Below are 144,179 nucleotides of genomic sequence, written 5' to 3' on the forward strand. Positions count from 1 at the left end.
CGTACGTCCCGCCGACGCATTTTTTTACGTCGTTTACGTTCGGCTTTTTTCGGCGTATAGTTACCCCTGCTATATGAGGCGTAGCTAATGTTAATGTTTTGAAATGTTTACTTTGTTTGCGTAAGTCGTTCGCGAATACGGCTTTAACTCATTTACGTTCACGTCGATTCCAATACGTCCGTGCAGCGTACTTTGGCGCAATGAACACTGGGATATTTTACGGATGGCGCATGCGCCATTCAAAAAAAATGTAAAAAACGCGGGGTCAAGGCAAATTTAAAGACAACACGCCCCCAACATCCCCATTTGAATTACGCGGCCTTACGCTGCAACACATACGTTACGCCGCCGTAAATAAGGGCGCAAGTTCTTTCTGAATACAGAACTTGCGCCCAAAGTTACAGCGGCGTAACGTATCGTAACGTGTCCATTTTGCACGTTCCTGAGTGTTGGCAGCCCATTGAAGAGAATAGACTGGAGTCCATGGTATGTAGATGGTAGAGTTGCTTGTATTGGCACAGGATGCAGGTAGAAGTGCCCACTCTCTTGTACCCCACTAGGAGGAGGACCATGAATGAACACAGATCATGTATGTAGCACGCCTGGCGCTCGGGTCACGTGACGTGCCCGGGTGACGTCGTTGTTTTGCCGAGATTTTTGCACTGCAGCAGTTCCACGTTCCCAATCACGTGGCGCCGGATGACAAGCCCCCCGCTCACGTGACCCGCCCGGCCCAACCACATTACGTAATGCCGTTCTATTTCCAGAGACAATGCCGGGTGACGTCACTAGGAGAGAGAGAGAGGGGTCCCTGCTGCGAGTGACAGGCGCGTGCCAGGCGGTGACGTCATCCCCCACCTTCTTCTGCACGCAGTTCATGGAGGGAGATGGGAACATACAGGGGCAAGCTTTGTGTACAATATATAAAATGACAAGTGTGTGATCAGGGTCAGAGCTCCTCCGATCTATGTGCGGGGTGATCGGAGACTGATGTCGCTGCACGTGCAGGCAGGATTAGTTGTCAGAGCTCAGCTGTCACATGTACGGCGCTTATTGCAGCGATCAGAGGTCGGAATGTGGGTGGTGAGCCCTCCTTGGACGTGCATAGAAGTCTGGCAGGAGAGACACATTGGGTGCGATGACGTCACTACCTCCATGGCTCGCACACATTTCCCGGAGTGTGCCAATCATGTGCGAGGATACGAATGGGCGTGGCTTATGTGCCCTGGGCGTGTCCCTGTCAAACCCAAGGCCCAATCCCTGCCGGCCCTTGTTGACAGCAGGTCCCGCCTTCTTTCGCGACAGTCTTATGGGTCTGCCCCATTTGGAGGCTGAGCCAATGAGGCCTCGCGGGCGGGCTTGGTGCTGCTGCAGCGCAACCAATGGGTGGTCGCCACTGTGCCAGTGGGCGTGTCGGCGCAGGCGAGAAAGGGGCGTAGCTTGCAGGAACCGATAAACAACAATCCCAGCGCTTCACCTCCTCCGGTAGAGTCCGGTCAGTGAGACAGCGGGGCACGGAGAAGTCACGGAGAGCCAAGCTCGCCACACACACGCAACAACCTCCCACCCCCCTTCCGCCAGTATTCTGCCTCATTACCTCTGCCGGTACACCGTGCCCTGCCACCACCACTCCTCTCTCCTTCTCCTTGGTGCTGGAAAATGGCGGCCTCGGTCTGTGTCAACATCCAGATGCTGCTGGAGGCGGCGGAGTATCTGGAGCGGAGGGAGAGAGGTGAGAAGGGGATCCGGGGCTTGTGTGTCACTGCTGGGGGAGGGGAGGAAGAAGGGGGACTATAGGGATCAGAATGGAGAGCACTGACTGCTGGGACTTGTAGTACTTCCCTGGATGGAGGCCTCAGTGTGATCCTTATTATCAGCTCCAGCACACCTCACCCCCAATGTATACATTATATATAAACAACACACCCCAGGATGTCTGGGCTCTATACACCAATAAACACTTGTGTGTAGACACATCAATATTCCACATACACATACAAAGTTCTAGTAATACACAAAATATACCCATGTTTTGTGTATTTATTATTATAATTTTGTTTTTACACACACGCATGTGTGTTATTATAAACACTAATAATATCCCCATGATGTGTATGTAAAAAATTCTATATCTGCACCGGATTGGAGTATTCCTAGATATCTGCACTATATAAACACCTAATCGCACGCAATGAGCCCCCTTTGTGTATAAAGCATACATACATACATAAATAGCGCAATAAGGAGCTGCCTACAGATCTGTCTGTACATAGCGAATGGTACAGGATTTGTGAATGGAGCCTCGTGTAGTACACATCATATGTGTGAATACATGCATGGTGAATACATCATGTGTAGGTGCTGCTGGGTTATAAATAAAGCTGTGTATTGTGTGTCAAGCGTATGTGGTCACGTTTTGGAGGTATGTATTATATGGTCGTGTGTTATTGTCTGTATTGGAGCTATGTACGTGTTTCGGAGGCATGTGTACGTTATTGTCTCGGAGGTACGTGTTCTGTCGTCTTGTGTCGGAGCTACGTGTGATCTGTCGCCATGTCTCGTAGATGCGTGTTCTGTCGCCATGTCTCGTAGATGCGTGTTCTGTCGCCATGTCTCGTAGATGCGTGTTCTGTCGCCATGTCTCGTAGATGCGTGTTCTGTCGCCATGTCTCGTAGATGCGTGTTCTGTCGCCATGTCTCGTAGATACGTGATCTGTCGTAAATGTGTGATCTGTCGTCATGTGTCGGAGATGCCTGTTCTGTCGCCATGTCTCGTAGATACGTGATCTGTCGCCATGTCTCGTAGATATGTGATCTGTCGTAGATGTGTAATCTGTCGTCATGTGTCAGAGATGTGTTTTCTGTCGCCATGTCTCGTAGATACGTGTTCCGTCGCCATATTTCGTAGATGCGTGTTCTGTCGCCATGTCTCGTAGATACATGATCTGTCGTAGATGTGTGATCTGTCGTCATGTGTCAGAGATGTGTGTTCTGTCGTCATGTCTCGTAGATGTGTGATTGTGTGTCGGAGATATGTGTTCTGTCGCCATGTCTCGTAGATGTGTTGGAGGTACGTGTTTTATCGTTGTGTGTCCTAGATGTGTGATATGTCATCGTGTCAGGGGTTTTGTGTTATGTTGTCATGTGTCAGAGATATGTGTTGTGTCGGAGGTATGTGTTAGCCTCATGTGTGATATGTCGTCATGTGTTGAAGGTACGTGGTCTGTTGTCATGTGTCGTAGATGTGTGATATGTCATCGTGTGTTGGAGGTACGTGTTTTTATCGTCATGTGTCTTAGATGAGTGATATGTCGTCATGTGTTGAAGGTACGCGTTCTGTCGCTATGTGCTGTAGATGTGTAATATGTCATCATGTGTTGGAGGTACGTGTTTTATCGTCATGTGTCTTAGATGTGTGATATGTCGTCATGTGTCGGGGGTTTTGCGTTATGTGTCAGAGGTACGTGGTATATCCTCATGTGTCCTATATGTGTGGGGTCAGAGGTACATGTTGTTATGTCGTCATGTGTCGGAGGTGTGTGCATTACCTGGGTGTGCTTTGAGCCTTGCCCCTGACAATGACAGTATGGATGGAAATCTGTCTGAGTGCATGCAGCTAAGGTTGATGTGACCATGCTTGTCTGATGTGCATGTGGACAAGAAGCTTTATTTCCAGGTCTTGTTAATAAATGCAGTGTATATGAGGTGTGAGCGTACATGTGATGAGTGATCGTATGTACACAGCTCTATAATCACATCTAAGTGTAGTATTATTATTATTATTATTCCAGCTCATCCCATCCACAGGCCTCCTGTGATTCATGTGAGATTCCAGTGTCCCTTGTCACATCGCCTGCATGTCACCGCTCACCATCACCATGTTTTCTGACTTTTTAGGTCTGTCTGAGATTTCAGCAGAACTGTCCTCTAAATTGCCGAAAAATAAACCTGTGTCCAGCCAGGGCTAATGAGAGCCCACATGTCTTCATGGGTGAAAGGCAATGCAGAAGGCTGGTGTGATAGGAAAGCAGGAATTACTGAGCAGCATCTCAATAATAGTTATTAATTATCCTGAAAATATATTTTTCTCTTGGATTGGAAGCCTATTATTATTATGCTAATATATTGAAACATTCACGTCATGCAGCAATGTGGTGCATGAAAATGGAGCCTGCCTTTCTGCATGGGCTCTCCGAGTGTTCCCACCATGGAGGAATAGACACTCCGGCTAAAAATAGACATCATTTGCATTTCCAAAAAATGCAGGGGCCAAATATTGTGTGACCTCCTAGGAGATGGCAGAGGTCTGCAGTGTTAGGATGCACTGGCTGTATACACAGATAGACAATTATTGTATGTGTGTTACTTGCGGTCAACAGAGCAGATTCCAGTGGGGGAGGGGGAAGTACTGTCAGGAGGAAAAAAAATGTGTTTTGGTTTTGTGTATGTAGAAATTTATTGCTGCGTTTTTACTGCAGTTGTTGTGTTTTTTTTTTTACTTTTTGTTTCATTTTCAGATTTCCTTTTTTATGCTTTTTTAGCTTTTACTTTAAATACAGAAACATTATATTTTTATGAATGTAGTTAGAGGTATGCATTAAATGTCTGCAATGTTGGACTGAAATCCTTTTACCATCGAACATCTTCTCCTAATATTTAGTGTAGTTCTAGTAAATGCATGTGCCTTCCCTGAAATGTCTTCCGATCTAGTACTGGTGTGTAATGCTCATGGGAGGTCAGTGTCCATTTTTACTGTATGAATATAGTTTATTTTTCCGTTGGGCTTGATCTGCAGAAAAATATTTCCTTTTTTATTCATTTGCAATAGTGTTTGGCTAAATGAGTGCGGCAGGTAATGTACCTATATGGTAGTGTAGGGATTAGTGTTGAGGCCTTGCAGCACTGGAGTTTGGTTTTATTCCAGTTAGGTGTGGAATAGGTTTGCCATGTTTATGGGGGTCCTTCTAGATCAGCTATTCTCAACCAGGGTTCCTTCAGAGGTTTCTAGGGGTTCTATTAACAATTTCTGCCTCTCAGATAAGTGACTTAAATTGTTTCAGCTATCGGCAACCGAGGCATTCTGGTAGCTGAATGTAATGGGGACCTTGTTCCTTCTGGCCATCAATGTAATTGGGGTCCCCTCTTCCCCCTGGCCGCCAATGTCGGAGGGTCCCCTCTTCCCCCTGGCGGCCAATGTCGGAGGGTCCCCTCTTCCCCCTGGCGGCCAATGTCGGAGGGTCCCCTCTTCCCCCTGGCGGCCAATGTCGGAGGGTCCCCTCTTCCCCCTGGCGGCTAATGTCGGAGGGTCCCCTCTTCCCCCTGGCGGCCAATGTCGGAGGGTCCCCTTTTTCCCCACTGACCGGCAGTGTAACCATTCTTGTTACTGAAAATAATTGTGTCATAGAAGAGCTCTGGGTGTCAGATTGGCTAGTTCCTTATTATTCTTCTATATAAAAGCTAATGTACCTTGAGCTATAGATCTAATAATTGTTAGGAATGTTCCTTAAGGTGGTTGTAAAGACAGAAGGTTTTTTATCCTAATGTATTAAGATAAAAAGCCTTCTGTGTGCAGCACCCCCAATACTTACCTGAGCCCTTCTCTATCCAACAATGTTGCATGAGAGACTCAGCAGCCCGGGACTCGCTTTCTCATTGGCTGAGACTGCAGTGAAGCACCATTGGCTCCTGCTGCTGTCCAATCGGTCATGTAGGTCAATAAGGAGAGAGAGGGGCCTAGCCTGGGGCTCTGTGTCTGAATGGACACATGGAGCCTCAGCTCAGGTGTCCCCATAGCAAGCTGCTTGCTGTGGGGGCACTTGTCAGGAAGGAGGGGCCAGGAGATCCAAAGAGGGACCTGAGTAGAGGAGGATCCGGGCTGCTCTGTGCAAAACCAACTGCATAGGGCTGGTAAGTATAACATGTTTGTTATTTTTAGGAAAAAGAGAAAAAATTAGACTTAACTATACAACTGCTTTAAAGTAATTGTAATTTTTTTAACTTTTACCTACAGGTAAGCCTATAATAAGGCTTACCTGTAGGTAAAAAAAATATCTCCTAAACCTTTATAGTCCCCTTGCAATGAGCCGCTGAATGCAGCAGTGCATGCGCACAGGAGATTTTCGGCTTATGGCCCGGCTACCTCCGGACGTTGCCAGAAAGAAGTCTCCCGCTCCCATGCATGGAAATGATGACATCGCGGCTTCAGCCACTCAGAACGCTGAAGCTGCAATACCCGGAAGACACGCGGGGCAAGATGTCATCTCCCTCAGCTTGGACCAGGTAAGTTACTGATGCCTCGTTCTAAGGTAAGTATTTCATAAAAGTTTACTACCCCTTTAAAGTGTAAGTTCACTTTTACAGAATCCTGTGTAAATTCACCTTACAGATTTTTCTCTAAAGGGGAATTTACCGTTTAAGACCTAAAGATTATTTTAAGGGTTTCTTTTGAGAGAGGCTTGTTCTATATGGTTTTTGTTTCTTGTTTTGTTTTTGTTTTTTTTTGTTTTTGTTTGTTTTTTTGTTTGTTTTTTCTTTTTTGTTTGTTTGTTTTTTCTTGTTTGTTTGTTTTTCGTTTTTTCAACGATCAGTCCCACTGGCCTGGCTTCACATGTAGTTTTTTTATATGTTTCTACAACTGATCATGAAATATAGAACAATTGAAGTCTGTTGGCTTCATTCTGCAGTCAATCATGGCAGATCCTCGATCAGGCAATGAAGCAACTTAAGTTACCACTACAGGTGTAGGTACATGTACGTGATCTGGCACAGGAGAGGCACCAGCCCACTGTATATCTGCATAGGCCGACTGGAAGCTGTTTAACTGCATCTGTACTTGTAATCAATAGATAGTGGTCAGGTGTGTTTACAGATAATGAATGCCCAATTTTATGCCCAGAATGAGAGAATACCTAGAACCTGTATGTCTGTGTGGATTACAGGTGGCATTGGCTCCTTTTGTAGGGGGAACAATGGAGTATAGGCCAAAAATAAATCAGCCTGGACCTATTGCCATTAGGAGTTTCTCTGTCGAGGTCATTGGAAGTCCATAGACTACTTGATTAGAGAAAAGTGAACTTATCTGCTGTCTACTGGTTGGTCAGCAATATGTACAGACTGTGGCGTAATGGGCTGGGGTTTGTACATATGGGCACTTCAACACTAAAGCACAAATGGCACAACCTCAGTCGTGTTTGTAATTTTCACTTTAACCAGCCGGTCTGATCGCCTCTAAGCCCAGGGAACGTCTAAGATTTGTTAGTACCAGTTGTGCCAGAATATTGGATTGCAAGCTTCAATAAAAAAAAATGTAAAGTTCAAAATTCTGTGTTATAAAGGTATAGATTTGTCCACCTATTTTACTTTTATCTGATCAGTCTTCGCTTTTTGTCAAGGGGTCAGAGGTCACCTGAAGGCTGACTTGTTCACTGCCCAACCTTTATGCTGCACATTTTAGATGATGGAAAATATGAGAGGTCAGACTCATTCCTGCCAGATCTTGAAATAAATCTAAAGGCCAGTTTTTGCAAGAGAAGATCACTTGTTCCAGGGCTCGACAAATCCCAGGCGCCAGGTTGCCATGGTGAGGGACTAGAAATTGCATCCTGGCGCCTGGGCATTTGTTGGCCCTTTTATTGTTGGCACCAGGTACAGCGATGCACATTTCCTATCACCCAAAGGCCAGGACATGTAGTTCAGGTATCCAGCTAGGTAGTGTGTGTGTGTATATATATATATATATATATATATATATATATATATATATATATATATATATATATATATATATATATATATAATTTTTTTTTTTTTTTTTTTTTTTTTTAACATTTAGCCCTGCTCTGGCCTAAGCAGCAGGGTGTAATTTTCAGATGGAAGCATTTAGGCGGCTAAATGCTTCCATACACCCTGCCCGTCCACCGCTATGTGACCCGGGCATTGCTATCCCATTTGCGGCCCAGGATCAGCATAGCAGGTGCCACCAGGTAGAGGGGAGGGAGGAGAGCAGACACATGTCCGGACTTATTCCCTTCTTGTTGCTGACCCATCACTTTCAGGTCCCCATTGACGGTTTCCCTGGCGGTCAAGGCTGGGAAAGAATGTAATGCAATGTGATGTTCATTGTATTGCATTCAGAGAAGCACAGGGGAGACATCCAGTCTTTTAGACCCTGGATGTCTCATTAAAGAGAACCTGTCACCCAATACATTTTCACATAAGGGCATGAAACAGCCTGTGACAGCCTTGTTTGTTTTTTAAATCAATATTTGTATGACTATTTAAAACAGATTATTCTTTATTACTCTGTAGTCCAAAGGCTTTTTTTTATTATTTTGAACTTGTAGGCAGCAGGGGAATAGAAGCTCCTCCTGCTTATGTTTTCCTGTAGACAGGTTGGAAAGAGCTGGATCATGTGACAGCTGTATATCCATTAGGCCCCTTTCACACTGGGGCGGGAGCAGCGTCGGCGGTAAAGCACCAATTTCGCAGCGCGATTTGCGGCGCTAGCAGGGCAGTTTTACCCCCCCGCTAGTGGCCGAGAAAGGGTTAAAACCGCCCGCAATGCGCCTCTGCAGAGGCGCATTGCCAACGGTATAGCCACGCTGCCCCATTGATTTCAATGGGCGGGAGCGGTATATTCACTGCTCCAAAGATGCGGCTAGCAGGACTTTTTTTTTTTTTCCCAGTCCTGCTAGCGCACCGCTCCAGTGTGAAAGCCCTCTGAGCTTTCACACTGGAGAAACAGCAGCAGCTGTTTAGGGTCGGTTTGTATTTTTTAGCGCAATAGCGGCTGCAAACCGCTCCAGTGTGAAAGGGGTATTAGGCAAAGGGTACTTGGGGGGGGTTGTGTGTGTGTGTGTGTGTGTGTGTGTGTGTGTGTGTCTTTTTTTATTTTTTTTTATTTATTAAAATAATTAGTGTCTTCATCCACATACAGAAATAGAAGGGACATTGTAAATTTAACAGTGTGGCCCGGATTCTCGTACGAGTTACGCCGGCGTATCTCCAGATACGCTGTCGTAACTCTGTGTCCGAGCCGTCGTATCTATGTGCCTGATTCTTAGAATCAGTTACGCATAGATTTGTATTAGATCCGACCGGCGTAAGTCTCTTACGCCATTGTATCTTAACTGCATATTTACGCTGGCCGCTAGGGGCGTGTACGCTGATTTACGTAAAATATGAAAAACCTGAAATATGTAAATCAGCTAGATACGCGAATTAACGAACGTACGCCCAGCCGACGCAGTACAGATACGCCGTTTATGTTAGGCTTTTCCTGGTGTAAAGTTACCCCTGCTATATGAGGCGTAGATGCAGCGTACCAATGTTAAGTATGGACGTCGTTCCCGCGTCGAAATTTTGAAAATTTTACGTTGTTTGCGTAAGTCGTTCGCGAATAGGGCTGGGCGTCATTTACGTTCACGTCGAAAGCATTGGCTTCTTGCGGGTTAATTTGGAGCATGCGCACTGGGATACTTTCACGGACAGCGCATGCGCCGTTCGTAAAACGCGTAATTTACGTGGGGTCACATAAAATTTACATAACAGACGCCCACATCTACCACATTTGAATTAGGCGGGCTTACACCGGCCTATTTACGCTACGCCGCCGCAACTTTCGTTTGAGAATACGGCACTTGCCTGTAAAAGTTGCGGAGGCGTAACGTAAATAGGATACGTTACGCCCGCACAAAGATACACCATTCTACGTGAATCCGGGCCTGTGTGTTTAGAATCACTTTACCCTAATCTGTAGGTGTATTTACTCAAATTTTTCAATCCCATAATACACTTGTCTGCTCAATTACAAAAGCAGCCCTGTGCGTGTTTAGATGCACCGAATACAAAAAAGTAGTCCTATCATAAACAAAGCTACGTTCCTGTGCATCTATCGTAAACAAAGACGAAACAGACCTGGACCGTAGATTCAGGAGTTCAGACATTTGCACAGCGACATTTAAGCAAAGTAAACTTCCTTTCCTGACTTTTATCTATAGGTATGCCTATAATAAGTCTTTCCTATAGGTAGTGTAAATATTTCCTAAACAGGCACCGTTTAGAAGACCTTTACATTACATACAGCCAGTGACATCACTGAAACGTGCGCTCTGAAGGAACGACTCGACTACCCTTGCCGTTTCTTCTGAGCCCCGTGCTGTAAACGACGGCTCTTATGCACACGAGTGACGTCATCCTGGCTCCGACCAATCTCAGAGCCCGCAAACCCATTAGCAAGACAGGTGAAGATGGAAGTGACTGCAGCGCTGACATTGCGGCGCTGGAACAGCTTAGTTCTAAGGTAAGTTTCAAATAATGTGCTGGTATGCGATGCATACTAGCACGTTATGACTTTACCTTGCAGTAGAGCTGCACGATTAATCTCTCTGCTCAGGTGTCCAAAAAAAGTTTACTAACGGCGCCGAGATAAAAGAGAAACCATGCGTTGGTCGGATCGTTTAGGTCAATGGGATGAACTTCCGTCTACAAATGAGGTCAGTTTAACACAGGAGGCTCAACTGGTGGCCCTCCAGCTGTTGCAAAACTACAAGTCCCATCATGCCCGCCTGGGGGAGTCATGCTTGTAACTGTCAGCCTAGCAATGCCTCATGGGATTTGTAGTTTTGCAACAGCTGGAGGGCCGCCAGTTTGAGACTCCTGGTTTAACCACTTAAAGTGGATGTAAACTTGATTCGTTAAATTTGGGCTGGGCACATATATCTTCAGTGTTTTCTTATCTCTCTTCAAAGCACTATGTCCCATAGCTGTTTCCTGTTCTGTTCCAGGAAGAGAAAATCCCCTAACAGGACCTGAACTGTCTAAACCGTAAATAAAACTGAAGATAGCAGATGTAAAATGTATGTAGAGAGATTTGTTTCATCGGTGTATCATCTGAGGCTGTTCACTTCACTGGGTACACTTTAAAGACTAAACCTTTTTTGACACTTGTTACTTACAAGTTAATCAGTATTTTATTGCTAGAAAATTACTTGGAACCCCCAAACATTGTGTGTATTATAATTATTTTTTAGCAGAGAACCTAGAGCAGTGACGGCAAACCTTCGTACCCAGCTGTTTTGGAACTATGTTTCCCACGATGCTCAGCTACGCTGTAGAGTGCATGAGCATTATGGGAAATGTAGTTCCAAAACCTCTGGGGTGTCAAGGTTCACCATCTCTGCCCTAGAGAATAAAATGGCGGTCATTGCAATATTTTATGTCCCACTGTATTTGCGCAGCGGTCTTTCATATGCAATTTTTGGATGGAAAAATTCGGGCTGTTACTGATTAAAATTTTCGTGTTCAATTTAATCATTTTTTATAATCGACTAATTTCGATTAATTATAAGGCACATACAGATTCAACTACTTTTAGCTGATCTGCTTGCATTGCAACTCTGCATTAGTCAGTGGTAAATGTGGTATACACTATATACCAGTGATGGCGAACCTTTTTGAGCCCGAGTGCCCAAACCGCGACACAAGAGCAATTTATTTTGTGCAAAGTGCCAACACAGAATTAAACCTGCCAGCGTCTCTGTACAGAGGATGGGACTGATCTAAATGAGCCCTAAGGGACTAGAAATGTACGATTCTGCCAGATTCGCTCAGACTGCAGGGATCAGGAATGCATTGTGCTCAGAATGCATTGTGCAACATACACTGACCATTACACTCACTTACCTGACCATTACACTCACTTACCTGACCATTACACTCACTTACCTGACCATTACACTCACTTACCTGACCATTACACTCACCTACCTGACCATTACACTCACCTACCTGACCATTACACTCACTTACCTGACCATTACACTCACTTACCTGACCATTACACTCACCTACCTGACCATTACACTCACTTATCTGACCATTACACTCACCTACCTGACCATTACACTCACCTACCTGACCATTACACTCACCTACCTGACCATTACACTCACCTACCTGACCATTACACTCACCTACCTGACCATTACACTCACCTACCTGACCATTACACTCACTTACCTGACCATTACACTCACCTACCTGACCATTACACTCACCTACCTGACCATTACACTCACTTATCTGACCATTACACTCACTTACCTGACCATTACACTCACTTACCTGACCATTACACTCACTTACCTGACCATTACACTCACCTACCTGACCATTACACTCACCTACCTGACCATTACACTCACCTACCTGACCATTACACTCACTTACCTGACCATTACACTCACCTACCTGACCATTACACTCACCTACCTGACCATTACACTCACCTACCTGACCATTACACTCACCTACCTGACCATTACACTCACTTACCTGACCATTACACTCACCTACCTGACCATTACACTCACCTACTTGACACATGCAATGACACCAATAATGAGGCACAATGACACCAATAATGAGGCACAATGTTACCTAAGGACACCAATAATGAGGCACAATGACACCAATGATGACAACAATGATGGGGCACAAGGTTTCCTAATGAAACCAATAATGAGGCACAATGACACCAATGATGACAAAAAATGGGGCACAATGTTTCCCAATGACACCAATAATGAGGCACAATGTTCCCTAAGGACACCAATAATGAGGCACAATGATGACAACAATGATGGGGCACAAGGTTTCCTAATGAAACCAACAATGAGGCTGCATAACACCAATGATGGGGCACAATATTTCCCAATGACACCAATGAGGCTGTTCTTTTTGCACAATTGATTGTTTGAGCTAGCACCTGATATCTGAGAGTGGGGCAGGCTTAGGACTAACAAGATAACCACATTAACTCCTGTCTCCCAGTGTCTGACCTTGCTCCAGCAGCTCATTCCCGCCGAAAGGCTCCTCTGATTCCAGCCGCGTGTGCTCCCAGTCACATCACCGCTGATTTGTTTGATGGTGGATGCGGTGTGGATGAGACAGCTTCTTTGATTGGATCAGCGTGCGTGCACACGCACGCACGAACGTCACCCAGGGAGTTTCTTCTTTGTCACTCCCACACGGACATGTCATCAATAGCAGTAGAGAACTGTGGGAGTTGTAGTTTGCGGTGCGGTGGGGACGAATTGATTTTAGTGTGTGTTTATCAATTTTTCATGGCGTGTGGCGTGCCCACCGAAACGGCTTGCCGTGCCGGGAGCGGCACGCGTGCCACGCGTTCGCCATCACTGCTATATACAATCACCCGACACTAGTTAGGCTAGGTTCACATCACAATTTTTACATCCGATAATCGGACCGTTAAATCGGATGGAATCGTATATGACAAAATCGTATGTAATCGGATCAGTCATCTGATTACATACGATTTAGATTGACCACAATATAACAAAAATCGGACATGATTTTAATACGAAAATCGGACACGATTTTAATACGATTTCAAATCAGGACCAAAAATCGTGGTCAAACACGATTTTTGATGCGATTTTTAAATCGTATCAAATCTGATGCGGATCAAATCGGATGCACTTGGGGACCTACATTAATGAATGGAAGTGAATGGATACGTTTTGCCATACAGATTTGTACGATTTCAAACCTAAAATCGTGAGAACAAGTAGGATGATAAAATCGTGGTGTGAATGCACCCTTAGTTTCCACAATCCATGACTTAACTTCACAGTTCACACAAATACATTTTAAATTCAAATTGAAGCACTGACGTAAGTATTTTTTTCTTATTAAACTTTAAGAAACACGTAGAAAGTTAGTTTAATTTTAAAACTTATCTAGTATATTGACTGTCAGTCACTTTATAGTAGGCAAGTAGGCATCACTTTAGCCAGTCACGCAGACATACCAGAGAGTTTACATTTTCTGGAAGCAGACATGATCACATTTTATTGGCAATATACCCTGAAGAACTGAACAGTCTTTCGCACGGAACAGATGTTGCCGATACACAAAGAATTGTCTGCACAAAACTGCTTAGGACAGGAAAACTATGGTTATTTTTGCCCCCTTCCCCTGATGGAGCCTGATGCATCCTCCTGCTCCACAGATGCAAAGGTACCTCAATCCAATGGGTGCAGTTTGCTCGCATCCAGCAGGGTAAGGCTGCATTCACACCTGAGCGACAAAACGCCCAACGCCGGACGCTTCTGCCGCTAGAGGGGAGAATTCCCATTGCTGTCTATGGAGATGGTTCACATCTCATAGACGCCGAACGCCTGTCACCTGAAAAAAAGTCCCGGACCCTTTTTTTCAGGCGACATTGGCTTTTGCCCATTGACAGCAATGGGAAGAGTTTAAAAAAAAAAAAAATTAAAGTTTCACACTCGCGGCAAAATACGCCGTGTACGCCGAACGCGGCTGTCGCTCAGGTGTGAATGCAGGCTTAGTCTCACTGTCCAGGCTGTCCGGTGACGTCAAGAATTTTGATCGATCAAAAAAATTAAAGATTAATCAAGGAATTAATCTTTTTTTTTTTTTTTTTTTTTTTTTTTTTCCCCAGCCCTAGAAAAAATACACTTCAATGAATGAAAAAAAAACTAGACAGTACAGTTTGTACAATTTTTTTTTTTTTTTTTTGTATAATGTGAAAGATGATATTATGCCAAGAATCATGAGAGAATCGTAATCTTTTTATTCTATGCAAAAAAAAAAAAATCATGATTCCCATTTTATCCAGAATCGTACAGCTCTAGAGACCTTGCAGGGAAAAAAGGCGAGCGGTATACAATCGCTTTTAATAAAAATGACCATTTGCTCATTGTCTTGTATTTGATAAGATAGGATAATTTTATATATATATATATATATATATATATATATATATATATATATATATATATATATATATAAATAAATTACAGTGCCATCATCCACATACAGAAATAGAAGGGACAATGTGAATGTAAACTGTGTGTTTGTGTGTGTTGGGTATCACTTTAAGAAGTGTTACTATACAAGTAATCCTATTATGTTTATTATACTACTAAAATCTGTTGGGTTATTAAACCTATTTGGCTCCTAATCTATTTCTTGTCATTCAAGTCCTACATGAATGTGTAGGTCTGAATGGTGTTCTTACTATACCCTCCCCATGTTCCTTCCTTTTTTTAAACGTGTGCAATTGCTTTAAGAATATCGTGATTTTTTTTTTTGAGCATTTTGAATGTTGTATGTTTCCTCTTGGTGGAAGGATCCTGATCTACCTTGTCCTGCATCTGTTTTTCTCCCGTAGTCGTTCCCTCATGCTAGTGTTGCTGTAGAGAAGACAGTTGATGTAGAATCCCACTAATTGTTATATCTCTTCTGCTGTGCACAGAAGCCGAGCATGGTTATGCTTCCATGTTGCCTTACAATAGCAAAGAGAGGGATAGCTTGAAGAGGAAAAGCAAATCGAAAAAAAGCAGCAGTAGCAGGTAAGCCGATGTCGGTTGTGTGTGTTTTTTTTTTTTTTTACTGTGAAATTGTGCAATATGCCTCAGTCAGTACGGGGTTTTTCTCAGTGCTCACATGCAATCCACATGTGACATTTGGCAGGCTGCTCCTCACCCCCATGGATTTGTGCCTTCGCTGAGAAACCTCTGGTGGCTTTTGCTCTTGTTTTCCTGTGAAAAATACATCTGAGCTGCTGAAGTGGTGAGAATGAAGGACAGATCGGCACAACGTGAATCAAGCAGCAAAAAATAACACATTAGGGTGATGTGAGACTGGCACAACCATTGTGATCTATACAGAAATAGTATTAGTAATGCAAGATGTTCCTCTCTACACATGTGTATAATATATCTACTTTCCTGTAAATACAGTGAATAGATTTTGGTCTCATGTCTTTAAACCATCTGATCACATGCAGATCCTTTGTTTGGCATTGACATCTGCTACTGGACAAGCAGGGCTATCGCTATAACCATGGTTCCAGGTTTTTCAGTGGAAATGACGCACAATGGACTATATGTTGAAAATTGTCCATTGGGCAGCTTTTAGTTTTACTTAGAATATCCACCGCAGAGACCACTTTTATCTTGTAGCGGACCGCCCGCTGAGGAAGAGGATACCAGGGTTATGGTAGCTAGCTGTGGCTGCCAGTGGAAATGACGCACAATGGACTATATGTTAAAAATTGTCCATTGGGCAGCTTTTAGTTTTACTTAGAATATCCACCGCAGAGACCACGTTTATCTTGTAGCGGACCGCCCGCTGAAGAAGAGGATACCGGGGTTATGGTAGCTAGCTGCTACCATAACAACGGTATTCTTATTCAAACAGCCGACGTATTCCTGCGGCGGGCGGTGTAAGTGGTTAAAGAGGAAGTAAACTCTCTGTAACGAAACAAAAAAAAAAATACCCTGCAAGACAAAGACCTAATGAGCAAGTATGCATAGCATACTAGCTCATTATGAAGTACTTACCTGAGATCGAAGCCTCCGCAGCCGTCCTCGGTCACCGCCATGATACCCGGAGTGACTTCTGGGTATCGCGGCTCCAGCGATGTGACTGGCTGGAGCCGCGATGACGTCACTCCCGCACATGCGTGCGGGAGCTGGCTGCTAATGGCATGTCCCATTCATTAACGGCACGCTCAGTGCGCCTGCGTTGTTGCGCCGTAGACATCGGTGCTGTATTTTCTGCAAATATCTCCTAAACCGCGTAGGTTTAGGAGATATTTGTTGCACCTACAGGTAAGCCTTAATCTAGGCTTACCTGTAGGTAGAAGTGGTCTGTAAGGGTTTACAACCACTTTAAAGACTAAGTTCACCTTTTAGAACATGTTAAATGTTACACCCTTATTTTAGGGTGGAAAATGTAACTTGTTCCAGGTGCTGCCGCCTCTCCCCCACCCGACTTCCTGCCCATTGTGACAGCGGGAAGGGGATCTTCTCTGCACGCTCGCTGTCACAATGTTAAATCAGCGTGGCCATGCAGGGCTCTACCCACACGGCCATGTCATTCATTCAGTTTCCTTTGTGGCCAATGGCTTGTAGTTCTGAATGTACTGCCGGGGGTGCTGATGAACACTCTGGTAGTTCATTCACAAGCCCAGCAGCTTGTAAAGAGTCAGTCCATCCATATGGAGGAACAGGCTGAAAGCTGCAGGGATTGCCTGCAAGAACCTGACATTGCACTCCTGATTCACTGAAAAAAATTAAAATGCAATTTTTTTTTTTTTTCTGCAAATATATGTACATTTATTCGTTTTTCGAGAAAGGCAAACTTATCCTTTAAGCAGACATTATTGGGTTGATTTACTGAAACTGGACAATGCAAAATCTGGTGGACCTCTGGATAGGCACCAATAAGCTTCTGGTTTTTATATCGAAGCTTAATTTAAGAACCTGAAGTTAATAGCTGCACCAGATTTTGGACTCTTCAGTTTTAGTAAATCAACCCCATAGAAATCGTTTGCGCTTTATTTTATGGCGTACCCTGCCAATCTTTGTTAATCCCCTTCTTTGTGTATGAATTGTGGAAAAAAAAAATTGGCCATCCAAAATCCTTCTTTCTTCATCCTTCTTTTTTTTTTTTTTTTTTATATACTGTATCACGCTTTATTTTGTATACTGGTTTTGTTGCCCTGGCATGTTTTACTTTCACTTCTACCTGAAATTCTCCAGCACAGGTTCCTTATGGATTCTGCTTAATGTGGTAAAATGTTGAACCTTTTTACTTGGCAGGATTGTCACACTGTTACTATGGCAACTTCAGCTGGGATTAGGCTACGACTGTGCACTCACGGGCAAGCGCGCTGTTGGATTCCCTAGCCACGACAATTTGCTTCCCCCATCTAGGAGCTTTGATTATAGAGCGAATTCGCTCACGTGAACAAGGGGGGAGGTCACACAGAGTTCGGTCCTAATAGGACATCCCTGGAGATAATTGTCACCACCAAATTGGTTGTGTGAATGGCAGCGACACTGGGACAAAACTAACATTGGGCAAATGAGATGCCATTTTTCCAGACTGGCTGATTTGCCTGCTAATTTATACAATGTAACACAAAATGTGGAGGCCTTCATTTATTTACTTACAGATCTAATTGTAAGTGACCAGCAACAAACCTGAGCCCAGAACATTGCAGCACTGACGCAAATTGAATGTGACAGTGTTCCTAAATAGTTACTATGGTAATTGCATATATAATTAGGCTGATACCATGGAGAAAAAAAAATGGTTGATTAACATTTAAATTTGAAGCGTTACTACTGAACCCATAGTGTGAAAGAGACAGCAGTAACAGATGAGTCGAGAAAAAATCGCACGTGCTAGAACTGTCAAATGTCAATGATGGTTTTCCACTGTGGCCCAGTTTACATGGGTAAGAAAAATGCAAATCCGAAGCCGATAAGTGATCATTAAGCTGCAGCCTGAACTTGACAGCTGATCGTATATAAGCAGCTGAATTCCATCTTTGGCTTGGGTAAAACAGAGCAGTCCGCCATGTTCAGACTATTAGCTAGGTTCAGGTAGAGTTAGGTTGGCGTATCAGTAGATACGCCGACCTAACTCAGAATCTGCGCCGACCTATGTTTAAGTGTATTCTCAAACAGAGATACACTTAAACATATCTAAGATACGACGGCTTGCGCCGTCCTATCTTAGGTTGCAATATTTCGGCTGGCTGCTAGGTGGCGCTTCCATTGCGGTCGGCGTAGAATATGTAAATCGGTAGATACGCCTATTCACGAACGTACGCCCGGCCGCCGCAGTACATTTACGCCGTTTACGTAAGAGATAGGCCGCCTAAAGTTAAAGCTGCCCCTTAGGTGGGGTAGCCAATGTTAAAGTATGGCCGCCGTTCCCGCTTTGAAATTCGAAAATTTTACGTTGTTTGCGTAAGTCGTCCATGAATAGGGAATTTTCGTCCACGTCAAAATCAATAGGCCCGTGCAGCGGATTTAGCCGCAATGCACACTGGGAAATGTAGGCGCCCGGTGCATGCACAGTTAAAAGAAACGTCAATCACGTCGGGTCAAGCCTCATTACCATAAAACACGCCCCCTCAGACAAATTTGAATTAGGCGCCCTTACGCCCGCCCGCTTTAGGCTACACCGTCGGAACTTAGCAGGCAAGTACTTTGAGAATCAAGTACTTGCCTCGCTAACTTACGGCTGCGTAGCCTAAACACGCTAAGCTACGCCGCCGCAAAGTTGCGGCATTCTCTCCTGAATCTGACTATATACATTTCTAGTGCCGGCCTTGGGAAAGGCAAAGGAAACTCTGCTTTACAACCAATGGCTGTTTTGCATAACCGGGTAAAGAAATCCTTCCTGACCCCATAATGAACTGATAATTAAAGAGGTTTTAAACTTTAAGCTAGAAAGTGGAGAGCCCATGAATATCCCAATCCCCTTCGATCAGCTGTCGGAAATGAGCCTCTAAGCAGCTCTGAGGTTTACTACATGAGTCGGGGCTCCTTTTTTATTTTTCCAGTGGGATACAGCCTAGCCTAAATCCTGGGATTCTAAATGTTATGAAGTGTACCTAAGTGGGGAAAGATATTTTATTTTGCCCCATAATTTATGGTAAATAGGGTTCTATTTTAACAGCTCACTGAGCATTACACAATTGAGATCTCAGAACTACTCTTTATGACTTGTAGGACTTCTAGCAATGTGCTGGCTTGCAAACTTCCTGCCAGCTTTTGAGAAATTGCTTGCCTAGGCCTAGTTGGTAAGTCTTTACCATATAAGTAACTTGTTTATTCCCATAGGGCAGGGATATGCAATTGGCAGACCTCCAGCTGTTGCAAAACTACAAGTCCCATCATGCTCTGCCTCTGGGTGTCATGCTTGTGGCTGTCAGTCTTGCTATGCCTCATGGAACTTGAAGTTCTGCAACAGCTGGAGGCCCGCTTAGGCCCCATGCACATGAGAAGCAAGCCGCAAATTTTGCAGCGTTTTGCCGCGTTTTGCCGCGTTTTACCGCGTTTGCGGCTATCAGCGTTCATAACAAAGACATTGTAGACCCTCCCAAAGCTTTGAAACGCATTTGCGTCTGAAAAAACGTGAATGTGTGCATGGACACATAGGATAACATTAAATGTGTTCAGGGGCAGTTGAAAAAAAATGCCCAAATGCCTCTGAATTCGAGTTTACCAGCGTCTCATGTGCATGGGGCCTAATTGCATTTTCCTGTCATAGGGAATGTCCCATGATGACCGGTGCCTCCTAACCCTGTGGTATTTTAGCACTCTGACAAAAGTTTGCCTCCTGTTCCCTTCCCACATACACCTGCCCAGACTACCCCATCCTAACCCTTCTTAGAAACGAGAGGCAGGCACATTTCTTTGTTTCATTTATTTATCTGTATTGGTTTAGTCAAGTTTTAATTGCGGTTATTGCATGATTCATACCTTGTGATTTACAGCCAAATTCTATAGATTTCTCCCCTCCCCCATACCATCATACATGTACTAACTGCATGCGGCCATATGTCTGTATGTATTCAGCTTTACTTTGTATACGGTCTGCAATGCGAAACTCATTTAAAATGCTTGTTTTGTTTAAAAAGATAAACCCATGCACAAGCATTGTATGTTTATAGACCAATGGTGTGCAAGAAGTGTGTGTGTTTGTGTGTACATCATAAATGGAACAGTTGGCTCATTATCTGGATTTAGAATGGAAATAGATTTGGTCAGATGTAGTTATTTCCAGATCCAAAAGTTCAGGGAATTTGATGTCCTAATGATATTGTCCTGTAATAAGGGCATGTGCAGTTACCCAGGTCATACCCCTATCGTGTCTAAAGTCCTGGATGTTCTGTGCCCTATGGAATGATGATTGGATACTCATTGGCCACAGAGGTAACCCCATGCGTAGGGTTTATAATGGGAGATAAGGTGTGAAATAACACAGTGAAATTTGATGCTAAAGTACATGTATTTTTAAATCAAACACACTTTGTTCTCCGTTATTACTCTACGTGTGTGTGTGTGTGTGTGTGTGTGTGTGTGTATCTTTTTATACTAGGGAGATGTTGGTATATGACCTTCTTGCCATAGGCGGCTCTTTAATTAGGCAAATTGGGCAGCCGCGAGGCCCCTGTGAGCGCGAGGCCTTAGACGACTGTCTAATTAAAGAGCCGCCTCTGGATCCCCCTGCCATCAGCACAGTGCCACTCCTGGCCAGTCTGTAGGCTATACAATCCAGGTTTTTTTTTTTCAGGATCGTGTGTAGGCAAGGCCGGTTTAACAATAATCAGGTTGAAAAAAAACGTTTTTTCTAGACCATTAAAAATTTCATTTTTTACAACCCGAAAAACGGTTGTGTGTACTCGGCATTAGAATTTGTTATTACTGTTTGACAAAGAACAGTAGCTCTTCTGTGCCAACTGATCGGGTTTAGCACAAGGATGGCTTGCAACAAGGTTCCTGGCAGCCATGCTTCTGGTCACTTTTACCAAAGCAAAGGTTATAAAATGTGTTTATAGAGTATGGGATGTCCATGAAGGTTGAATAAAAGCATTAGACGGTTTTGATAAATTACCACTGATCAGTTTTCAGCCTTTTGGAAAAGAAAATATCCAATGAGTGTCGGCATATTAAACCAGCAGCCTGTTAACAACCGTACCATGGTCTTTACTATAAGGGCATTAGTGTGGCTGTAGTTATAAGATAAAAACATGTGTGTACTCGGGTTTATCTGCCACACTTAGCAGTGATCTTTGGGAATCACAATGGGTGACTTAAACTTGATTACCGATTGATGAGCATTTTATCACTCTAGTAGTTATAGCTGGGTTAGTTTTAGCTGATTTATGCCTCGTACACACGACCGTTTTTCTCGGAAGGAAAAAAAAAACAACGTTTTTCCCTGACGGGATTCCTCTCAAGCTTGCCTTGCATACACACATTCAGGCCAAATATCGCCGTCCAAATCGCGGTGACGTACACCACGTACGATGGGACTATAAAGGGAAGTTCCAGTCAAACTGTGCCACCCTTTGGGCTGCTTTTGCTGATCCTCGTGTTAGTAAAAGTTTGGTGAGACGATTCGTGTTTTTCAGTTTTTATGCTTTTCAGTCCGTTGCAGCGTGATGCAGTGTGATGAATGTGCTATCTCCATTCCGAAAGCTAGTTTTACCAGAACGAGCGCTCCTGTCTCATACTTGATTCTGAGAATTTGCGGGTTTTTTTTTTTTTTCCTCGGGGAAAGCATACACACGACCAGTTTTCTCGACGGGAAAAAGTCTGTCGGTGTAGTGTCAAATTCCGCTCCCCATCACAGATTGCTCCGGAAGTGACGTTCTGTCGCCGCCATCTTGCTACACCCCACACCATTGCACAGTAATGATAGAGTGAGAAGGGGGCAAGCGGACATCTTGTTGCACCCATCTGAGTTTTAGATTTCAGTTATTTTCAACACAAAACGGAGCTTATATACTTAAATACAGTGTTTGGAAATCCAACGGACTGTTTACATGTTAAAGCGAGGGTTCACCCTATGAACGAAAAAAAAAAAAAAAAAATTTATTGTACCATAAAATCAGGCATTGTAGCGCGAGCTACAGTATGCTTGTCCCGATTTTTTTACCCCCGTACTCACCTTGTACTCGTACATCGAAGATACCGGGGAATGGGCGTGCCTATGGAGACGGAGGATGATTGACGGCCGGCTCTGGCGCGTCACGCTTCTCCGGAAATAGCCGAAATAGGCTTGGCTCTTCACGGCGCCTGCGCATAGCCTGTGCGCAGGCGCCGTGAAGAGCCGAGACCTACTCCGGCTGTCTTCGGGGAGAGTGACGTGCCAGGGCCGGCCGTCAATCATCCTCCCTCTCCCTAGGCACGCCCATTCCCCGCGGGAGCCGAAATCTTTATCGTACAGGTACACAGTGAGTACGGGGGTAAAAAAATCGGGACAGGCATACTGTAGCTCGCGCTACAATGCCTGTCTCGATGGAAAAATGATGCAAGTGAGGGTGAACTACCGCTTTAAATGTGAAAATCAGAGGTGTTCTGTCACATTAGCAACCAAGCAAGGTCCGCAGGTTTGCTGCTTCTTTTAAAATTTAACATGTAAACAGTCCGTCGGATTTCCAAATACTGTATTTAAGCATAAAAGCTCAGTTTTGTGTTGAAAATAACTGTGAAATCTAAAACTCCGGTGGGTGTAACAATATGTCCTCTTGCCCCCTTCTCACTCTATCATTACTGTGCAATGGTGTGGGGTGTAGCAAGATGGCGGCGAGGAAATGTCACTTCCGGAGAAATCTGTGATGGGGAGCGGAATTTGACACTACACCGGGAATCCCGGTGGGAAAAAAGAAAACATGTTCTCTTTTTTTTTCCCCGCAGTTTTCTCGTTAGGAAAACTGCGATGGAGCGTATACGCGGCCGGTTTGCCCAGCCAAAAGCTGTCCTGGCAGTTTTCCCGACAGGAAAACCGGTGGTTTGTACGAGGCATAAGTATTAATGTCTTATCCAGCAAGACTTAAATTCATCAAAACATAAAATAGGAGCAGAAAATAATAATGAGATATTCTTGCAGGACAAGGAATTGGCCAAAACACTCTTATAATAGATGCAGGATCAAAGAAACTATTATTTACAACCTTCAGTTCTTCAATGTGGCTTTTCCATTGGGTAGGCATTAGACTAATGTTGGTGTGACCTGCTGATCTTTGTATGTGTGATATTGGCACAATGTATAGGTATGTAGTCTTGTGTGATAAGTGTGCATCTATAAGCTGTAATCTTATAAAATATGGATTGTGTATGTAGACATTCATCTGATGTCCATGTCCAGATTTAATAATATCGATGTACGAAGCCTCAAACCTTTACTACCAGTTTAAGTATTCATGTCATTAATTTTGACGATTCCTCCTATAGTTATATTTACATAACAATTGAAATCAGCTGAGCAGAATCCTTTCACATGGCCATCTGATGCCCATATGTTTCCGTTCCTCCTGCATATGGAGCAACTAAGATAAATCTAAAGCCCTTTGTATTGTCTTCTTTCTTTGTCCATATCAGAATATTGATCACAAGGTTGCAGTCACCATTGTGTTTGGCTTAAATGGCTATTATTTTCTTTGATAAGGATTACTGATCCTTCTGTTTTTTTTTAAAGCGGAACTACATGGCATTTGAGCGCTACAAACCAAGAAAACACTATACAGTATAATTCTTCTTCTTTTTTTTTCTTTTTTTTTTTTAAATCAAATCACACTCTTCCCTTCATGTCTCCATGTTTTATTTTGCTGAGAAATCTCTTTGAAAACACTCCTCCCCTAGTATTTCTAGCCATTTTGAGTAAGTGCAGGTGATTCATGTAGCATTTACTTCCAGGAATCCATCAGCCCTTAGCTCAGGTATGCATGCAGGAGGGCGTGCTTAGCTGAGAAAACTCCTCCTGTAGACTCCTGGGATGTATGACATAATTTGCCTGGACCTGGCTGGAGGATAGAGAAACGGGAGATGCCATTGCTGACTTGTTTAAGGTGAAGCATGGGATGTTCATGTATGTCTAGGGTGTTTCAGCATCTGACGTGTACATGCTTCTTCCAGACAGGAAAAGGATAACTGCCTTAATGATTGCCATTTCTGACTGTTTTTTTTAAAGTTACATTTTCCATTTGCCATTAGCCCTGAGAAGACAGTCACGTATACAGGCATAATGTAACCACCTTTGGGCACGCTGTCTGTAGAAACTGAGGTGGATTAGTGGGGGTAATGTTAGAGATCAGGCAGGTTTTATTGGGGTATTGATGGCAATTAGGAAGGTTTTATAACCTATTCAGTCATTCATTCCTTCAGCAGATAGCTGTCAACGGGGAGATTCCATCGACTGTAGATCTTCAGGTTCATCCACACAGCTTCAGTCAAAATGGTTGAATTCAATGTCTCTGTGGGCACCTTAAATAGACCCCATATGATGGCGCATGCAACCCTCCCCCATGATGCAGTGCTTGGGTCTACGAGCCAGTCTTTAGGCCCCAGCACTGTCGCATAATAGAAGGTTGACCTCATCTCCCTCTCCCGTGCAACGCACTTGCAGTGTCATTAATTAACGGCATCCCAGGGCCGCAGTGGCTCGACGCAATTGGCACTGCGCTGACAAGCCATTCACCTCTGCAGCTAGGGGTTCGGATCCCGGTCTCATCTACATGTGAATTGAGTTTGGTGGTCTCGGCCCGACTCCCGGGGGGTGTGCTATGCGAGGTAAGCCTGCGCTTAGTACGCCCACCCCCCTCCCACAAAAACCACCACACTCGAAATTGGGTTACTATGCACGCACTTTGACCACGCGGTCTCTAAAAAGAGAGGCGAAGGACTAACGGGGCTGGTTGAGCGGGCTAGATCCTCTCACTCCCTTATAGGGAGTCCCTCTGCCCCGTTGGGCTTCAAAGCGGAGCAGGTAGGGGGGGCTGTGTGGGAGGACCCCCTCACACACCCACCATTGCCACCCGGGGCATGGAGAAAGGTGGCAGATTGCCTCTGGGGGAGGCCTGCCTACTCCCAACTCCTGCAGTCCGGCTCCTCTCTCGAGTACACGCACAAAATACACTTTACAAAAAAAATAATTAACGGCATCCCAAATGCTGCCAGCAAACGTGATGCTCTATGCCCAATAAAATGTGCAGGAGCTTTTTTAGCGTGTTTGTCACATGTAGGGCAGCCCATTCCATTGCTTGGGCTGCCCTATGTGCGGACAGTGAAGCGACATGGAGGTGTCAATGGGGACTAAAGGCACGTATGATGGTAAGCTTTAAACAGGCCTTGCCACTTTGCTCTAAATTGGCAAGGTGACAAGATCTCTGCCTTTTTCAACCAGACTACTGTAGGGTGCCTTGGCAAAATGTCTAAAAAACATTGCCCAAAAATAGTATACATGCCAGTAGGTGGATGAAGCCTGCTTTTTAGTTGCACAAAGCCACAGGTTTTCATTGTGCACCAATGCAACCTTCAAGCCGCCAGTATTCTAACAACCAACAACCTCATTGGTTGATGAGGATTTTGGGTGCCTGCACAGCATCCTTGTTTGTTTCTTTCTGGCAGCACTGGGGTCACATTAGCAGAGGAGTGAGGCAGAGAGAAAAGAAACCTTAGAATACTAGTCGGTATCAGTGTGCAAATTGTTTGTTTTAGAACAGGGGTTTCTAAACTGTGTGCTGGATGTGACCCTTTGCCTTTACCCTGCCCTTGTGACACTATTCCTTCCACTGATGCAAGGCACTAGTCCTTCCATCTGACACCAATGATGGGGCACTATTCCTCCATCTGACACCAACGATGGGGCACTATTTTTCCAACTGACGCTAATGATGTCATTTTTTTTACTCCCACGGACCACCAAGCATATCGCATTGTTTACTCCCACCAATGCCATGACGTTTTCTACTCGTTCTGGCCACAATTCTGGGCCCCCTTAATATTTGAAGGGCAATAAACTGTTCCTTTGTTTCAAAAGTTTGGAGATCCCTGCTTTAGAATAATAAATCATGTCTATTGTGGGGTGTCCTACATGTGTGGATGTCACTGCATTATGTAAAACTATTAGTTTAGCGATCAGAATTGTACATCTTGCCTTGACTGGAAAAGAGTTGAGAAACACTGCTGTAGATAATGGACTTCAATTGGAGGTTACGGGACAACCTGATTGTCAGCAGAAAGTCACTTCTCGTATACACATTCATGTTTATGTGAATGACAGAGGCTGGAATTGTCCAGAGAACAGCAGGTGATTTCCTCAAAATATTCAGGCCATTCAAATGACATAGATCTTGGATCATCGGTCATCCAAGGTCTCATAGGTAAGCTGTGCTTGCACTAATCATGAACACCCAAAAGCATGACTGGCCATTGCGAAGCCGAAGATACAGCCCTTATCTCCTTGCAGACTAATGAGCTTTAGTGTGTCCGTAAAGGGATGTATTACACTTTGATTTATTCTTAATCTATATCTAAATTGATGGGACTCCCTAAGCTGCTGTGGGGTTTGTACTCCCTGGAGGATTAACATCTGTCTTTACTGCATAGTCTGGTGTAAAACACTGATACAGTACTGTTACTGTGCAGATGCCCAATAAATTAGGGCCACAAGAAGCTGTATCCATTGTACATCTGGTGTGTTATTAAGCTCACACTTGCTCTGTAAGGCCAGTTCTGACAAGCGGCACACCAGCATTTTCAGATCTGTTAAAATTAAGTGGCTTTGTAGGTAATAGTAAAATGGTGCAAAGAATAAATAAAAATGACATTGTCTATGTGCTGGTATCAATAGGTGTACGCAGCCTATTGCATTAGGGTGTGCACCCCAAAGCTCAAACACACGTGTGTATGTTTTTTTTTAAATATTTATAATATATATATACATACATACATACACACTCTTATATGTAAATACATACTCTTATATGTAAATACATACATACACACTCTTATACGTAAATACATACTCTTATACGTAAATACATACATACACACTCTTATATGTACATACATACTCTTATACGTAAATACATACATACATACATACACACTCTTATATGTACATACATACATACTCTTATACGTAAATACATACATACATACACACTCTTATACGTAAATACATACATACATACACACTCTTATACGTAAATACATACATACTCTTATACGTAAATACATACATACATACACACACTCTCATTCATACATACATACACACTCTTATACATACATACATACATACATACATACATACATACATACATACACACTCTTATACATACACACACTCTCATTCATACATACATACATACATACACACTCTTATACATACATACTCTTATACATACATACATACATACACACACTCTCATTCATTCATACATACATACACACTCTTATACACACTCTTATACATACTCTTATACATACATACATACATACATACATACACACACTCTCATTCATTCATACATACATACATACATACATACATACATCCATACATACATACATACATACACACTCTTATACGTAAATACATACATACTCTTATACGTAAATACATACATACACACTCTTATACGTAAATACATACATACATACACACACTCTCATTCATTCATACATACATACACACTCTTATACATACATACATACATACATACATACTCTTATACATACACACACTCTCATTCATACATACATACATACATACATACATACACACTCTTATACATACATACTCTTATACATACATACATACACACACACACTCTCATTCATTCATACATACATACACACTCTTATACATGCATACATACATACTCTTATACATACATACATACATACATACACTCTCATTCATACATACATACAGACTCTTATACATACATACATACATACTCTTATACGTAAATACATACATACATACATACACACTCTTATACGTAAATAAATACATACATACATACACACACTCTCATTCATACATACATACACACTCTTATATATATATACATACATACATACATACATACATACATACATACATACACACTCTTATACATACACACACTCTCATTCATTCATTCATACATACATACATACACACTCTTAAGCCTAGTACACACGGCCGAGGAACTCGACGTGCCAAACACATCGAGTTCCTCGGCCAGTTCAGCACTGAAGCCGCCGAGGAGCTCGGCGGGACGAGAGCTCCCATAGAACAACGAGGAAATAGAGAACATGTTCTCTATTTCCTCGCCGAGCTCCTCGTCGGCTTCCTCGGCCGAAAGTGTACACACGGCCGGGTTTCTCGGCAGAATTCAGCCAGAAACTCGGTCGGAAGCTGAATTCTGCCGAGGAAACTGGTCGTGTGTACGGGGCTTGATACATACATACATACATACATACATACATACATACATACTCTTATACATACATACATACATACATACACACACTCTCATTCATTCATACATACATACACACTCTTATACATACATACATACATACATACTCTTATACATACATACATACATACATACACACTCTTATACATACATACATACACACACTCTCATTCATACATACACACTCTTATACATACATACACACACTCTCATTCATACATACATACTCTTATACATACATACATACACACTCTTATACGTAAATACATACATACTCTTATACGTAAATACATACATACATACATACACACTCTTATACGTAAATACATACATACTCATATATATACATACATACATACATACATACATACATACATACACACTCTTATACGTAAAAGTGAACAAACATTTTTAACACTTATCAGTGTTAAAAAAATAAAACACTTAAGTAAAAAAATAATTAAAACATTTAATTGTTCACACTAGTGGTTATGGGGCAGCAAAACTCTGTGGTTGAGCTGTGCTTTTACCACCCCTCAACCACTACCACCTTTTAGCTGTAGAGGCAGCAGTTGGGCATGCTGTGGTTGCAATTCTACACCCCCCTCCCATTGCTTTCAGCAGGTGTGGTGCCCACTGACCATGACCTATTCAAGTGACTGGTGACACTCTACAAGCGCTCCTTAACCGTGTGGCGTTAAAGCAGGTGTTGTAGAGGCAATACAGCACCTCTTCACCACCTCTCAAATGCTCTATGAAGAGCAGTCCGCAAACAGATCAATCAAAACATTTGTGAATGAGCCCCTACAAAATTAAATTGAGTCCTCCTTTTACATCGGAGTCCACAGCAATTCCCCCTTACACCAGAGTTAATAGCGTTACATCTTCCCAGAGAGCCTCTCTTAACTCCAGAATCCCCAGAGTTCCCCTTTACATTGGGAAAGCTGATGAAAAGAATCTTGTGGTCTCTGGTGTAAAGGGAAACTTTAATCACCTGAGTCCCCACTTACATCAGAGTCCCCCTTTATATACGCCTGTGAGGGGGGGGGGGGGACTCTGTAAGGGGAACCTCAGGTGATCAGAGACCCCTTACATCAGAATCCCCCTTTTATACACAATGTAAGGGGTAACTCTGACACAAAGGGGATCTCTGCAGACTCTAATGTGAGGGGGTCTCTGGTTACCACAGGGTCCCTTACATCAGAGTGCCAATTTTGTATGTACAGTAAGGGGGGCTCTGATGTAAGAGGGAATGCTGGGAACTCTGAAAGGGGGGACTCAGGTGATCGGAGACCCCTTACATTAGAATTCCCCTTTATATACAATGTAAGGGGGAATTCTGACACAAAGGGGATTTCTGCAGACTCTCTAATGTAAGGGGGGGCCTCTGATGTGTGGTGGTCTCTGTTTACCACAGGGTCTACAGAGATCCCACTTGCATCAGAGTTCCCGTTTACCCCAGAGTCTGCAGAGTTCCCCTTTAAGCCAGTGTGCCAGACAATAAGTATTTCTAGAAGTGGGTCGGGTCAGCCATAGCAGCCCCCACAGAGTTTTTTACTTTATATGACCAGCCCCCCCCCCTCTAGTATGTGTGAGCATTGTCCTCCCCTCCCCAGGACTACAAATCCCAGCATAGCAAGCTGGGCTCCTATTTCTCAGCTGTGCCCCACACACAATATGACTGTAATGTGCACTCTTCCTGCCTGCTGCACATATACTGCCACTGCGAGAGTCTGTCCCCACTCCCCCCTACTTACCAGTGACATGTCCTGCTTCCCAAGTCCCGGCGGGCCTCCCTCACCTCAGCTGGTTCCATTGTTGGCAGGGCCGAAGCCGGGAGGCGGGGCACTTGGAGGTGGAGCTAGGAGAATCAAGTTACATCCGCCTCCACTGCTGGGGGGCGGATGTAACTTGATCTTTAGAGGTAGCATCAGAAAATGCGACCGCCTGCCTGCTTACTCCGCCACCAGTGGCTTGCACTCCCAGGAGTTGCATGGCCAAACCAACCAAAAAATGGTCCCACTCGCAGCGCTCCCATTGTCTATTAGCCAAAATGGAGATCCTGCACATTCTGCTAGCAAAAAAGCCCTGGCACACCCCGTGCACACACCTATGGCTGGCATCATGTCATATCAAGGGAAGTTGGTGTGTTGGGTCATGTGATTCTTGGCAGCTCTGCATTATGAGTTCAGTGTCTATCAGATTCTTCTTTTGCTTTTGACATCCACACCCAGTAGGCCATAGCATGATATGACCTGGAAGTGAGTTGGAACTATATTTTTATAGCTGTCTTCAGAACAGGACAGAATTTTTCACCAATACGGGCTTTTGATCCAGTGATGACTGTGGACGTTTCAATCCTTACCCTACTGTAAATGCAGGTAAATCCCCCTAAAGGGAACACAAACGGCAATAAAAACCCAGCGCATGGCAAAAGTCAGCACACCACGATAAAGTCCAAGGGGACAGACCTGATGTGAATAACGGCATGATCCATAAATTTACCACACCAAACTGACCTCCGGCGGGGGTCCACAAAGGACCCTGCTGGGCGTAGGCAAATATTATGGGATAGCAACACCATTGAACAAAAAAAAGACAAAACTAAACAATAACAACGTATATGTAAAATAATGATCAAAAATGTTAAATAATGTTCAACATATACACAAAATAAAATGCAAAAATGTAATTGACCTATATTATTGCTAAATCACTAATTTCCAACTAAGGATCTTCATGGCAGGATCAGCAGGCATTATTTTAATGAATATTGTAGATTAAAAAAATGTATTGAAATTAAAAAGATTAACTTTTGAAATCCCATTAATTTGGTAAAGCTTAAGTGACATTTTAGCGACTGTTTTTACATTTATTTTACCATTTTTGTCTCAGTAGGGGCGTTTTTGTTGGTCTTGTTTTTTCCATAATTTATGTATGTGATGCAAGTTGTGGTTCTATGTGGCTCACGTTGATGAGATCTAGTGAAATCACTCTGGTGTGTACAGGCTGCAGCTGCCTCTTCCTCCCCAGCAGTCATGGCGCAAAAGCAAAATTAAAATATTTTGAATCAATTTTGCATACTTTTATGTCAGGAGAACTAGACCACGTACCCATTCTGTAGCTTATGTGTACAGATTTTGGGGATTTTTTTTCAATGAATATGAGCTGATGAAATGGAATAAGCCATTTAGAATTGGGAAGTCGGATCATTCGAAGGCCTGATTCACACCTATGCGTTTTTAGTGCATTTTGCAGATTTGTACTACAGAATGTGTTCCATAGGAAACCATGTTAAATGGACTGTAGTGAAAATAGGCAAAAAGCACTAAAACTGCATAGGTGTGAATCCAGCCTAATACGATCTCTGACTCTAACCTCACCAACCACAACATTGTTTTTGTGATATTTTACAATGACGCGTAATAAGCGTCATTTCATTTAATCCAGCCAGAATAACACCCATGTTAAATCTTACTCTTCGCGGTGTACATGTCATCTTTGTGGAATGCGCCTTAACAGGAGGAAAATGTTTGTCTTGAAGCCTGTCAGGTCTACTAAACAAAGTGTGGATGCTCTAGAGTCCCTGTATGAATCGCTGCACTGAAACAAGAACGCAATGTCATGGGACAGGCTCCTCCAGTAATCTGATTGTCGTGAGGTTTAGAAGATAAGAAGCACTCTTCTAAGGCAAAGCATTCTAGCTTATTTATTTTGTTTTTATGTTCTACTTCCAAGCCTTTTGTCTTAAGCCGGCCAAAGATGGAGCGATTTTCTTTAATGCAACAATTGATGTGAGGGGGGGAGCTGTGATTATTGCTAGCGGCTTTAGCTGCTGCCAATCACATGAAAACTCCAAAATGCTGGTTGTACCAAGGTTGATCAATCAGTCAACTTGGGCACAATCAGCTTGCCCATACATGGTTTTAAACTTGGTACAATAAGTGGGGAAAAAAAACATTTCCATTCTCTAAAGGCAATCAGTATTCCCTGCTTTCAGTGGCGGCTGGTGCTCAATTTTTTTGGGGGGCACAAACAAACGAAAAAAAAAAAAAACTTAAATTGCAGCCTCACTGTGCCCATCAAACGCAGCCAGTTTATGTAAAATGCTGCTAGTTTGGCCCCCGCCCGGCACTTGCCTTTCTCGGGTCAGCCATCCTCCCCCACGCTCCCTCGATGACTTCTCCCGCCCTCAATGTCGCTTCAGCCAATCAGGATTCTAGGTGGTGGATGAGTCCAAGGCCCATATTTACTAGACTCTAGAGTTCCCATGCCATTTTCCTGGTCCATTTGGGTCCTATCTGGCATGGAGAGGTTGGATAACGCCTACTGCGTCGGATATGCAACACCTACAAGTTCCTTCCCCTTTTATGCTTGCAATACAAGAATTCCATCACACAGACTGTTCCCACTTGCAGCTCTGAGAAGGTTCCACAATTCACCTTGCAAGGTGCCCCAATCTGATCATGATGAAGCACCCCTTTCTAAGAAACAGACAGATATTACGGTGGGTGGGTGGATGGGAAAGCTTTACTCCATGCTATATGCTGCCCAGTCTGGTATTTTTGGAGCCTGTGATCTGTGGTATTCCAATTGGACAAGGGCTTACATCCGATGGAATGCAGATTGGTGGTCGGGAAACAGGGATTTGTTTTATAGTCTGGAAATTGTACATTACAAGGCTGTGTAATCTTGTTTTATTGTAGTCTTTCCTTGTCTACAGTAACTAAGGATAATTTGGTAGCCAGAAAAGTGTGCTTTATCCTTGTTATACCCTTATGGGCTCGTTCACACATGGAAGAACACTAGTCACTACTAGGACACATAGAAAATGATTGTTTCTATGCCCTGAGCTAAGATAAAACTCAGAAATGCTGCATTTTATTGCAGCTCACAGAAAGGCACCACACAGACCATATTAATTATGTGTAAAAATTGTCATTGATCTTGAAATGGTAAAGAGATGTCTGTGGGAGTCTGACTTAAAGACTGGAATCAAACCCTCCTTTTTCTTCACCGCTAAATAAGGTGCCATCTTGGCCTCTGTTTGGATCCGCATTTGCCATGGTGCTGCACATATGATTAGCTGTGACACTGTCTGTCTTGGTTGAGAGCCAACATAAGCACACTGGTAACTGTGACAATCACCAGAGGCATGCTTTTTTTTTCTCCCACTTACCTCGTTACAGGTCCTGCACATTTAAGGTCACCTGCCCAGCGGGATCCAGTGATGTCCTGCTGAGATCTTCTTCTTCTTTTCTGCCCACCCCCTCGGTCCTGTGCCGCCATCTTCTGTGAAGTCATCAGTAAGCGGTTGATTTTCTGGAATAAGCCGGAAGCTTTCCAATGAAGCACTGACTTGCCCCACCCCTTCCTCCTTACCCAATGAAGGACTATGTCTCCTGGGATATGTGACATACACGGGCAAAGTGCACGTCATTTGTCTAGGCACAAGGATGGGGAGGGGTGGTTGGGGGTTTGGGGCCAGAACTTTATTTAAAGCGGATCTCCACTCTAAAGTGGAGTCCCGCTGATCGGCACCCTCCCCCCCTCCGGTGTCACATTTGACACCTTTCAGGGGGGAGGGGGGTGCAGATACCTGTCTACAGACAGGTATCTGCACCCACTTCCGGCCCTACGATACGGGCAAAGGACGGGTTTTTTTCCTTACCTTCCGTCCGTCCCCCATTGTATGCTGGGAACACTCGGCTCCCAGCACACAGCGGGAGCCAATCGGCGGGCGCAGCGCGACTCGCGCATGCGCCGTAGGGAACCGGGCAGTGAAGCCGGAGCGCTTCACTTCCTGGTTCCCTCACCGTGGATGGAGGGGGGAGCAGCAGGGTGACGAGCGATCGGCTCGTCATCTGCTGCGATCACCGCTGGACTCCAGGACAGGTAAGTGTCCTTATATTAAAAGTCAGCAGCTGCAGTATTTGTAGCTGCTGGCTTTTAATATATTTTTTTAGTGGCACATCCGCTTTAAATAAAAGGGGGGAAAAATGCCCAATTTGTTCAGCAGAGGGGAGGAGGGGTACATGGGAGGCAACATGTCATGGAGGCTGAAGATCCGCTTTAGATAGTGGTTTTAGTTCCTCTTGGTCACATAGCCATGCAAATAGCAGTTTCAAAAGGAGGTCAGCTATGGCAGCTCCCATAATTGATTCATGGCAAACCACATTAAGCCAAGCAGTGTGATGGCAAACGCTCACATGGGGGGTTTGGGCTACAATAAAGAAACCAATCTGGATTGAAATATGAAAACTGCCATTACTGATCTCTGAGTTCCAAGGGTGTCATCCTTGTTGCTTCACCCAGATTTTTTGTTTTTTTTTGGTCTGTGGCTTACTAAGTTTTAAAGCAAAAATGAGGATGTAAAAAACAAATCGGGTCTGCAGTGACCTCTCCAATATTCCTTTCCCAGAAGGTTCCTTTTTATAAAGCCACAGATACTTCAGCTATGCAGGGTCCATTGTTGGCTCCGACGTTTTCTCCTTGGCTTCTTCTAGGTGTCAGGTCTTCAGCCAACTTGATTGACAGGTTTGGAATGATGGCACTCCTCTGCATTCGCAGGATTTTATTCATCTGGGCACACAGGCACGGTGCCGAGATCATGCTCTGAGCTGCGCATGCCCCCTGTACATTGTAAAGAAAACTGAAAGGTTAGCTCATCGTAGAAGAGACATGCTTTGTCTCTTTTGTAATAAAAATGGCACGCAAATTATTACAATATAACACTTTACTTCCACTTCAGTACACATTAGGTTGATATTGGCTTGGCCTCTTGTATTTCATTTCTAGGAAGACACTCGGATCTTTTTGAATTCTTTACACATTTTAAGAGTGTAATGCTTTTAATCAATTAACTGTGCTTATTGCAATCAGTAGTGATTGTCTGACTTATACTTTTTTTTTTTTTTGCACATTCAAAATGAAAGCTTGGAGCAAAATGTCTTTGAAAATGATGTATGTCAGGCTGTATCAGGTGCACAGCGGCTGACCATACCGTGTCACTTCCCTTCTGTCACCTACACAACAGCCCACAGCAGATGACTATCATGTCCTATTTACTCCGGTGCTTCCATTGCTCTTTCCCTTCCTGACTCAACATCACACAAGCGTTGGCTCAGGAACGCCTATTGCTGAACCTTTCAATGACAAACCAACCTGCTGCTGTGTGATTGCTTTTCAAAAGACCATTGTGAGTAGATACAAAACATTTGTATTCTATAGAATGTATTGTGGATGCTTGTAACCAGTACAGTACCTCTAAATTCTAAGACTGGGACCTAAAGGCGCTTGATGAGGATGACGCTGCTGCACAACTAGCAAGATTGTGTTCCTTGTCCGATTATCTCTTGTAGAGACGAGCAGTCCACATACAAATGGAATGATACTTTATCTTGTATGTAATTTAAATATTGGTTGAGTCAAGGAAAAGGGATGGTAAGGTACTTTAATTTGAAATAATCAAATTGAGGGACACTGGACAAAAATCATAGATTTTTTATTTTTGGGGTTGGTTGTTTTTTCTTGCTAGTGTCTACCTCCTGAATGCAGAATTATAAACCACATGTTTATGATTTGTTATATCCCTGTGTCCTTTAATGGAGAAGGAAAGAGATTTTACAGTAAGTACAAAAATCTTGTTTTCAAAATGTCATCCATTTAGGGACACAAGAATATAGTAAATCCTAGATGAGTCCCTCAATGGATGATAAACAAAATAAGATTTTTGTGCCATAAAACTATTTTCCCCAATGAGGGACCCAGGGATTTAGTAAATCGAAGATGTGGGTTATGTTGCTGCGTGCATGAGGTGGACACTAGCAACGAAACACGTCTTTGATTTACTCGATCCCTCAATGAACTCCATAAGAGAGAGATATTTTAAGGTATAAAAAACAAATTTTTATTAACAACTAGTACCATAGGCATGCGCACAGGGTGTGCCAGGTGTGCTCAGGCACACCCTAATCACCCTGTGCAGCATAGATTCTCCCTACTTCCCTAGCACCTCCCTCGCACCGCTGCCGGCTTCCCTCCTCTCCCGCTGACTGTTGTTGAAGGGATGTTTTTAGGATGAATGGGGGGAAGGGGTCAGTAAATGTTATTTTATTGGCCCCTTCCCTTCCTGAATGAAGATAGTGAGCGATCCGTCGGTAGTGTTTGAGCTTTGGGGTGCACACCCTAATGCAATAGGCTGCGCACACCTATGACTGGTACGTATACCATCCTGCTTCGTTCAGGATCTTGGTGTGCTTTTAGAAAGTGCACCAAACCCATAAAATATAATAGAAATCTATGGCTAAGCGCAGGAAAGCTGCAGGTACACTGTACTGCACCCGCGGTGGTAAACCACAGCACATTGGTGTGAAAGCAGCATTAAACGATTATGCCCAGTGTAGTGCTTCACTCTGACCTGAAGATCTCTTCTTTCCTGCTGCTGGCACAACTCTGGAGACCGCTAGCCAGGGCTAAGAGATGGAGTGCAGTTGGTATCGCTCTGCATAGGACAGGAGCCATCGCTATAGACAAGGCATCGGCTTATGCGGCTCTTGCTCCCTACTACAGCTCCAACTTTACAAGTAGTCCCTCTGCATTGCACTCTGTTTGATGCTGTGGAATGAGCAAACCCAGATTGCGATCTACCAGTCACCTGTCCGTGGTCTACAGGTTTCTGACCCTTCACTTTATAGTGTGTACTTGTATCAATCCAGAGCACTTCCTCTATCTGCTTAAAGTGGAGTTTCGCTGGAAAAAAAAAATACTGTAGCTGCTTACTTTTAATATATGGACACTTACCTGTCCCGGGCGCCCGCGATGTTGGCACCCAAAGACGATTTGTCCCTCGGCTCTTGGTTGCTTCCGCCACCATCTTCGGTAAGGGAATCAGGAAGCGAAGCCTTGCGGCTTTCCTTCCTGGTACCCTACTGGGCATGCCTGAGATCCCACTGGTCCCTGCTGTCTTCTGGGACCCGTGAGTCTCACAGAAGACAGCGGGGGGGCGGAGTAGGCGCCAGATGTGGCGTTGGTCGCCGCAGTGACCTATGCCCATAAATGAGAGCAAATACCTGGATTACATACCTGGGTATCTGCTCCCTCCTCCCCCCTGAAAGGTGCCAAATGTGACACCAGAGGGGGGGGGGGAGGATTCCAAAAGGCGGAAGTTCGATTTTTGGGTGGAACTCCGCTTTAAGTCACTTCTAAAAAGTTCCTTACACAAAGAGAAAAAAGTGACAGGAGAGGGACCTTCAGCAGCTCTGCTGCTGTATGAAAGGGGGGTGGGGTGTCCCTTCCCTCCAATCAGCTCTCAGAGCTCTCCTCACTGATGTAATTTTTGCTCTCCGCCTCCTACTTTTCAGAGCTGACAGATCCTGTGCAAATTCTGCACTTTGAATGGCTGTAGGGGAAAGAACTTATGTAGGGGGATTTGTTTAATCTCTGTGTATCACCTGAGACCAGCCCTTCACTGGGTAAATGTAAGGGTTTACAACCACTTTAAGCTGCCCATACACCAGTTGAATTTTTTTGTTTAAGCGTTCACACAGAAATTTCAAAAAAATCTTTGGTCAGAACATTCAATAGTACTGTCATGATCTTGAAAACCCTGAAAATTGTCATTTGATTGCCATTTTATAGTTTTGAATTCTTCATTGAATTTAGAAAGCACATGTATATTAAAAGACGTACTTTTTATTTTATTTTATTTTTTATTTCATTTTTTTTCTGGACAGAAACCAAATACACAGCATTTTGCTCTGGGGGAAAAATGTTCCATTCTTAAATTTTCCTCATCACTATGGTCAAAAGTGATTATCATTTTGACCCCATTGATTGATAGAAAATTTAACAAATGTTCCGAACACAAATTTGAATTTGAAATTTGAATATGCTGAGCTGGAGCAGCCACACTCTGAAGCTAGAATTTAAATGTATGCACGTGTACCTGTCCTAGAAAAACGGCAAACCCCTTCTTCTTCCTTCTTCTTTTTTTTTTTTTTTTTTTTTTCACAAACCTCTGTAGCTTTTCTAAAGGGATGGTGGCGTTGTGACATATTTAATTCCAAACCCTGCTTAGCGGGGTTTCTAATTTAAGCCACACACAATTAGTCTCATGATTGTTGGGGAGGATGTGACTAATATATTGATTATTTTTGTTTTTCAGATCAACCCATAATGAAATGGAGAAAAACAGGTACGTCCAGTCTTTTTACAGGTTTATTAATTTGTTGGCAGCAGCGCAGTGACTTGTTTGGTGCACCTGCTGACAGTGTTGTCCTAGCCTCCTTCTGCGTCCGCCCTCTTCCCGGTTCGTCGTATTTCTCTCCAGTCTTTGCTTTTGAGTCATTAGTACTGAGCTGTGTCCTTCCCTTTCTCTGTGTGAATGTGTGTTTGTTTTTCTTCTATCCCCAATACTACTCCACCTTAATAATTGGTGTAATTAGCGAGTAGGCTTGGAAGATCACTTTGTTAGATTTTCGTACTTGTTTGTGAAGCTCGAATTGGGATCAATTTGAAACTCTAAAAATAAGTTTCTTTCCTAAATGTTTGTTTAGCACATCTCAAATTCCAAATTGTTATTGTAAAAAGGCATTGCAATCAGGCAATTTGGTCATGATTTGTTTAAAGTGCAGAACTGGAAAAATGCATTGAGCTGTTGTGTGTTGCGATTTATTTAAATGGCCACTAAACCACAATTTGAAATTCATATTTGTACTAGTATATGTTTCCATAGTTGAAATAAGACTGATCGCTGTGGCCAAAATGCTTTCTTAGATTCTGTGTCGGCTTATATTGCTGTCTGTTTCTGCATTGGGGTAATTTTCCACTTCTATCCTGTTCCAGTTTAAAAAAATATGACCAAAGCAGAAATGGATGAAAATTACCCAGTGGGGACACAGATGGCAATATCAGAAGCTCCAACTATTTCCCACTCTGTCCATTAAAAATGTTTTACAGGAGTTTTGGCTGAGCATCCCAGTAACTGAACACGGCATATTACATAATCGGCCATTTTGGCCTCTGATTCATACTGAGCGTGAGCGTAGACGGGCAATTTAGAGGTTTTTTTCCACGCTTTTGTACACCTTGTAGTACAACAACAGAATTATACATTTTTGCCCACATAGACCTATAGATCTCCCATTTTAAAGTCTTATTAGGCCAAAAACATGTGATTCTGACCCCAAAAAAAAAAAGCTTGTGTGCTTTTTCGAGTTTCACGTGGAAAGTAAAACAAGACTCCGGTGTAAACAGGCCCATTAGAAATAATGGAATTCTTCATCTTGAGATTTATTGCGCTTGGAAATCGCATGACAAAGTGCTTAGGTGTGAATAGGGGCTCAACAAAAACTAAATGGAGGGTGCACCAGCCTATCGCATTACCTTAATAAACCATTTATTGATAAAATCCATAGATGAATGTTCATCCATAGATGTTTTACTTACAAACGACTATGAACCACAAGCTCATCAATTTTAGAGATCACTATGCTCGACCCACCGCACGTGCTCAGCCACCTGCACCTATTTGGGGTATGCATTTGGAGGGTAATTCCCTCTTCATCTATTTTGATCTTATTAATTAATGGTTTCATAACGTAATGCGCTAGGCTGGTGCACCCTCTGCTTTTGTAGATGATATCGGGCATGCCTAGTCCTAAGAGGGCAGCAAAGTATGGCATTCTTCTACACTTGGAGAAGTTTTAGTGAATAGGGCCTCAGGCTGGAGAAGAGCTGCCAGTTATGTCTCATTTATTTCACTGGAACTAAAATAAACTGTGTAGCTACTTTTTTTAAATTTTCCTAATACCAAATATTTAGAGCAGTGTTCCTCAACTGTTTTAATCCAGAGGAACCCTTAAAGTAATTTTCAGGTCTTTTGGGAACCCTTTCTAAAATTAATATATCTAGTGTCGTGGGAAAAAATGCTACTTACATTGGTTGTAGGGAAAATGCACCCCTTTTACAGTGGTGATCAGAATGGCCATACTTTCAAAAAGACTGTTGGTGTAGTGTTGGACCCCGAATTCCATCAGATAGGTCAATCAGCCATAGCCCAAGGAACCCCTAGCAACTCCTGAAGGAACCCTAGGGTTTCATGCAACCCTGGTTGAGAATGGCTGTTTTAATATGTGGGATATTATATGCACATGTGCTTGTTGGCCATTTTTATTTTACACTTTATAAAACCATCTGCAGGTGATTGAATTACTGTTTCAGAAATGTACTTGTGTGTGGTGTGTTTTTTTTTTGTGTTATTGATTACTTTAATGAAATACTCTTCTTGGCAAAACTAGCTCTGTCCGATTATGTTTTAAGACTAAGCATGCAGTCATGTCTATTATTTTCTCTCTAAACTTATACTATTCTGCATTTCTCACCTAGGCGAGCTCATTTACGGCTATGTCTGGAAAAGCTAAAAGTATTGGTACCCGTAGGACCTGATTCCAATAGGCATACTACATTAAGTCTCTTAACAAGAGCAAAGTCGCACATAAAGGTAAATTCCTATCTCTCTGATTATTGGGTGTTGTGGATTCTGGGAAATGTTGGCGCTGCAATGTACTTGCATTTATTTTCTGTAAGAAACAAAAAAATTACTTTTTTTTTTTGCCGCCTTTTGTAGAAACTTGAAGATTGTGACAGAAAGTCACAGCACCAATTAGAGCAGCTACAGCGGGAGCAGCGACATCTAAAAAGGCAGCTAGAAAAATTTGGCGTTGAGAGAATACGAATGGATAGTATAGGATCTGCAGTATCTTCCGAGAGATCCGATTCGGATCGAGGTTAGTATCTATTGCACAGCAGCCTGACTCCTCTCTGGCTGATATGATTTTTGCTTGATTTTCTTTGTCACTTGCATATAATAACAGTAGAAATTTTGTAAGCTGAACAGATATTCAGGGAATTCCTGATAATTGATTACACAATTAATAACCACAAGAAAAGAAAAGGGTGGGTGTTTACTCTTCAGCGGTGATAATGGCATAAAATGGTTGTGCCAAGACATCAGCTCCTTATAATCTACAATGGAAGCATATATTTAGCCAGATTCACAAAGAGTTACGCTGGTGTATCAGTAGATACACCGTCGTAACTCGGAATCTAAGCCGTCGTATGTTTAAGTGTATGCTCAAACTGAGATACACTTAAACCTAGCTAAGAAATGACGGCCTGCACCATCCAGCGATGTGGCCACCCGAGCCCTCGCCTCTTCCCGGTGTCGACATTGCAAGTGTGGGCACCAGACTATGACAGCTTGTGGCTTCACAGCCGGGTGCGCATTGGTCGGGTAATCTTCTGGAACCTGTAACGTGACCCAGAAGATTGCAGGAGGCTCAAGCGGAAGTGGGAGCAGGTACCTATCAAAACTAGGTACCTGGCCCCCCCCCCCCCAAACAAATGGCATGCCAAATGTGGCATATTTGGGGAAAGGGGTGCTTAAAGCGGAAACTTCCCCTTTTGGGTGGACTTTTTGTGGCAGGATTACTAGGTTTTATTTTAGTGATGGCTGCAGGTTTTAAAAAGTGACTCTTTTTAAATTACATTTAGAATGTTAATATTGAAAATGTTTGTGTTGAAGCAGACTTCCTCCCCTTGATCCCACAAATAGCAACATTGCAGTACATGCCTGTCCCTACTTGTAATGCTGGACCTGCACTGCATGATTTTCCTGAGGAAGAGTCTAATGCCTGCCATAGACCGTTTAGGCCAGGGATCCTCAAACTACAGCCCTCCAGCTGTTGTAGAACTACACACCCCATGAGGCATTGTAGCACACTGACATTCACAGACATGTCTAGGCATGATGGAAATTGTAGTTCCCGAACAACTGGAGGGCCGTAGTTTGAAGACCCATGGTTTAGACAGTTTGAGTCTTGGCAGGTTCAGCAGTTCGATCCACTAGGGTACAACCAGCCTGCCAGATTCACTTGTGATTACCGTATTTATTAGGGTATAGCGCGCTCCCGCGTATAGCGCGCACCCCTAAAGTTGCCCGAAATTCCTGTGGAAAAAAGTTTTTTTGTACTTACAGTTTTGGTGTCTTGTGCGGGGTCCATCGGCGGCCTCGTCGGGTCCGGCGTCCGTCTGCGGTTTCGGGTGTCCTCTTCGTCGGGTCCGGCGTCCTTCTGCGGCGTCCTCCCCGCTCGTTTCCCGCGCTGAGTTTGAATACTGCGCCGACATATACAGAGCGCAGTACACTCGTGTATGGTCGGGCAGGCTAGGCTACTCTCGCGCTGACGTCCTGTACGTCCAGGACGTCAGCGCGAGAGGAGCCGAGACTGGCCGACTATACACGAGTGTACTGCGCTCGGTATATGTCGGCGCAGTATTCAAACTCGGCGCGGGTATCGGCGTATATCGCGCACCCACGATTTTGCCCTGATTTTCAGGGCAAAAAAGTGCGCGGTATACGCCGATAAATACGGTATCACTAGCGGCTAAAAATATTCACTGCAGGGATGGCCTTACAAGCCCCCCCTGCCAAAAGCAGACAATTGCTCGGCAGGAAGGATTCCCCTGTCAAGACTGTCTGTGTTGGAGTAACTGTGTGAATTTGTGGTTGCAGGAAAGAAATTTACACCACCTATGGGCCTGCCTTAGGTGCGGAACTAATGCAGGGACACCCCACACAGAAAAATGAATACTTTAAATGTTGCCTGCAAAGCTTGTTAAAATATTTGTGCTGAATATCTGTTTATAAAATGCCAGTTCTACAGCATGCAAGTTGCACACAATGTATTTTACTAGACTCTCGCTCACTGGATGTATTTTCTCTACAGAGGAGATTGATGTGGATGTAGAAAGCACAGACTATTTAACAGCAGAGTTGGACTGGAGTAGTAGCAGCAGCAGTGCCAGTGACTTGGACGAGCGGGGAAGCATGCAGAGCATTTGCAGCGATGAAGGGTATTCAAGCTCTGGAGTTAAAAGAATAGAACTCCAAGACAAGCCAAAACACAGTGTTACCCTATAAACCAACCGCAACAGGTGAGGGCAAAGTGGGGGATGTTCAAATGTCCCAGCAGTTCTCTTCTCTCCCCCTCCCCCCCCCCCTTTCCCAGTGCTCCCACATCAGAGACTTGTCTTATCTAGTGACTGCATTCACACCATAAATTTGCACGTGAAAAAAAGAAACCCACTCCGACTCCCAGCTCTCTATTCCTCGCTTCTTTTTCTTTCCCTAGAGCTCCTGAGAGGCATGTGGGCATCCGTTTACATTTTGAAATCACACGCTATCCCATCAGCCAGTTGACCTCCAGGAGACTACATTCCAGACCTACGTTGAAGCACTCAAAGTTTAAAATGATCTGTATAGTTCATGTATATGGGGAGCAACATTTCTGCAATGGTAAAGATTGACTGTGAATGCAGAGGTGCGTGTCCGTCACTCAGTTCTCTGCACGTGTTATGTTACCTCCACCCACTAGACAGCACAGAGGTCTCGCTTTCTCCCTGTAACACCAAAATGTTCTTGCATCACCTGGAAGACACATCTGGGAGCGGTATGAAGGATTTATGGTTGAAAGCATCTTGCTACACAGCAAGGCTTCAGTTTACAGCTACTATACAATTCAATCAGAAGCTGCCAGGAAGCTAGAGAGGACCTTCCACCTCTGTTAAGTGACTCTGGCTCAGAACAGTAAGATTGCTGCTAATATATAAATATATATATATTTTGTTTTCGTAAAGTTGTGCATCAAATGTTGCACTGAACCCAGCACAGTCTAAAGAAAAGCAAAGCTGGACCTTTCTGGCTACTTTTTTTTTTTTTTTTTTTTCTTTTGGAGATGTCTGAAGCCACTTTTTGTTTCTGGTCTTATTTGCTGTTTTTCTTTGGGTCATTGTGTTCCATGTTTCTAGTAGTACATAATTAACATTGATTTCATGTTAAGTCAGCATGTACAGAATGGCTAGCATGTTTTTTTAGACCGGTCTTAGGAATCCTGCGGCTCTCTCTCGCCACTTAAACAAATGCTTTTGGGTTAGGGAGCAGTAGGTGGCTGCAGATTGCCACAGTATGCCTATGTGTATTTTTGAGAGTTGAGCCTTTCATTGAAAGATGGACCCCTGCTTAAGACCCCCTTTCCTCATTGTTGAAGTCTTAAAAGGAAACCGGCCATTGGAGGAATAGATTGATTGCCATTTCCTAGCCCTTTCTAAAATATGAAATGCCTAGCTGTTAAGCTGATCCTCAGGCTTCAGTACTTTGAGTCACAGACCCAGACCAGTATGAAACCTGTGAAATTGGAGCTTCAAATCTGTAATGTTTTTCAGGGCTAGTAAAGCCCCATACACCCAATCGGAAAGTCAGATGGACTTTTTCCATCAGAAATTCCGACTGTGTGTATGCCCCATCTGAGTTTTTCCATTGGATATTCTGAGGAATTCCATAGGAGTTTAGATAGAGAACAATGTTCTCTTTTACTCCGATGGAATTCCGATGTGAGTTTGGCCAAGCGAAAGCCAGATCGTGTGTACGGGGCATTACTCAAAAGGTAACCAGTGACCAAAGGATTAACATGACATACTTTTTTTTTTTTTTAGAAGGAGTTCGGCAGTGGCAACCTATGTACTTCATTAATGATGGGGCGCTTTTAAGACTTAGGGATCTGGCTGCACTCCACTTAATATAACGATCTGGCGGTTATCCACTCCAATATAAAGACTTCTCTCCCTTCTGATATGGTGTTGAACACTTCTATTTAAATGGATATCCTTAATAAGCCAAAACAATCTGCACAGAACCAAGAGGAGTATGGCAGTGGTGCCCGTTGGGTAGCGAGATGATCCCACTCTCCTCAATGATAAAATAAGTGAGTCTAAAGCAGGGCTCCACTCTTTAGTTAAAGTGAAAACCCCTTTTAATGAATGTTCATTAAGAAACAAAACGACAAAAACAGCAACCATAATTTAAATGTTTGGTAGGTTTTTTTTTTTTTTTTGTGTGCTAGTATGAACACATCACATATACACCTTTTACCAAGCAGTGCTTTGGATGGGAACCATTAATCACTTCAAATGCTCAGCATTTGCCACTGCATTTAGTGATCCCAAACAGATGCATTATTGAAGGATATCTACTCTGCGTCCTGTTGATGGGACATTTTTATTATTTTTCTACCTCACAGAAAGATGAACAAGAATTGCTCTGCATCTTTCAGAGCGGAACATAAAAATGTCTTGCTAGATGCTCCTTATCTTTTGAATAGTTTTTAGCAAAACCAAATCTGAAGTGTGTGTTAAGTACTGCCACAGGTTTTCTTCTAAACTCTGCTGAGTGTAGGACTTGCTGTGGTGTCGGGCCTTAAGTCACGGGCACGCCACACAGACACTGGAGCAATAACCGGGAGCATTGCATTAGCTACCCTGCTAACAGCACAATGTTTTAGTCACAGAGACAGCTCCTGGCTTCCTTTTTTATAGCTTTCACTTTGCCCCTCCATTTTAAATTTATAATATATTTTACCCTCTGAGCTTATTAATGTGTTTATTTTGTTTAAATTCTTGTGCAATCTAAAAAAGATGATATTTTTGAGATTTACCAGCAATGCAGATGTCCCAGAATTCTTTTCCCCATTTCCTGCTGCCTCAAATCACTCAACTGTTTTTCCACCAATCCAACCCTGCAGTAACCACAATGAAATCAAAGTAGAACCACCAGGACTTTTCAGCACATAAGGGCTTACTGGAATACTTGCCTCATTAACACATGGGTCATCATCAGAAAGTATTCTATAAATATTTTTCAAACCATTCAGGGAGAGGCCATTTTCTTTCATTGGGTCTGAAGAGCTCATACAGTCACTGGTAGCTTGTGACCCTGTCACTTATTTTCCAGTCAGTAAAACCATCCACTCTAGTTTTCTACCTTTCTAGAAATACAGTTCAGTTATGCTATTAAGAAGCACACCTAGTTGTAAATAAATCGCATTAAATCTAAAACTATTTATTCTTGTTTTGTATAGCTGATGTATTAGAGAGATTCTTATGACTCTGTGCTTTTATAAATGTTCGAAAATCCTTTTTTTTTTGTGTATGTATATAAATATATGCTATATATAAATGTCTATCTGCAGATTATAAAAAAAAGTGTGTAATGTTACACACTATACTTTAGCACATCCTACCCCCTAGCAACACTCTGTAGCATTACCTAGCTGTTTCGCTCACACTAATGCTAAAGCCGGTGGCATGGCCCAGAATCCCTTCACTGGAAGAAGCCTAGTTGTAGGCTAAACAACGTGTATGAGGGGCTACCACTGGGTCACCCTTCTGGTTTTAAAGGGGAAAAAAAATTTTTTTTGCTGCTATTATGATGAATTTTGTGTTGAATTTTCCTAAATTATCTTTCTCTTGAGACCCCAGTCAGTAAACTTTGAGTTGAAGGTGCTGTTTCATTACTTGGCCATTTCTTGATATAACACTACAGTATAAGAATTGGTTTTTAGTATGGCTTCTGAAACCCATTCACTTTATAGGGAGCTATTCTGTGGTCTTGAGAAATGCTCTTTTGATATGGAGGCTGCAAAAATGGCTGCTTCAACTCTACTTGACTGGGCAAATTAAAACGGCAATAGTTTCTGTTTCTTTTCTTTTTTGTCTGCTTTGCATGCCTAAGGCCGCGTGTAGTTGTGTAAGTATTGACGCAATTCGATTCATACAATGGAATCTTACTTCTGTTTTTGGCATTAAAAGAATGGATGAATACTCACTAGACAGCTACTAAAGTCACTAAACAAAATAGTTTATCATTGGTTATCGTTATCGTTTTTTGCTTACCAAACTTAGAGACCTGTCATACTCAGGGATAACAGGAGTTGCAAAGCAACTCTTAAAGGAGCTCTTTTCAGCAAGAAATAATGTTGATGGGACAATGATGGAATGATGTCCTTTGGGGTAGGAAGTTGGCTGTTGGCAACACTTGTGCTGCCAGTTTCACGCCATCTTCTTTCCTCAACTCATGTGTTTGGTTCTGGGCTTGTGTGGAGCACAAATGCAGCTTGTTTTTTGGTGCATTTGGTTTGCTTTTGACATCAGTTGGGACACTTCTGAGATCTCTCCTAGTTCACTGACAGCTACATTTGAACCACAGTTGACCTCCGAAGCTGCAACAACCTGCTTTAAGCTGTTTTTCTATCACCATTAACGTTTAGAGGGAGAGAAGCAGTTCTGATGTGAAAAAAAGCCCGTAGACACAGGCTCTTAATGTTTCCAACATGAGCCAAGTAAGTTCTCGGCTCCATAGTTTTTCTGTGTGGAGTACTCTAACATTGAATCCTACCCAGCTACGTGCCTCTCATAGTGCAATAACCTACAATGTTGAATATTTTCTAAGGAAAAAAAGTCAACAGATTCCCTTACAAACCTGCGGCTTACAGGGTCCATTTGTGTCCTTTTCATGTCTCCCTATCAGACAGTGCTTGTAGACAAAGCAAAACGTCAATCCTTCTGGTCACAATGGGCGATTGTACACAACAATTTTGAGCTCTGAAAAGCTTTCACGATAAAAGGGAAATTGCTGCACAGATCTTTGGTTGTTTTTGTAAAACTTTGAAACCTTTTACTGGCTACCTTTTTCTTCTTTTTTCTGTCTTTTCTTACAATGTTTTAACTTGAATGCAGTAATCTAAATTAAGATCTTGCTACCTATCGCAGGTCTTCTTCCTTTTTATTTTAAAAGAATCAAAATAATGATTCTGAGTATTGAAGCTTGGCTAGGGAGATTTGCTCTTATTTAGGTGTACTTTGTCTCAGACTGAGTTTTTAGCTTGGGCCAGAGGTCATCTGAAGCTTGACCTCGCACTGCACACTCAAAAGCTATGAAATGGGTTGTAGTTGGCAAAGTAACCATTGTCTTCCTTTAGATGTCCTCTGACCTTCTGAATCTAAGAAGCCACACTCAAGGTAAAGGTTAATAAACAGATAAACCTAACATGTTAACAAGTTCTTCTTCTATTAAGGATTGAATATTCAGATTCAAAGTCCCAGTTCTTACTGGTCCTCTTTATATGACCACAATAATCATTATCTATTTTAACATAGGGCTTTATTTTAATACCATGACACATGAACCAAGGGTGCATGTATTACACAGCAATCTATATTTTATTATACTGTACCCAGTTATGATTGGTAGCTCTAGGTTAGTGCAGATCACTGATCTTTGCTCAAAGTGTTCTAGAAGAAAAACAGACACACATTTTAAATCCCCATGTTTCTTTATGCACTTAGACTAGGCAGTCATTTTGTACTTCGACTCAACATTCCAAAGAATGCAAAAGCTAGTCAGATGACTGAATCCCTTCGAAGGGATAGGCTGCATTCCATCAAATTGTGGTTTGGTTAAAAAATGCCTATTCTGCGCACATTTGTTTCTGGCAAAATGTGCAAGCTATTGCAGCACTCCTTTGTTAAACACCCAAATAAATGTTTGGTGCTTCTGTACTCTTCCTGGGTCTCTAATAGTATCTTGGCTATTAATTTAGAGTAATGGATGTGCTCCTTATATGCTGTTGAGCCCGAGGCCCTTTAGCATAACATTACTTTAGCTTTGGCTTTTGTATCCTTAGAATGGAAGCTAATGTGACCTTCCAGTCATAGAGGAAGCACAGATTGTAAAGAGAGAGTGCCTGGAAATTGCCCACCAGCATCACAAAACCATATTGTCATGGACTGGAACTGCTATTGGCTAATGTTCTTTCCTGTTTCTAAATCCAAAATCTGTACATTGCCAATAAACTGGGCATGTGCAATAATTTTTTTTCCACACTGCGTATCCTTCATACAGTTGCAGTATATAGTAGAATGGTTTTCAAGCTTTGAAATGCAGAGGGTCTGAGGAATTTGAAGCTTTTATCTGGTCACTGTTCCCTTTTTCCCCCTTCAGGATTAAACTGTTTTGAATGTACAATTGTCTGTCATAACCATTTGAAGGAAATAACCTTCCAAGGCATATATTAGTGCTTTGCTAGGCTTATTTAAAAGAAAGAGATGTTGTCAGGATAATGCATTTTAGCTAATCCGATCTTGGCTATCATTTTCTCTCCTGTTCCACAACAAATTGCAGAATCGAAATGGGTGCTGTACTTTGAATAAGCCCAAAAGTGTCAAACAGTAAAAGCTAGCTAGGCACCGCTCCATTTTCTGTTTAGCCCATGGGCTGACGAGAGAAAGTTGATCAGTTCCTACATCCACGCTAAACATCATGGATGGAGGAATCTTCCCTGGCGGCTATTGTACTCAGGCAATTGCAGCACCCGGGCCTGTTGACTATAGTGGCACGGTCATACAGTGACAGGAGTATTTGAGCTACCACCACCTAAGTAGTAATCATCCAGAAGCAGGGCACTCCGCCTGGAAAGGTCTCTGCAACTTCCATAATCAACCAGAAAAGGGTAAAGGCTGGTGCCACAAAAACGGCTAAAAATATATTTAAAATGTATTAAATGCTGTTGAAATATAACCCAAAAAAGCCAATGTGTTTCAGCCTACAGACTGATTAAGGCCTGATAGCTTAAACACATCGGCTCTTTTCGGCTATTTTTTCACCAGTATTTAACAAAGTCCTAATATCTTTTTTTTGTGGAACTCGCCTTTTCCATTTCCTGACTGTTATAAAGTGACTGCATCTGATAATTTTCCCTTCAGCTCGGTAAATGTTTCAATTTTACTTTTGTTGTACTTGGTGGTTGCAGGATCACCCACAGCTTGACTGTTGACCAAATCAGCAGGGCCCAGACAAAAGTTGAACGGTTTATTTCCAGCCCTAGGTACAGTAATGCCCACTCTTAAAGGGGTTGTAAAGGTTTGTTTTTTATTTTCTAAATGGGTTCCTTTTAAGCTAGTGCATTGTTGGTTCACTTACCTTTTTTTCCTTAGATTTTCCTTCAAAAAGTTTTTTTTTTTCTTTGTCTGAATTTCTCACTTCCTGTTTCTCCTCAGTAAGCTTGCCCCCATCATCTGAGCCGTTCTGGCTGGGGGTTAGTCGGCGTGCTCGCCCCCTCCCTTGGGACTACATCCCCGCAGGGATTTAGTCCCAAGGGAGGGGGCGAGCACGCTGACTAACCCCCCCAGCCAGAATGGCTCGGATGATGGGGACAAGCTTACAGAGGAGAAACAGGAAGTGAGAAATCTAGGGTTAGTTTGTATTATGACGCTTTACCTGCGATCTTTGGTAAGAATCAAAGGCAGCTTCAGTTTTTGTTTTTCAAAGAAAATCCATCCCAAACATCACTTCAAAGCCATCTTCATTCTGCACTTTTACCAGTGTTTTTGTCTGAATATCTTGTTGCGATCTGTTGAACTTTTCTATCAGTGGCTTATGATAGACAGGGAGTAGTAGGCTTTCATTTGTGGTAATAAAGAGCCAAAAAGACAAACCTCATTTCATGTAATAATGTGAAGGCAAAGTAGCTTGAAAAAACATTTTTTTTGTACCTGAATCATTCACATGTCGGCCATTTTGTGCCCCTATATGTGAGCATAGGCTATCGATGAAATGAAACCTGTGACTTGTCTAAAGTGCTGAAAATATACTATAACTCCAGTTAAGCGCCAGAGACTTTGCTAGTCCACAGGGCATGCTGGTTTCTAGTGAAACCATTTGGCTATCTAGTGAGCATTTCTCCCAAAATGGCCGCCTCCAGTATGTAAGGGCAGGTGTGTTTTTAACAGTCGAGTGCCTTTTTGGCAGTAATACGTCCCCTTCTTCCTCACCTTTTTTTAAATGTTTTTATGTTTGTATAGATGTTTCTGTTTCATTTTTAAATTGTATGCATTATTCTCCCTTCTCAGCCTTATAAGACTCTACACAGTATCTGGACGCAAAATGCAGACCCTTATCAGTTATTACCATCCTTTTGTGTAAAATGGTAATCGGGCAGCTAGGGACTATGTCCCACTTATAGATTTGAAATTTTAACCCTTAGGATTGGTACAGATATGGCACTTCTATTGGTGTGTATTTTTGTTTCATTTCTGTTTTTATTTTATTTTTTTTTATTTATTTTCCCTTTTAGTATTCATTTTTGTGAATGTGTTATTCTTGTGTACAATTTTAAAAACACAACCAATTTGTTTCATAAAAAAAAAAAAAATTATATATATATATATATATATATATATATATATATATATAGTATCTGATCAGTTTTAAGTTTAGGCAAGTGCCTGCAATGAACGTATTGCATAATAAATTTAAATTTGTGAAGCATTTAAATAAGAACTCAGTTTCTACCAAAATGTATTTTTTAGAAAAAAAGAAATTCAAGCTGACCTCAGCAAGTTATTTTCCGTTTCTAAAAATGAATTGCTGTGCCTCTGTTAGTGCAAGGTAGTTGATAAATGTAATTCTATTACGACTCCCTAAAAGAAAAACGCTGGGGCTTGTATGGTGCATTGTGCCACATGTACTTTACCTGAAAACTATTGTTTGCTCAGTTACCGTGCAATTGTGTGTACTGCACCATGTTACTGAACAGGCTTCATAGGCCTTGCGTTGGTCAAACTTTCTGAATGTAGAGTTGCTTTTGTTGGCTGTCACTACCAGTCAGAATCTCTTCTTTTCATTTTCCCATAGTGTTCAGAGAGACGCTGATTGGTTGCTACGTGTGACAGGAACAGCCCTTCTTTCAGACGATTTGATACAAAATAAAAGGCCTAGGTTGAGTGTAATGGCTGTTCTAGGCAGTCTTGGAGCATTCCAGTTGTAGCTGAGCTACTACTCCCAGCATGCTTTGCTGCCTGGCTGCCATTGTTTACCTACCTTCTATGTTGGGTTTACTTGCTCTATACTTGGCGGTATTTTACTGAAAATACATTGCTGCTTATTCTGTGTAACAAAAGAGAACCTTATTCCCATTTTTATACAAAATAAACACATCTGGAGTGTTTACCATTGTAAAAAGTTATATATTTGATGCATTTCTATAGCATTATAGTTAAATGAGTTTGAGGGTATCACATCTGTTGTCCTTGCAAAGGTCTATTGTGAAAGGAAGCGGTGCAATATTTTAAGTATAATAGTTTGTTCCATATATAACAGTGTGTGAAGATTGTAAAATGGATTGAGGAACTATCCACCATTGCGTTACAGATAGTAAACATTATTTTACCATGCCTACCATTTGCCAGCTATATTATCTGTGTTCTCCCTATTTCTGTTCCATGCAATTGAGTGTCTCTTTAGTTTTTTGCCAGTCTTCCAAAATGCAAGTTCAAGAAAGCACCAGACACAACAAATAGTGCAGTGCAAAATGAAAACTCTCCTAGGTTGGTCCCTTGTTTGTATCAGTTTCTTTCCTTTTTTATAATAATTTTTCACTTTCTTTTCTTTTTTTGTCAGTTTTTTGAGCGCTGTGTTAAGATCACATTATGGTGCTTTTTACTGCATTCAGCACATTCATTTTTAGAATCTCTATGTTTTAGAATATAAAACAAATCCATAAAACTTGCTGTGTATATGGAAATACTTCTGTACTGTTAAGCTGTTCAAAAATGAAATAAAAATTATTTAATTACTATAGTGTCTTGTGTCGTTTTTTTTTCTTTATGGTCCAGTGCTTTATGCCCGTGTAAAATTTTGGACCTTGCCTACATTTGACAAAGTATGTGTAGCCCTTGTAAAGCAAACTTTAGTTGTATAAGGCAATCACAAATGTTTATAAGGGAGGCTACACGTGTAAAAAAAAAAATATATATATATATATATATATATATATATATATATATATATATATATATATATATATATATATATATATATATATATATATATATATAATTTGGTCAGATGTGTTGGCTGCATTTTTTTTATTTATTTTTTGTTTTTACACCTGGTGATCCTGCCAGTAACACACTTCTGTCCTAGTGCTGGCGAGCCACATCCTGCATGGCCATAGCAAGCAGCTGAGCCAACCTCAAACATGACATGACCTTCTGCTGATAACCTTGTTTGAGACATTTTCATGCATCGAGGATTACCATATATTTGATACAGATAATATAAGAAACTTGCAAAAAATGTACTAAAAGAGAAAACTAGTGCAGCCACCAAAACTAAGGGCAGGTAAGCTGAAATGTAATTTTTCTTCTTCAGTTTGCATGTACTTTAAATGCAGTGCACGCAGGCAGATTGGTTATTCTTTGTAATTTTTATAGTACCAACATGTTAGTTTTTATTATTTAAAAAAAAAAAAAATACTCAGTGGATCACTTCCTTATTTTCTGCCATAATTACATTAAGGCCCCTTTCACACAGACGGGCTGATCAAGTCCGCCTTTCAGTTTTTCAGGTGGACCTGATTGGACCTTGCACTCTCCCCTATGGAGCGGCAAATATCCGCAGTGACATATCCACTGACATCAGCTGCTATCTGATCCGATCCTGTCTGCAAAATCCAGACAGATGGTGGTCCTATTTTCCATCTGTCCGGTGGATCTGATTAAAACGGACAGGCTGTCCGTTTCCATCTGATTTTCCCATAGAGAAAAACTGAACTCTGTCTGTCTCCGCTCTGCACCTTGAGCGGAGATGGACCTGTCATTCGCCTGCTCAGTGGGGATCAGCGGAGCATCAGCCAAGCCTGTCAGGCGAAGGCCCCTTTCACACAGGCGCCTAAGAGTCCTTAATCCCCAAAGAAGCTCACAGTCTACTATCACAGCCTAATATCCCTTCCAGGTACCGTATTTAGAGATGAGGTGTCCCCCAAACTTAGCTGTAGCTGAACTCTCTCTTTTTTTTTTTGTTACTCTGAGTGACGGGCAAGGTCATTTCCACCCAACAGCTCACATAAATAAAGGGGAAGGCTATGAGGCAGAAATTACTCGGTTTGCAGCTCATTGGCGAAAAAGAGTGCAAGTTCAAAGTTCAGCTAGAGATGAGTTTAGAGCAGTGCGGATTGTCACTTGCCACATCGCCTGCCATCAGATGCAGCTTGTAATTTAGTGCAGACCTCAGACAGTAACCCCCCAGTAATGCAGACCTCAGACAGCAACCTCTCAGTAGTGCAGACCTCAGACAGCGGCGTGTGTGTGTGTGTCCCTCGAGCGCGGGCTCCTCCTCCTCTGTGGGTGTAAAAGGAGAGGAGGGCCGCCGCCGGGTGTACCAAGATGGCCGCGGCTCCGGAGCTAGGCCGAAGCCGCGGCCTTTCCTAATGCTATGGCCGCGGCGGCAATCCGCGGATCGCATAGCATGATCCGTTGCACCACTATCAGATAGTGCAGCCTTCGCGGCCCGGCTGCAAACAGGCCACGGCCCGGCAGTGGGTCGCGGCCTGGGGTTTGATGACCCCTGGTTTAGAGGACTCTTAAGCTCCTCTACTGGCTACATTGGGTGTAACCTACCAGTATGTTATTTAAAAGTGTGGTAGTCAATCTATGCAAACACAGAGGAAAACACACTTTTTTCAGAGTGCATGGTGGGATCCAAACCTAAAAGCAAGGTAAAAGTGCCGACTGTGGCAGTGAACAGACTTCACAATATGATTCGTGTATAAGCTTATATAAAAGTCGATTTCACTCAAAGCCTATTTTGTGTGGTTATTGACAAGTTCAGGCACGTAGGGACCTTCTAGATCTCTCATAGAATCCAGGGAAAGCAGAGGAGAAAAGTCACAGAATTATTGGGAAGCTTGATCCAACTTTGCAAACCCAACCAAAGATGGAAACGTCGACTTTGATGTTGCTAGTTTTTCATTTAAAATAAAAAAAACTGCTGTTATCTATAGCAAACAATGAGAGGACATCTGTATTTTTCTGATTTAAACTGTTTTTAAACTGATAAACTAGCAGAGCAGATCCTAGACGGTGCATTGCACCCAGGCGCCTGCAGAGGTGGGGGCGCCGAACATCTAACAGACTCTCTAACAGAAGCCCTCTCTGTGTCCATCACAGAGGCCCCCCTCCTGGTCCCAATAAAGTACTCTGCTTCTCTTCCTGTATTTTGTTTATTGTTAAAGCGGATGTTCCATGGGAAAAACATATTAAAAGCCAGCAGCTACAAATACTGCAGCTGCTGACTTTTAATATTAGGACACTTACCTGTCCTGGAGTCCAGCGCCGATCGCAGCAGAGCACGAGCGATCGCTCGTCTCTCTGCTGCTCCCCCCGCCATCCACGCTGAGGGAACCAGGAAGTGAAGCGCTGCGGCTTCACTGCCCGGTTCCCTACGGCGCATGCGCGAGCCGCGCCCGCCGATTGGCTCCCGCTGTGTGCTGGGAGCCGAGTGTTCCCAGCACACAACGGGGGGGGGGGGGGGTGACGGGAAGTGACGGAATGCCCGTCTTTTGCCCGAATGCCGGGCCGGAAGTGGGTGCAAATACCTGTCTTTAGACAGGTATCTGCACCCCCCTCCCCCCTGAAAGGTGTCAAATGTGACACCGGAGAGGGGGAGGGTTCCGATCAGCGGGACTCCACTTTAGGGTGGAGAACCGCTTTAAGAGATCATGTAAGGATCCCAGGTTAATAAAGACTTTGTGGGGGAGCATCTCTGTGGTTGAGTCATTGCCATAGAAATATTTGTAAAGGGGAGGAGTTGGTAAAATGACGACGCCCATGTGGGGGCGCCAGAAATATTTCTGCACCCAGGCGCTTGTGACCCTAGGATCGGCCCTGTAAACTAGTACTATTACAATAGCCTGCTAGTGCATAATAACATATCAGTCGAAACCTCTATCGCATAAACATGTAAGGAAGATCTGAGAAAAATGTATGAAGAATCTCACACATAATAGATGTCAGGAACAAGGTTATACTGGTGTTCTGCAGGGGCAAGCATGCTTTTCATTGTTCACAATTGGGTATTCTTTGCAAAGTGAAAGTTCAGTGCATTCGCTAATCTAAGGGAAAATTCCCTATGCAAAGTGAACAGTCTATTTGCCTTTAACCACCTAATGTCTATTTTCCTTTCAAGCCCAACTTTTGTATGTCCTTCACATCATTTGAAGGACATAACAATAAAAGCATTTAGAACATGCAAACACAACAGAGCTAGTCTTATTTAATCAATGGAGATTGATTTATGGTTTTGTTATAACTTTCCTTTGTGTTTAGAATAGGGCTGTTACTGATTAGAATTTTCGTGTTCGATTAATCGATTTATTTATTTGATTAATCGACTAATTTCGATTAATTATAAGGCATATACATTTTTCGGATCACCACCATATATAGTCCCCACTGTAATATCCACAGACCTCTCCCCCCCCACTGTAATATCCACAGACCTCTCCCCCCACTGTAATATCCACAGACCTCTCCCCCCCCCCTGTAATATCCACAGACCTCTCCCCCCCACTGTAATATCCACAGACATCTCCCCCCCACTGTAATATCCACAGACCTCTCCCCCCCCACTGTAATATCCACAGACCTCTCCCCCCACTGTAATATCCACAGACCTCTCCCCCCCCACTGTAATATCCACAGACCTCTCCCCCCCACTGTAATATCCACAGACCTCTCCCCCCCACTGTAATATCCACAGACATCTCCCCCCACTGTAATATCCACAGACATCTCCACCCACTGTAATATCCACAGACATCTCCACCCACTGTAATATCCACAGACATCTCCACCCACTGTAATATCCACAGACCTCTCCCACCCACTGTAATATCCACAGACATCTCCCCCCACTGTAATATCCACAGACATCTCCCCCCACTGTAATATCCACAGACATCTCCACCCACTGTAATATCCACAGACCTCTCCCCCCCACTGTAATATCCACAGACCTTTCCCACCCACTGTAATATCCACAGACCTCTCCCCCCACTGTAATATCCACAGACCTCTCCCCCCACTGTAATATCCACAGACCTCTCCACCCACTGTAATATCCACAGACATCTCCACCCACTGTAATATCCACAGACCTCTCCCCCCCACTGTAATATCCACAGACCTCTCCCCCCCACTGTAATATCCACAGACCTCTCCCCCCCCCCCACTGTAATATCCACAGACCTCTCCCCCCCCCCACTGTAATATCCACAGACCTCTCCCCCCCACTGTAATATCCACAGACCTCTCCCCCCCACTGTAATATCCACAGACATCTCCCCCCACTGTAATATCCACAGACATCTCCCCCCACTGTAATATCCACAGACATCTCCACCCACTGTAATATCCACAGACATCTCCACCCACTGTAATATCCACAGACATCTCCACCCACTGTAATATCCACAGACCTCTCCCACCCACTGTAATATCCACAGACATCTCCCCCCACTGTAATATCCACAGACATCTCCACCCACTGTAATATCCACAGACCTCTCCCCCCCACTGTAATATCCACAGACCTTTCCCACCCACTGTAATATCCACAGACCTCTCCCCCCACTGTAATATCCACAGACCTCTCCCCCCACTGTAATATCCACAGACCTCTCCACCCACTGTAATATCCACAGACATCTCCACCCACTGTAATATCCACAGACCTCTCCCCCCCACTGTAATATCCACAGACCTCTCCCCCCCACTGTAATATCCACAGACCTCTCCCCCCCCCCCCCCACTGTAATATCCACAGACCTCTCCCCCCCCCCACTGTAATATCCACAGACCTCTCCCCCCCCCCACTGTAATATCCACAGACCTCTCCCCCCCACTGTAATATCCACAGACCTCTCCCCCCCACTGTAATATCCACAGACCTCTCCCCCCCACTGTAATATCCACAGACCTCTCCCCCCACTGTAATATCCACAGACCTCTCCCCCCACTGTAATATCCACATACCTCCCCCCACTGTAATATCCACAGACCTCTCCCCCCACTGTAATATCCACAGACCTCTCCCCCCACTGTAATATCCACATACCTCCCCCCACTGTAATATCCACAGACCTCTCCCCCCCACTGTAATATGGTCCACATCTTCCCCACTGTATAGAAAGATTAGTGCTTGCTTAGTCTTACCAGAGAAGCTGGCCGAACACAAGCAGTTGAGGCCGGGTGATGACGTCAGCCTGCCGCTCTAGGATCACCTAGGCCGCAGCCGGGTGGACCAAGATGGCCGCCACTCCAGGAGCTAGGCTGAAGCTGCTGCCTTTTTTTTATGGCCGAGGCAGCAGCGGAGCTCCGCGGATCCGTGGTGTGCCGATCCGCATATGATGACCCGTTCGGATCACAGATCCTTTACGATCCGTTGCACCACTAGTACCGATCAAAAGAATTTTGATCGATCAAAAAAATTAACGTTTAATCGAAGGATTAATCTTTCATTTCCACAGCCCTAGTTTATAATATACGTATTATTATGGCCGTTCTATTGCCACTGGCATGTTTCAATGCTCCATGTTTTCTCTGGAACAGCAGAGAACCCCTTTGCCTAGTCTAGACTTGGCCAGCTCAGCAGGAAGTTGATGACAGCAATGATACAGCCTGTTTGGATGCTGTTTGCTATTCTCTGCCTTTTACTGCAGTGTAGTAAAGAGGTTTATCATAATACCATCATCTCACCACGTAAGGCAAGGTTTCCCCACGCCTGTCGTTTCTGTGGTGGGTGGATGGCGGAAGTACAGTTAATCACTAGTTTTTACAGTGTAGTCGGGGGACTGAGTCATGCTCATAAGTCTGTTGTTGTGTTGGAGACACCACGGATGGGTTTATGACCCTTGTTATAAGAGTTTATGTGCTAGTTATGTGTGTTTAAATATATCCCCTGCAGACCTGGCAGGATTGGTTACACTAGCTATGTTTAGATTGTCTGCTATCTACATGCCTTCAATCAGCGGCTAATCGCATCTGCTTTCACAAGACGGTGACGTTGGGTCATACCCGACACGTCTGCACATATTGGCCCAGATTCAAGTAGATCCGTGCAATATTTGCGTGGGCACAGGGCAACGAGTTTTGCTCTGCGCCCACGCAAATATTTTGAAATGCCCGCGATTCACGGAGCAGTAGCTCCGTAAATTGCGCGGGCGATATGCTAAACAGCCGGGCGTAAGGCTGCCTAATGTAAATGATCCCGCCGGGGGCGGGAATCATTTAAATTAGGCGCGCTCCCGCGCCGAGCGAACAGCGCATGCTCCGTCGGGAAACTTTCCCGACGTGCATTGCGGCAAATGACGTCGCAAGGACGTCATTTGCTTCTAAGTGAACGTGAATGGCGTCCAGCGCCATTCACGAATCACTTACGTAAACGACGTGAAATTTAAATTTCACGAGCGGGAAGCGCAGCTATACTTTAGCATAGGTTGCCCCTGCTATAGCAGGAGCAACCTTGCGCTAAAGTCGCCGTACGGAAACTCTGTACCTTGCGTGCGCAGGGCCCGCGCAACTTTTGTGAATCGGTGGTAGTATGCAATTTGCATACTATACGCCGATCACAATGGCCGCGCCCCCTAGCGGCCAACGCAAGAATGCAGCCTGGGATATGAAGGCATAAGGAGGCTTATGTCTGTCATATCCTAGGCTGCAGTCGGTGTAACGAGGTTCCTGAATCAGGAGCACTCGTTACACCGGAGCAAGTAAGCCCTTGCGCCGCGCAACCTATGGTTGCGCGGGCGCAAGTGCTTCTTGAATCTGGGCCATAGACTCTTGGCTGACTCAAGGCTTGTTCCGACTGAGGGTTGGTGTAACTGTCATTTGTGTTCTCATTCTGAGATAGATTTATTGTGTATTTTTTATTTAATTTTTTAGGCTTTGGAATGCAGGGTTTGAATTTGACTGTATGGAACAGTGTTCACTTGTTCTTACTATGCCTCGCGTTTATTTTTCTATACAAGACAAAGGGAAAACAGTCTGAACTCGATGGAAATTTCTCTCAAATAAATCTGTGTCAAACCATTCCCCCCCCCCCCCCGCCCCCCCCCCATATAAGCATTTGAAGACCAGACTGTTTTTCTGTTGTAAATCTATTATGTGTGTGCATGCGCGCACACACACACACACACACACACACACACAGATGTTTAACACATGCTTGCTGTGTTTACCAAAGAGCAACACAATGTAATGCATTGGGAAAGAAACAATACTGGTTCATACAGTCCACTTCCAACACCAGGTTGCCCAATAATGCTTCACAACATGCCAGCTGAACAAATTGCCTTGTGGACACAAAGTTACTACAATTAATTAATACACACACTTTTTTTTTTTTTTAATAAAAAGATAAAAAAAAAAAAAACCTGGGCCTTTAGAACAACTTCAAATAAAATTAGTTTGAGACTGCATCGTCAAAAGTTGCCCATATTGTGTGCACTGAGCACACAATATGGGCAACTTTTGACGATGCAGTCTCAAACTAATTTTATTTAAAGTTGTTCTAAAGGCCCAAGTTTTTTTTTTTTATCTTTTTATTAAAAAAAAAAAAAAGGATGTGTGTAAAAGACCCCCCCCCCCCCAATACTTACCTGTGCCTTATCTTGATTCAGAGATGTTGCTTAAGAGACTCGTTTGTCAGGGACTCTCCCTACTGATTGGCTGAGACACACAGCGGGTGCCATTGACTCCCGCTGCTGCCAATCAAACTCAGTGAGCCATTGAGGACACAATGAATGGACGCACAGAGCAGCAGCTAGGGTGCCCCCACAGCAGGCTGCTTGCTGTGGGGGCACTCAGCAGGAGGGAGGGGCCAGGAGTGCCGATGAGGGAACCAAGAAGTGGAACATCTGGGCTGCTCTGTAAATAACAACTGCACAGAGAAAGTAAGTATAACATGTTTGTTATTTTTAAACAAAAAATAAATAAATAAATGAGACTTTATCACTTCAAATCTCTTCATAGTTGATGTTTTTTATTTTTTTTTATTGGCCCATGCAAACTGTAAATACTTTTGTTCCCTCTACCAGCAGACTAGGAGGCCCTCCATATATATGATCTGGGGGATTGTCATGAACAGTCATGTGAAAAACGAAATACACCACATGGAAATTATTGGCTTTGCCAACATATCTGAATAGGTAAACATTAGATCTTGATTTAAATAGTGCCTAAAGATAAAGTTGCTGTACTTGAACAAATGACAGAGAAAACTGACATGTTGCATTAACAAAAAACAACAACCATGCCGATTTATCATTTGTAAATTTTTTAATAAAGTGCCCCCCCCCCCCATATTTACCATTTCAAATTCGTGAAATCTGGTGTTCTAGATTAGATATCAATGGTTAGAAAGTCCTAAGAGCGTATACAGGTAGAATCACTTAAACCTCCGACATCTAGGTTATGGTTCTCTTTACTATTGGCATGTGCATGTCTGGCAAGGGGTTGGAAACCTTTGCCAAATGATTTGAAATGAATCATGCCACTGTACACAAAATGATCTACCAGTGGCATAGATCTCAAACAACTGCTAATTTGTCCAAGCCTGACTGGCCCAGATAATTCAATCCAAGAGCTAACAGTTTGATGCTAAAAGAAGTCTCCAAGAACCCCACAATGTCATCTTTTAGGTAACACTTGCAACAGTTGGGGTCAAAGTGCATGCATCTACTATTAGAAAGGGATTATTATTATTATACAACATAACCTACATTACAGTTTGCAAATGAACATACAGACAAAGACTAGGGGCCAGATTCAGAAAGACTTACGACGGGCGTATCAGTAGATACGCCGTCGTAAGGCCGAATCCGCGTCGTCGCAACTTTAAGCGTATGCTCAAACTGAGATACGCTTAAATGTTGCTAAGATACGACCGGCGTAAGTCTCCTACGCCGTCGTACCTTAACTGCATATTTACGCTGGCCGCTAGGGGCGTGTACGCTGATTTACGCCTAGAATATGTAAATCAGCTAGATACGCCTATTCACGAACGTACGCCCGGCAGTCGCAGTAAAGATACGCCGTTTACGTAAGGGGTTTTCAGGCGTAAAGATAAACCACCAAAAACATGGCGCAGCCAATGTTAAGTATGGACGTCGGAACCGCGTCAAATTTTTCGTCGTTTGCATAACTCGTCCGTGAATGGGGCTGGCCGTAATTTATGTTCACGTCGAAAAGCATGACGATTTGCCGACGTCATTTGGAGCATGCGCACTGGGATACGTCCACGGACGGCGCATGCGCCGTTCGATCGAAACGTAATTTACGTGGGGTCACAGTTATTATACATAAAACACGCCCACAGCTTCTACATTTGAATTAGGCGGCCCTAATTCGCTACGCCGCCGTAACTTCGGCGGCAAAATCTTTGAAAATACTATACTCGCCTCTCAAAGTTACGGCGGCGACTGACCAATCACAGGGTTGTTTGGTCACAGTCACAGTAGACATGTTTGCTACAAACTGAGGACAGTATTTCAGGAGAATGAACCTCATAACAACTGTGAAGCAAGGTGGTGGGAATGTTATGGTTGCTTTTGTGTTTCAGGGCCTAGGCAGCTCTGTGTCATTGAGTTGGGTATTCATTAAAGTGGTTGTAAACCCTTTACAGACCACTTTAACCTACAGGTAAGCCTAGATTAAGGCTTACCTGTAGTTGCAACAAATATCTCCTAAACCTACACGGTTTAGGAGATATTTGCAAAAGAAAGGCACAGATGTCTACGGCGCATGCGCCATAGACAACGGCGTGCAGGCGCACTGAGCTTGCCGCTTATAATGGAGATCAAGTGGCATCATCACGGCTTCGGCCAGTCACAGCGCCGGAGCCGCGATATGCGGAAGTCACTCCTGGAGAGATGGCGCCGACGGAGGAGGGCAACGAGCCCCGCCAAGGGGGCTTCAATCTCAGGTAAGTACTCCATAATGAGCTAGTATGCTATGCATATTAGCTCATTATGCCTTTGTCTTGCAGGGTGTTTTGAAAAAAAAGAGGGTTTACTTCCTCTTTAAGCATAATGTGCTTGATGTGAATAAAAGGCATTTTGTCTAAACTGGAAAAGCACACAAGCAAATCCACCAAAGAATTCCTCAAAAACAAGAAATAGAGGGTTATGGACTTCCCTAGTCAAAGCCCTGATTTAATTACTGCAACCTCTTGCACCCATGGACTTCTGTATGGAGCGATCTCCAGTGAACAGAAATTATATCAGACTTGTTGGTGAGCAGTTAGATAAAATGCCTACAGGGCATAATTTCAGCTACAGGAGGCAATACCAGCTTTTGATGCCAAGGGTATATTTATTTTTTCTAAAGTACACCATTAAGTTTAGAAATATTTTTGTTGAGTTAATGATTGAAAAGGAATTATTTTTCTCTCGTGTTCTTAGCTTACCTGTTATGTTGAAAAAGTCAATTTCCATGGGTTGTACTTAATTTTTCACAACTGTATCTACAGGTACCCATATGTTGGAAATATGCATGGACAATTTTATACCAGTTTCAGCTTTTGATCTCATGATTATGAAATCCTTACCTTGGAACGAAGCCCTCTAGCGGTGTGCTGTCACTGCTGACAGGGCTTCCATCTTCCCCTGGCCTTCCTTCTTGGTTTGCATGCTCTGGCTGTATAAGTGGCCAGGACCACAAGGACGTCTGGCACGAAGCTCTGAAGGTCCGGCACGGTATGCCCGCCCTTCAGAGTGCATGCGCCAGTGACATCACCGGCTGCATCCAATGTGAATATCTCCTAAGCACCGCAAGTTTAGGAGATATTCACTGTTACCTACAGGTAAGCCTTATTATAGTAGGTGCAAGTTCAAAAAATGTGTTTGCTACAACTTTAAGAGCTGTAATTAACTCCATTACAAAGAAAAATGACCTGTAAAAGACACTTGCTAATAACCTGTCACAAAGCCTGTTCATCTTTGCTCAGTTACTCAGTAAAACTTCCTCAAACTTCTGGTTGCATCACATCACATGCCTGTGTCCCCTCGCCAGGTCAGCCATCAAATTTTGGGGCCCCCCTTACACAGCTTTGGGCAGGGAGCAGAGAACTGGGGGGGGGGGGGGGGGTGCTGACGAAAAAAACAAGTGTAATCTCTTCTCTCCTGACGCTGGGGGGACTTACCATCGGCCCCCTTACAGGTGAAATATAAAAAAATAAAAAATAAACGGGAGGGGGGCCAGCCAAGCCTGTAGGGGCCCTGGGGACCATTGGGCCCCTTACAGGTGTAATGCAAAAAAAAAACGGGAGGGGGGCCAGATGGGCCCCTGGGGACTATCGGGCCCCTTACAGGTGTAATGCCTGTACCCCCCTGATGGCAGCCCTGCCCCTCTCATTTCTGTGTCCCCTCGCATGCCTGTGTCCCCTTGCGTTCCTGTGTCCCCCCCCATGCCTGTCTCCCCTCCCATGCCTGTGTCCCCTCGCATGCCTGTGTCCCCTCGCATGCCTGTGTCCCCTCGCATGCCTGTGTCCCCTCGCATGCCTGTGTTCCCTCCTATGCCTGTGTCCCCTCGCGTTCATGTGTCCCCTCGCATGCCTGTGTCCCCTCCCATGCCTGTGTCCCCTCCCATGCCTGTGTCCCCTTGCATGCCTGTGTCCCCTCGCATGCCTGTGTCCCCTCGCAATGCCTGTGTCCCCTCGCAATGCCTGTGTTCCCTCGCATGCCTGTGTTCCCTCGCATGCCTGTGTCCCCTCGCATGCCTGTGTCCCCTCGCATGCCTGTGTCCCCTCGCATGCCTGTGTCCCCTCCCATGCCTGTGTCCCCTCGCATGCCTGTGTCCCCTCGCATGCCTGTGTCCCCTCGCATGCCTGTGTTCCCTCGCATGCCTGTGTTCCCTCCAATGCCTGTGTTCCCTCGCATGCCTGTGTCCCCTCCCATGCCTGTGTTCCCTCGCATGCCTGTGTCCCCTCCCATGCCTGTGTCCCCTTGCATGCCTGTGTTCCCTCGCATGCCTGTGTCCCCTCCCATGCCTGTGTCCCCTCGCATGCCTGTGTCCCCTCGCATGCCTGTGTCCCCTCGCATGCCTGTGTCCCCTCGCATGCCTGTGTTCCCTCCTATGCCTGTGTCCCCTCGCGTTCATGTGTCCCCTCGCATGCCTGTGTCCCCTCCCATGCCTGTGTCCCCTCCCATGCCTGTGTCCCCTTGCATGCCTGTGTCCCCTCGCATGCCTGTGTCCCCTCGCAATGCCTGTGTCCCCTCGCAATGCCTGTGTTCCCTCGCATGCCTGTGTTCCCTCGCATGCGTGTGTCCCCTCGCATGCCTGTGTCCCCTCGCATGCCTGTGTCCCCTCCCATGCCTGTGTCCCCTCGCATGCCTGTGTCCCCTCGCATGCCTGTGTCCCCTCGCAATGCCTGTGTTCCCTCGCATGCCTGTGTTCCCTCGCATGCGTGTGTCCCCTCGCATGCCTGTGTCCCCTCCCATGCCTGTGTCCCCTCGCAATGCCTGTGTTCCCTCGCATGCCTGTGTCCCCTCGCATGCCTGTGTCCCCTCCCATGCCTGTGTCCCCTCGCATGCCTGTGTTCCCTCGCATGCCTGTGTCCCCTCGCATGCCTGTGTCCCCTCGCATGCCTGTGTCCCCTCTCATGCCTGTGTTCCCTTGCATGCCTGTGTTCCCTCCCATGCCTGTGTCCCCTCCCATGCCTGTGTCCCCTCCCATGCCTGTGTCCCCTCGCATGCCTGTGTCCCCTCACATGCCTGTGTTCCCTCCTATGCCTGTGTCCCCTCGCGTTCATGTGTCCCCTCGCATGCTTGTGTCCCCTCCCATGCCTGTGTCCCCTCCCGAGCCTGTGTCCTCTTGCATGCCTGTGTCCCCTCGCATGCCTGTGTCCCCTCGCAATGCCTGTGTTCCCTCGCATGCCTGTGTTCCCTCGCATGCGTGTGTCCCCTCGCATGCCTGTGTCCCCTCGTATGCCTGTGTCCCCTCGCATGCCTGTGTCCCCTCGCAATGCCTGTGTCCCCTCGCAATGCCTGTGTTCCCTCGCATGCCTGTGTTCCCTCGCATGCGTGTGTCCCCTCGCATGCCTGTGTCCCTTCGCATGCCTGTGTCCCCTCGCAATGCCTGTGTTCCCTCGCATGCCTGTGTCCCCTCCCATGCCTGTGTCCCCTCGCATGCCTGTGTTCCCTCGCATGCCTGTGTCCCCTCGCATGCCTGTGTCCCCTCGCATGCCTGTGTCCCCTCTCATGCCTGTGTTCCCTTGCATGCCTGTGTTCCCTCCCATGCCTGTGTCCCCCTCCCATGCCTGTGTCCCCTCGCATGCCTGTGTCCCCTCGCATGCCTGTGTTCCCTCGCATGCCTGTGTTCCCTCCCATGCCTGTGTTCCCTCGCATGCCTGTGTCCACTCGCATGCCTGTGTCCCCTCGCATGCCTGTGTTTCCTCGCATGCCTGTGTTCCCTCGCATGCCTGTGTCCCCTCGCGTGCCTGTGTCCCCTCCCGTGCCTGTGTTCCCTCCCGTGCCTGTGTTCCCTCCCATGCCTGTGTTCCCTCGCATGCCTGTGTCCCCTCGCATGCCTGTGTTCCCTCGCATGCCTGTGTTCCCTCGCATGCCTGTGTTCCCTCGCATGCCTGTGTCCCCTCGCATGCCTGTGTCCCCTCCCATGCCTGTGTCCCCTCGCATGCCTGTGTTCCCTCGCATGCCTGTGTTCCCTCGCATGCCTGTGTTCCCTCGCATGCCTGTGTTCCCTCGCATGCCTGTGTTCCCTCGCATGCCTGTGTTCCCTTGCATGCCTGTGTCCCCTCGCATGCCTGTGTCCCCTCGCATGCCTGTGTTCCCTCGCATTCCTGTGTCCCCTCGCATGCCTGTGTCCCCTCGCATGCCTGTGTCCCCTCGCGTTCCTGTGTCCCCTCCCATGCCTGTGTCCCCTCGCATGCCTGTGTCCCCTCGCATGCCTGTGTCCCCTTGCGTTCCTGTGTCCCCTCCCATGCCTGTGTTCCCTCGCATTCCTGTGTCCCCTCGCATGCCTGTGTCCCCTCGCATGCCTGTGTCCCCTCGCATGCCTGTGTCCCCTCGCGTTCCTGTGTCCCCTCCCATGCCTGTGTCCCTTCGCATGCCTGTGTCCCCTCCCATGCCTGTGTCCCCTTGCATGCCTGTGTTCCCTCGCATGCCTGTGTCCCCTCGCATGCCGGTGTCCCCTCCCATGCCTGTGTTCCCTCCCATGCCTGTGTCCCCTCGCATGCCTGTGTCCCCTCCCATGCCTGTGTCCCCTTGCATGCCTGTGTTCCCTCGCATGCCTGTGTCCCCTCGCATGCCGGTGTCCCCTCCCATGCCTGTGTTCCCTCCCATGCCTGTGTTCCCTCCCATGCCTGTGTTCGCTCCCATGCCTGTGTCCCCTCGCATGCCTGTGTCCCCTCCCATGCCTGTGTCCCCTCGCATGCCTGTGTTCCCTCGCATGCCTGTGTCCCCTCGCATGCCTGTGTTCCCTCGCATGCCTGTGTTCCCTCGCATGCCTGTGTCCCCTCGCATGCCTGTGTCCCCTCGCATGCCTGTGTCCCCTCGCATGCCTGTGTCCCCTCCCATGCCTGTGTCCCCTCCCATGCCTGTGTTCCCTCCCATGCCTGTGTTCCCTCCCATGCCTGTGTCCCCTTGCGTTCCTGTGTCCCCTCCCATGCCTGTGTCCCCTCCCATGCCTGTGTCCCTCGCATGCCTGTGTCCCCTCGCATGCCTGTGTCCCCTCCCATGCCTGTGTCCCCTCTCATGCCTGTGTCCCTCGCATGCCTGTGTCCCCTTGCGTTCCTGTGTCCCCTCACATGCCTGTGTTCCCTCGCATGCCTGTGTCCCTCGCATGCCTGTGTTCCCTCGCATGCCTGTGTTCCCTCGCATGCCTGTGTCCCCTCCCATGCCTGTGTCCCCTCCCATGCCTGTGTCCCTCGCATGCCTGTGTCCCCTTGCGTTCCTGTGTCCCCTCACATGCCTGTGTTCCCTCGCATGCCTGTGTCCCCTCACATGCCTGTGTTCCCTCGCATGCCTGTGTTCCCTCGCATGCCTGTGTCCCCTCCCATGCCTGTGTCCCTTGCATGCCTGTGTCCCCTTGCGTTCCTGTGTCCCCTCACATGCCTGTGTTCCCTCGCATGCCTGTGTTCCCTCCCATGCCTGTGTTCCCTCCCATGCCTGTGTCCCCTCCCATGCCTGTGTCCCCTCGCATGCCTGTGTCCCCTCCCATGCCTGTGTCCCCTCCCATGCCTGTGTCCCCTCGCATGCCTGTGTTCCCTCGCATGCCTGTGTCCCCTCCCATGCCTGTGTCCCCTCGCATGCCTGTGTCCCCTCGCATGCCTGTGTCCCCTCGCATGCCTGTGTCCCCTCGCATGCCTGTGTTCCCTCCCATGCCTGTGTTCCCTCCCATGCCTGTGTCCCCTCGCATGCCTGTGTCCCCTCGTATGCCTGTGTCCCCTCTCATTCTGTGATTCCTTCTGGTCCCTACTTCACTATTGTGTCCTGCAATGGTGTTTTTTTTTTTTTTATTACAGGCACTTTTTTTTGTTTTGTTTTTGTTTTTCAGCAACAGAGCTTCTTTATAAAAAAAATGTGCTAACATGGAAAATGTATTTCTGCTCCAAGTAATCGGTCAGAACCCTTGTTTTATTTGTAGACTTGAATTGCAGTTGAAAGCTGGTTGGCTGCAATGGGCAACAGGAAATTGTTCTTTTTGCATGTTTTTCAGACATACGTCCAATAAACTGTTAGTAGGAGTTCATTATGATCTGATTGATTGCCTTGACATTCAGGACCTGAATTGAAAGTAGTGTGATTGCTAAAATAAAAGTTTCCTGTCCCTTGAGTCTGAGGAGCAGAGCTGTGGAATCTGATATGTTGGTTGCTATACACTCAGACTTGTTTCCTGGTCTCCGAAAGGAAAATGATTGACAAGGTACACAGGTCAGGAGTGCCATCCCCTAAAATAAATAGAAAAGAGTGTGCCCTATCTAGACTGCACCGCCCAAAAATGTTACACATTAAAGAATCCGTGTATTTGTTAAAGGGTTCAACTTTACAATAAAATTGTTCATGCACCCACAGTATATAAAAAAAAACACTGCTTAAGTCTAATAAATTAATATTTTTTATTTTTTTTAGTTGCATACCTCTAGGCCATTTGTTGCCCCTCCTAAGTAGACCCCCACCCCCCTCCTCCCCTCATGTCCTTCATAGAGGAACAAGAACATTGCAAGCACGCTCCCAACGCTGCAGGTGTGTGGACTCATTCAAATCCTGTGCATGCAAAGTGCGCTCTCTCCCCTGTAGCACAGCACTGAGCTCAGCCCCCCGCTACAAGAGAGAGCACACAATGTGCATGTATGGGATTTGAATGACGTCCTCATACCTGCCGTGCTGAGAGTACACTTGGTCCAAAAACAGAAAACACTATCCAGTGTGTAAAAATAAAACATGTAGTACTATATAATGTCCATATGCAGGGGACCCATACAGCCGACGTGACAGAACCCCCCTTCCCGCCAAATAAACACAGTTTACTATGCTTCAGTTATTAACCACTTAGTCACCACCCTATAGACGAAAGACGTCTACAAGGCGGTTCCTTAACTCTGGGAGGACGTCCTCCCAGAATCGCACACGGGAATGTCCGGATCACGGTAAATCGCCGATGATGGATCACTTGTAAACGGATCACTTGTAAACAAACCGGCGTCATGTGATGACGCCGGTTCCTCCCTCCTCTCTCTGTACCGAATGGTACAGTGTCAGAGGAGAGGGGAGAGAGCGAATGCAGCACGAGTGCTGTGGGCTGGATCTGTGACAAATGCAGTCACAGATCCAGCCATCCATCCATCCCTACATGCTCAGCTATCCCTGCCCATACTGTGCAATACACAATACCCTGTGCAATACTCTGCAATACCCCACAATACCCTGCAACGTCGCCTATGGGGATTTTTAAGTAGCAAAGTTTGGCACCATTCCACGAGCGTGTGCAATTTTGAAGGGTGACATGTTGGGTATCTATTTACTCGGCGTAACTTCATCTTTTACATTATACAAAAGAATGAAGAAAAAATACAAAATTTGCTAAATTGTATAACAGAAACAAAGAAAAATTCATTTTTTTTACCGAATTTTTCGGTCTTTTTTCTCTTATAGCGCAAAAAATAAAAAAAACAACGGTGATTAAATACCACCAAAAGAAAGCTCTATTTGTGTGGAAAAAAAAAAGAAAATTTCATTTGGGTACAATGTTGTATGACTAAGTAATTGTCATTCGAATTGTGAGTGCACCGAAAGCTGAAAATTGTTCTGGTTATTAAGTGGGTTTACGTGCCTGGTGGTCAAGTGGTTAATGAACACAGTAAGTTATCAGTACTGATCACTCATTGGGGTTGATTTACTAAAACTGTACAACTTCTGGTGCAGCTGTGCATGGTAGCCAATCGGCTTCCAGCTTCAGCTTGTTCAATTAAGTTTAAAAAAAGAAAATGTCGGGGGGCGCTCGTGAGCAGCGAACGGAGATGGCTGCGTGCTAACCTCGCTCCTCCACTGCCGGGCACATCAGCTATAATTTTAGCATCCAGGAGAGCCCTATTCCCCCTTCCTCGATACCTTCTGCCTCCCCTCCACCCCGCGGTCGCATATGGTGAGACGGACCATGAACACCAGAGCGTCCGCCTCGAGATCCACAAACTCACGCGGAGCTGCGGCCTTCTCGCTGGCCGGAGATCCGGAAGCCGCGGTCTGTAGTATGGAGTCTTCCCCGCCGCCCCTCTTCGGGGATCCGGACGCTCTGTCCGAGTCTGAGAGCCTGCAAGAACTATCACCCGACCTTCCGCCGCCAGCCCTGCGGGATGCCGACTTACTGGCCAGGTTTAAAGTGATGCTGCAGGGTGAACTTTCAGCAGCCACATCTAAGTTGGCAGCCCATTTGACCAGAGAAATCAGGGAGCTGGGCGCTCGTACCAATGTCCTGGAAGACAAGATGGATGCCGCTGCTACTGTAATTGACAACCATGAGCAGGACATTTTTGATCTGAGAAAGGATCTCGACATAGCTTTGCTGAAGCTGGAGGATTTTGAAAATCGCTCCCGCCGGGGCAATTTACGTCTACGCGGCCTGCCTGAGTCCATTGTTGACCTCACTTCCACCGCAACGGCACTTTTCCAGGAGTTGGTGCCCGCCTTGCCGATCGAGCGTCTTGAATTTGATCGTATTCACAGAGCTCTTGGGCCGAAAAAAACAGATGGCCCCCCCAGGGACATTATAATAAAGTTTACTTTTTACCGCACAAAGGAAACACTTATGCGGGCGGCCCGGGACAAACGTGATCTTTGCTTTCAGAACCATCCCTATCAACTTTTTGCAGATCTGGCACCCTCCACCATACAAAAACGACGTCTGATGAAACCCTACACATCGACCCTTCTGAATCATCAAATCAAATATCAATGGGGCTTTCCATTCAAGCTCACCTTCACCCACAAAAGTCGGAACCACACAGTTCACAACCCGGAGGAGGCCAAGTCAACTCTCGAGGCGCTGCACCTTTTACCCCCGCGGGTTAACAGTCCGGCGCAGCATTCCAGTGCACATCCTCCTTCCAGCCCGTTGGGTCGTATTTGGGAGAAAGTTGGAAGCCGTCAGCGCTCCCTCCCTGGTACCCCTCCACAATCAGGATTGCCGTGTTCTAACCCAGGTTGAGACTTGAGTGGGTAAGCCTTTCCTTTCACTTTTTTGTGCGGCTTGGCCGCCGGTTGGGAATCGCCCGACCTTGCCGGTATACCGGTCTGGACTGCCTAATGTTGGGCGTTACGCCCCTTGGTTATACCTTTCAATTTCAATTTTGTTTGGGACCTCATCTTGTATGGTGTGAACAGTTCTGACCTATGATGCCCTCCCGGGTTCCTCCTTACTTGAGACGTGAACTACACCATTCATACTGGTACCGGATTGAATGTCCCGGGACTTCCGCCCCCCCCCTCCCCCTTTTTATTTTTATTTTTTTTGAGTGTATTTTTTATTTTTTGTTTTTTGGTATTATTTTTTATTTCATTTTTTCCACTGCCTTATCCACGGGTCTTGCCACCTTTACACATTTGTATTTCAATGGTTGATTAACACCTTATCATAGTTTTCTTGGCACTTTGTCAATGCTGGAGACTTGCGCTCTTTGATTTGTTTTTATTTTTTTATATTTGTTTGTCTTTTTCTCTGCAGCAAGTTTTGTGCCTGGGACGCTTCTGACCTGTGGGCCCACATGGTTGGTGGTTTAAGATTGGGTGGGTCTGTATTTCAGTGGCTTATTTTCAGTGGTGGATGCTTCAATTTTTTTTTTTATTATTTGTTTATTGTCATTATTATTTTTTTATTTGTATGTATGTGTGCATGTCTGTGTACGTATACATATATGTGTGCACATATGTGTATGTGTGTGTGTGTGTATATGCGGGGACATGTGTGTATGGAGTTTTTTTATTTTTTTTTTTTTTTCTCTTTTTCTTTTGGGGCAATGTATATTTTTATGTCATAGTTCACTTCTGCTCTCAATTTGTGCTATGTTACCGTAGTTATTGGGATACTGTTCATGTTTTTATTATCCCAAATTTTCCCTATCCCTCCCTCCCCCTTTTCCGAATTGTTTCACTGTATTGTGTATGCATGCGTACATATGTATATGCCAGTGCGTGTGTGAGTGCGTATGTGACCACAAATGTGTGTGCGGGTATAAATGCATGTGTGCGTGTATGTATGTGTGTGTGAGTATATGTATGTACGTTTGTATGTGGGTGTGTGTGCGTGCGCATATGTATGAATGTATGTGTGTGTGTATGTGTGTCTGTATATGTATGTTTGTTTGTTTTGACGGCTGCACTCCCCCCTCCTGGATGTTTCATTAGATCTCATGGTGCAGCCATGTGCCCAGTGGTAGGGCCACCCCCCATGTGTATCCTCCTTGGTAGGATGCTCCCACTATGTGTTGTACCTCTGAGGCATTATGTGCTTATGCTTCAGTTTTTCTTCACACTTTTCTTTTCCTTTTTCTTCTTTTTCTTCCTTTCTTCTTCTCACGGACTTGGGGCCCGTCGAATGGGCATGATCTTTGATGGTGCGATCTCTGCTCGTCACTCATTGCTGCGGCTCACCCTTCTGTGTCCAATATGGCTCTGAGACCCCTGAAGATCTATTCCCAAAATATTCATGGCTTCAATTCCCCTGCTAAACGGTCCAAAGTGTTCCATCATCTGAAGTCCCAGGCCGTAGACGTGGTCTGCCTGCAGGAGACGCGGTTCTCTCAGTCCTCTGCTCCTCGATTCCTCTCCCCTCACTACCCAACCTTTTTCTCTGCATCTGCTTCTGAGAAACATAGGGGAGTGTTGATAGCGTTTCGGCGGGACCTACCTTTTATTTGCTCTCACGAAATTGCGGACCCTACGGGTAGATATTTGCTTTTACAGGGGACCATGGGGGATCAGGCGGTGACTTTGGTGGGGTATTATGCCCCAAACAGGTTTCAACATAGATTTTTTTCCCACCTGCTACAAGTAGTCTCACGACACCAGAAGGGCATTCTTCTCCTTATGGGAGATTCAAATATGACGCTTAATTCCTCCATGGACAGGCACTCTCTGAGTGGTGTGGCCCCGGTCTCTGATATCCCGCTGGAAAGGAACATGTGCTCTCTTCTACGGAAATATAATTTAGTGGATGTCTGGAGGGAACTTCACCCCAGGTCGCGAGAATATACTTTCTTTTCGAATCCACACCAAAGCTCCTGTAGAATCGACCACATATTCACCCACCTTCGACACTTACCATTGATCAAAAGGATTTCCATCCCTGCCTCCACCTGGTCTGACCATGATCCCTTAGTTTTGTTGGTGAACCTTGTGGACCGACCAAGATCTGCTTATCAGTGGAGGCTAAATGAGTCTCTGCTCACTACTCAGGCCTCCTTCATCCAAATAGAATCACATATTCAGTCATATTTTTCGGAGAACCTGGGTTCAGTGACCTCAGCGGTATCCCTTTGGGAGGCCCATAAGGCCACTATTAGAGGTTACCTGATCCAAATTGCCGCCTCCAGAAAACGGGAAAGGGAGAGGAGGGTGCGGGAGCTGACTTTCCGCTTGGCTCAGGCTGATGAAGTGTGGAAGGCTCGGCCTACTGTGGCTACACGTAAGGCCCGAGATGTACTGGCTACCGAGCTGGATCTCCTTACCAGTGAACAGGCAGAAAAAGCCTTACGATGGGCCAGACATAGATTCTATACTAGTGCTAACAAACCAGGACCCATGTTGGCCCGGAAACTCAATTCCGTGGGCCGTATACACAAACCTATTCGGCTGCGTGCCAGGGGTGGGGGTCTCACCTCCGACCCAACGAAGATCACAGCAGAGTTTGCCACCTTCTTGTCTGATCTGTATCAAAAACCAGACTCGTTCAATTCAGAGCGTGCAGTACGCTTTTTTCAGGATCTCCATCTCCCCTCTTTATCCACGGCGGCCCGCGATGCTTTAAACGCAGATATCTCTGAGGAGGAAGTCGGGAGGGCTATTAAGTCACTTAAACCCTCGAAGGCCCCTGGCCCAGATGGGTTTTCGGGAATCTACTATAAGAAATTTGCCGCCCTATTGACTCCCCATCTTGCCACTTATTTTAACTAATTGAAGCAGGGATCTCAACCTTCCCCAGAATCCCTTAAAGCTTTTATTACCATGATTCCTAAAACATCGGACGAGGTCAATGAGCCTCAGGCGTTCAGACCCATTTCCTTGTTGAACGTGGACATGAAGGTTTTGGGAAAGGTTCTGAGCACTCGTGTCAATATATATCTCCAAACCCTTATACATAGGGATCAGGTGGGTTTTGTCCCAGGCAGGCAGGCGGGGGACAATATCCGCAAGGTCATACACTTAATTCATATTTTACACCAACGTAAAATACCAGGCTTTGTATTGTCTCTTGATATATACAAAGCATTTGATTCGCTCTCCTGGGACTACTTAGAATTTGTGCTCGCACGGTGGGGCTTTGGTGGGGACTTTCTGGCCTGGATTAAAGCTCTATACTCGTCCCCAGTAGCATCAGTTAAATATGCTGGTTTCTTTTCGTCACCTTTCCCGATTTTCCGGGGCACAAGGCAGGGCTGTCCACTGTCTCCGGCGCTTTTTGTTCTTGCGCTGGAGCCTCTGGCTATGGCCCTCCGTGAAAACCCTGATATTACTGGCGTTCCTTACGCGGGTATCCATTACAAGGCAAACTTTTATGCGGACGACGCTCTCCTGGTTCTTACCAACCCTATCATCACCCTTCCTAACCTTCAGGTAACGCTGGATAACTTTTCCGCTATCTCGGGTCTTCGTATTAATCTTTCTAAGACCACAGCATTGAATATAACTCTTCCTGACGACCTAGTCCTGCATCTGCAGTCCCAATTTCCTTATCGCTGGGCATCTCAGTCTATTGACTATTTGGGGATCAAACTTACTTCCTCGTACTCAACTCTGTTTTCAGCCAACTATTATCCTCTACTGCGCTCCCTGACATCTCTTCTCCACTCTTGGCAATTTCCTTCACTTTCTTGGATAGGACGGATACATGCGGTTAAAATGACGATCCTCCCCAAGGCCCTCTATTTCTTTCGGACCCTACCCATACAAGTCCCCTCCTTTTTCCTACGTCTCTTGCAGACTAGAATTCTTCGGTTTATATGGGCTCACAAGCATCCCAGAGTTCCCAGAGCAACGCTCTATACTCACAGATTACAGGGTGGCCTGGGAGTTCCCAACCTGGCCAAGTATTACTTGGCGGCTCAGATCTCTCAACTGTCCATGTTACACGCTACCTCTGACGTCCCATTGTGGGTGCTTTTGGAACTGCCTAATTGTGCCCCGACTTCTTTAGAAGCGCTGCTCTGGCTTCCCCGTGGATTACGTCCCACTATGTTAAGCCCTTTAATGCTTCATAGTTTGAAGCTGTGGGATTCTGTTAGGTATTCCGGGAACTTGATGTCCCCCTTCCTACCTCTCCTACCGATTGTCAGCAACCCTCTTTTTCTTCCAGGGTTGGAACAACCCCGTTCTTTCTCCTGGTGGACCACCCATGGTTTTTCCAGAGTGAAACACTTTTTATCCGCGCGTTCGTTCCCATCATGGGAGGCCCTTCGGGTGACACACGAGATTCCTAGACAAGAGTATTTTCGTTATTTGCAATTGCGCAATTGGATTCTTTCTCTTCGTCGTACCTCTACTTTTCCTTTTCGAACAACTTCTTTTGAGCACACTTGTCTACATTCTCCGGGGTCCCCAGGTCTTATTTCTTTGCTTTATGCATCTCTTAATAGTAGGTCGTCCTTATCGACCCTCTCCTATGTGACTCAATGGGAGCGAGACCTTGGTTCTAGTGTTGAGGGAGAGGACTGGAGCAAAGCTTGGACGTCAATTGCGAAGTGTTCATTTAACACTTCCATTCTAGAGGCCGCCTATAAAGTACTTCTGCGGTGGTACTGGGTTCCAGCTAGACTAGCCCACGCTTATCCTGGTAGCAGTGACAGATGCTTTCGGAATTGTGGTCAACGTGGGGACGTCTTACATGTATGGTGGTCGTGCCCACGCTTGATCGGCTTTTGGTCAAGGGTCTTTGGCCTATTACAGACATTATTTCATGTGACGGTCCGTAGGGATGCCCGATTGGCTCTTTTACACTGCCCGATACTGGGCCTATTTGCGCCCCAACAGAAATTGGCCACGTATCTTTTTATTTCTGCCAAAAGGACTATTGCTCAGGCCTGGAAGACTCCGTCGGTTGCTTTCCAGGGGGTGAGATCCAGAATGACGGCTATGATGATTAATGAGCAGATGTCCAGTATATTGAAGGATTCGCATGCAAAATTCTTGAAAGTGTGGGAACCATGGATAAGTTATGCTTTTCCATCCTTGCCCCCGACCAGTTATGGTCGGCTTTAGGAAGACTTGCTCCGGCGGGTCCCATGTCCGTGATACTTGCCCTCTTCTGGGGCTTCTCTTTCTCTCTACTCTTTCGTTTTCCCTTCTCCTTCTTTCCTGTTTGCTTTCTCTGTCATTATTCTTCGTTATAAGGACCAACAATGCAAGCTGCTGTACTCCTAGGTACAGAAAGATATTTGTGTTTAGGACATAGGTCTATGTTTCAACCTGGTCCTTTATGGCCTGGGTTATAATTGATCTTGTTGTCTATTATGTGTTCATGCGCTATTTCTTACATTTTTTATATTTTTTTTTGTTGTATGTTCTATGTCGCCCCTGCGTGGGCAAACCACGGCTTGTTAAAAATTTTGAAAAATTTAATAAAAAATATTGGACAAGAAAAAAAAAAAAAAAAAAAGAAAATGTCATAAATCTATTCCCAATTTTGTAGACGCTATAACTTTTGCACAAACCAATCAATATACGCTTATTGGGATTTTTTTTAACAAAAATATGTAGAAGAATACAAATTGGCCTAAACTGATGAAGATTTTTTTTTTTTATATTCGTTTTTTGGATATTTATTATAGCAAAAAGGAAAAAAATACATTTTTTCAAAATTGTCTTAATTTTTTTGTTTATAATGTAAAAAATAAAAACCGCAGAGGTGGTCAAATACCACCAAAAGAAAGCTCTATTTGTGGGGAAAAAAGGACATCAATTTTGTTTTGGTACAGAGTCGCACGGCCGCGCAATTGTCAGTTAAATTGATGCAGTGCCGTATCGCAAAAAATGGCCTGGTCATTAAGGAGGAAAATCTTCCGGTCCTTAAGTGGTTAAGGCTGTACACATGCCACATTCTGTAATGCCTTGCGTTGCAGCTGCGGAAAGAGTAAACCCCCTGTTACAGTTGGTGGGCAGTACCAGCCCTACACATGATCTCGGGATCTCGCTGCAACTGTGTGGTGGTTCAGCCTTTTTGGGGTTCAAACAGGCAGTGGGGAGGCGACATATTTTGTGTCTCAGCTGCCTGTCACCTGCCCTCTGAAAAGCAATCCATTACAGATTGCTTTTCAGAGGGCCTACTGCAGGTAAGAATGAGCTCTTAGGCCTCGTACACACGACCGAACATGTCTGCTGAAACTGGTCCGCGGACCAGTTTCCGCGGACATGTTCGGTCGTGTGTAGGGCCGACCGGACCGGATTCCCGGCCTAGCGGACAGGTTTCCAGCGGACAATAGTGTTGCTCACGAATATTCGCATTGCGAATATTCGACTCGAATATAGCATATTCGAGAAATCGCGCTATATTTCGAAATTCGCGGTGAATATTCGCAATTCCGAATATTCGATTTTTTACAATTTTTTTTTTTAATCAGATCACATCCTAGATATCTCCATCGACGTCTAAAAGCATTGCTGGTATCATTAGAGACCCTGGGCCGAGTAGCTGAAGCGTTCATTGAATTTTCCAGAAAGATCGCAATGCGATTATTCGGCAAACGCAATATCGCGCGATTATTTTCCTCGCCCCGATCTTCCGCATCAGAGCGATTTTTACAGTTTCATTTTTAAAACAGATCACATCCTAGTGATCTCCATAGACGTCTGAAAGCATTGCTGGTATGATTAGAGCCATTGGGCCGAGTAGCTGAAGCGATCATTTTATATTGCCGAATATTCGCAATGCGAATATTCGGCAATAGGAATATTGCGCGATTATTTGCTCCGCCCTTTTGCATCAGAGCCAATCAGAGTTCTCCTTCCACACTCGTCACAGGTTAGCAACCAATAGGAACCTGCCTGCATGGACATTATATAAGCTCACTCCCAGCACCATTTCATTGCAGATTCAGAAGCTGGCTATAGAGTGTGGAGGCTGTTTCTGTGTTCCTGGTTTCCTGTGTCTTTGTTCCTGATTGATTTAGATCATCACCAGCATTGCTATTTAGTGATTCCAGTGGATCTTTTCCAGTATATCAACTGCTTTTTTCAAAGCAATAGACCCAAGAGCTTTTTTCAAAGCTACGTTTTGTGCTGTTTTGTGCTGTTTTTTTCATTTGTGTTACTGTTTGATCCTGCAATCCTCCCTGTTCAGTTATATTTGCAAGAGATTTCAGAACACATTTTGCTGAGCTTTATAAAAGAGCTTTTCTAAAAGCTAAGTTTTGTTCATCTTGTGTTACTGTTAGATCTTGCAGGTTCGCTGTTCAGTGATATTTGATAGGCATCTCAGTTCAAATTTTGTTTAGTTTTCCCTAAAGAGCTTTTATAAAAGCTAAGTTTTGTGTTCAGTTTAGTTAAATTTTGTGTAGTAAGTGTACACACTGTTAGTGTACATTTATTTCATCTAGCTTAGCTTAGTGTGTGTTTAGTGTCTGTGTTTTGTGTTTAAAAAAAAAAAAAAAAAAAAAAGTTAGTGTTTGTTTAGTGCTTTTTTTTTTTTCTTTAATTTTGTAGTCCTTGTCTGGTGTACTACTTTTCTTATAGTTTAGTAGCTGTCTGTGTACGTCTTTGTCTGCGTGCCTGTCTTGTAAAAAATACACAAAAACACATTTTGTTCACATTTACCCCCCCCAATAAAGTTTACCCCCCCCACACACATATTAGCAATAATGAGCGGCATCCGTGGCCGTGGCAGCAGGGGTAGGGGAGTTACTCCCAGTGCTGGATCGCTGCCAGCACGGGGTACCTCTCGTGCCCCTACTAGTGGTAGAGGATCGGGTGCAAGGGGAGTACGCCTGATCCGGGAGTTCTTCCCATCGGGCAGCCGCCCGATATTGCCATCTCAGGCTCAAGTAGTGGTGGACTACATGGGGCACAGCAGTGCCACTGAGTCGTCGGTCCCGACTCACAGTAGTACCACCATTACACCGGTGCCTGTACTACCCCCCCCCAGCCCCCAAGAGTCCAGCATCTTACTGTTCGACAGCGACAGTGAGAGGGATCTCTTGGGGGAGGCCATGCATCAGGCAGACCTCCAGCTCTGTCCTGATGGTCAGGACCTTTTTGAAGGGATGGATGAGGAGGATGGGATACCTGCTGGCAGTATCCCAGAGACATCCCTTCAAACTGGTGCTGCTGTTTTGGTGCAGGAAACAGCAGCACCTAGTCAGACCCAGGCGTGGGTGAGGGGACAGCGGAGCCAGGCTAGAGGCTCCATGTCACGTGGTTCCCTCAGACCAACACATCTCAGCCCTTGGTCTGACATCTCTGGGGGCGAAGAGGGTGACCCATCATGGTTGCCATCTGACGCGTCGGCTCACTACGTCAGTGACGACGGGGAAGGTAGGCACCCTGGTGAAACGGTGCGCCAGGTCACCACCAGGGAGACCATCGTCAGGGTCTCCACTGGTGATGGCAGCAGGAGGTGTCAGGAGGAGGAGCAGCAGCAGCAGCAGCAGCAGCAGGCAGCTCCACCTGTGCGCACCGAGTCCCAGCAGGTGCAAGTAAGCGTCACCCCATCTGACAGGAGGGCGGTGCTGAAGTCACCTGTCTGGAATTTCTTTACCCTGGTGGCAGACAACCCTACCGTGGCCATCTGCCGGATTTGTAAAGTGAGGGTGAAGAGAGGGAAGTGTTTGACTCGGGTGGGTACCACAGCCCTGAACCAGCACCTGAGGATAAACCACTGGGCGTTGTATGACGAGATGAAGCGTGGTGGTGGTAGCAGCGCCACCACCACAAGTGAGCAGGGTACAGCAGCCCCTGCCACATCTTCATCTGTTTCCAGCAGGTCATGCCCCCCCGCTCCCTCTAGTAGAGGTACTGGTACCGGCAGCCAGACCTCTACTTCCACAGCACCCTCCACGTCTGTGTCCCGCACTGCCGTCCGGCGCCAGGCGTCGATTTCAGACGCCTTTGACCGCACCACTCCCTTCCCCCCTGGAGACCGACGTGTGCGTTCCCTCAATGGGCTCCTGGCAAGGGTTATTGCCCAACATCTGCTGCCCTTCAACATAGTTGACAGCAACCCCTTCAGGCAGATGTTGGAGCAGGCCCAACCCCAATGGCGTGTCCCCAGCCGCCATTTCTTTGCCAGGACTGGTGTCCCTGCCCTACACCAGCACATTGTGCAGAATGTAACCCTGTCGCTGGATCACGCTGTCAGCGACAGGGTTCATCTGACAATGGATGGCTGGACCAGCAGGCATGGGCAGGGACGCTACATCAGCTTCACGGCCCATTGGGTTTCCCTCCGAGGCGTCGGTGAGGGATCGTCGGCAACCGATCTTGTGGTGCCGCCCCGGGGTGTCCAGGGGAGAACTGCTGGTCTCCCTCAAGCCACTGTCTCCGCAGCTGCTGAGCCTCCAGCAAGCGCCCCCGTAGCTACTCAAGTGTGGGGCACGTGCGCTGTCAGGCCGTGCTCCAGCTTGTTAGTTTAGGGGACCGGAGACACACTGGAGAAGAAGTGCTGAAAGCACTTCAAGCTCAGGTCCAGAAGTGGCTGACACCCCGAAGGCTCCAGCCAGGTATGGTTGTCTGCGATAACGGCAGCAACCTACTCGCCGCCCTCCATGCTGGCAGTCTGACGCACGTGCCCTGTCTGGCACATGTCCTCAACCTGGTGGTGCAGAAGTTCCTGCGCACTTATCCAGGGTTGAGTGACATTGTGGCAAAGGCGCGTAGGATTGCCAGCCACTTCAGGCGCTCCCCAACCGCTACCGCGTCCCTGTCCAAATTGCAGCGGAAGTACAATCTGCCCCTTCACAGGCTGATTGTGGACAGTGTGACGCGGTGGAACTCCACCCTCCACATGCTGAAGAGGTTGTGGGAGCAGCAAAGGGCGGTGAGGGAGTACCTGATGGAACTAGGCACTGAGAGGGCTTCACCACAACTCCCTTTCATCGCCTGTGCGCAGTGGGGGCAGATAAACCAGGTCTGCCAAGTGTTGTCCTCCTTCGAGCAGGCGACCAAGATGGTCAGCAGTGAGCAAATTGGCCTCAATAGCGTGCTGCCAATACTGTTCATGCTGGAGAGGACACTAGATCGCCTGCTCGAGGCTGGGGAGAGTGCCTTGGTGGAGCAGGAGGAGTCAGCAATGCTCCACCGAGACCAGGGCCAGGACCAGGAGGAGGAGGAGGAGGAGGAGGATGATGATGAAGAGGAGGAGGAGGTGGTTGCTGGTGTCGTCCCGGAGTCAGGGCCTGGTCAGGAGGGAGAGCCGGTGTTGGGGGCACCGATAGTCCGGGGGTTGGGCATGTCTGAGTTTGACCAGCAGCGCCTCAGGGAAGAAGAGTCGCACCTCATTCACCTGGCCAGCATTGAGGAGTCACAGCGGGCTGTGCTCTTCCCCATGGCTGCCCACATGCTGAGATGCCTCAGGAGGGACCCCCGGGTTAAGACCATCAAGACGAGGGATGATTTCTGGATGGCCACCCTTTTGGATCCCAGGTGCAAGGGGAAACTGGAGCAGTTCATCCCAGCCAGCCGGAGGCAGCACCGGATGGAGGAACTGCAGGCAGCTATTGTCAGACGGTTGGAGCAGGCAACTCCCCGGCCTCCAGTTGTCCCCCCTCATCTCACCCAGCAGGTGGCTGCACCCAGCTGCAGCCGAGCAGGGGACCTAATGGAAGAGATGAGGATGTTCTTCCAAACCGAGCGACCCAGTACCACCACCAGCAGCAGCAGCAGCAGTCACCACCAGCGGCTGGCCCACATGGTGGCAGACTACATGGCGTCCGTCGGTGCTTCTGACAGTATGAGCACCGACGACCCCATGGAGTACTGGGTTGCCAGATTGGACACCTGCCGCGAGCTCGCTCAGTATGCGCTGGAGTTATTGTCTTGCCCCCCCTCCAGCGTACTATCTGAGTGGACATTCAGCGCGGCAGGTGGGGTGGTCACGGACAAGAGGACCCGTCTGTCCACAGACTCCGTGGACAGACTCACATTCATAAAGATGAATGAGTCCTGGATCGGCGGTGACTTTCTGGCACCCGTCGTCGGTTCAGGGCGCTGAAGGGTCCCTTGCCATGCATTCCCTGATGAAGCCCCGGACCTGATGTATTTACAGTGCTGAATATAACTATTTCAACATCAGAGAAAATCAATGTTAATATTTGGTACAGTAGGCTTTCTTTGCAATTACAGCGGTCAAACATTTCTTGTAGTTTTACACCAGCTTTGCACACACTGGAGGAGGGATTTTGGCCCACTCCTCCACACAGATCTTCTCTACATCAGTCATGTTTCTGGGCTATCGCTGAGAAACACGGAGTTTGAGCTCCCTCCAAAGATTCTCTATTGGGTTTAGGTCTGGAGACTGGCTAGGCCACGCCAGAACCTTGATATGCTCCTTACAGAGCCAATCCTTGGTTATCCTGGCTGTGTGCTTTGGGTCATTCTCATGTTGGAAGACCCAGCCTCGACCCATCTTCAAAGCTCTAACTCAGGGAAGGAGGTTGTTGCCCAAAATCTTGCAATACATGGCCCCGGTCATCCTCTCCTTAATACAGTACAGTCACCCTGTCCCATGTGCAGAAAAACACCACCAAAGCATGATGCTACCACCCCCATGCTTCACATTAGGGATGGCGTTCTTGGCATGGTACTCATCATTATTCTTCCTCCGAACACGGTTAGTGAAATTATGATCAAAAAATTATATTATAGTCTCATCTGACCACATGATTTTCTCCCATGACTCCTTTGGATCAGTCAAGACAATTATGTCAGCAGTTATTTCACACCCTATATACTCTTATTAAGACTGCTGTACATCATGGCAACTCCTGCCCATGTGATATGACTCTGTATCAACTACTACTGTTAATACTACTACTGCTGCTTCTGCTGCTGCTGCCGCCCAGTCAATACACCTATGTCAGCAGTTATTTCACACTCTATATACTCTTATTAAGACTGCTGTACATCATGGCAACTCCTGCCCATGTGATATGACTCTGTATCAACTACTACTGTTAATACTACTACTGCTGCTTCAGCTGCTGCTGCCGCCCAGTCAATACACCTATGTCAGCAGTTGTTTAACACTCTATATACTCTTATTCCTACTGCTGTTCATCATGGCACCTCCTGCCCATGTGATATGACTCTGTATCAACTACTACTGTTAATACTACTACTGCTGCTTCTGCTTCTGCTGCTGCTGCCCAGTCAAGACACCTATGTCAGCAGTTATTTGACACTCTATATACTCCTATTCCTACTGCTGTTCATCATGGCACCTCCTGCCCATGTGATATGACTCTGTATCAACTACTACTGTTAATACTACTGCTGCTTCTGCTGCTGCTGCCCAGTCAAGACACCTATGTCAGCAGTTATTTCACACTCTATATACTCCTATTCCTACTGCTGTTCATGATGGCACCTCCTGCCCATGTGATATGACTCTGTATCAACTACTACTGTTAATACTACTGCTGCTGCTTCTGCTGCTGCTGCTGCCCAGTCAAGACACCTATGTCAGCAGTTATTTGACACTCTATATACTCCTATTCCTACTGCTGTTCATGATGGCACCTCCTGCCCATGTGATATGACTCTGTATCAACTACTACTGTTAATACTACTGCTGCTTCTGCTGCTGCTGCCCACAGGGCCGGATTAACAATGGGGCTGAAGGAGCTGCAGCTCCAGGCCCCTTTCTCAAGATAGGCCCATTTGCCCAAAAAAAAAAAAAAAAAAAAATTTTTTTTTTTTTTTTTTTTAAGATCGAATTTGGGGGGTTGTAGCTCGATGACCAGAGGTCACAGAAACCCCACATTTGGGGGTAGGCATGGGAGGAGCTACCCCACAACTGGTTAAAATATGGGACAGCTATCATTTATGGTTCCGGAGATACGGGCCTGCTTGCACAGCCTGTCAGAAGCTACATTCAGAGCGGCCAATATAAATACAAGCTGACACACTACAGCAGACTGATAGGATCACAGTGCTTATAATAATTATTTGTATATTACTCATGGTAATTAACCCCTTGCCACCCAGGCCAATTCTGACACGTCTCTACTACATGTAAAAATCATCATTTGTTTTTTGCTAGAAAATGACTCTATGGTGGTCTTTGCACTTTTTATGTTGCAGGGTACAGAGCTGCACGATTCTGGCTAAAATGAGAATTGCAATTTTTTTGCTTAGAAGATAGATCACGATTCTCTCACGATTGTTGCGGCGTAACATCATCTTTCACATTAAAACAAAAAAAAAATGGGCTAACTTCACTGTTTTGTTTTTATGGTTTTTATTATTCATTGAAGTGGGAAAATGCAGTGTGACATAAAATATTGCAGCCATTGCCATTGTATTCCCTAGAGCAGTGATGGCGAACCTTTTTGAGCCCGAGTGCCCAAACTGCAACACAAAACCTAATTTTTTTTTGAAGTGCCAACACTGCAATTAAACATGAATACCAAGGTTTTCGTTTAGAAAAATCAACTCGTACACTTGTCCAAACTAATTAACAGCTTTTGTTTTAAAAGAAAAACACAATAACAGAGCTTTCTATTAAACATTTTTTTTTTATTGAAAAAGATTCTCAACAACTGTACTTGTGCATGTATTTTTGGATAAGGATACATTTGCAGATCGCTGGTAAAGATGCCTTTGCTGATCGCTGGTAAGGATGCCTTTGCTAGGCATTTTCAAAGATGGCTTTGCTGGGCATTTCCAAAGATGGCTTTGCTGGGCATTTTCAAAGATGACTTTGCTGGCCATTTTCAAAGATGACTTTGCTGGGCATTTTCAAAGATGACTTTGCTGGGCATTTCCAAAGATGGCTTTGCTGGGCATTTCCAAAGATGGCTTTGCTGGGCATTTCCAAAGATGGCTTTGCTGGGCATTTCCAAAGATGGCTTTGCTGGGCATTTCCAAAGACGGCTTTGCTGGGCATTTCCAAAGATGGCTTTGCTGGGCATTTCCAAAGATGGCTTTGCTGGGCATTTCCAAAGATGGCTTTGCTGGGCATTTCCAAAGATGCCATTGCTGGGCATTTTTAAAGATGCCTTGTCTGGGCATTGGTAAAGATTGGTAAAGATGCCTTGGCTGGGCATTAGATGCCTTGGCTGGGCATTGGTAAAGATGCATTTGCTTACACAAGGGATAGAGATCTACAATGCTGTGATGGGTACAGGCACAGTATACTTTGCATAGCTAAAAGACATTATTGAACATAAGCAGAGGATGAGTCTAATGATCTATTGCTGGGCATTATTAAAGATGCCTTGGCTGGGCATTGGTAAAGATGCCTTAGCTGGGCATTGGTAAAGATGCCATGGCTGGGCATTATTAAAGATGCCATGACTGGGCATTTTTAAAGATGCCTTGGCTGGGCATTGGTAAAGATGCCTTGCCTGGGCATTATTAAAGATGCCATTGCTGGGCATTTTTAAAGATGCCTTGGCTGGGCATTGGTAAAGATGCCTTGCCTGGGCATTATTAAAGATGCCATTGCTGGGCATTTTTAAAGATGCCTTGGCTGGGCATTGGTAAAGATGCCTTGCCTGGGCATTATTAAAGATGCCATTGCTGGGCATTTTTAAAGATGCCTTGGCTGGGCATTGGTAAAGATGCCTTGCCTGGGCATTATTAAAGATGCCATTGCTGGGCATTTTTAAAGATGCCTTGGCTGGGCATTGGTAAAGATGCCTTGCCTGGGCATTATTAAAGATGCCATTGCTGGGCATTTTTAAAGATGCCTTGGCTGGGCATTGGTAAAGATGCCTTGCCTGGGCATTATTAAAGATGCCATTGCTGGGCATTTTTAAAGATGCCTTGGCTGGGCATTGGTAAAGATGCCTTGCCTGGGCATTATTAAAGATGCCATGGCTGGGCATTTTTAAAGATGCCTTGGCTGGGCATTGGTAAAGATGCCTTGCCTGGGCATTATTAAAGATGCCATTGCTGGGCATTTTTAAAGATGCCTTGGCTGGGCATTGGTAAAGATGCCTTGCCTGGGCATTATTAAAGATGCCATTGCTGGGCATTTTTAAAGATGCCTTGGCTGGGCATTGGTAAAGATGCCTTGCCTGGGCATTATTAAAGATGCCATTGCTGGGCATTTTTAAAGATGCCTTGGCTGGGCATTGGTAAAGATGCCTTGCCTGGGCATTATTAAAGATGCCATTGCTGGGCATTTTTAAAGATGCCTTGGCTGGGCATTGGTAAAGATGCCTTGCCTGGGCATTATTAAAGATGCCATTGCTGGGCATTTTTAAAGATGCCTTGGCTGGGCATTGGTAAAGATGCCTTGCCTGGGCATTATTAAAGATGCCATTGCTGGGCATTTTTAAAGATGCCTTGGCTGGGCATTGGTAAAGATGCCTTGCCTGGGCATTATTAAAGATGCCATTGCTGGGCATTTTTAAAGATGCCTTGGCTGGGCATTGGTAAAGATGCCTTGTCTGGGCATTGGTAAAGATGCCTTGGCTGGGCATTGGTAAAGATGCAATGACACATTTTTGTTTTTTTCATTTTAGCCCTTTGGATTCTTCTTTGCAATTCTTGTAGATTAGAATCTACAGCAGCTTCCAGACCCAGCAGAGCAGTGGGCATTTTTAAAGATACCTTGGCTGGGCATTTTTAAAGATGCCTTGGCTGGGCATTGGTAAAGATGCCTTGCCTGGGCATTATTAAAGATGCCATTGCTGGGCATTTTTAAAGATGCCTTGGCTGGGCATTGGTAAAGATGCCTTGTCTGGGCATTGGTAAAGATGTCTTGGCTGGGCATTGGTAAAGATGCCATTGCTGGGCATTTTTAAAGATACCTTGGCTGGGCATTTTTAAAGATGCCTTGGCTGGGCATTGGTAAAGATGCCTTGCCTGGGCATTATTAAAGATGCCATTGCTGGGCATTTTTAAAGATGCCTTGGCTGGGCATTGGTAAAGATGCCTTGCCTGGGCATTATTAAAGATGCCATTGCTGGGCATTTTTAAAGATGCCTTGGCTGGGCATTGGTAAAGATGCCTTGTCTGGGCATTGGTAAAGATGCCTTGGCTGGGCATTGGTAAAGATGCAATGACACATTTTTGTTTTTTTCATTTTAGCCCTTTGGATTCTTCTTTGCAATTCTTGTAGATTAGAATCTACAGCAGCTTCCAGACCCAGCAGAGCAGTGGGCATTTTTAAAGATACCTTGGCTGGGCATTTTTAAAGATGCCTTGGCTGGGCATTGGTAAAGATGCCTTGCCTGGGCATTATTAAAGATGCCATTGCTGGGCATTTTTAAAGATGCCTTGGCTGGGCATTGGTAAAGATGCCTTGTCTGGGCATTGGTAAAGATGTCTTGGCTGGGCATTGGTAAAGATGCCATTGCTGGGCATTTTTAAAGATACCTTGGCTGGGCATTTTTAAAGATGCCTTGGCTGGGCATTGGTAAAGATGCCTTGCCTGGGCATTATTAAAGATGCCATTGCTGGGCATTTTTAAAGATGCCTTGGCTGGGCGTTGATAAAGATTTGGGATGCTTTTGCACAATTAATGTGATTTTTGCTGTTGTATGCATGCTGATAACTTGTCAAACCTTGGCTCATACTCCGTTAGTTTGAGAGCAACACATACAGCACTCAAATCATCTGTTAGTCTATTTCTGGCATCACATTTGATATAATTCAATGCTGAAAACAGCTGCTCACAAGCATAGGATGACCCAAACAAAGTAAGGAAAGCAATCCCAAGTGTTTTCATTGCCTTAAAATTATTTGGCAGAGAATTCCACACTTTAAGTATTTCATTTTCTGAACTAGCAACTGTGCTGTCTTTGGTCATCCCTTCACACTCCATCTTTTCAAGAGTGGCACGCAGGTCAGAGAATTTATTTTTCCAGATAGAGCTTTCTTGAAATTCCAGTAGCTCCATTTCCAAATTTTCTAAATCTAACCAGTGTAAGCAGGAAAGATCAAGTTCTTCAAATTTGGCTTTATCTGGAGAAGTAAGAAAACTCAGGGTTGTTTCCATCTTACGGAACTGTACAAATCTGTTGCCAAAATTCTCCTTTGCAACTGCTATAATGCTAGAAAATTCTTTGTAGATTTCATGATGGTTTGGATTGTCTGTAAATGTTGTAGAATTTTCCAAATGCATTTTTAGATTGGGAAAATATTTCAGCTGCCCACTTTCAAGGTCTCTTTCAAAAACCTGCAGTTTTCTCTCAAATGTTCTGATATCACAAAACATTCTTTCTGCTGTTTTCCCTAAACCTTGCAGTTTTTTGTTCAGGACATTGAAGTGTATTGTAAAATCAGTAAAAAACATGAGATTGGTGAGCCAGGTCATATCAGTGAGCTGTGGATATTCCTGCCCCTTGTCATTCATAAACAGCCTAATTTCATCCAAACAGGCTACAAATCTCTCCAAGACCCGTCCTCTGCTTAGCCATCGTACATTATTGTACATAAGTAAAGTATTATACTGTGCCTGTACCTCATCAAGAAGTGCTTGAAACTGTCGAAAATTAAGAGCACGAGCCATGATGTAATTCACCATTTTTGTGACATCCTTGAGGATATCGTCTAATATTTTGCTGCTTTCCTTGGCACAAAGAGCTTCTTGATGTATAATACAATGAAATTGAATGACTGGGTGCTTTGCTTCTTTGACAAAAAACTGTATGAAACCAGATGTTACCCCCACCATGGAAGGTGCCCCGTCACTAGTAACTGAAACCACTTTTTCTGGCCTTATGTCTTGTGAGACAAAAGCCTCCATCACAGCATTGTAGATATCTATCCCTTGTGTTCTTCCAGGCAAAGACAACAGTTTCATGAGCTCCTCTCTCATGGTGTCACCAACAGCATAACGCAAAATTACTGCTAGCCTTGCATGATTATTTATGTCTGTGCTTTCATCCAAGCACATGGAGTAACAGGCTGCCTTTTGTAAGTCAGTGGTGAGCTGCTGACTAACATCACTTGCCATACGCAGGACTCTATCTTTAACAGTATTTCTGCTAAGTGGCATTTCAGAGATTCGTTGCTTAATTTTGTCCTTGTTTGGAAATTCATGAAAAAGGGAATTACTCACAGCCAACATGGCCGTTTTGATAAAATCGCCATCAGAGAGGGGCTTTCCATGTTTTGCTATGCACAGTGAAATTTCAAAGCTGGCATTTGCCAGATAATTTGTTTTAGAAAGATAGTTGCAAAAACTACGATACTGGCAGTGATATCTCTTCAATTTCCCATCAAGAAACTCTTTTCTTTCAGCTACACCAAGTTCGGCAACACTTTTGTGGTTGGTATCAAAATGACGTTTGACACTAGATGTGCGAGATACCACACTTTCACTACACAGAACACATAACGCTTTCCCATTGCGTTCAATCACTCCAAATGACTGTGTCCAGGTCTCTTGGAATGATCTTCCACTATCTGTTTTTAATTTTGCTTTTTTTGATGTACTCATTTTTGGTTGTTCATGTCTACAAAAAACACAAAATGTATAAAATAAGGATGGATGAAGCACCCAATACAAATCTATCCCTACCTACCTATACCAAAAATATTATTGCAACATTTCACAAAAAAGGTAGAACAACTCACGGTTTTGTAGACAGATATACATCGTCCAATATCCTGTGAAACAAGAAGTCGCGCTGTGCCGCTGCTGACACCGCTATGCTGGGTCTGGAAGCTGCTGTAGATTCTGAATTGCAAAGAAGAATCCCAAAGAGAGGGCTGTAATGAAAAAAAAAATATGTTTTCATTGTTGTCCATAGGGACACAGGAAACTACCGTAGCCCGGGGGCCAGATGTGACCCTTAGCAACTTACTTTTTTTAATGTAGACAGATATAAGCTCAAATCGTCCAATGTCCTGTGAAACAAGAAGTCGCGCTGTGCCGCTGCTGACACCGCTCTGCTGGGTCTGGAAGCTGCTGTAGATTCTACAAGAATTGCAAAGAAGAATCCAAAGGGCTAAAATGAAAAAAAAAAAAAGTGTGTCATTGTTGTCCATAGGCCAGGACACAGGCCCAATAACAGCAATGATGGGGGTTATATGTTTGCAAATGACACCTATGCCCAATAACAGCAAACATATTACCTCCCTCATTGCTGTTTTTGGGCCTAGGTGTCATTTGCAAACATATTACCCCCCTCATTGCTGTTATTGGGCCTAGGTGTCATTTGCAAACATATTACCCCCCTCATTTGCAATGAGGGGGGTAATATGTTTGCAAAGGACACCTAGACCCAATAACAGCAATGAGGGGGGTAATATGTTTGCAAATGACACCTAGGCCCAATAACAGCAAACATATTACCCCCCTCATTGCTGTTATTGGGCCTGGGTGTAATTTGCAAACATATTACCCCCCTCATTGCTTTTATTGGGCCTAGGTGTCCTTTGCAAACATATTACCCCCCTCATTGCTGTTATTGGGCCTAGGTGTCATTTGCAAACATATTACCCCCCTCATTTGCAATGAGGGGGGTAATATGTTTGCAAAGGACACCTAGACCCAATAACAGCAATGAGGGGGGTAATATGTTTGCAAATGACACCTAGGCCCAATAACAGCAAACATATTACCCCCCTCATTGCTGTTATTGGGCCTGGGTGTCATTTGCAAACATATTACCCCCCTCATTGCTTTTATTGGGCCTAGGTGTCCTTTGCAAACATATTACCCCCCTCATTGCTGTTATTGGGCCTGGGTGTCATTTGCAAACATATTACCCCCCTCATTGCTTTTATTGGGCCTAGGTGTCCTTTGCAAACATATTACCCCCCTCATTGCTGTTATTGGGCCTGGGTGTCATTTGCAAACATATTACCCCCCTCATTGCTTTTATTGGGCCTAGGTGTCCTTTGCAAACATATTACCCCCCTCATTGCTGTTATTGGGCCTGGGTGTCATTTGCAAACATATTACCCCCCTCATTGCAAATGACACCTATGCCCAATAACAGCAATGAGGGAGGTAATATGTTTGCAAATGACACCTATGCCCAATAACAGCAAACATATTACCTCCCTCATTGCTGTTTTTGGGCCTAGGTGTCATTTGCAAACATATTACCTCCCTCATTGCTGTTATTGGGCATAGGTGTCATTTGCAATGAGGGGGGTAATATGTTTGCAAAGGACAACTAGACCCAATAACAGCAATGAGGGGGGTAATATGTTTGCAGAACAAAGTTTCCCAAGTCAGTCAGCAACTGTCAGAACACCCACCAGCGAGATTAGCTAAAGTAATTGTTCAGCAAAATTTTACATTTTAGATTGGGTGATGTTAGCAGGGCAACCCATAATAGACGTCATAAAACGACCCAGGTATCCCATGTCTAAATAGTATTCGAGTAATAAGTATTCTTACCTTTGTCTGCAGCTGAATCAAACTGCGCAATGAAGAAGATGGCTTCACGAGTCTTGCAGCTCTTTCCCGCCGTGCGTCTTCTCCTCATGCTCCCAGTCACGCCCAGCAGCACGTCAGGCAGTGGATGATCTGAGAGCTTTCATTGGGTAGCAAGCTAACACGTGACCTCCGGGCGCTCATTCTAAGTTACGCCCACTCGGACACGTCACCGCTAGCACAGGGTAGTGTGGGAAATGTAGTTTCTAGTTGCGGTTGACGATTTAATTTTTTTTTCTTTGACATTTCTGCATTGTCACCGCGTGCCCACCAAAACAGCTTGCCGTGCCGGGAGCGGCACGCGTGCCACGCGTTCGCCATCACTGCCCTAGAGTCTCTGCTAAAATATATATAATGTTTGGCAGTTCCAAGTAATTTTCTAGCAAATAATATTGCTTTTTAACTTAAGAAACAAGTGTTGGACTTTAAGTGGTTAAATTTAGTTACAATGTTAGTTAGTTACAATGTTTCATTTTGTTTACAAACTTCGCAGACTGCCCAGATTTGTTCTTTACACACAGAAGTGTATCCCTTTGATCTAAGAAGGAAGTGTTAGTTACAATGTTTCCTGTTAAAACTTGGCAGACTGCCCAGATATTTTCTTTTGACAGCTGAAAGTCTCTCCACTTGTTATATGAAAGAATCATCAAACTCTGCATTGGAGATCGTCAGGGGGGTTGAATCGAGATCACAATTTTTTTAACGATTAATTGTGCAGCTCTAGCACGGTATTTGCGCAGCAATTTTTCAAACATGTTTTTTTGGAAAAAAAAATTTCATTCATTAAAAAAACAGGGCCAGATCCACAAAAGAGATACGACGGAGTAACTGCTGTTACTCCATCGTATCCCTTGTCCTAACTTTGGAACTGATCCACAGAAGCAGTTTTCCAAAGTTAGGCAGAAGATCCGGCATGTGTAATTGAATTACACTGCCGAATCTTAGGATGCAGTACCGCATCCGCCGCTGGGGGCATTTCGAGTCGAAATGCCGCTTCTAGTATGCAAATTAGCACTTAGGGCGATCCACAAAGCTTTTCAGCTTCGTTTTTTCGCCGTAAGTTTTAGTTTGCAAGTGTAAAACTAGGGCTGGTGTTACAAAGTGTAAAGTTAGTAACACCATGTAAAAGCCCATTCAAGCGACGGCATTTGGTATGCATTCCTGAGGGAGAACTCCACAGCAATTTGTAAAATCAAAACCGGCATGGGTTCCCCCCCAGGAGCATACCAGGCCCTTAGGTCTGGTATGGGTTGTAAGGAGACCCCCCCTACGCCGAAAAATCGACGTAGGGGGTCCCCCTACAATCCATACCAGACCCGTATCCAAAGCACGCTACCCGGCCGGTCAGGAAAGGGAGTGGGGACGAGCGAGCGCCCCCCCCCCCTCCTGAGCCGTACCAGGCCGCATGCCCTCAACATGGGGGGGTTGGGTGCTCTGGGGCAGGGGGCGCACTGCGGGCCCCCCCACCCCAGAGCACCCTGTCCCCATGTTGATGAGGACAGGACCTCTTCCCGACAACCCTTGCCGTTGGTTGTCGGGGTCTGCGGGCGGGGGCTTATCGGAATCTGGGAGTCCCCTCAAATAAGGGGGCCCCCAGATACCGGCCCCCCACCCTAAGTGAATGGATATGGGGTACATCGTACCCCTACCCATTCACCTGGAGGCAAAAAGTTAAAGTTATTAAACACACAACACAAGGGTTTTTAAAATAATTTATTAGTCTGCTCCGGAGGCCCCCCTGTCTTCTTTAGCTCTAATACCAGGGGGGGCTTCTTCTTCCGCTCTCCGGGGGTCTTCTCCGCTCTCCGGGGGGGTTTATTCTTCCGCTCTCCGGGGGGGGGGGTCTTCTCCGCTCTTCGGGGGTCTTCTTCTATCTTCGCCGCTCTCCGCTGTTGACTCGGCGCACCCCGGTTCTTCTGCAGCTGTCCGGTGCCTTCTCCTTCAGCGCTGGCTGCCTGCTATCTTCGTGTGTTAGCTCAATTACTAGCAGGCAGCCAGCGCGGTCTTCTGTGACGTCATGTTCTTCTTCTCCCCTCTTCCGATGTTGACACGTCGCCTCTTGTCACTGCAATGATGGAAGCGCGCCTTGCATCCCATTTATATAGGCATCACCATCCCATCATGCTCCCACATGGGTACCTACCGGAGCATGATGGGACGGTGATGCCTATATAAATGGGATGCAAGGCGCGCTTCCATCATTGCAGTGACAAGAGGCGACGTGTCAACATCGGAAGAGGGGAGAAGAACAGAAGAGAAGAACATGACGTCACAGAAGACCGCGTTGGCTGCCTGCTAGTAATTGAGCTAACACACGAAGATAGCAGGCAGCCAGCGCTGAAGGAGAAGGCACCGGACAGCTGCAGAAGAACCGGGGTGCGCCGAGTCAACAGCGGAGAGCGGCGAAGATAGAAGAAGACCCCCCCCGAAGAGCGGAGAAGACCCCCCCCGGAGAGCGGAAGAAGAAGCCCCCCCCGGAGAGCGGAGAAGACCCCCGGAGAGCGGAAGAAGAAGCCCCCCCTGGTATTAGAGCTAAAGAAGACAGGGGGGCCTCCGGAGCAGACTAATAAATTATTTTAAAAACCCTTGTGTTGTGTGTTTAATAACTTTAACTTTTTGCCTCCAGGTGAATGGGTAGGGGTACGATGTACCCCATATCCATTCACTTAGGGTGGGGGGCCGGTATCTGGGGGCCCCCTTATTTGAGGGGACTCCCAGATTCCGATAAGCCCCCGCCCGCAGACCCCGACAACCAACGGCAAGGGTTGTCGGGAAGAGGTCCTGTCCTCATCAACATGGGGACAGGGTGCTCTGGGGTGGGGGGGCCCGCAGTGCGCCCCCCTGCCCCAGAGCACCCAACCCCCCCATGTTGAGGGCATACGGCCTGGTACGGCTCAGGAGGGGGGGGGGCGCTCACTCGTCCCCACTCCCTTTCCTGACCGGCCGGGTAGCGTGCTTTGGATACGGGTCTGGTATGGATTGTAGGGGGACCCCCTACGTCGATTTTTCGGCGTAGGGGGGGTCTCCTTACAACCCATACCAGACCTAAGGGCCTGGTATGCTCCTGGGGGGGAACCCATGCCGGTTTTTTCTTTGAAAATTGGCATTGAGTTCTCCCTCAGGAATGCATGCCGAGCGACGCTGTCAAAAATTTTTTTTTTTCCCGACGCAACTTTTTTAAGCCGGCGCGATCCACAAAACTCGGCGTAACGTAACTTCGCGCATGCGCAGTACGGCCGGCGCGGGAGCGTGCCTCATTTAAATGGGACTCGCCCCATTTGAATAGGAACGCCTTGCGCCGGCCGGATTTAAGTTACACAGCCTGAAATTTCTAGGTAAGTGCTTTGTGGATCGGGCACTTAGGTAGAAATTTTAAGGCAGTGTAACTTAAATGGGATTTTTTAAGTTGCGCCAGGTTTTTGTGGATCTGGCCCACAGTTAGTTAGTTAAGTTAGCACAATTTTTTTTGGTATCCTAAGCGATGCTTTACATTTTTTTAGGTTACATGTTTAGAGTCAGGCCCCATACACACGAGAGGATTTATCCGCATATACGGTCCAGCGGACCGTATCCGCGGATAAATCCTCTCGAGGATTTCAGAAGATTTCTATGCGATGGCGTGTACACACCATCGCATTGAAATCCCCGCTGAAATCCTCTGCCGATGACGTGTCGCGCCGTCGCCGCTATTATGACGCTGCGACGGGCGCGACGCTGTCATATAAGGAATTCCACGCATGCGTCAAATCATTACGACGCGTGCGGGGAATCCCTTTGGACGGATGGATCCGGTAAGTCTGTACAGACGAGCGGATCCATCCGTTGGAATGGATTCCAGCAGATGGATTTGTTGAGCATGTCAGCAAATATCCATCTGCTGGAAATCCATCCCAGGGGAGATTTATCTGCGGATAAATATCCGACGGAGTGTACACACCATAGAATCTATCCGCAGAAACCCATTTGATGGGATTTATCTGCGGATAGATTCTATGGTGTGTATGGGGCCTCACAGAGGAGGTCTAGTACTAGAATTATTGTTCTCGCTCTAACGATCGTGGTGTATGTAACCTGTGTGTATCTGGCTCTGATACTACCAGGGCCTACCCAGCCACTGACTAGTATCTCTCCCCAGCCTGTCCCCACACACCCTCTCACCTGCTGACCTGTGGATGGGGGAATCACTCCTGCAGTGTTATTATGTTCTGCCGGTGCGTACAATGATCAGTGTTGCTAACTTTAGCTGGCAGCACTGATTGTTTTAAGAAAAAAAAAACAGGCTGGTTGTACTCAAGTTGATTAATAGATTGACTTGTGTAAAACCAGCTAGCCCATACATAGATTGACTATGGCTGGTCTCTGCATAATTGGCGTAATTTCAACCCATGTATGACCTGCTTAACCACTACTCAGTCCCTAAATATCCTTCCACTCCTGTACATAGTGCTCACTGTCATACTCTCCACACTCCTCTCCTGTACATAGTGCCCACTGTCATACTCTCCACAATTCTCTCCTATACATAGTACCCACTGTCATACCCTACACACTCCTCTCCTGTACATAGTGCCCACTGTCATACCCTCCACACTCCTCTCCTATACATAGCGCCCACTGTCATACCCTTCACACTCCTCTCCTGTACATAGTGCCTGCTGTCATACACTTCTCTCCTGTACTTAGTGCCCACTGTCGCACCCTCCACACTCCTCTCCTGTACATACTGCTCACTGTCATACCCTCCACACTCCTCTCCTATACATAGTGCCCACTGTCATACCCTCCACACTCCTCTCCTATACATAGTGTTCACTGTCATACCCTCCACACTCCTCTCCTATACATAGAGCCCTCTATCATACCGTCTACATTCCTCTCCTGTACATACTGCCCACTGTCATACCCTCCACACTCCTCTCCTGTACATACTGCCCCATCATACCCTCCACACTTCTCTCTGGTACGTACTACCCTCTGTCATACCCCCTCACTCTTCCTGTACATACTGCCCATTGTCATACCCTTCACACTCCTCTCCTGTACATAGTGCTTTTTTCCGTACCCTTTGTACTCCTCTCCTGTACATAGTGCCCACTGTTAGACCCTCCACATTCCTCTCCCTCACCTGCACATACTTCCCACTTATATACCATCCATACTCCTCCCCTATGTCGCTTACCCACAAAAACAGTTCTTTAAAATTATACTGAATATCCTCAATGTTACCAGCTCTAGAATGGACACACTTTTGTTAGTTCAACTAAAGGAAATATCAGTTCTCATATTTGTTCTGCCCCATTATTAGTACTCATTTAATTTTGTGATTACTACTATGATGTATAGAGGAACATCGGGGATCTCAGCTACTCTAAATATAGCACTTATATAAAAAAGTGGCCCTGAAAATATTTTTTAAATGTTGGCAACTGTGCACTTAGGCACTGCCCAAGGGCCACCGTCCACCGGGTCAGTAGGGGGCCCCATGAGAGGCTCCTGGGATCCTGTGATAATAAAGCGGTAGTAAACTTTCCTGACATTACTACTTTTTAGAGGCCCTGGGATAGGTTATGCCACAACGTACAAGTATGCACAGCATATTAGCACATTAGTGTACACTTACATTTTCAGACTGAGCCCTCCAGTGCTGCGATGAATCAGACGGGGCCCGGGCGCTTACATCTTCACCCGGTCTTCCTTCTGGGTTCTGTGTCTTTGGTCACTTGCCTTGGCTGGGCTGCGTTCATGTCATTCCCACGCATTTATTTATTATTTATTACACCCCATTAACACCTCCGGGACAAAACGCCCGACGCCGGCCGCTCGTGCCGCTGGAGCGGAGAATTCCCATTGCTGTCTATGAGATGGTTCACATCTCATAGACGCTGTACACCTGCGGCATGAAAAAAAGTCCCGGACCCTTTTTTTCAGGCAGCATTGGCGTTCGGCCATACAAAGCAATAGGAAGGATTTGTAAAAAAAAAGTTACACTATTCGCGGCAAAATACGCCGCGTACGCGGCGTTACTTGTTGCGGAGGTGTGAATGCAGCCTAAAAGGCCCCACCAAAATCCTCAGAACCAGGCCCATGATGTTCTTAATCTGGCCCTGGCAAGACACCTATGTCAGCAGTTATTTGACACTCTATATACTCCTATTCCTACTGCTGTTCATCATGGCACCTCCTGCCCATGTGATATGACTCTGTATCAACTACTACTGTTAATACTACTGCTGCTTCTGCTGCTGCTGCCCAGTCAATACACCTATGTCAGCAGTTATTTGACACTCTATATACTCCTATTCCTACTGCTGTTCATCATGGCACCTCCTGCCCATGTGATATGACTCTGTATCAACTACTACTGTTAATACTACTACTGCTGCTTCTGCTGCCCAGTCAAGACACCTATGTCAGCAGTTATTTCACACCCTATATACTCTTATTAAGACTGCTGTTCATCATGGCACCTCTTGCCCGAGTGATTTGACACTGTATTGTCAATGTCTACTACTACTATTACAGCTCAGTCAAGACACCTGTGTCCCAATTTTTTGGTACACTATTGACTACTATGACCACTACTGATGCTGTAAAGTATTCCCCAAGTGTTTTTATGCTATGTATTACTATTACCACTACTGCTTGTAAATCATGCCTGTGTGATACTTAGTGGGAATGCTTTAATAAGCATTCCTAGTATGGATACCCGTAAATGTATTAATCTTAATTAGTGTGAATGCTTTAATAAACATTTCCAGTATTGATATCCGTAAATTTAGTAATCTTATTATTCCTTACGTTTTTTGGTTCTGCGTAACTTCGGCATACTTTCAGCTATTGAGACCATTCAACTGTAAAAATGTTCGTCTCGTTCAGCTAATGATGGGACTTCTTCAAGTTTTTTTCTACTTTTTACACTTTTGTAAATTTTAAGCTTTTAGACCCTTTTTTTAAACATTGAAGTCAATGAGAACATCCTTTTCCCCTTTGAATTCACATGCCATGCCAAAAGTTTCAGCTACTTCATACTTTCACTTACAGACACTGAAAAAACTTTAAAGCGGTCACAAAATATTTAGCTATCCGGCTATGACTTTTCAGATCGTTATCGTTTACAATTTTTTGGTGAAAACGCAATTTACGTTTTGCGAATTTTTCACAAAAATGCAATAGGTTATAATGTAATCCTATGGAGGGGATTTAGAGTCTGTCATGTGACCTTAACATTGGAGATCTTTGTAATTAAAAATATCTTTACAAAAAGGGGAAACAAATTGGTCTCACGCCCACAAGATCTACTTTTCATACACAATTTTTATATCAAAACGTAGCTATGCTTGTCTGGTTTATGGCAATGTGACCAATTCTGCGATACGTATTTTAGTTTTAATTATTGGAGCAACAGCCAGAAATTATGTCTCATAGACTCTCATGTGAAATTATCTAAAAAATGTTGCTGCAGAACTCACAAAGACGCTCTTTTCTAAATCGCAGACATGGCCACATTTTTAAGTTTATCTACATAAATTTCATATCGATGCGTTTACAAGGGCCGTGTATTTCAAACGGTGTAGTCGTTGTATCAATTGCATGTACGTTTGAGGATTTATTAAGCTTTGTTTGGAGGCTTAAATCATGTATTAGATCTGTGAATTAAAAGCGTTTGTAATGTTATTTCTTTCCATAAATAACTTTCCTGACCTCAGTGCAATATTCCTCCTCACTGACCTGGGGGGGAGGGGAAACCTATTGAGGGGGGAGGGGCGACCAGGAAGTCAGCATACTCTATACTTTGCAGATAGAGAAAGAAGCTGTGTGTCCTAAAGATAGTGTAGTGGTTATGGTGAATGTCTTTGGCAAGGGGCTCACCAATTAAGCTATTCAGCATTCCCACTCGCATTTTCCTCAGGAAATGCATTGTCTAGTTATATTATATTTTAATACTCCTGCTGCTGCCTCCATGCTGAGTAAAGCTTCATGACCTTTCTGGCACAGCGGATCCACCAACAGCCTCCGCTACAAGCTACCAGACCGGACTACCAGACCGGATCTAAACAGCAAGTGTAACTATAACAATGAACCTTATGTTAAACCCTGTTTTGCGGCATTTATACTGCAACCATTGGGCTGACTGCAAGAGCTCATCTGCATTCTCTCTCTTTCTTGCTCTCCCTCTCTCTCTCTTTGTATATATATATATATATATTGTTGCTTTTGTTATGTTCATTTTTCAACAGTTTATTTTGTGTTCGTCGTGTCTGTGTCGTGTGCTTTAGTTTGTCCTAGGTTAATGTTAAATAAAATAATAGTATAAAATGTTTTTGCTTATTATGAAGTTAAATGTGTTGATGTTGATTTGTTTGATGTGAAGTTAGATGTGTTGAAAAACCTACAACTCTATCTCAAAAAGAAATGAAACATTTCCAAAAAATAAGTTTTTTTAATACAAAAATAAATTTAAATATAGCTCTCAATCCGTTTCTGAATGCGGTGCATTTCCGCAATCTGACCCGATAGCTGCTGCTCTAGCAGAGCATTTTGTTGGGTGAGGTAGCTCATCTTCCGCTGGTTCTGAAGGATCTTCTGGTGCGTCTTTTCGATGAGTATATTTTGCCTCCTCAGATCTCTTGATGCTTTTAGGATATAATAAAAAAACATTTGGATTTCAAATAACGTTACCAAATAAATAAATATTTTTTTTTGCTTATTAATCAATCATTATCATGTGTATACACTTGTTATGTGTCTAACACATCCCGGGAGTGCAGAATTATTAGGCAAATGAGTATTTGGACCACATCATCCTCTTTATGCATGTTGTCTTACTCCAAGCTGTATAGGCTCGAAAGCCTACTACAGATTAGGCATATTAGGTAATGTACATCTCTGTAATGAGAAGGTGTGTGGTCTAATGACATCAACACTCTATATCAGGTGTGCATAATTATTAGTCAATTTCCTTTTCTTTGGCAAAATTGGCCAAAAGAAGGATTTGACAGACTCTGAAAAGTCCAAAATAGAGAGATATCTAGCAGAGGGATGCAGCACTCTTAAAGTTGCAAAGCTTCTGAAGCGTGATCATCAAACAAAAGAAGCGTGTGGAAAAACAAAGGTGCAAAATAACTGCCCATGAACTGAGAAAAGTTAAGCGTGCAGCTGCCAAGATGCCACTTGCCACAAGATTGGCCATATTTCAGAGCTGCAACATCACTGGGGTGCCCAAAAGCACAAGGTGTGCAATACCCAGAGACATGGCCAAGGTAAGAAAGGCTGAAAGACGATGACCACTGAACAAGACACACAAGCTGCAACGTCAAGACTGTGCCAATAAATATCTCAAGAAAGATTTTTCTAAGGTTTTATGGACTGCTGAAATGAGAGTGAGTCTTGATGGGCCAGATGGAAGAGCCCGTGGCTGGATTGGTAAAGGGCAGGGAGCTCCAGTCCAACTCAGACGCCAGCAAGGTGGTGGTGGAGTACTGGTTTGGGCTGGTATCATCAAAGATGAGCTTGTGGGGCCTTTTCGGATTGAGGATGGAGTCAAGCTCAACTCCCAGTCCTACTGCCAGATTATGGAAGAGACCTTCTTCAAGCAGTGGTACAGGAAAAAGTCACCATCCTTCAAGAAAAACATGATTTTCATGCAGGACAATGCTCCATCACACGTGTCAAAGTACTCCACAGCGTGGCTGGCAAGAAAGGGTATTAAATAAAAAAAAGTAATGACATGGCCTCCTTGTTCACCTGATCTGAACCCCATTGAGAACCTGTGGTCCATCATCAAATGTGGGATTTACAAGGAGGGAAAACAGTACACCTCTCTGAACAGTGTCTGGGAGGCTGTGGTTGCTGCTGCACGCAATGTTGATGGTGAACAGATCAAAACACTGACAGAATCCATGGATGTCAGGCTTTTGAGTGTTCTTGCAAAGAAAGGTGGCTATATTGGTCACTGATTTGTTTTTGTTTTGTTTTTAAATGTCAGAAATGTGTATTTGTGAATGTTGAGATGTTATATTGGTTTCACTGTTAAAAATAAATCATTGAAATGGCTATCTATTTATTTTTTGGTTAAGTTGCCTAATAATTCTGCACAGTAATAGTAGTCACCTGCACACACAGATATCCCCCGAAAATAACTAACACTAAAAACAAAATAAAAACTACTTCCAAAAAAATTCAGCTTTGATATTAATGAGTTTTTGGGGTTCATTGAGAACATGGTTGTTGTTCAATAATAAAATGAATCCTCAAAAAATACAACTTGCCTAATAATTATGCACTACCTGTATACTTCTAGCATCAATACCATATTATGGTTCTACAATCTGACAGGTGCGCTTTATATGTTGTCCATTTTTATATCTACATTTTGTTGTTGAAATGTTATTAATCATTGTGCACATATTTACCTTCCTGAATGAGGCTCACAGGACCGCTCTCTTCCTCCTGCTCTTCTGCTTGAGAAGTTGGGGTGGTGGGGGGGGGAAGCTCCTCAGCTTGCTCCTCAACAGGAGCTGGGGTTGGGGAGTGGGAGGGCCCTGGCTGCTCCTCCTCATGCATCTCCTCCTCTGCCGCATCCTCCTCTGCCGCATCCTCCTCCTCCTCATCGGCCTGGCGCCTTCTGCGCTTGGCGCGGACAACTGGCATTGGAGCTCCTATAATAACACAATGTTCATATATTATAAAAATGTTTTCTAATGACGTATGCAAATTCAGTGTACTCTGCTGTATTGTATATGAATACAAATTGATTTATATAGACAGTTAACCAATGGGACAATGTTATATTAAAGGGTCTTGTGGGCACTACAGGGGACTGAGCGTGAGCTGGGATGCAACCATGTTAAAATGAGCTGTTTTTGTCTACTTTGTTTTGTTCAGACCATCTCATGTTAAAAAAAGGGCCTGATGGAGCACACAGGATTACTATAACAACCCCACTCCTAACACAGGAATTTAGTGGTAATCTATATATATAAAACTCAACGTGTGTGTGTGCATAAATGTATGTATGTATGTATGTATGTATGTATGTATGTTCCAGCATCACGTACAAACGGCTAAAGATATTTATATGAAACTTGGCACACAGGTTACTTATATGTCAGCCACAAACATAGGATAGGTGGTTTAAACCTTACCCACCCCCACTTGCCATGGTCGGGGTTTTTCTTTAAAGTCCCATGCAAAGCAATGGGAAAATTATGTTCCCACATAACTTCTGTGTTCCTGTCTGCTGTCCCATGTCTTTTTTCAACAGTACTATGAATACCTTGGCCGGTGGTGATATATGTTAGCACAACATGGCATCTTGGTTAACAACATCTGACCTTACATGAATTACATATGACCTTACATAACTGTCACCAAAGGAGCTGCGGTGGCTCCACGCGATTGCCACTGCACTGACAACTGATTCACCTCTGCAGCTAGGGGTTCGGATCCCGCTCTCGGCTACCTGTGAATTGAGTTTGGTGGTCTCAGCCCCGCCCCTGGTGGGTGTGCTATGCGAGGTTGGGTTGGGAGGACCCCCTCACACCCGCCATTGCCAACCGGGGCATGGAGAAAGGTGGCAGATTGCCTCTGGGGGAGGCCTCCCAACTCCTGCAGGCCGGCTCCTCTCTCTTTCGAGTTCACGCACAAAATACACTTTTTAAAAAAAAACATAACTGTCAACAATAACTTACCTGGATGATATTTAGCCCGAAGACGTCTGACATGAACCATTTGGCGCCTCTTCAGGTCAGACCACTTCTTAACAATTGCCTTGTGGTCATGTTGGCCGCCAAAGTCAGCGATTAGGGCGCTGACCACAGCCCTTTTCTCTGGCTGCCTCCGCAGCTCATCGTATCCTGTTTCCAGGAACTTCTGCAAGATGAAGAACAAAGTATATTGTAATACTTCTGTTGACAGCCTTATGGATATATGACGTAAATGTATGCTATTCAACAATTGGAAGCATTCTCGCCTTATTAATCAATGACAGGGGTAACATGAAAGATTTTATATCCTGCCATTTCGGTCGCCACCTTTTTTGCATAAATATAGCAGCCATTATCATTTGCATAATTATGAATATATTATTAACAACACAGGATACACGTATAGGGGAGATATGCGTTGCTAACTCTTTTCCCTGTCAGGAGCCTAACGCCCCGGGGGGTCAGAGACGGGACCTTTTTCGGAGGACCACTGACGTATGTACCCGTCGCAGTTTTTTGTGATGTCACTCTTTAGGTGTGTGCACATTTTTCACTGCATCCGGGTGGAGTTTTTGGGTTGTGTTTTGCACGCCACAGGCTTTTCAACAGGAAAAAAACAGCTGGAGGCAGAATGGTTGCAAAACACTACGTGTTTGTTACTTAACTCTGGGTTTCAAGACCAGTCCACCTCCAGCTGTTGCAAAACTACTACTCCCATCAGCCACGGTCTGTCAGTGCATGCTAAGAATTTTACTTTTGCTGCATCTAGGGTGCCACAGTTTAGAGACCCGTGCATAAAGGCCTGAAAAATGGGGGCCTGCAGAACTTACAATACTAGAAGTGCCAGCATTCCCAGGCATGCTGGAAGTTGTAGTTCTGCAACATCTAAAGGGCAATATGTATTCGAACGTCCTTGGGCCTTGAGGACACTGAAGTCAGGACGTTCGCATACGTCCTATGTCCAAAAAATTTTTAAATTCATTATGCTAAATAACAAGGAAAAGTGCCTAAATACACATTTGCCAACCAGGGTGTCTGCAGCTGTCCAGGCATGCTGGGACTTGTAGTTTTGTAAAAGCAGGAGACACATTTTTTGTGAAATACTAATATATGATCATATATACTAACTTTTAAACTAGACTAAAATGCTGGGCTGGGCTGGGACTTGTAGTTTTGTAAAAGCAGGAGACACATTTTTGGTTAAATACTAATATCTGATCATATATACTAACTTTTAAACTAGACTTAAATGCAGTTGAAGATGATGAAATAACAGTGGTCAAAATACTTACACAAATCAGCAACTTTTCCTCAGACTTAGTGAAATTGCTTCCAACCATGTTGCTGTGTGATTGCGCTGCGATCATAAGTTGGAAACTGGCAAGGCTCCAGGAAATGGTCGCGTGTTGTTCGCGTGTTGATTGCGCTGCTTGGACCGAGATGGGTCCATATGGCTTCGGCTGTATGGACCACAGTAACTCTTTTCCCTGTCAGGAGCCTAGGAGCCTAACGCCCCGGGGGGTCAGAGACGGGACCTTTTCGGAGGACCACTGACGTATGCAACCGTCGCAGTTTTTTGTGATGTCACTCTTTAGGTGTGTGCAAATTTTTCCTTGCACCGGGTGGAGTTTTTGGGTTGTGTTTTGCACGCCACAGGCTTTTCAACAGAAAATAACCAGCTGGAGGCAGAATGGTTGCAAAACACTACGGGTTTGTTACCTAACTCTGGGTTTCAAGACCAGTCCACCTCCAGCTGTTGCAAAACTACTACTCCCATCAGCCACGGTCTGTCAGTGCATGCTAAGAATTTTACTTTTGCTGCATCTAGGGTGCCACAGTTTAGAGACCCGTGCATAAAGGCCTGAAAAATGTGGGCCTGCAGAACTTACAATACTAGAAGTGCCAGCATTCCCAGGCATGCTGGAAGTTGTAGTTCTGCAACATCTAAAGGGCAATATGTATTCGAACGTCCTTGGGCCTTGAGGACACTGAAGTCAGGACGTTCGCATACGTCCTATGTCCAAAAAAATTTTAAATTCATTATGCTAAATAACAAGGAAAAGTGCCTAAATACACATTTGCCAACCAGGGTGTCTGCAGCTGTCCAGGCATGCTGGGACTTGTAGTTTTGTAAAAGCAGGAGACACATTTTTTGTGAAATACTAATATCTGATCATATATACTAACTTTTAAACTAGACTAAAATGCAGTTGAAGATGATGAAATAACAGTGGTCAAAATACTTACACAAATCAGCAACTTTTCCTCAGACTTAGTGAAATTGCTTCCAACCATGTTGCTGTGTGATTGCGCTGCGATCATAAGTTGGAAACTGGCAAGGCTCCAGGAAATGGTCGCGTGTTGTTCGCGCAATTGCGCATGCGCGATCGAAAAATCGCAATCGCAATATGTATTTTGGTTAAAATATCATACATATTCGATTTCAGAGTGCTGCTACAGCAGTTTTCGAAATATCTGCAATAAATTTCGCATTCGCATGTTGCGATATTTCGATAAAATATCAGGAATATTCTGAGCCAATCAGAGCGCTCCTCCAGCATATCTCGAAATTGCGCAATAAATATCGCATTCGCATGTTGCGATATTTCGATAAAATATCACGAATATTCTGAGCCAATCAGAGCGCTCCTCCAGCATATCTCGAAATTGCGCAATAAATATCGCATTCGCATGTTGCGATATTTCGATAAAATATCACGAATATTCTGAGCCAATCAGAGCGCTCCTCCAGCATATCTCGAAATTCCGCAATAAATATCGCATTCGCATGTTGCGATATTTCGATAAAATATCACGAATATTCTAAGCCAATCAGAGCGCTCCTCCAGCATATCTCGAAATTCCGCAATAAATATCGCATTCGCATGTTGCGATATTTCGATAAAATATCACGAATATTCTAAGCCAATCAGAGCGCTCCTACCGCAGTTATTAAAAAAATCGCAATTATTTTCGCATTCGCAATAGCGAAAAATCGCAATCAATTAATTTCGATAAAATATCACGAATATTCGAATTTAGCGAATATATCTCGAATATTCGAATATATATTCGAGATATATCGCGAAATCGAATATGGCATATTCTGCTCAACACTAGCGGACAAATGTTTCTTAGCATGCTAAGAAACATGTCCGCTGGAACCATGTCCGTCGGACATGTCCGATGGTCAGTACGACTCATCGGACATGTACGACCGCTCGGACATCACACGGCGTACGTCGCCGCGTCATCGTCGCCGCCACGTCACCACGTATTCTGTCCGTGGGGAATTTGGTCTGATGGTGTGTACAGCCATCAGACCAAATGATCCCAGCGGACATGTCCGATGAAAACGTTCCGGCGGACCGTTTTCATTGGACTGGTCCCGTCATGCGTACGAGGCCTTAGAAATGTTAACAAAAACAGCAAACTACATTTACTGCTTTTTATACATATGAAAATATCAAGACTTTGCTGCAAAATACGAGATACCTGGCAACATTGCAGAGAAGAGCACCTGAACAGTTCTCTGAGAGGACTAGAGGGAGATTTCTACATCCTATAGGGTGAGAGGGATAAAACACAAGGTGACTCCCTTTATTTTAGGATGAGTTGGCATGGCTGACCAGCTCCCGCATGCATACTTCAGCATCTGAGCTGATTGGCATGGTACCTAAAACATAAGCATGATTTTCTCAAAAGTTTGGGGATTTCTCTGCCCATTGTTAGGTTTACTAGAACCATAGAATGTGCACTGCACATCGGATAGGTATACTGGGCCAGATTCAGATAGGAGATACAACGGCGTATCTCCTGATACGCCGTCGTATCTCTAAGGCCGGCCGGTCGTATCTATGCGACTGATTCATAGAATCAGTTACGCATAGATATGCCTAAGATCCGACAGGTGTAAGTGACTTACACCGTCGGATCTTAGGCTGCAATTCCAGGCCGGCCGCTAGGTGGCGCTTCCGTGTCTTTTACGCGTCGAATATGCAAATGAGGATTTCCGCCGATTCAGAAACGAACGCCCGCCCGTCGTTTTTTTTTTATGTCGCTTGCGTTCGGCTTTTTCCAGCGTATAGTTACCCCTGCTATGTGTTGTGAGGGGTATTCTATGTTAAGTATGGCCGCCGTTCCCGCGCCGAGTTTTGAATTTTTACGTCGTTTGCGTACGTCGATTCAGAAAAGAGCTGGACGCAAGTTACGCTCACGCCGAAACCAATGACGTCCTAGCGACGTCATTTGGAGCAATTCACGCTGGGAAAAATTTGTGGACGGCGCATGTGATGTTCGACCGGCGCAGGGACGTGCCTGATTTAAATTGTAGACGCCCCCTAGCCGCGGAATTTGAATTCCGCCGGGGGATTTACGATACGCCGCCGCAAGTTTTGAGGTAAGTGCTTTCTGAATTAAGCACTTGCCTCAAAAACTTCCGCCGGCGGATCGTAAATCAGATAGGTTACGCGGATCTAAAGATCCGCTAACCTATCTGAATCCGGCCCACTAGGTTCAGCTAATGCGAGTCTGCAGTGCAAATATACAATAGGTGTGCCCAGGCACACCCTAATCACCCTGAGCAGCACAGATTGCCCCTACTGCCCTTGGTCCTATTCCCCGCAGTGCTGCCAGCTTTCCTCCTCTCCTATCGACTGTTGCTGCTGGGATGTTTTAGAAGTGGGAAAGGGGCCAGTAAATATGTAATTTACCGGCCCTTTCCCTTTCTGAATGAACATCGTGAGTGATCGGTAGTGTGTGTTTGTGGTGCACACCCTAATGCCATAGGCTGTGCACACCTATGTAGGTATGTGTGTGTCTGGGATCATGGGAAAACCTGCTAGTCAGGACTTCTTTATAATAAGGTCTCAAAGGAACACGTAGGTGTTATGCAGGGACTGGTTGCCATAGACATCTGTCCTATTTCTGATGGAAATTTAGATTTTATTTCAGATGTCTCTCTCTCTCTCTGACCTAGTTTGGCCCTGTATTTACATCCTATCATGTTTTTCATAAACCCTCATGATGCATCTCCGATTGTTATCTTCTGTCTGACATTCCACAGGACCCGCATTGCATATGTTTCAGATCTGCACACCTAATGGTCTCAAACATGTAATTTTTATCTTAGCAATTGACCTTAGAAGGTTATTGTGATTTGAGTCTGCTCTTTCCCTGTTCTCTAAAGTGTTTTGCTGGTGTTTATTATCACACTCTTTGGTCATAAATTGCGTATATCACATGTTTACCTCTTTGCTGGTATCTGGCCTTGTGTGACACACCTATAGACAGTAATGGAGCATGTGCTGGCCGAGGTAATGTGAGGTAAGTGAGAAGAGGGAAGGCTCTGTTACCACCTCCTGTCTATACATACTGCTCTCACATTTCCATCACTAAACATAGCAATGTAATAAAGAGATCACCAGGGCCTGTAAGATTTACTGTTCCAACTGATTATTTTATTCCATTATTTCATGACTGCAACATGTGTGCTCATGTATTCTATCAGTGTCAATCAGAATTTCAAATCAAATGGAACATTAATCATCTCTCTCTGTACCCCTTCTCTCTCTATGCATCCCAATTCCCTCTCTTCTCTCACTCTGTGTACCCCTTTTCTCTCTATGCATCCCCTCCTCTCTCTTCTCTCACTCTGTGTACCCCCTTCCTCTCTATGCATCCCCATTCTCTCTCTTCTCTCACTCTGTGTACCCATTCTCTCTCTCTATTCATCCCCTCCTCTCTCTTCTCTTACTCTGTGTACCCCCTTCTCTCTCTATGCATCTCCTCCTCTCTCTTCTCTCACTCTGTGTACCCCTTCTCTCTCTATGCATCCCCATTCCCTCTCTTCTCTCACTCTGTGTACCCCTTCTCTCTCTATGCATCCCCTCCTCTCTCTTCTCTCACTCTGTGTACCCCCTTCTCTCTCTATGCATCCCCATCCTCTCTCTTCTCTCACTCTGTGTACCCCTTCTCTCTCTATGCATCCCCTCCTCTCTCTTCTCTCACTCTGTGTACCCCTTCTCTCTCTCTATGCATCCCCTCCTTTCTCTTCTCTCACTCTGTGTACCCCCTTCTCTCTCTATGCATCCCCATCCTCTCTCTTCTCTCACTCTGTGTACCCCTTCTCTCTCTCTATGCATCCCCTCCTCTCTCTTCTCTCACTCTGTGTACCCCCTTCTCTCTCTATGCATCCCCATCCTCTCTCTTCTCTCACTCTGTGTACCCCCTTCTCTCTCTATGCATCCCCATCCTCTCTCTTCTCTCACTATGTGTACCCCTTCTCTCTCTCTCTATGCATCCCCTCCTCTCTCTTCTCTCACTCTGTGTACCCCTTCTCTCTCTATGCATCCCCTCCTCTCTCTTCTCTCACTCTGTGCACCCCCTTCTCTCTCTATGCATCCCCTCTTCTCTCTTCTATCAAGTTCTGTGTACCCTCTTCTCTCACTATGCATCCCCTTCTCTCTCTGTACCCCTTCTCTCTCTATGCATCCCCATTCTCTCTCTTCTCTCACTCTGTGTACCCCCTTCTCTCTCTATGCATCCCCTCTTCTCTCTTCTATCAAGTTCTGTGTATCCTCTTCTCTCACTATGCATCCCCTTCTCTCTCTGTACCCCTTCTCTCTCTATGCATCCCCATTCTCTCTCTTCTCTCACTCTGTGTACCCCTTCTCTCTCTATGCATCCCCTCCTCTCTCTTCTATCACGTTCTGTGTATCCTCTTCTCTCACTATGCATCCCCTTCTCTCTTTTCTCACACTCTGTGTACCCCCTTCTGTCTCTCTGTATCCCCTCCTCTCTCTTCTTTCACTTTCTGTGTATCCCCATCTCTCTCTATGCATTCCCTCTTCTCTCACTCTGTGTAACCCCTTCTGTTTCTATCTGTATCCCCTCCTCTCTCTTCTATCACTTTATATGTGTCCCCCTCTCTCTCTATGCTCTCTATGCACCCTTCCTCTCTCTGCTCTCACTCTGTGTACCCCTTCTCTCTCTATGTATCCCTTCCTCTCTCTTCTATCACTTCCTGTGTATCTCCTCTCCTTGCTATGCATCCCCTCCTCTCTCTTCTAACACTTTACATGTGTCCACTTCTCTCTCTATGCACCCTCTCCTCTCTCTTCTCTCACTCTCTGTACCCCTTCTCTATGTATCCCCTCCTCTCTCTTCTCTCACTCTGTGTACCCCTTCTCTCTCTATGCATCACCTCCTCTCTTTTCTCGCACTCTGTTTACTCCCTTCTCTCTCTCTCTGTATCCCCTCCTCTCTCTTCTATCACTTTCTGTGCATCTCTGCCACTTTATGCATCCTCTCATCTCTCTAATATCACTTTCTGTGTATCCCCCTTCTCTATGCATTCCCTCTTCTCTCACTCCATTAACCCCTTTTGTCTCTATCTGTATCCCCTCCTCTCTCTCTTCTATCCCTTTCTTTGTACCCCTTTCTCTATCTATATATCCCTTCCTCTCTCACTTTCTGTGCATCTCTGCCTCTCTCCTCTCTACAGTATGCATCCCCTCCTCTCTCTTCTATCACTTTCTGTGTATCCTTTTCTCTCTCTTCTTTCACTTTCTGTGTATCCTTTTCTCTCTCTTCTTTCACTTTCTGTATATCCCCTTCTCTTTCTTCTTTCACTCTGTGTATCCCCTTCTCTCTCTCTGTACCCCTTCTCTCTCTGTACCCCCTTCTTTGTCTTCTTTCACTTTCTGTGTATCCTCTTCCCTCTCTATGTATTCCCTCCTTGCTCTCTTCTCTCACTCGTTATAACCCCTTCTGTTTCTATCTGTCTCCCTTCCTCTCTCTTTTATCCCTTTCTTTTTGTACCCCCTTCTCTATCTATATATCCCTTCCTCTCTCTTATATCACTTTCTTTGCATCCCTTCCTCTCTCCTCTTTCTCTCTCTCTCTCTCTCTCTCTCTATGCATTCCCTCCTCACTCTTCTATCACTTTCTGTGCATCCTCTTCTCTCTTTCTTGTTTCACATTTGGTGTATCCTTTTCTCTCTCTTCTTTCACTTTCTGTGTATCCCCTCCTCTCTCTTCTCTTACTCTGTGTACCCCCTTTTCTCTCTCTATATCCCCTTCTCTATACTCTTTCATGTTCTGTGTATCCCTTCTCTCTCCTCTCTCTCTATGCATCCCATCCCCTCCTCTCTCTTTCTCTCCTCTCTCTTTCACTCTCTGTGCCCCCCATCTATGCATACCCTCCTCTCTCTTCTCCTATCCTCTGTGTATCTCTCTCTCTCCCCCCCCCCCATCTCCTCCTCCTCTCTCCTCTCTCGCTCTCTGTGTAATCCCCCCACCCACATACATCTCCTCCTCTCTCACTCTCTGTGTATGTCCTCTGTCTCTGTATCTCCTCTTTTACATTCTCTCCTTCTCTGTGTATCCCCCCTCTCTCTCTATGCATCCCCTCCTCTCTCTAATCTCACTATATGTGTATCCCCTCTCTCTATACATCTCCTCTCTCTTCTCTCACTCCCTGTGTACCCTATCTCTCTGTTTATCTCCTCCCCTCTCTTCTCTCCTGCTCTGTGTAAATCCCCCCTCTCTCTATGCATCCCCCTCCTCTCTCACTCTGTGTATCCCTCTCTCTCTTTACATCTCCTCCTCTCTCTTCTTTAACTTTATGTGTACTCCCCCCCTCTCTCTCTCTCTCTCTCTCTCTCTCGCTTTCTCTCTCTCCCTCCCTTCCATTCTCTCTCCCCTTTTATTCTGTGTATCCTCCTCTTTCTGACTTTCTCCCTGTTAAAGTCTGTCTCTCCTCTCTTAATCTGTGTCTCCCCCATTTTTCTTCTCTCACTCTGTATCCCCTTCTTTCTCTTTTCTCACTCTGCGTATCTCCCTCTCTCGCCTTTCTTGCTCTCATCCTGTATACCCCTCTTTCCCCTCTCTTACTCTCTGTGTATCTCTCCTCTCTGTATCTACCACTCTCTCTTTCCTCTCTGCACTTCCTTCTCACTCCACCCATGTGTATCCTTCCTCTCTCCCCTCGTTCCGTTTCTATGGGTCTCCCATATCTCACTCATTCTTCTTTCTATCACTGTATCCACCTTTCCCACCTCTTTTCTATCTCTTCTTTTTCTTTCTCACGTGGTTCTATTTACTCCATTGCAGGGGGCGATAGTTCATGGTATACTTCCTGTCACTAGAGAAATGTAATAGTCAGTCTACATACTCAACATTAGAGGAAATCGCTCAATGAAGCTGACCACTCTTCACTCCTTCATTACTTTTGGTAAGGTAATAAGGGAAACTTTTACCTAGCCAAATCGTCTGTCTGACTTTCCTCTTTTGGTAATGCTGGTAGCCTGGTTGGCTTTGATGTCAGAACTGTTTAAGTCCATGGGCATAATTCACTAAGCAATATTTTACTGAATCCAAGTATGCGGTAAAATAACGCATGAAACCATGTGGTAAGTTATCGTAAGTCAAGTGTAAGGCAGCCAGAAATTTGGTCATGTCTGGTATAGCATGGCTTTTCTGGGTTGAGGGCTCAAGGTACCCTATATGTTGGGTATTCAGCTCCATGATAAGTGGCTTGAATAACCGGAAAACTTCTGCAGGGTATCAGCATTGGAGAATTGATCCAGCAATGTGCACTCCTTAAAGTTTCTTTCCTTTAAAAGGACCACTCGAGATCTTCTCCTTCTCCTCCTCTTCTGCATTTCTTTAAATTCCAGAAGACTGGATTCAAAGAGTTCCATCCTCTTTTTCTATGTCATCTGCCAGCCTCCAGAGACAACTCCTAACTAAAATCTAGATGACACCTCCTCCAGCTTGCTCTTTCCTACCTATTTTTTAAACCAATCACGAAGGGGGTCTGACCATTGCCATAGTTATCACAAGCTTGTACCAGTACTTAAAGTGATTGTAAAGTCATGTTTTTTCTTCCCTAAAATGTTATACTCCCTGCCCCTCACTCCTCTTCAGTGCCCCCACAACAAGCAGCTTGCTATGGGGGCACGAAGCTGAGTCACAGCTCCCTGTGTCCATTCAGACATGGAGCCCCAACCCAGCCCCACCCTCCCTCTCCCCTGATTGGCTAGCTGACTTTGAAAGCAGCAGAAACCAATGGTGCTGCTGTGTCTCAGCCAATCAGGAAGGAGAATCTCAGGCGGCTGAGACACTTGTGGACATTGCTGGACAGAGAGGGACCTCACGTAAGTATTAGGAGGGCTGAGGGGGGCTGCTGGACACAGAAGGCTTTTTATCTTAATGCATAGAATTCATTAAGATAAAAAAACATCTAACTTTCCAACCCCTTTAATTACTGCATGCATTTATTTATTTCCTTCTGTGAATTGACTTTAATGCCTTTTTATGCAGTATTTAACAAGCATTTTTGCCATTTGCGCTAAATACTGCATACGAGCAATAGTACATTTACATTTTCATTATCGCATGCATTAGGTTGTCATGTGGCCGTCATAACACATTTGATAACCTTTAGTGAATTGTGCCCAGTGTCTTGAAACAAGCATGCAGCTGTTGCAGAGGCAGTAACCTCAGAACTCCTGATATGCATCTTTCAATGTCTCGGAATGCATTGAAACCAGAGGCTTACCATGACAACCAGGCAACTAGTATTCTCTGAAGCACAAATTTTATACAGTACAACCTAGAGCACTAAATGCAGATATAATACGAGTTCCAGGGTCGCAGTCATGTCGTATAAGACCTTAAACTTCCTTTTATGCACACTCACAAAAATAAAAGGGGAAATGTGTGTCTTCAGTTACCCTCACAAGCCTCAAAACAATCAAAGCTTATATTTTCAACTATATTTCTGGTGTAGGCTGTTTGGATCAGGTTGGAGTGTGGTCAATATGGGTATTTAGGATTTCTAAATGAGCTAAAAGGGCACACTGGTTTATCCAGTAAGTCAGTAGAAAGGTAGTGTATATGCTCACATATGTTAGTACCAAGGCCAGCGCCATTGGAAGCTACAATGATGCAATGCCTCCCCCTAATGAATTATGTGCCCTCCCCTCATGGGAAAGAACAATGCATGTTGGTTGGATCCTGATTTTTGGTCAGTGTTTCACGTAGCTTTGTATATCAGCATAGATTTCAAGCCCGACTCCAACCGAAGCTTTTTGTTTTCAGCTTTGCTAACAGAGTGCAATAAACACCGCTTTCTCTTCCCTAAAAATACGTTTAGACTGGTATTGGGCTTTATTTATCTCCGGGGTTTATAGGTAATATTGGCAGCCAAATCTCTTGCAAATCTCTCAACTGAAGCCTCGTACACACGACCAAGGAACTCGACGGGCGAAACACATCGTTTTCCTCGTTGAGTTCCTTGTTAGGCTGTCGAGGAACTCGACAAGCCAATTTTCTCCATTCCTGTCAAGGAAATAGAGAACATGCTCTCTTTTTGGCTCGTTGAGTTTCTCGACAGTTTCCTCGACGAAAATGTACACACGACCGGTTTCCTCGGCAAGAAAATATCTCTCAGCAAGTTTCTTGCTGGTTTTTGCCGAGAAACTCGGTCGTGTGTACGAGGCCTCACTCTAAATCCAGCCTGTATTTACTTTTCTCACCTACTCTCCCTGCATTTAGGTTGTAAGTCACTCCTACATCTACTAGGCTGAGCGACACTCCAGAAATTTAGAGTCTGAATCAGTTCAGTAACGGCTGACCTGGTAGGGAGGTCGGGCCCCTAGGGATTTTGGGTATTCATGCAAGCAGAACTTACGCCAAGATTCTCAATAGAACCTCAATCTAGCAGGTATATCCTGTATTCATGTGTTTTTGGGAGTTGTGCAAACCATGGATCTTGTGTGGTAAGAGATGGTACCACGGCTAACTTGGAGGGGTGTGAACTCTCAGGATAAACTATAAGGACCAGAGTTATGGGTAATCGGACTGTCTCTAACGTCATTCATAGGACGGGAGGAGTGGTGACGAGACATTGACTGGTGGAGAAGGATCAGTTCTTCATCTCTGTAGATGCAGTATATTTTGTGGACCTTGGATGGGCCTATTTAAATTATGATTTCCTGGATGATATTGAGGTGATGCTGGTTCTATAGTGAAGCACACAAAGGTGGGGGTTGGGGGGGGGATCACTTGACAATTGTTGGCAATTGTCAATGATGAAGAATTACAAAAAAGTTGGAAGGGGAGGTGGTAATAATGGTTTGGTGGAGCCATATGGAATTTCCTTTTCATGGCTATTGTTTATGTTGTTGGGTGCATCCACTGGTAAGGTGAATTGGCAAAGGACAGTGGCAGGTATGGTGGTGGTTGGATCATCAGTGAGAAGGTAAATTGTCAGAGGTTGGGTATGTAATGGTTTAAAATCTCTGTTGATGCCACCGTTTTTTTTTAATCATTCGCTACTCAAGTTGTATTAACATACAGTAGAACATTTTATTTTATTTAACATATTATTGTGCCGTGCGCCTATGGTTTTGTTTAATTTATTTACTGTTCGTTAAAAATAAAGCTGTGGCCTTTTTTTTGTTTGTTTAATTAAACATCTAAACTATGTCAAAGCGTTTTGAATTTTCATTTCACATAGAGTGGCTTTGACCCTACCCCAAGTCATGCTGCAATGCATGCTGTTTCATTAACACCCTATAAACTGTTACCCCAAAACTGACACCTGTGCTTGTTTCTGCATATTCGCGTTTAGGGAACTGCAGTAAAAATGCTTGCGTATTTATTTTTCTTAGTATGTAGACACAATCTTAGTATGCACATGAGAGGCCTTCATCTGCCAAGAGAGTTTTCTGGAACTCTCATTTGTTGTTGTGCCTTAACGTGACATGATGGATAAAGAATGTTCCATTTTACAATACTGACTAGGATTAGTTCTGTCAGCCTCCTACTAGAAGAGAAAGGTTCTGACCAACACTACTTCCTCTGGACTGTTAAGCTGACAGGTTTGTCCATTTGCAATTTAATTGCATATTAGAGACACCCTCTGACAGAAAGCGCTGTCTGTACAGTAGCAAGACAAACCATACTAAGGGTGTCCACCTGTTAGCATTACAGTCCCTGAACCACCCTGCCCCCAGGCAGTGTCTAAAGTTGGCACTGGATGCTAGGCAGAGAACAGGCGCCTTTGTTGTTTGCTGGTGTTGGGTGAAGAAACCAAGGCGTCCAGTCAATTAATTGTATGTCTTCACTCTTGTACACACAGTTTACTTGTATCCATAGTATATGTCCCTGCTGTTAAATAAATTATTTTAATGTCAAATGTGCCTGAGGGATGTATACTGTATGTGTTACCTAAATGTGATTATACTTTTTCAGCTCAAAGAGCTTGTCTGAGTGTGGTATTTATCTTAACCAACATATTTACCCAAAGTGTTTCATCTCAGCATAAAGATCTCAAAATTTCAATCTGGTGAGAATAGAAATATAGCCTGGGATACATTCAGTATCACCGAGGTAAGTATCCTTTAATAGCAGTTAGTGGTTTAGTTGCTATTAAATTTGATTTTTAAACTTTCTGGAATACACATATTTCTATTGTGGTGTAGGATCTGGGCCTGCTGTCCCTCCATCCCTCTTTCTTTCTTTCTTTTCCCCTCATCCCTCTTTCATCACAGACTCTAAACACACCCCCTTTAAGCAACCCCCAATATTTAGTTTAGACCATGCCCCTTTTTGCACCACACGCCCCACATTTTTTCACCCCCACTACACCACGCCTACAAATGAATGCCCCACCTCCTAATTATACTATGACACTGCCTACAGACAAAAAAGTGTCCCTATAATTTTTTTTAGAATGTTGGCAATCATGTGTATGGTCAGACAGAGATTCCCCCCAACACTGTCCGACAACACAGCTAGTAAGGTGTTTGATGGCGCATGTCTCCAGCTTTAAATGCTTTATCAAGACAAGTGCTGCCACTAAGAATGTGGGGGAGGGGGCATGTGAGGCATCTTGCTAGTAACCTCCCCTGTTCCCAGGACACATAAACATGGCTTCCCCTTCACCAAGTCCCCCCCCTCCCCCTGTTTGGCGAATTGTGGCTCAGCTAGATCAGCTACCCAGCGATTGCTAGGATGCAAGCAACTGGGCAGCACAGCTTCATGCATTTTCATGGTGCAGGCAGCCCGGCCATCAGCACAATAGCAACAAGTGATGCTGTGCGGGCCAACTGCCTGCATTCTTGCAAGCAAAACGGCTGGGTGGCTGATCAAGCTGAATCACAGTGAGACAAACAGTGGGCCATAGAAGAGGGGTGGGAGTGGGTTAAAGGAATGGTCAGTGTAAACAACAGCAACACACCCCAAAGGAGCTCCCGGTAGGCGCACTCATTGAACCAGGAGTTTATGGCAACTGAACCCAATCGTTGAAACGCCCACAAATCAGGCTCCTGGTAGGGAACTAAGGGATATTCTTTACATCTATTAGCGTTTCTCTGGAGAGGCAAAGATAGATATTAAAACCTGTAGTTAAATTTTAAATGCTCATGAGAGTTTTTCTTTAAGCATGGTGATGTATCATAAAACAATACACAGGGCCATGCTATATGGAGGAATGCTGCAAAACTATACACTATGAGGTTGATTTACTCTGCAAGTGCAGTTGCTCCAGAACTTAGTAAATGAGGTAAGTCTTTACTTTGCAAAGTCCAATCACGTGCAAAAAAAAAAACATCATTTTTGCTTGAACGTGATTGGATGATGAACGTCTGCTCATTTACTAAGCTCTGGAGCAAGTGCACTTTGCAAAGTGCACAGTCTTTTCGCCTTTAGTAAATCAACCCCTATATGTCTTATGGATTTTACTGCCTTTGGCCTAAAACATACTTGTATCATTCCAGGAGTAGGGATGAGCCGAACACCCCCCCCTTCGGTTCGCACCAGAACCTTCGAACGGACTGAACGTTCGCGCGAACATTTAGAACCCCATTGACGTCTATGGGACTCGAACGTTCCAATTCAAAAGTGCTCATTTTAAAGCCTAATATGCAAGTTATTGTCGTACAACGTCTTTGAGAACCCGGGTCATGCCCCAGGAACATGTATCAATGGAAAAAAAGTTTAAAAACGATTGTTTTTTCAGTAGCAGTAATTTTAATGATGCTTAAATAAAAAAAAAAAATCCTTTATTGTACCTGCTGGGTGTCTATAGTATGCCTGTGAAAACGTCTTTGAGAACCCGGGTCTTGCCCGAGGGAACATGTATCAATGGAAAAAAAGTTTTAAAACCTGTCGTTTTTTCAGGACTCCTGAAAAAACGACCAGTTTTAAAACTTTTTTTCCATTGATACATGTTCCCTCGGGCAAGACCCAAGTTCTCAAAGACGTTTTCACAGGCATACTATAGACATCCAGCAGGTACAATATTTAAGGCCCCGTACACACGACCGAACATGTCTGCTGAAACTGGTCCGTCGGACCAGTTTCCGCGGACATGTTCGGTCGTCTGTACGGCCGACCGGACAATTTTCCGGCGGATCGGACAGGTTTCCAGCGGACAAATGTTTCTTAGCATGCTAAGAAACATGTCCGCTGGAAGCCTGTCCGTCGGACATGTTCGGTCTCCTGTATGACTCACCGGACATGTCCGCTCGGCCGAAAGCCCTCGCATACGTCGTAGTGATTCGACGCATGCGTGGAAGCATTGACCTTCCAGGGTCGCGCACGTCATCGCGGCGACGGCGCGGCCACGTCACTGCGTTCGCTGTCCGCGGGAAATTTGGTCTGATGGTGTGTACAGCCATCAGACCAAAATCCGCCATCGGACATGTCCCGTCGTGTGTACAAGGCCTAAAGCAATTTTTCTTTTTTTTTCTTTTTTTATTTAAGCATCATTAAAATCACTGCTCCTGAATCTTTAGGTGCAAACTACAGAGCACACGGCCAGTACACACCAAGTAGCTATAGGTGCAAACTACAGAGGACACAGGCAATAAACCACGTAAGAATACTGCAGCTAGCACAATCACCTGCCTGCCAGTAAATTAGGAAGAACTGATCTAGCTAAACTATACAGTGTATAAATATATGTACAACACCTGGGATGTATATATATCCTCTACACACTGTAACATTAACTGACTAGCCTGCCTGCCTGCTCTATCTACCTGCAAAAAATGACACTCTCTCTGTCCTCTCTTAACTACCGCAACACACTACACAAGGCCGACCTGCAGGCGGCCTTGTATAGTGTGGGGCGTGTACTAAACCCCCTGAGCCATAATTGGCCAAAGCCACCCTGGCTTTGGCCAATTATGGCTCTCCGTTTTTTGCAAGCTGTGATTGGCCAAGCATGCGGGTCATAGTGCATGCTTGGCCAATCATCAGCCAGCGATGCCGCAGTGAATTATGGTCTGTGAAACGTAACTCGAATTTGGCGCGAACGACCTGTTTTGTTCGTATTTCGACGAACGATCGAACATACGATGTTAGAGTCGAACATGAGTTCGACTCGAATACGAAGCTCATCCCTATCCAGGAGGTTCTCTGTTTCAGATATTGATTACATTTTCATTTTCTTAGGTGAATTTTTACCTTTTCATGACACATTTGAGAGATAAATTCTATTGTGCTGTCTGCCGTTTTGGCTGTCATGTAAGGTCGGTATTGATGAGCTGTAGCTGGAGGTGATGTGTTTACCGTGCACACAATACTTGTACAGAGTTATGGAAATTTAACTCTGCTTTCTGGTTGTTTTGAGTAATAAATGGAACATTCTTTGGAACCACAGACAAATATTTTGTGGCTAAATAATGAACATGACAAAAACACCCACAGCCCCACATAGAAGCTCAGACAATGTTCTCAGTGAATGGCTGTCAGAGCCCCAGGGCACAGAGGGAAGGTTACAGCGAGCCCGATGCAGCAACATTAGCAGGGTAAATTGAGGTAACATGACACAGAGACATGTACGGTATGCAAAGGGGTGATTTGTGTAGAAAATATACCGATATATGAGCTACGCACTACGTCAAGCCTCTATGTCTGCCACATTAATGTGTCTAAATATATATAATATACTGTACACACACATATATATTAACATATATATGTTTTCAGTTATCTATACCATTTATCAGACTTTTGTTTCACATCGGTTATATATCCCCACATTAACGTATAATATAAGGTAGTGAAATACATGGAGAGAGATGGAGATCAATTATATTATTTTTGTATTTTTGCATTTGCCCACTGTCAAAAAAGCAACTAAATGTTTTCTACTCTCGACAGGACTCAGAATGTTCTGTACAAGATATTGATAAATTGAACAAGTATTTTAATTTATTTAGCTTGAGTGTGCATAAGCATGTGTGTGTGTGTGTGTCTATGTTGGTGTTTGTATGTGTTCACATAGGTATGTGCATAAATGTGATTTTCTATCCTGTGGCTGTCGGTGACTTGGGAGCCTCTATATATTCTTCCCATGCTTGCTGTGACCTACTATGAAACCTGCTAAGACAAGAACTGCAATGGTAGGTTTAACATATTGAGCATAATGACTGTGAGAGTGTAAAAAAAAACTGTTATGCACACATGATTTAAAGTACACATATCATTAGACTTATTTAAGGTGCCATTGCTGAACACCAGTAGTTGCCTGACTATTTTACTGATCTGCTAACTTTAATAATTTCAGAATCCATGACCCAGAACAAGTATATAGACCAGGAATGTTTGAGAAAAGTCAGAACTCCCTATCTGTATTGTGGTTCTGGGTCATTGACTCATGGTATTGAAGTTGAAGGGCCAGCCAAGTAACTAGAATCATTAGAGGGATTCCTCAGCAATGGTAGCTTCATACAGTGGAACCTCGGTTTAAGAGTAACTTGGTTTAAGAGCGTTTTGATTTGCGAGCAACTTTTTTTTTAAAATTCTGACTCGCAAGACGAGCAGAATTCAAGCTAAATAGGCCTGCAGTACCTCATTTGGCCTGAGGTACGGGGGGGCGCAGAAGTCGAGCAGAGCCAAAAAAAGGCCTGCAGTACCTCATTTGGCCTGAGGTATGGGGGCGCAGGAGCCAAGAAAAGCCGAACATTGGCCTGTAGTACCTAATTTGGCCTGAGGTACGAGGGTGCAGGAAACGAGCCGAAGTGTCCTCTGGCCTTTTGGTCCGTTTTCGGCGATCTCTGGCGCCCCCCCACCTATAGCCGCATTCGGTATTTCATCCCATTGAAGTCAATGCGGAACAAATTATTTTCGTTTCCATTGACTTCAATGGGAAAACTCGCTTTGATATGCGAATACTTTGGATTACGAACATACTCCTGGAACCAATTATGCTCGTAATCCGAGGTTCAACTGTATCTCTTTTGACATGTATATTAGGTTTGCCAGCCGCTGATATTTCAATTGATTTAGTACATGGCATGGTACGAACAGTAGAACAAAAACTGAATTACCTACAGCTATCTTGTGGGCCTTGTGTGTAAGAACGTTCTACTCAGATTCAAACTACCCCAGAAAAATACAGTTGGGATCTGAGGTCTGAACCTAATTGTTGGTTATTTGTCAATGCGAAAAGTTCCAAAGCTGGTCCTTCACATTACATTTTGATGCGGTTTTCCCGCTGGAAAAAAAATGACGGAATTCCTCTCAAGCCTGCCTTGCATACACACGGTCACACAAAAGTTCGGTGAACTTTTGACTGCCAAGAACTGGTGACGTACAACACTACGACGAGCCGAGAAAATTAAGTTCTATGCTTCCGAGCATTTGTCGACTTTTTTTGCTCGTTGAAATTGCATACAGACGAACTGTTTTCCCGCTAGGATTTTTTCCCGTAGGGAAAAAAGAGATCCTGCTCTCTTTTTTTTCCCAGCAGTTTTCCTGTTGGAAAAAATGTCTGATGGAGCATACACACGGTCGGCATCAAAAGCTCTCATCTGACTTTTTCCGAAGGAAAAACCGGTCATGTGTACGTGGCATGATTGTTTTTTCTCTGTACAGCCTCCTTTCAGTTTACTAAAGGCCTATTTGAGCAACCCATTCGAACTGTACCTCCCTTGAGGATTCTTGCACTAAAAAATTGGTAGAAAATTGGTAGATTGAACAGAGATTGCGCAGATTGTGACAAGTGTGGCCAGCTTTACTGCTAACATTCTAATGCATGAGGTCAATAGAATTACACTTTATACCTGTTCAGTTATTGATCAGAAAATGCTGATTGTTGGCCAGTTAGGTCTCCAGCTGCCTAAAGGCTTCTTAGGCCTCGTACACACGACCGAGGAACTAGACGGGGGGAAACACATTGTTTTGCTCGTCGAGTTCCTTGTTAGGCTGTCGAGGAACTCGTCAAGCCAATTTTCTCCATTCCCGTCAAGGAAATAGAGAACATGTTCTCTTTTTGGCTCGTCGAGTTTCTCGACAGTTTCCTCGTCGAAAACGTACACACGATCGGTTTCCTCTGCAAAAAAATATCTCCCAGCAAGTTTCTTGCTGGTTTTTGCTGAGAAACTCGGTCGTGTGTACGAGGCCTTACACATGAATTCCAGAACCTGATTCCAAAGCATGTTTCTACGGTGCTGATTAGTGCCAAAAGCATTAAATGTATTTCAAGCACAAAAGCCCAATTTAAATGGGTTCCAAGTGAGGCAATTGTTTTGATTATCATCATACTTCAATTTATGTGGCTGCTTCAGCCGTTGTCCTCTAATACAAATCTCCCTAAAGAAGCACATGCAGAGATATAATACATTATGGGAGAGAAGGAATATTGTATCTTCAAGAAAACATGCACAATACAGATTCGGTATAACTGTTAGCTGTTACTAGGTGGATTGCTCCTTTACCCTTGAGACCAATCATGACATACTTAGTGTAATAGACCAGCAGTTTGTGGAGCATTTCTGGGCTCATTATTCACCTTAGATTATGGTTTACAGGTAGAATGTCTCAATAGATTTATTGCACCATTGTGCTTTACTGCAGTAGCCCATCCAGTTATATAGCGGTTTCTACATGTTTCTAAATGATCTATGTATGCATACAGAACACTTACATACAGTATATGCTGTGTGTTTCATTATATTTACATATATACAGTATATATACATAAGGCATCTAATTAGCAGTTTTATTAAAAGTTCTAAATAGACTGAGGCCTCGTACACGCGACCGAGGAACTCGTCGGAAAAGACACATCGTTTTCCTCGACGAGTTCCTTGTTAGGCTTGTCGAGGAACTCGACAAGCTTGCTTTGCGTACACACGATCAAGACAAAATCTCGTCATTCTCAAACGCGGTGACGTACAACACATACAATGGCAGGGGAAGTTCGATTCCACTGGCACAACCCTTGGGGCTGCTTTTGCTAATCTCATGTTACTGCGTGTTGAGTAAAAGTTTGGTAAGAGAGGATTTGCGCTTTTCAGTCTGTTACAGCGTGAAAAATGTGTTATCTCCATTACAAACACTACTTTTACCGAAGGTGCGCTCCCGTCTCATACTTTATTCTGAGCATGTGCAGGTTTCTTAGCATACACACGATCGTGTTTCTCGTCAAAAACCAGCCCGACGAGGAACACGACGAGGAAATTGAGACTCCCATCGAGGAAAAAGAGAATTTGTTCTCTTTTTTCCTCGTCGAGTTCCTCGACAGTTTCCTCAATGAAAAACGTACACACGACCATTTTCCTCTGCAAAAAAAGCTCTCCCACCAAGTTTCTTGATGGATTCTATCGAGGAAAACGGTCGTGTGTACGAGGCCTCACAGATGTTATGACAAATGAAAAACTTACTGCTATACTGTCAGGTTCTATCCCAAGTTTCTTCAGATTTGAGAGCCAATGATATCATATTCACAGCCACATCTATATTATTTATATTATACAGGATTTATATAGCGCCAACAGTTTACGCAGCACTTTACAATATAAAAGGGTGACAATACAGTTACAGTATAATACAATAGAATACAAGAGTATTAAGAGGGCCCTGCTCAGAAGAGCTTACAATCTAATAGGGTGGGGCAGGTGGTACAAAAGGTTGTAACTGTGGGGAATGAGCTGATGGAAGTGGTAAAAGACTAGTTGGAGACATGATAGGCTTCCCTGAAGAGATGAGTCTTCAGGGATCGCCTGAAGGTAGCAAGAGTAGGGGATAGCCAGACAGGTTGAGGTAGCAAGTTCCAGAGGATGGGAGAGGCTCTAGAGAAATCCTGGAGACGAGCATAGGAGGAGGATATATATATGACAATGCTGATAAATAGGCCCCCTAGAATTTCTTGACCATTCTACCCTTCTAAATGTTCTTTTCTGCTTTCATACTTCATTCAGAAGAACTGATGTGTTGTCATGTGTAACAGAGAATTGTTCAGTGCCTTGTGTAACCTTGCAGTAATATACAGACTTCTTCTTTTTACACAACTACCTATCTGTTGACCGTTTCATAAACATAGGATGTTACCGGTTTATTCATTTTGAAGGATGGGGTAGGGTGCATGTATGGTAATACACACCAATACATACAGTACAGACCAAAAGTTTGGACACACCTTCTCATTCAAAGAGTTTTCTTTATTTTCATGACTATGAAAATTGTAGATTCACACTGAAGGCATCAAAACTATGAATTAACACATGTGGAATTATACATAACAAATAAGTGTGAAACAACTGAAAATATATTTCATATTCTAGGTTCTTCAAAGTAGCCACCTTTTGCTTTGATTACTGCTTTGCACACTCTTGGCATTCTCTTGATGAGCTTCAAGAGGTAGTCACCTGGCGCAGCACCCCATCACTCTCCTTCTTGGTCAAATAGCCCTTACACAGCCTGGGGGTGTGTTTGGGGTCATTGTCCTGTTGAAAAATAAATGATGGTCCAACTAAACGCAAACCGGATGGAATAGCATGCCGCTGCAAGATGCTGTGGTAGCCATTCTGGTTCAGTATGCCTTCAATTTTGAATAAATCCCCAACAGTGTCACCAGCAAAGCACCCCCACACCATCACACCTCCTCCATGCTTCACGGTGGGAACCAGGCATGTAGAGTCCATCCGTTCACCTTTTCTGCATCGCACAAAGACACGGGGGTTGGAGCCAAAGATCTCAAGTTTGGACTCATCAGACCAAAGCACAGATTTCCACTGGTCTAATGTCCATTCCTTGTGTTCTTTAGCCCAACAAGTCTCTTCTGCTTGTTGCCTTTCTTTAGCAGTGGTTTCCTAGCAGATATTCTACCATGAAGGCCTGATTCACACAGTCTCCTCTTAACAGTTCTAGAGATGTGTCTTCTGCAAAAGGTGGCTACTTTGAAGAACCTAGAATATGAAATATATTTTCAGTTGTTTCACACTTTTTTGTTATGTATAATTCCACATGTGTTAACCTGCCTGGCGGTATTCCCGAGTCTGACTCGGGGTTAGATTTTCACGCTGCGAGCGGTAACCCCGAGTCAGACTCGGGCTTGCCTCGCTGGATGCACAGGGAGTGTTTTCTTACCTTGTCCCTGGATCCAGCGATGCCACCGCGATGTGTGAGCAAGCGGGTCCTCGCTCGATTCACACAGCGTCCTCCTGTGCCGCCGATCTCCGTTCCCTGCGACGTTACGACGCACGGGAGCGGAGAACGGCGCCAAATTCAAAAACATAAACAAACACATTACATACAGTATACTGTAATCTTATAGATTACAGTACTGTATGTAAAAAATACACACCCCACATGTCCCTAGTGGTCTGCCCAGTGTCCTGCATGTACTTTTATATAATAAAAACTTTCTCCCTGCAAACTGTAGATTGTCCATAGCAACCAAAAGTGTCCCTTTATGTCAAAAATAGTTTTAGAGCAGCTAAAAAACAGCGATAATAAATTATAATCACTTGCAGAATTGTGCGATAGCGATTTGTGGGGAAATTCGTCATAAAAATAAAAAAAAATGACAGCAACAATTCTGCAACTGAGCAAATTTCAGTGATTTTGATTTGATTACATTATTGAATAATTTTTATTATAATTACATTATTATTTGTTATAATTATTTATAATTATTTATTATATTATAATTTATAATTTTGTTTTTTAAAAAATGTCATACCTGGGATGCCTATTAGAATCTTGTTTGGACAGATTTAAGTGAGTTATTTCTAAAAATTACAGGCCTACAATATAAAACGCCAAATTTCCTTGCAAATAATGGTACCGCTTTCAGCACCTTTTTTCTGAAAGAATCATACCGCCAGGGAGGTTAATTCATAGTTTTGATGCCTTCAGTGTGAATCTACAATTTTCATAGTCATGAAAATAAAGAAAACTCTTTGAATGAGAAGGTGTGTCCAAACTTTTGGTCTGTCTGTACTGTACATGTTCGTTCCATTGGGCATACCTAGTTATGATTTTTTTTTAGAATTCAAAAATAATATTTCTTTATAAATATAAACCATTTACATTTTTCATGTCTAAACTGATTCATGGTTTTCATAGTATGTGTTGTTTTACTCCAGACAGACAGCATGTTGCCTCAAGCAGACAAAACAGTCAAAACTACAATGCACCGCACCTTCCTTGCAATGACTTTCCAACCTACGTCACACTGACTCAGTCCTTGTAGGGAGAGAGATCACCACTTCCCCATTATTAGGCAGTGTGCCTGGATACCTGACACAGCGTGGAAGTTCCTTTCCTGCACAACACCAGCTCGTTGGGTTGGGGGATTTCCTCCAAGGCTGCATACATGGTTCAATTCATGGCTTTATGCCAAGTACACATGACCGGTTTTCCCGTCGGATAAAAAAACGATGGTTCCAGCCAAGCATGTCTTGCGTACACATGGTCAGACCAAATTCCGCCAATCCAAAGCGCGGTGACGTACAACACGTACGCCGACACTATAAAGGGGAAGTTCAATTCCAACGGCGCCACCCTTTGGGCTGCCTTTGCTGATCCTCGTGTTAGTAAAAGTTTGGTGAGAGTTGAGTTGCGCTTTTCAGCCTCATGCTTTTCAGTCCGTTACAGCGTGACGAATGTGCTATCTCCATTACGAACGCTAGTTTTTCCAGAACGAGCGCTCCCGTCTCATACTTGATCGGGGCATGCCTGTTTTTTTTTTCAGTCTGAAAAGCATACAGACAAACTTTTTTTCCTGTCGAAAAACTGTGATGGAGCATACACATGGTTGGAATTCCCAGCCAAAAGCTGTCATCGCAGTTTTTTCGATGGGAAAACCGGTCTTGTGTATGAGGCATGAGTGTCAAAATACGATACAAATCTGTTGCTCTCATTACATAACACAGTAACGTTTTTCTCTTTTATCGGTCAGGTACTTTTATTTCTAGTTTGTTTATGGTGCATGTTCCAGGGCTTTCATCTTCACCCATGCCAATCTAGAACAAGTAAATTCAGAAGTGACTTTATAAACCTGCATTTTTTTTTCTCTACAGGTCAGTGACACATAAAATGGTAAAGCAAACGCAAGATGTGGAGAATACCTAAATATACCTAAAAATATGTTTTTGTCTTCAAACTTATTTTTTTCACAGAAGAGCCCCAAACTAAATGTTTCTGTTGTTTTAAATTCCTCTAAATAACCAATGAACAATTCTGTCTCGCTTTCAGATGCAGGGAGTGCTGCTAAGTGGCAAATCTGCTAAACCATACACCCAGAAAAATGTACCTATGACCTCCCTGTTTTAAATTGAACCTGAAGGAAATACTAATCAAAGTATTATTATTAAACAGAATTTATATACAACAGTTTACGCAGCGCTTTACAATATTAAAAAGGGATACAATACAGTTATAATACAATAAAATACAAGAGGATTAAGAGGGTCCTACTCAGAAGAGCTTACAATCTAATAGGGTGGGGCAGGTGGTACAAAAGGTTGTAACTGTGGGGAATGAGCTGATGGGAGTGGTAAAATATTAGTTGGAGCTGTGATAGGCTTCCCTGAAGAGATGAGTTTTCAGGAATCGTCTGAAGGTAGCAAGAGTAGGGGATAGCCAGCCAGGTTGAGGTAGCGAGTTCCAGAGGATGGGAGAGGCTCTGGATAAATCCTGGAGACGAGCATGGAAGGAGAAGATGAGAGAGCTTGAGAGTAGGAGGTCTTTAGAAGAGCGGAGAGGACAGTTTGAGTGATGTATGGTGATGTAGCTCGGGGCAGAATTGTGGATGGCTTTGTATGTTGTGGTTAGTATTTTGAATTTAATTCACTGGGCGATCGGGAGACAGTGTAGGGATTGAAGGAGAGAGTTGGCAGATATTGAGTGGTTGGTAAGGTGGATAAGTCTGGCAGCAGCATTCATAATAGACTGAAGAGGGGATAGTCTATGGAGAGGCAGGCCAATGAGAAGGGAGTTGCAATAGTCAAGGAGAGAGATAACAAGGGAATGAATGAGGAACTTGGTGGTTTCATTTGTTAAAAAGGGGCGAATAAGTAAATCCAAATCTGAAGAGGACAGGTGACCGTTCAAGCTGTTCATTAGTACATGCTCATTTTGCTTCATCTAAAGCACTCTTGAAGTGTCCAACCAAGCTGTGACTTTTTCATAGTCAGTATTTGCATACCCATAGGCACGCCCCCAGCCTACATGCCTGAGCCTGCTGCTTGGTCTCACTGTACACATTGTGGTTAAATTAGTATGAGCTGCCAGTTTATGCTGTTAGCTATTTGCTACAGCTTTTGTTTAATTAATCTTCCTTTACTTAAAGGTCATTTGGAGCCATGATGTGTCTGTTCTCTCCCACCATCATAATTGACGTTTAAAAGAGAGCTCCTAATGGCTCATAATATAGAGCTTTGCTCCTTTTTTCAGACCTGCACAGCTATTTCTCTTTTCATCTTCTTGCTAAAGATAGTGTGATTCGCATAAACAGTAACAGTTTTACGCAATAAGTATTACAAAGAGCTAGGTACAGTAACTTATAACAACCAGATTTCACATAACTAAGGACTGGTAAAGGTAAATTCTGACAGATTGCTCTATGCACTGCACGTTGCAATTACCACTTGTGTAATTTTGCTGAATAGACTAAAGTCCAAAGTACAAACACGCATGCTCAGAACCAATGCTAAAGATCAGACAACAATAGCAGAAGTTGCCTAAAGGTGGCGGTAAAGAGCAGAAAAACCACGTAGTACGTCTATTACGTCACTAAATTTGTGTTTGTTGACTGTGTGTATGCATACCAAGTTCATGGACAACGCCCTTCGAAGCAAAATCCACGGAAAAGTCAGTTGGAAGTCCGATCATGTGTATGAGGCTTAAAGGGTCACTAAAGGGAAAAAAAAAATGGCCTACAATTAATGTCTGCAAGGTAGACAGACAGAATAGTGTAATGATTCTGTTAAAAAAACAAGTAAATACCTATTAAATTCCTTCATCTATATCACCTCCGGCATTCTAGTTTCTGTTCTCTCATTCACTTCCTGGTTTGCGGCGCTCGTTCATGTAAGAACTACATTTCCCAGTATGAATTGCGGCACGCCCAGTAATTCACACCTCCTTGAAGTCTCTAACACGTAGAGAGCGTCCTGCCACACAGATGTAGTTCCCAGGAGGGGGTGAGCACGTTACTGACCACCGCAGTAAACCCTCCCGTCACAGTGGTGAGTAACAATCAGACAAGCAGGAAGTGAACAGAACAGAGAAGAAATATAGAAACTTCTGAGCAAAAACCAACAATGAGGAAGTGAAAAGAGGAATGTCTGCAGGTAAAGGATGCTTATTATGAAAAAAAATGTTAACATATTAACCAGACCCTTCCCCCTCTCTCCATCCTGAAGGTTCCTATTGTGTGCTTGTAGCTGCTGGCAAGAAGGTGAGGGGACTCTCTCTTGTGTGCATTGGATGCTACCAGAGCTCTGAAAGACTTCTCACTGATTGTTCAGGTCTAAGCCATTTTAACCCTTACGGGGGGGGGGGGGGGGGGTAACAGGGAAAAGTATGGTGCACAAGGAGGGTGATTGGTGCGGCGGGGGGGGGACAATTACTGGAACCGATCCCCTGTATTTCTCAGAAAGCTGGTGGGAGGGAAAGAAGAAGAAGCCAGCTTTCAGCTGCTGCAGAGGAAGCCATACAGGGGATCAGATTCAGTAATTCCCCCTGATAACCGATCACCCTCCCGGCCCACATCCGATTCACCCTGCTGCATGGGCCCCCCTGCTTGCCCGGGCCCCCATATTCACGGCCCTTGCTTTGAAACACAGGTAGTTGATATCAAGACAAATTCATTACTCTATAACTGTAATGAATGGCAGGGGCTCAGCTTTAAATGTTTTGTCAAAATAATTTGTTGAATTATTTCTATTGATTTGCACTGGGGTTATTTGGCTACTTCTGTGGTAAGTGGTGTTGGAAGCAAGCCTCAAAAATATTTCCTAGAGTTTGAAGGGGAAATATACAATGCCACTTCTAATGCTATACTCGCACAAGATACATATGTTTAATACATATTAAATCCATCTACACTTCAGATGCATTTTTAAACACAGCGTGAAAGCCCCATAGAATTTCCCTGAATTGGAAAAGCAAATCAGCTGGCTAGAAATGCCATAGGCAATATTTTTTCCTGGTGTTCATCAAAGCAATGTACTTTATGTAAACAGCTCCCATATGCTGGTGCTGATCTATACATGAAGGGTCTATTTCTGTACTGAGCATGCAGGGAAAAGCAGTCTAGTGTGAGCAAGCTCTAATTCATTCCTTTAACATGTGATAACAGCAGACACAAAAGCTATTATGCCGCGTACACATGGTCGTTTTTCGGCATGAAAAAAATGACATTTTTAAAAATGTCATTTAAAATCATCGGGCTAGATTCAGGTAGGGGGACGTAAGTTTGTGCAGGCGTAGCGTATGTTATTTACGCTACGCCGCCGCAATTTAGAGAGGCAAGTGCAGTATTAACAAAGCACTTGCTCCGTAAGTTGCGGCGGCGTAGCGTAACTCTGCCGGCGTAAGTGCGCCAAATTCAAATTGTCAAGAGGTGGGCGTGTTTTATGTAAATAAAACATGACCCCACGTAAATGACGTTTCTCGCGAACGGCGTATGCGCCGTCCGTGAACGTATCCCAGTGCGCATGCTAATCACATCGCAAATAGTCAATGCTTTCGACGCTAACGTAATTTACGCAAAGCCCTATTCGCAAATGACTTACACAAACGACGTAAACGACGCAAAATTCGACGTCCATACTTAACATTGCGTACGCCTCATAGACCCAGGGGTAACGTTACGCCGAAAACAGCCTTACGCAAACGACGTAAAAAAATCCGCCGGGCGCACATACGTTTCTGAATCGGCGTATCCAGCTCATTTGCATATTCTACGCTGAAATCGACGGAAGCGCCACCTAGCGGCCAGCGTAAATATGCACCCTAAGATACGACGGCGTAGGAGACTTACGCCGCTCGTATCTTAGCCTAATTTAAGCGTATCTGGTTTCCAGAATACGCTTAAATTTACGACGGCGTAGATTCAGAGTAGATACGCCGTCGTAACTGTCTCTGAATCTAGCCCATCGTGTGTGGGCTTCACATAATTTTTCGGCTTCTGAAAAACTACAAAAAAATAATTAGAACATGCTGCATTTATTAATGTCGTTTTTTAAAATGTCGTTTTTCGGGATGTAAAAAATTATTGTGTGTGGGCTATAACGATGTTTTAAACCCGCGCATGCCCAGAAGCGAGTTATGAGACGGGAGCACTCGTTCTGGTAAAACTACCATTCACAATGTAGTAAGCACATTCATCACGCTGTAACAGACAAAAAAGCGTGAATCGTCTTTTACTAACAAGGAATCAGCTAAAAGCAGCCCAAAGGTGAATAGAACTTCCCTTTCAGAGTGCCGTCGTACGTGTTGTACGTCACCGCGCTTTGTACATCATTTTTCAAAAACTATGGTGTGTGGGCAACGTCGTTTTTAATGATGAAGTTGGAAAAATTTGGTTTTCCTGGTGCCTCCATGGCAGCATACCTGTGACAAGCTCCGCCTTGGCTCCTCCCTCAGGATTAGTGAATATTATAAAAGAGTCGGTGAACACCGCCCCCACATTCTCCTTTTTTTCCTCAAACCTCATGGGAGGACCCACTAATAGTCCAATTCTTCAAGGCCATCAGAAGGATCCGGCCACCAACTAGGCAGTCTTTTCCCACCTGGGACCTCGCTATCATCCTAGAATCCCTAGTCAATCCGCCTTTTGCCCCTTCGGGCTCAGCATCACTGTGGAATCTAACCTTGAAGCTTACATTTTTGATAGCCATAACATCGGGCAGACGGGTTTCAGAGCTCCAAGCTCTAGGAGCAGACGACAATCACATCGTGTTCTACCCCGACAGGGTGGAACTCAGGACAGTTCGTGGGTTTATCCCCAAAGTTGCATCATCCTTATCCATGTCGGAGCCCTGGGCACTCCCAACATTCCTAGAGCAGGACTCAGGCTCTTTTCACGAGCTAGACATTGCCTCCACACTGAAGCATTATCTCCAGGCCACAGCGTCTTTCAGAAACTCTTCCAAGTTGCTCATAATCCCCTGGGGGAAAAGAAAGGGTGAGGAGGCGTCAGCGAGAACAATCTCCTCATGGATTGTGAAGCTAATTCATAAAGCGTACAGGGCAAGAGGTCTGGATCCTCCGTTGACGGTTAAGGCGCACTCCACGAGGGCAGTCTCTGCCTCTTGGGCAGCAAGGGCGAACGTGTCGATCGAGACTATCTGTAGGGCAGCGACCTGGTCGTCCCAACACACGTTTATGAAACATTACCGGGTGGACCCAGGAGCTCTTTCTTCGGTAGAGTTTGGCAGACAGGCGATCAAGTCAGCCGTCGCCTCCTCTATTTGTTAACCTTTGTTAATGATGTCCTTGTAATAAAACTTCTAAGCAGCATCCCACCCGTTTCAGCTAGTTATTTGTCACAGGTATGCTGCCATGGAGGCACCAGGAAAACGGAAAATTGTATCATACTTACCAGTAATTTTCCTTTCCTGGTGCCTATCCATGGCAGCATACGCTCCCACCCTCGGTTTTCTATATTACGGAGAATGAGGGAGGAGCCAAGGCGGAGCTTGTCACAGGTATGCTGCCATGGATAGGCACCAGGAAAGGAAAATTACTGGTAAGTATGATACAATTTTCCGTTTTTTGGACATGCTGAAAAATTTCATTTTTTTTCATGCCGAAAAACGACCGTGTGTACGCGGCATTATACATTTTTTAGGTGCTCTTAAAGGTCTAGCAACAATTGCATGATATTAATTTTTTTTTTAGAAAAGGGATCCATAGCCTGCTACATAATAAGGCATAATATATTTGATGCAAAAAATGGGAAATGTTATTGTTTTTTACTAACACCATATGGATTCACTTTAACAAACCTTCATATTTCCTCCCTTCACATATACACACTTATAAGAATGCTGTCATGATGTATTCCAGGGTCATCTAGTACTGGAGGCTGGGAGTATAGTCCTATTCCCAAAGGCATAGGATACCACTGTAGTAAAATGTCTATTTCTCAGTGCAAGGTACAGTGCACCTGGAAAGTATTCACAGCGCTTCACATTTTGTTATGTTACAGCCTTATTCCAAAATGGATTACATTCATTATTTTCATTACAATTCTTCAAACAATGCCCCATAATGACAATGTGAAATAAGTTTGATTGAAATCTTTGCAAGTTTATTAAAAATAAAAAACGTAAAAATCCCATGTACATAAGTATTTAGAGCCTTTTTGCCATGACACTCAAAATTGAGCTCAGTTGCATCCTGTTCCCACTGATCATCCTTGAGATGTTTCTACAACGTATTTGGAGTCCACCTATGGTTGATTTGACATGATTTGGAAAGGCACACACCTGTATATATAATGTCCCACAGTTAACAGTGCATGTCAGAGCACAAACCAGGCTATAAAGTCCAAGGAATTGCCTGTAGACCTCCAAGACAGGATTGTATCGAGGCACAGATCTGGGGAGGGGTACAGAAACATTTCTGCAGAATTGAACCTCCCAATGGGCACAGTGGCCTCCATCATGCGTAAATGGAAGAAGTTTGAAACCACCAGGACTCTTGCTAGAATGGGCCACTCGGCCAAGCTGAGCAATAGGGAGAGAAGGGCCTTAGTCAGGGAGGTGACCAAGAACCTGATGGTCACCCTGACAGAGCTCCAACTTTCTCTGTGGATAGAGAAGGATCTTCCAGAAGAACAACCATCTCTGCAGCACTCCACCAATCAGGCCTGTATGGTAGAGTGGCCAGACGGAAGGTACTCCTCAGTAAAAGACACGTGACAGCCCATCTGGAGTTTGCCAAAAGGCACCTGAAGCACTTTCAGACCATGAGAAACAAAATTCTCTGGTCTGATGAAACAAAGCTTGAACTCTTTGGCCTGAATGGCAAGCGTCATGTCTGGAGGAAAGAAGGCACCACTCATCATTTGACCAATACTATCCCTAAAGTAAAGCATTGTGTTGGCAGCGGTGGGGATGTTTTTCAGTGGCAGGAACTGGGAGATCAGTCAGGATCGAGGGAAAGATGAATGCAGCAATGTACAGGAACATCCTTGATGAAAACCTGGTTCAGAGTCCTCTGGAACTCAGACTTGGGCGAAGGCTCATCTTCCAACAGGACAACGACCCTAAGCACACAGCCAAGATAACAAAGGAGTGGCTACCGGACAACTCTGTGAATGTCCTTGAGTGGCCCAGCCTGAGCCCAAACTTGAACCCGATTGAACAACTCTGGAGAGATCTGAAAATGGCTGTGCACCAACACTCCCCATCCAATCTGATGGAGCTATAGAGTTCCTGCAAAGAAGAATGGGAGAAACTGCCCAAAAATAGGTGTGCCAAGCTTGTAGCATCGTAGTCAAAAAGACTTGGGCCAAAGGTGCTTCAACAAAGTATTGAGCAAAGGCTGTGAATATTTATGTACATGGGAGTTTTTCGTTTATTATTTTTAATATATTTGCAAAGATTTCCAACAAACTTCTTCCCCGTTGTCATTATGGGGGATTGTTTGTAGAATTTTGAAGAAAATAATGAATTTAACCACTTAACCCCCTTAGCGGTAAACCCGAGCGTGACTCGGGGTGGGTTTTCCATGTTAGGATCGGTATCCCCGAGTCACGCTCGGGGTGGACGTGCAGAGTGTGCAGCGGCGCGGCTTACCTGCTCGCTGAATCCACAGGCAAGTTACTTACCTTGTCCCTGGATCCAGCGAAGCATCCCCGCTGTGTGAGCGAGCGGGTCCTCCTCGCTCGATTCACAGTGTCCCCGTGTGCCGCCGATCTCCGTTCCCTGCGACGTTACGACGCACGGGGGCGGAGAACGGCGCCAAATTCAAAAAAGTAAACAAACACTATACATACAGTTTACTGTAATCTTATAGATACACACCCCCCTTGTCCCTAGTGGTCTGCCCAGTGTCCTGCATGTACTTTTATATAATAAAAACTGTTCTTTCTCCCTGCAAACTGTAGATTGTCCAAAAGTGTCCCTTTATGTCAAAAAATGGTTTTAGATCAGCTAGAAAACAGCGATAATAAATTATAATCACTTGCAGAATTGTGCGATAGCGATTTGTGGGGAAATACATCATAAAAAAATTAAAATAATGACAGCGACAATTCTGCAACTGAGCAAATTTCAGTGATTTTGAGTTGATTACATTATTGAATCATTTTTATTATAATTATATTATTATTTGTTATAATTATTTATAATTATTTATTATATTATAATTTATAATTTTGTTTAAAAAAAAAAATCATACCCGGGATGCCTACAAGACTCTTGTTTGGTCAGATTTAAGTGAGTTATTCCTAAAAATTACAGGCCTACAGTATAAAATGCCAAATTTCCTTGCAAAATAATTGTACCGCTTTTGGTACGTAATTCCAGACAGAATCATACCGCCAGGGAGGTTAAGGACCTCGGCTGTTTTTCAGATTTGGCGTTTACAAGACTAAAACTGTTTTTTATATATATATATATATATATATATATATATATATATATATATATATATATATATAAATGTTATGCTTACTGCTTATTTTTTCAGTCATATGGCAGATAAGCATGAACCTGCGTGAAGGTAATCACTGCTGAAATTGCCAGCAGGACAGCACTAATCCCTGCAAGACCAAAAGAAATACACAGCAGTCAAGCACCACCATGCCTCAGTACACCTTACAGCCCAAAGCAAAATAAACCCATGCCCTTTAACTAATGGCAGTATAAATAATATACATGACATGTTAATTGTTTAATGTATTTACACATTTATTTATTTTGAAATAAAAGAAAAAAGGCCACCGTGGCCACAGGCGTATTAACTGTGACCCTCCGTGACTGTGGGGTGGGCTAGAGGCTGGAGCCCAGATACAAGTAAGCCACAATGGCTTTGAATCATTTTCACAAACTGCACCCACCCATGATTTTTTTCACCACTGAATACATTTACATCTTCCTTGTGTATATTTAAGTGATCTGTAAAAATCAATGAAGGATAAAAACAAAAAAGACTCATAAAAAAATTATTAATGTGTACAACATAAAGGAAACAGTAAAAAAAAAAACAAGGATTCAAATTATGTAAATTCTAGACCAGGAGTCTCCAAACTGCGGCCCGAGGGCCAGATGTGGCCCTTTGCTAGCCTTTATCCAGGCCTTGGGTCACAATTCCTCCCACTGGCATAAGGCACTATTCCTCCCATTGACACCAACAATGGGGCACTATATTATCCACTGATACCAATGATGGGATACTATTCCTCCTACTAATAGGGGGAATACTCCTCTTCCTATTGACACCAACCCTGAGGCCATATTTGTTCTCACTGATGCCGGGCCCGTGACATTTTCTTCCCTTGCTGGCCCCAATCCGGCCCTTCTAAAGTCTGAAGGGCAATAAAGTGGCCCTTTGTTTGAAAGGTTTGGAGACCCCTGTTCTAGACTATACTAAAAATGTAATATGGAAACTTTGAGTTTCACATGGTGAACTGATAAATGTGAGGATGACCTAATGGGAAAAAAAGAAATAATATGCCTAGATCAGGCATCACTAACCCAACCCCAGATAAAACTTTTTTTTTAATTTTCGATATAGTAGGGAAGTAACAGAACCCCAGTTTGTTTTTTAATTTGTAGTCGATGGCCCGACTGGGAAAATGTCCACTCACTACCTTTAATGGCAAGAAGTGAGAGGACTTCTCCCAAATGGCTACGCAGTTTGGAAAAAACATTTTGGGAGTAAAATGAAGAAAGATATTCAGTCTATTATTGCTGTCTGTGTCTTCCTCTCCTGTCATTCTACAAATTATTGCAGAGTCTTATCAAATACTGCTGCCTTACCCTACCACTAGGATATAACCATACGACCTAAAAATCCCCTTTCCCAGTATTATAGCACTTACTAGTTGCTCATCTCCTGACAATGACATAGTACTACGCCAAGGAGGCGTCGTTGTTGCTAGGCAGGGGCTTGTCGCTGGCTGTTTCTCATCTTTCCTTCTGATTGACTGCAGTGGGACTCTATTTGAGCCTCACAAGCCCACTGTTCTGGGTCCTGCGTATATAGCTCTGTGCCTTACATTTTGGGAGCATTCAAGCATTGGTAGGCATACTAGCTATAAGGGAAATGTGGTTGCTATTGGTGAAAGTGCAAATCAGTCTCGCTATTTTCACAGAACAGGATGCAAATTGGTAAACCTTACAATATCAAATGCCACACACCATAGAGATGGATCCTACACAGGTCCAGCTATTTGCAAAAGGACCCTGTAAGATGACCTGCCAGGTTCAGGCACTCTCAATCAAGACTTCTCAGCATGCAGCTTGAGGTGCCCTAACTGTTCCATCAGCGGCCGCTGGACCTGAGCCAAAAATGTTTTTATCGAACTATATCAGCGGTTACCATTTTCCCAATTTCAAGAACAATTTCAAGAATTTTAGCTCTCGTGTTGGTGTCTTTGGTGATATCACTTTGAAGTTTGAATAATAAAAGGCAATCGGAATTCCTGGATGTGCAGCCATTTCTTTTCTTACAACAAATTAAGATTGCTATTACATTACAGTACTCCAATGGGATCCATTGTCCTAAGCCTTCAGCTTACAGCCCTCTGATCCTGCTCATGGAAGCCATGCAGCTGGCAATTTTGTATTGATTGCTGGTTTCCTGCAAGGCACTCAGAAAGACTGACCACTGCTTTATCTTTTCCTTCTTTGCCTTCCTCTTCACCCTACTGGAAGCTCCAGCCACCATTATTTCATCAGATGAGCCTATGCAGATTGGGGCCACTTCTCTTTCCCCTCAGAAGAAACTACACAGAAGGAACTTCTGCCTCTACTGTGGTTCCAAAGGCTATTTTGTAAGCAGTTGCCCAAATAAACCAGGAGTTGCCAAGGCCTTGTAGAGCAGGGACAACTCTGCTGGGCCATATCAGTCTCGCTGAGGAGCATAACAAGCCTGTCCTGTTCTGCATTCCTTACCAAACCTTTAAAAATGATCTGGGTCAGCCAGAAATTGTATGACCAAAGCTCTAGTCTCTCAGCTTCAGCTCCTTCTTGTTCCAATGGTAACCCTGTTCTCTCTGGTTGCCAATGACAACCACCACCTAGCCTAAGGAGCAGTCAACCTCCAGACTCTGTGGTATTTATTACAGCAGCAGTCTATTACCAAAAGCTGATTTCTTTCTCCATTATCTACTCTCTGGCCTATACTCAAATCTTTGGTTACCCCTGGTTATCTGCACACAAGTTGAGTATCAACTGGGCTTCTAGGACAACTTCGGCACTGAGCACTGTCTACGCAAACAAGTAGTTCTATGTTCTCTTACCTATAATTTTCTTCCTGTCTGCTACCAGGAATACTTGTCTTCAGTGCCAGATCTTCCACTAAGCTACCACTGCATCTGCCTTATAACTCCCCAAATGGTTTGTTTCCCAGTGTCTCACTGCCAAAGTGGCAATTTTCCCTCCTCTTGGAACCTGAGAACCAGGCCATGAAGGACTGGGAAAATCAGTGAAAGAGATTCATCTTTCCCTCAACTTCTCCTGTTGGCATAGGTTTATTTTTCATGGAAAAGCAAGGACTGACTATTGAGGCCCAAATTACCATTCCCAAACCCTTCTCCTCTTGACCATTGAGCCTTTTAACGTAACCCATATCTGTGGGGGGAATGAGTGGAAGACAGCCTTCAATACCGGTGATGAGCACTATGAGAACCTGGTAACACCCTTTGGTTTACAAAATGTTTCTGAAATCTCTGGACAGTGATCTGAACGGTGGTCTGAGGAGGCCTGTAATGCACACAGTGTTCTAGATGGTGGTCTAAGGAGGCCTGTAAAAGTGCACAGTGCTCTGGACGATGGCTGTAATGCTACACAGTGCTCTGGACTGTGGCTGTAATGCTCTGGATGGTGGTATAAGAGGTCCGCAATGCTGCACTGTGTTGTGGATGGTGGTCTGAGTGGAGGCCTGTAATGCACTGTGCTCCGGGATGGTGGTCTGACTGAGAGGCCTGTAATGCTGCACAGTGCAGGATGGTGGTCTCATGTCTGAGGGATGGCTTGTAATGCACAGTGCTTTGGATGCCGGTGGTCAGAGGAGGCCTGTAATTCTGCACAGTGCTGGATGGTGGTCTCAGGTCTGAGGGATAGCCTGTAATGAACAGTGTTCTATATGCCGCTGGTCACTGGTCACAGTGGTCAGTGTTTCAGAGGAGGCCTGTAATGCTGCACAGTGCTGGATGGTGGTCTCAGGTCTGGGGTATGGCCTGTAATGCACAGTGCCCTGGATGCTGGTGGTCAGAGGAAGCCTGTAATGCACACACAGTGCTCTGGACGGACGGACGGTGGTCTGAGGGGAGACCTCAAGCCTGTAATTGTAATGTACACACAGTGCTCTCATCTGCTCTACTCTGGACGGCCGTCGTTGTTGTGACTGAGTCGGTAGTGAGACTGAGACTCTCATCGGGAGGGTGCACGGTGCTGCTCTGCTCTGGACGATCGTCTGAGGACTCAGAGGAAGCCTGTAATGATGGATGGCAGTACGGCAACTGCTGCTAAAGCGATGCACGCTATGGACTTGCTTGCTTGCTGGGAGCAGAAGCACAGGAGCAAGCAGGGCTCCCTAGAAACCAGAAGTTCTGAGGGTAAAGGTTCCCGCCTACAGATTTTTGTTTTTCGTTTTCGTTTGTTAACGAAAACGGAATAGATTTTCGTCATAGTTTTCATCAGTGGACGAAAATTTGGTGTAATTTTTATTTCGTTTTCATCACTGTAAAACTTTGATGAAAACATTTTCATTGACGAAATTAACACTGCCATTAAACCTTACTTTCCTCCCCAGTATTACTTTTCTCTGTAGAGAGAGAACTGCACTGCACTGAGAGAACAGTGGGTTTGGACTTAACATACTTAACAAAATATGCATTTTTGCTCTTTGCCTCAAACAATAAAAAAAGACCAAGCACATATGTGTAAATAACAATACTTCAGAAAAAATGCATTATGAATTTGAAAAAATAAACGGAAACTGCGCAATTCTTAGGCTTAGTAAAATGTAATTCATTTGTGTTGTAGATAAATGAAAAAGAACATACAGTAAATATCTGTGTGTACAAGCCCTTAAAAAAAAAAAAAAATGCTGAACAGCTGTAAGTAGTGATAACGAAATTAACACTTCCAGTAAACCTTACTTTCCTCCGCAGTATTACTTTCCTCTGTAGTACAGGCTGCACTGAAGGAACAAGGCAGCAGTGAGTTTGGACTTAACATACTTAAAGCGGTGGTTCACCCTAATAAAACATTTTTTTTTTTATATAATTAAATTAGGCATAGTAGCGGGAGCTACAGTATGCCTGTATTTATTTTTTTAGCCCGGTACTCACTGTGCAATCCTAGCAAAACGATTCCGACTCCCCGCGGGGAATGGGCGTTCCTATCCAGAGGCAGCATGATTGACGGCCGGCTATGGCGCGTCACGCTTCTCCGAAAATAGCCGAAATAGGACTTGGCACTTCACGGCGCCTGCGCATAGTCTGTGCGCAGGCGCCGTGAAGAGCCGAGACCTACTCCGGCTATCTTCGGGGAGCGTGACGTGCCATAGCCGGCCATCAATCATGCTCCCTCTGGATAGGAACGCCCATTCCCCGCGGGGAGTCGGAATCGTCTCGCTAGGATTGCACAGTGAGTACCGGGCTAAAAAAATAAATACAGGCATACTGTAGCTCGCGCTACTATGCCTAATTTAATGATGGAAAGTTGTCAATAAGGGTGAACCACCGCTTTAACAAAATATGCATTTTTGCTCTTTGCCTCAAACAATAAAAAAAGACCAAGCACATATGTGTAAATAACAATTTCAGAAAAAATGCATTGTGAATTTGAAAAAATAAAGGGAAACTGCGCAATTCTTAGGCTTAGTGAAATGTAATTCATTTGTGTTGTAGATAAATGAAAAAGAACATACAGTAAATATCTGTGTGTACAAGCCCTTAAAAAAAAAAAAAAAAACGCTGTAAGTAGTGATAACGTAAAAGGAGCTAAAAGACAAGCATGACTGCATTACTCCATGACGTTTCATGCATTATTGATCCTGTGCCAGTAAGGTCACACACCTATTATGTACACTCAGCATGTTTGTGCATTGCTTTCCTGTCTGCTGTACATGTCTGATCATGCCCTGACTTGCCTATTTAGACAGCTCCAGAATTGGATGTTGTCCTGTGAACTTGCCCGCTTTTTGAATTTTTTTCTATGGAGTATATGGTAGAGAAGACTCTGGATATGAGAACAGATTGGTCCTGTCTAACCTGCCTGCTGACCTAAATTTGCTGACAACCCACACAGTGCATTCAACAATTTGGACAGTATTCAAGCTCAGTCATCTGAGGAATGCATTTCATTTATGCCCAATGAATATATTACCAGTGATATTATGTGAAATATGAGGGAAGACTCAGTCACACCTTTAATATAATAATAATGTAAATTTGGGATTCATATGTAGCACAATTTTTACAGCAGAACTGCCATGTAGCAGACGGTGTAGATGCACTCAGGTCTCTTTGGATAGAAGGAACCCAAGCTGTGTCGTATTATATCATCACGCAGGCATTGGGGTATTTCTTGTTTCTGTGCTTGTGGAGGCTTATGCCCCGTACACACAATCGGATTTTCCCGTCGGAAAAAAGTCGAATGGTCTTTCCAACGAAATTCCGCTCAAGCCTGCCTTGCATACACGTGGTCACACAAATGTTTGGTGAACTTTTGATTGCCAAGAACGCGGTGCTGTAAAAGACTATGGCCCAGATTTTTGTAGATGGGCGTAAAACTGCGGCGGCGTAACGTATGTCATTTACGTTACGCCGCCACAAGTTTTACAGGCAAGTGCTTTATTCACAAAGAACTTGCCTGTAAAGTTGCGCCGGCGTAGCGTAAATCCCCCGGCGCAAGCCCGCCTAATTCAAATGAGCCGGGTAGGGGGCGTGGAGCATTTAAATTAGGCACGTTCCCGCGCCGAACTTAATGTCCCTAAAATTTCCCCACGTGCATTGCACTAAATGACGTCACAAGGACGTCATTGGTTTCGACGTGAACGTAAATGGCGTCCAGCCCCATTCACGGACGACTTACGCAAACAACGTAAATTTTAAAATTTCGATGCGGGAACGACGGCCATACCTAACATTGGTTGCCCCTCATATAGCAGGGGCAACTTTACGCGTCGCAAAT

At 44.5% G+C, this 144,179-nt stretch overlaps 1 protein-coding gene across 2 annotated transcripts; it reads left to right on the forward strand.

Annotated features, from left to right (window-relative positions):
• Nucleotides 1–1,442: 1,442 nt before the first annotated feature.
• MXD1 (MAX dimerization protein 1) lies at nucleotides 1,443–45,195 on the forward strand. Of its 2 annotated transcripts, XM_040345865.1 has the most exons (7): nucleotides 1,443–1,732; nucleotides 15,302–15,398; nucleotides 39,000–39,029; nucleotides 41,222–41,336; nucleotides 41,463–41,622; nucleotides 43,621–43,828; nucleotides 44,026–45,195. In XM_040345865.1, exons 1-6 carry the CDS (start codon nucleotides 1,660–1,662, stop codon nucleotides 43,812–43,814), a joined length of 669 nt encoding a protein of 222 aa, XP_040201799.1. In that variant the 5' UTR covers nucleotides 1,443–1,659; the 3' UTR covers nucleotides 43,815–43,828; nucleotides 44,026–45,195. The 2 variants fall into 2 exon arrangements, with proteins under 2 accessions (XP_040201799.1, XP_040201797.1); XM_040345863.1 differs by lacking the exon at nucleotides 44,026–45,195 and having other exon boundaries at nucleotides 1,445–1,732; nucleotides 43,621–43,971.
• The last annotated feature ends 98,984 nt before the right edge of the window (nucleotides 45,196–144,179 follow it).

This window comes from Rana temporaria, chromosome 3 (genome assembly GCF_905171775.1).
Source record: "Rana temporaria chromosome 3, aRanTem1.1, whole genome shotgun sequence".
NCBI lineage: Eukaryota > Metazoa > Chordata > Amphibia > Anura > Ranidae > Rana > Rana temporaria.

What these genes read in the sequence shown, in the direction of transcription:
- MXD1 (XM_040345865.1), top strand. Translation starts at nt 1,660, where the DNA reads ATGGCGGCCTCGGTCTGTGTCAACATCCAGATGCTGCTGGAGGCGGCG. An exon ending in AAAAAAAGCAGCAGTAGCAG is followed by an intron (nt 15,399 to 38,999) that starts GTAAGCCGATGT and finishes TTTGTTTTTCAG; the next exon opens with ATCAACCCATAATGAAATGG. An exon ending in AATGAAATGGAGAAAAACAG is followed by an intron (nt 39,030 to 41,221) that starts GTACGTCCAGTC and finishes TTTCTCACCTAG; the next exon opens with GCGAGCTCATTTACGGCTAT.